Here is a 144,179-nt window from a genome sequence, read left to right as displayed (position 1 = left end):
TTCTGCAAGAGCTATTTGCCAATAGCCTGCAGTGAGGTCAAATGTGCTGAGGTATTTGGAGGCACCCAAAGTATCCACCAGCTCATCTGTTCCAGGCAAGGGCTGTGCATCTGTCTTGGTGACAGCATTCAGAGCCCTGTAATCCACACAGAACCTCAACTCAGAAGTACCTGCTTTTGGAACCAATAACACTGGGCCGGATCAAGGACTACTAGAGGGTTCGATCACCCCAAGATCCAACATTTTGTTGACCTCTGTCTTAATGTAAGGCCTTACTTTGTCTGACATTCTGTATCCCCTACTTTTGGTAGGTACACTGTCTCCTGTGACAATGTCATCTTTGCACCAACATGTAACGCTCACCTGATTCCCGTAGAGGCGCCGGTCTTGACTGGGCGTATACCGTATCTGCAAAGGTGTTGTGTAACACACGGCTGGCTCTTTGGGCTGGACCTCTGTGCACTGTATGTCTGACTTGAAGGGTAAGATGTCTGCAGATAGAAAATATGGGATTAAGGAACTGGGTTATTGAATGTCTCTCTCTTCTTCCCTTTCTCTTCTCCTGTAGATCCCCAAAGGTTAACGCTCTCACCTTAGGTAAGTGAATGCCGTGCTCTCCATCTGCCTCAGGGCAGGGTGCTGTAACCAGTTTCTTCACTGGATAAGGGGAGCAGGCCTCTTGACTTCAGAGGACTGCTGTCCGTCGTTTACTGCACGAACGGTAAGTTTAGAGTAATTCTAATGTCTTTAAAGTCTTTAGTAATGATGTTTCTTGTTTTGCAGGGTTCCGGCGATGGCGGATGACGGGCTGAAGTGAGTTGAAGATGGAGCCCGTGTGATGAATAGAAGCGCTTGGAAGCACGTAAGTAAGCGCTTGTTGCCTGCTTCACGATGCGCTCTAACTGTCTTTTTATTTTGCAGGTACAAGTTCGGAGCGGCTGCAGGGTGCCGGAATACCCACTGGGTTAGATGTGGAAAGGAGTAATGGCACGTGAGTATTAAAGTTCCCCAATGTCTTTAAACGCACCTTGTTTTGTCTTTCAGATGCGGGATGCAGCGCCGAAGGCCTCCGGAGCGTGCGAAGAGTTGGTAAGCTTTTGTCTTTCAGATGCTGGAATGCAGTGTGAAGACCTCCGTAGCGCACGAAGAGTAGGTAAGCCTTTGTCTTTCAGATGCCGGAATGCAGCGCGAGGCGTTGGTGACAGCCGATGGACCAGGTAAGTGAAGAGCTGTCACTGAAGACCGTAATGCTAACCTGTTCTTTCTTGTCTTTATAGGTGTTGCTGAAGACTGGATTCAGGATGGTAAGCCTTTTTCCTTAGGCCCAGGATCAGATGCAGAAGACACGATGAGCGTTCTGCTGCAGAGGATGCAGAATAACGCAAAGCAAGATTCATCCATCGGGTGTGGTTTAAATAGCCTCCTGTAGTGCTTAGGTGTCTCCTTCCACAGCCACGCCTAGGTAAGAAAAGAGTTCCTGCTTTCCAGAAGAGTTCCAGTGTTCTGAATCTAGGGAGTGGCTCCTGCCCCACCCAACAGGAAAAGTAGTTCCAAACAGAAGAGGATCAGAGGCTCAACTGGCAGGCAAGTAAGCAGCATGGTCTGCTGCAGGTAAGTCCACCCAAGCATTATGAGCCCGGCGCTTCCAGCGCTGGGACTGGGCATATTTATGAGCCTGGTGCCACTGGCGCCAGGACTGGGTCCAAAAGGTCCCAATTGGGACTGGTTGGAACTTGGAACCTGGGTTATGGATCTGCTTCCAAGGGAGTTGGGAAAACCCTGACCTTTTGGAAGCAGAGATCATGACAGTACCCCCCCTCAAGGCCCTTCCCAAACCGGGCTTCTCCGGGGGTTTTGGCTTGTCAGGAAATATTCGGTGAAATCTTTTGATTAGGCGAGGAGCGTGGACATATTCAGCAGGTTCCCAGGATCTCTCTTGGGGGCCGTAACCTTTCCAGTCAATTAGGTAAAATAGTTTAGATTTGGAGATCTTGGAGTCCAGAATGCTTTTGACTTCAAACTCGAGTTCTCCATCAACTAGGATAGGTTTTGGAGATTTAGTTAGTCGGGTTTGAGGTTGCACGGGTTTTAATAGAGAGACGTGGAAGACCGGATGTATCTTCATGTGCGGGGGCAAGTCCAACTTGACCGCTACTGGGTTTACTATGGTAGTGATGGAATAGGGACCAAGGTATCTTGGGTTGAATGTGCGTGGCCCTTTTAGAGGTAGATATTTGGTGGATAACCAGACTTGATCCCCTACTTGATATTGAGGGGTTTCCTTCCGATGTGGATCTGCTCCTTTTTTGTATTGTTCTTTAGCCCTTTGAAGGTGAGAAACAGCTTCCTTAAAGGCTTGGGTGATTGTAGAATGCAGGTAGTCTACTGCTGGTGTTTCAAGATCTTGGAGGGGATCCAACTCCGAGGTTCGAGGGTGACTGCCGTACAAAAGAAAAAACGGGGTTTTCCCAGTTCCCGAATGGACAGAGTTATTGTAGGCATATTCGGCTATCCAAAGGATGTCTTTCCAAGTTTTTTCAGTTTGTTGCAGCATGCAGCGTAAATACTGTTCCAGAGTTTGATTGGTCCTCTCGGTTTGTCCGTCGGTCTGAGGGTGGTGACTGGTCGATAGTCTCACATCAATTTGAGCCGACCGACAGCAACTTCGCCAAAAATGAGAAATAAATTGACTACCTCGATCCGAAATTAGAACCGAAGGAAAACCGTGCAGTCGGACGATGTTTTCGAGAAATTCTCGTGCCAGAGTTGCTGCTGTTGGCAAGCCTTTGAGCGGAATGAAATGCGCCATCTTGGAGAATAAGTCCACGATTACTAGAATCGTATTGTATCCGGAGCATGGAGGTAGATCGGTGATGAAGTCCATAGAAAGCGTATGCCAAGGGCGAGGTGGGATGTCAATAGGGCGTAAGAGGCCTGCTGGTCTTTCCTTTTGACTCTTGTTTTGGGCGCATACTCCACAGGACATTATAAAGTCTCTGATATCTTTTTTCCAAGACGGCCACCAGAAGTAGCGCTTGATCTTTTCTGAGGTCTTGGCCATACCGGGATGTCCTTCCATTAAAGAATCGTGATAACAAGAGATTACTTTTTTCTGTAAATCTGTGCTGGGTAGGTATAATCGTTCTTGGAAATACAATAAGTTGTCCTTTACTGCAAAGTCCTTTCCCTGCAGATGCCAATTCTGTATGTCTGCTGGAGTTACAAGTTGCCTGGCCTTATCCTTAACTTCCTCTATGGATTCTGTGGCGATTACACCCAGAATTCTTTGTTCGGGAATGATTGGTACAGGTTTAGGGTTGATCAAGTGTTCTTCCACTCCCATCCGAGAAAGGGCATCAGCTTTACCGTTCTTTGTACCAGGTCGATAGGTAATTATGAAGTCAAACTCGGCAAAGAATAATGCCCAACGGAGTTGTCTAGAGGATTGGGCTTTTGCGGTTTTCAAATATTGCAGGTTTCGGTTATCCGTAATCACAGTAACGGTGTGTCGGGCCCCCAGCAGATAATGCCGCCAAGCCTTAAAGGCAGACTTGATAGCCAGAAGTTCCTTGTCAGTAATCGTGTAATTGATTTCAGGAGGCGAGAATTTGCGGGACCAAAATGCCACGGGATGCAACTGATTGGTTACCGGGTCCTTTTGTGATAGAACTGCCCCCATGGCAAGGCTTGAAGCATCAGTTTCCACGATGTAGGGGAGTTCGGGGCGAGGGTGTTTTAAGATTGGTGCAGAGATAAATTTAGTCTTCAAATCCTGGAAAGCTTGTTCCGCCTCGGTAGACCATTCAAAACGTTTGTTTTTCTTTAACAAGGCAGTGATGGGCTGGACTATTCGAGAGAATTCGGGGATAAACCTGCGGTAAAAGTTAGCGAAGCCTAACATGCTTTGCACACCTTTTACGGAGGATGGTGATGGCCATTTGAGAACTGCATCGACCTTCTTTGAATCCATACGCACTCCGCCAGGTGATAATATGAATCCCAAGAATTCAACTTCAGTTACGTTGAAAACACATTTTTCCAACTTAGCGAAAAGTTTGTGTTGACGCAATCTTTCGAGGACCATTTTCACGTGTTTCCGATGTTCAGATTCCGATGAAGAATAAACGAGGATGTCGTCAATGTAAACAACAACACACACATCTATGAGCTCTCTGAGGACATCGTTCATAAAATATTGAAAGGCGGCCGGGGCATTGCAAAGTCCGAAGGGCATGACCTGATATTCAAATAGTCCATACTTGGTGCGGAAGGCCGTCTTCCATTCATCGCCCTCTTTTACTCGTACCAAGTGGTAAGCTCCTCTAAGATCCAGCTTTGTATATATGCATGCTTTTCTGACTTGGTCCAGGAGTTCAGGGATCAAAGGTAACGGATATCTATTCTTAACGGTGATCTGGTTCAGGGAGCGATAATCTATACAAGTTCTAAGGTCTCCTTCCTTTTTTGGAACGAAGAACAAAGCTGAAGAAGCAGGGGACTTGGAAGGACGAATAAACCCATTTGCCAGGTATTGATCCAGGTATTGTCGAAGGTGAAGGTTCTCAGGCTCGGTGAGGGCATAAATTCTACTACAAGGAGGAGTAGATCCAGGTATCAGGTCTATCTGGCAGTCATAAGACCTATGAGGAGGTAGAGAGTTAGCCTGATCCTTCCGGAAAATATCTTGGTATTCTAGGTATTCGGGAGGTAACTGGGGAGTCTCTGAAGAAATTGCTGCCAGTGCAACACCAGGTGGAGGGTGACAAGTAGAGACACATTCTGGAAACTGGACCGTTCTTGCTCGCCAATCGATCAGAGGATTGTGTTTCTCTAACCAAGGTATTCCTAGAATAATCTGAAACTGAGGGGCCTTGATCACATCGAACACGATCTTCTCATGGTGTCCATCTTGATTTACTAGCGTCACCTCTTGAGTGGTATGCGTTACTGGCCCGGAGGCTATCTCCGTACCATCCACCGTAGTAATGACGTCCTTTACAGCCTTGGGACAAAGAGTTAGATTCATCCTCAAAACCATTTCATGATCCACATAATTGCCGATGGCACCGCTGTCGACGTAAGCTTCAATTGCATGTAATCGGTCCGGATTATCAGGGCTAATGAGGACCATAGGTATCACGAAATGCGAGGTCACGGAACTGGTTTTCACGCTCGGCAAGAGGACCTCTATTCTTGTCGGGCGAGGTCGTTTCCCTGCTCAGAGTTTGTAACTTTGGTAACTGCAGCTCCTACTGCCTTCTTGGCAGGTTTCACCGGACAGTCTCGAAGAAAGTGCCCTGAGTTTCCGCAATAGAGGCATAATTGCAACTGTTTTCTCCTTTCCCGCTCCTTTTGTGTTAGAGGACCTTTCAGACCCCCTATTTGCATGGGTTCCCCGGGGTCTACTCCTTTGGAAGGAGTTGGCGGTTTGGAAAATACTCGAGCATCAAACTTGGAACGATCGGCCTTCCTGTTCTGCAGTCTGTGATCTATTTGAACGACTAAGTCTATATAGTCCGAACAATCTTGTGGGGGATTCACTACTTGGGCTAACACATCTTTGAGCTCTCCACGTAGACCTCTATAAAACAGCCTAATCCTTTTGTCCTCAGGCCATTGAGTTTCCACTATCAGTCTGTTGAAAGACGCAATATAAGCCAAAAGGTCTTGATTACCTTGTCGCAACGAAAGAAGCTCATTGTCCAAGGCCTGCCCCTGTGAATGTCTTGCGAACAGTTTTTCCATACTGAGCTGAAAAGCTTGAAAATCATGGAGGACCGGATCATCTTGATTTACTAGAGGGATCGACCAGTCTGCCGCATTGCCACTAAGGTACGAAAGCACGAAAGCTACTTTAGCTTGATCAGTTGGAAAGGCTGCTGGCCGGCATAAGAAATGCAACCGGCACTGATTGATAAAAATAACCTCTTTGGGTCACCAGAAAATCGTTCGGGCGGAGCCAGAGGTACATTCCCAGGTAGGTTGATCTGCACTGGATTCATAGAGGATGTAGAAGGAAGATTTCCCCCAGATGCGGGTAACGGGGTCTGTCCGGCTTGTGACTGTAGCAATTGTCTAGCGAGATCATCTGTTCGCTCCTTGGAAATAATCAGTTCCCTTCTTAGAGCGTTCGTTTCCTGACGGGCTGCATGCACTTCTGCCCTTAGTTCCCCAAGTAACTGGGCTAGCTGGTCGGTATCCGAGGTTTCCATAGCGCCTGGACGGGAGTTTTGTGGTAGGCTTTGCGTTCTGTAACGCTCACCTGATTCCGGTAGAGGCGCCGGTCTTGACTGGGCATATACCGTATCTGCAAAGGTGATGTGTAACACACGGCTGGCTCTTTGGGCTGGACCTCTGTGCACTGTATGTCTGACTTGAAGGGTAAGATGTCTGCAGATAGAAAATATGGGATTAAGGAACTGGGTTATTGAATGTCTCTCTCTTCTTCCCTTTCTCTTCTCCTGTAGATCCCCAAAGGTTAACGCTCTCACCTTAGGTAAGTGAACGCCGTGCTCTCCATCTGCCTCGGGGCAGGGTGCTGTAACCAGTTTCTTCACTGGATAAGGGGAGCAGGCCTCTTGACTTCAGAGGACTGCTGTCCGTCGTTTACTGCACGAACGGTAAGTTTAGAGTAATTCTAATGTCTTTAAAGTCTTTAGTAATGATGTTTCTTGTTTTGCAGGGTTCCGGCGATGGCGGATGACGGGCTGAAGTGAGTTGAAGATGGAGCCCGTGTGATGAATAGAAGCGCTTGGAAGCACGTAAGTAAGCGCTTGTTGCCTGCTTCACGATGCGCTCTAACTGTCTTTTTATTTTGCAGGTACAAGTTCGGAGCGGCTGCAGGGTGCCGGAATACCCACTGGGTTAGATGTGGAAAGGAGTAATGGCACGTGAGTATTAAAGTTCCCCAATGTCTTTAAACGCACCTTGTTTTGTCTTTCAGATGCGGGATGCAGCGCCGAAGGCCTCCGGAGCGTGCGAAGAGTTGGTAAGCTTTTGTCTTTCAGATGCCGGAATGCAGTGTGAAGACCTCCGTAGCGCACGAAGAGTAGGTAAGCCTTTGTCTTTCAGATGCCGGAATGCAGCGCGAGGCGTTGGTGACAGCCGATGGACCAGGTAAGTGAAGAGCTGTCACTGAAGACCGTAATGCTAACCTGTTCTTTCTTGTCTTTATAGGTGTTGCTGAAGACTGGATTCAGGATGGTAAGCCTTTTTCCTTAGGCCCAGGATCAGATGCAGAAGACACGATGAGCGTTCTGCTGCAGAGGATGCAGAATAACGCAAAGCAAGATTCATCCATCGGGTGTGGTTTAAATAGCCTCCTGTAGTGCTTAGGTGTCTCCTTCCACAGCCACGCCTAGGTAAGAAAAGAGTTCCTGCTTTCCAGAAGAGTTCCAGTGTTCTGAATCTAGGGAGTGGCTCCTGCCCCACCCAACAGGAAAAGTAGTTCCAAACAGAAGAGGATCAGAGGCTCAACTGGCAGGCAAGTAAGCAGCATGGTCTGCTGCAGGTAAGTCCACCCAAGCATTATGAGCCCGGCGCTTCCAGCGCTGGGACTGGGCATATTTATGAGCCTGGTGCCACTGGCGGCAGGACTGGGTCCAAAAGGTCCCAATTGGGACTGGTTGGAACTCGGAACCTGGGTTATGGATCTGCTTCCAAGGGAGTTGGGAAAACCCTGACCTTTTGGAAGCAGAGATCATGACACAACATGACATGACATTGTTTACCTCTGCTTGCTGATCAGAAGTCAGATGAGGGGCCACGTGGAAACCCTCAATTGAAGGAATGCCTTGGAACAGGTTAGGGAGAGGTTCTGACTCCTCTTCCTCAACATCTGAAGCCAGTAGCAGTGCATCGATTTCAACTCTTGGGATGAAAGCCTTCGGTCTATTCACATGCAGTGGCGTTGCTACACGGGTGTGGGGAGGCCGGGCCCCCCCCTGTTAAACCCTGTGCCAAGCCTTGCGCCCCCCTACCGAAGACGAGCAGTGACCATGTTCTCCCCCTACATTTGTCTGTGCCCCCCCTGCTTTTGTCTTTGGCCCCCTCTGTGCCCCCCCTGCTTTTGTCTTTGGCCCCCTCTGTGCCCCTCCTAAATTTGATTCCTGGTGACGCCACTGTTCACATGGAACACTTTTGGAGCCTGACCAGCCCTTCCAAGGTCCACTAAATAGTTGACCTCACCCAGTGACTCCACCACTGTGTAAGGGCCTGACCATTTGTCCTGTAAAGCTCTAGGCCTCATAGGATTCACGATCAGGACTTTCTGACCAGGTGTGAAAGTGATGAGGGAAGCCTTCTGGTCATACCAATGTTTCACTAGTGGTTGCCCAGCCTTCAGCTTCTCACTAGACTCATCAGGAGTACCATCCTTTTTCTGAGCCCTAGCACATAGTCCACTACGTTGGTAGTAATAGGGGGAGTGGGCATCTCCCAACCCTCGTTGACTATGGCCAAGGGTCCCCTTACAGGGTGACCAAACAGAAGTTCAAAGGGGCTGAAGCCAACACCCTCTCGTGGTACCTCTCTGTAGGCAAACAGTAAGCATGGTAACAGAAGATCCCATTTTCTTCTTTGGGGTTCATCCAGAGCCCCAACCATACTTTTCAAGGTCCTGTTAAACCTTTCCGCTAGATCATTAGTTTGTGGGTGGCATGCAGATGAAAACTTATAGGTGACACCACATTCCTTCCACATGGCCTGCATATACTTTGACATAAAGTTGCTTCTCCTATCAGAAACAACTTCTTTAGGGAAGCCAACCCTAGTACAGATGCCAAGTAAAGCTTTTTCAACTGACTTGGCAGTCACAATTTTTAATGGGATGGCTTCAGGATACCTGGTGGCATGGTCAACCAGCACCAGGATAAACCTATTGCCTAAGGATGTTTGGGGATCAAGAGGACCAACAATGTCAATCCCTACCCTCTAAATGGTCCACCCACAACCGGGAGTGGTACCAATGGAGCTTGGATTGTTGAGCCACTCTTACCAGACAACTGGCAAGTGGCACAACTCCTGGAGTGACTTTCTACTTGCACCCCCATCTTGGGCCAGTAGAAGTGCATGGATAACCTTTGCTTGGTTCTCTTGATTCCAAGGTGACCAGCAAGGGGCACTTCATGCGCCAGCTGCAGGACAAAGGGTCTTACAGCAAGGGGAACCATCAACCTCCTATGGTCTCCTTATGTAGACTCTGTAGGCTCACTGTACAGGAGCCCACCTTCCCACTAAATCCCATGTGTCCCAGGAGGGTCACCCTCAAGCTGGGCACAGGCCTGTCTCCTTAGGCCTTCCAGAGATGGGCACTCACGTTGGCCTTTACTGAATTCTTCTCTGTCAGGACCACCTTCTACTAACAAATCGTTTAGTTCAGCATGGTCATTTGGATCAAATACTTCAGGCAACACCTCTACCTCATCAGGTTCTGGTGTTTGGCCAACTACCTGCACCTCAGCGGTAGGTGAGTTAGGGGGAATATTCTCTTTCCCTCTTTTGGTTTTTCTGACTCCTTTAGCCTTGGGTTTCCCCTTTGGCTTGGGCACTGCAGTGGTCTTGGCCAGTGCTGCCCTTGTTTGAGACCTTGTGCAGGATCTTTCAGCTGTATCTCCCACAAGCCCTAAAGCACTGAGATCATTTCCTAGCATGACCTTTCCTGGGACACTCCTCTGTATGCTCACTGGAATGCTGACTACTGTACCATTTATAGTAAGATTTACAGGTATTACTGGGAACATGAGAGGTGGGCCATCAGCCAACTTAGTGGGTAACAGAGGAGCTCTGGCAAAGTCCTCTGGGTCTACCAAGGTAGAATCCACTACAGTTCGACTACACCCACTATCCCTAAGAGCTGGAGGATCTACTCCATTGATCAGCACACTGTATTTAAAGAAGTGCTTGGTATTGTCTGGAATCCTAGCATAAGCCTCTGAGACTTTAGGCTCCCAGGAAACCAGGAAACTAAAACTACCTCAGAATCTATCCCACCGGGGAAGGAATCTGAGGGGAAGGATGCTCATGTAATCTCTTCTTCCTCATAGGAGGAGAAGGCCAGATTAGCAGAGTGGACCCCCAAGGTTTTGACCTTACATCTGGAATCCTCCTTCACATGGTTTCTTGCTCCACAAGCCACACAAGATCCACTGGGCCTGGTGACATAGGGAGGCTTACTGTAACCTGAGTTCTGTTTTGGAGGATAAACTCCACTACCCTGTGAGTTCTCTTGTGACTTACCCTTATTTTTCTTTTTGTGGCCCTTCTGGGAGGAACTTTTATCAGATCCCTCACCCTCTTTATCTTTGGGCTTTCCCCCCTCCTTCTGTTTACCAGGATGAGTCTTGTCCTTATGGGACACTCTATGTGACACCCACAAATCTGCTGCTATGGCTAGCTTCTTAGGATCTATCTCCTTTGAATCTGCCAAATGCTGTTTAAGCTTAGGGGAACAAGATACTAAAATATGTTCAAGCATGACAAGACATATCATACCCTCAAAGGTGGAGACCTTATAACCTTCAACCCAGCCAGTCAAGTTTTTTAAGGATTCAGTTACATAAGACACCCAAGTACATCCTTCTTTCTTTTTGTACTCTCTGAATCTCTTTAAGTATTGGGCAGGAGTCTTTCCAAACTTTAAGATGAGAGCCTGCTTCAACATTGCAAAATCTGCTCTCTCAGCTTTTGACATTTCCACAATGGCACTGCAGCCATAATGGGGCAGTCTGCTAAGTAAGCATGCAATCATATCAGCATTGTCAACCTGTTGAACTTCACATGCATACTCAAAAGTATTCAGCCAGTCCATAATGTCATTCTTATCATCGTACACACTGAGAAGATCTTTAGGAAACCTTGAATGAGAGGAGGATCCAGACCCATGTCCAGGACCCTTAGATCCATTGGAAACTTGAAGCTTGGCCAGTTCCAAATGGTGATCCCTGTCCTTCTGTTTTTCATCCTGCTCTATCTTCAGCTTGGCCATGTTAAATTCAAGCTCCTTCTGCCTAAACAGCAGTTCTTGATTCTTGAATTCAAGCATGGCCTCAGCATCAGCACTGGCAGAGGAAACATTGGACATCACATCATCTAAATCCTCATTGATAAGTGCAGCAACAGACTTGTCATTTCTGCTAGTGAGAGCAGCCCGACCACCTTCTGCACTTTCCGCAGGAGCTATGTCACCAAGTTGTGACTCTTGCCATTCCATGATTCTTTGACTCATTTCCATTTTTGTGCCTTGAGCAGGTAAACCCCTCTCAGCACACATCTTTCTTAATGTTTCAGATTTAGAAGCATTTAAGGTTAACAAGGTACTTGTTTCCATTTTGTTAGATAGGTGTATGGCCTTTTTCAGTTATGATACAAAAATTCACTATGTGTCCTGGGTAGGAATAACTCGAAATGCCTTCACTAGTGTGCAACACTGGATACGTTCAGTCATATCCAACCGTTGTACACCAATTTGTTAAGACGGATTTCTGAACTCTGACCTGGTGGGCAGATGTTCAGAAGGCCAGCCTAGTTTCTTGGAACAGGGTACTCCCTCATGAGTGAGGGAATACCCCTTGGACAAGCCAGACCAATCAAGGTAGCTTATGGCAGGCTGTCATGACTAAGTCTCAGGTGGGGTGAGGGTGACTGAAAGACCTCAATGAGCACACAGAGCAAGGACTCTTACAAAATACTCCCAGACAGGTGTACATATCAAAAATATAAACACATTTATTACAAGGCCTTTGTAACTCAACACAACGTAAAAGAATCACAGAAATCATACTAAACCAACACAACACAATCAATACAAAATATATACAAGACCATTGGGGTCTAAAGGGTTAAAGGCATGAAATATATTCACAACCTAGAGGGGAAAGAAAATAGGCAGTGCAGATAGTCTTTATTCCCCTTCAACATCAAACACACACCTAACTAAGAGGCAGTCCAAACCCTAAGAAGAGAGGAGCCTTATGCTCAATAGTACATGTAGTGCAGGCGCACGCGGTTGTTCCAATGAGCAAAACGGGATCTCTTTAGGGGTCTGTAGCAGCTCAGGAAGGTGGGTGAGGCGATGAAGAATAGATTCCCACTATTCGAGGAGGGCCTCCACTAGAAGGCAGAGGTGATTCCAAGATTCGGGAATAGGTTGCTAGTTCGCACTAGCAGTGGAAAGGAGAGGGACCCCAGGGGCCACTCATGCTTAAAACCAGATGGAGGCAGTAGGGGCCACCGGTTAAGGTTAGGGTTACTCACTGGCCCCAGGCGCACTCTGGACCAAACTCCGACAGTTGGGTCCACTGCGGCTGCAGGTTCAAATGTGACAAAAAGGATGTCTCTGCGGCTTTCAGTTCCGGCGATACAGTGACAATTCCCAAACGGGACAGTGGCGATTTCCCCGCTACTGATGGATGGATCAGGCCAGTTTCACTGTAGCAGGCTTCAGGGGCAAGAGGGTCACAAATGCAGCACACCTGCAAAGATCGTTGCCATGGCTGGGTAACACGGTAACCGTGTTTACTCCGGTCCTGCGCACTCGTCTCACTTCAGACATGGGAATGCCAAGTGTTCGAAAATCGCTTTGAGGGTGCCAGGGACACGGAGCTAGCAGTATACCAGGTTTTGAGGGCCTCCTCGAAATGATGGCGGAGACAGAGGAAAGGTACTTCGTAATCTGGTCAGCCCACAGGTTGGCCCAGGGACACTTCCGAGAAGGCTTACTTGCAGGTTTTGTTGAAGGTGCTGAGAATAGTTGGTCCCACTATTCTAGTGGGTCGAAGCATCTTCGCAGACCTTCTAGGACAACCAGATGCAGAGGGATCCCACGGGACGACAGCGGGCTCAGGGTGCCAAACCTTCAAGCAGTTCACCAGCAGTTCCTTGACTCGGTTTCTTAGTTTCAGGATACTTGGATCCTATCCTTCGTTGAGTGAGAACTCCAGAGATCGACAAGATATGGTTGTTTTTGGCCTCCTCTTATCCAAAGTTCCTTTTGCGGCAAAACGGAGAGGACCCAATGGGAGATCTGCTCACAAACACACACTCCATACGTGGACCAATCACGGACCACGGTGGTCCCAGGCATTCACAGCACTCCAGACTCTCTGACACACAGGCTGTGTATTGGGGACAGACACCCCAGCCCACATCCTGGAAGCACCCACACGAGGCATGCAGAAGTCCGCGAAAGCTTGGCATTTCGTGGCAAACTGCATGACCAAATAAGGACTGACCCGTTTTGACTCGACCTGGAGAAGGCAAAGGGGCAAGATGGCCAAAGGACAGGACAAAGAACCTCGAGGCATTGCCATTTTGGAGCCAGGCCACCTATTCGTGCCAAATGCGGTTAACTCGGTTTACATGGCAGGAAAGGGTTAACATTATATGAAAAGATAAGCTGCCACCAGCCCTGTCCATGACACATCTGCACATCTCCAAAAAAGTTCTACAAGAGTATCTAGGGTCTTTGTAATTGACTATGAGACCAAAGTTCACTGTACTGTAAGGTACATTGTGCACTTGTTAAATGTTGCAGAAAAGTTGCAACATTGGAAAAGAACTAAGGGAAACAAAGTTTCCCAGCACTGACTGTCTTAAGGGCATGTCAGTTTCCCCATAAAAAGTAAGTGAAAGCCCAGAGGAGTGCAGCAGAAGGCTGTGCTCCCCAGGCAAAGTCAGACTAAGGTGTTTAAACAGCAGCAAAAAGTGTGGGGGGTGTAGCACTGGCGGGAAAATTACATATAAAATGAATAGGGGCAGAGCAGAAGGAGATTTTCAAAGGTGGGAACACAAAAGGAGGGAAGATCTGCCATATTGTAATGCTCACCTGGTCCCTGCGGAGGCGTTGGGGCACGGTTGCAGCCCTCCCCAGGGTGAGGTTGCTCGGGTCCCACTTCGCCCTCTGCGCTTATGTGGTGACTGGTGGTAATAGGTGATGCTGCTCTGGACTGCTCCTGTGTGGAGAATAGGGGGCGTGAATATACCAGCTTGTGCACCTCATCCCCTTCCAGTCCCCTTCTCCCAAACCATGGTACCCGTGGGATGTGCTGTCCCTGGAAAGCTCACCTGTTGATTAGTTTTGGCAAGCACCCCATCCTACTGCTTCTGGCAGGGGCGCTTGTATGATCTGGACCCAGTTCCTTCACTGGTCCCTTGCACGTGATAGTCCAGTCCTGCTGCGACTAAGCCACTATACTTCAGGTAAGTGTTCCTGTTTGCCTTTGTCTTTCCTCGTCTGTTTTTGTTGTATTGTAAAGGTCGTTGTCTTGTACAGCTTTTGATGTTTGCTCTTTTGCTTTCTTCCCTTGCAGGTGATGTTGCCATCCCGGCAGAAGCTGCAGAGCTTGAGGCAGCAGCTGGAGTAAATGAGGAATGAAGCTGCAGCGGTACAGTTGCTGGTAAATTGTTAACTAGGGGGTGCGCGGGGTTCAAATGCGGCGCAAACCTAGGATGGATGTTCTAACCTTGTCTTTCTTCTTTTTCACAGGGTCCGAGTTCGTGGATGTGGAGTGTGGTGCCGCAGCATCGGGATCAAGATTACTGGATGTCAGGAGATGAGTCTGCAGATGAAGCGATGAAGCACCGGTTTCCTGGAGTTGAGTATGCAGGAGAACGCCTGATTTCAAAGGTGAGTAAACTGGTCCAAGCGGCAGTGAGCGTCACGTTGCACGCAAGTGCACAGTAACACGAAGCACCGGCCTTAAGGATGGAGTAGCTTATATAGCTGAGCTTCTGAAGCCACGCTTACTAGGTTCAGCCTGCCTGCCCCACCCTGCCCCACCCGATGAGCCAGCACATGAAGACCAGGCCTAGGGAGCCACACCCGATGAGTCAGCACATGAGGATGTTCTCTGGAATAAAGGCTTTCAGCTCCTGGAAAGTTCTTGTAAAATAAAAGCACTCCTGCACTGAAATAAAGTAAAAGCACTCCTGCACTGAAATAAAGTGTTCCTGCTCACATCTCTATTTTTATTTTAAAATATTTTTATTGGCTTTTTTGAAGTCAAACATTACATAGCAAATGATCCCCCCCCTGATTTGCGTTGCCATTCTTCCAATTTCAGTACATACTTAGTTAACATTATAAACAAGTAACAAACATTAACTGTCTTCATGCTTTTGGACAATTGTGATTTCCTTCATTGCCTAGGGTTGGGTTGGTGGCTTGTCTATCTCCTTTTCTGGTGCGGTTGCGAGGGCGATGTGGTTTGATGTTCTTTTTCCTGTTGTGCTTCATCTGCATCTTTCCTTATACGCCTCTTCATGGAGGCATGTCGTTGGACGGGAGGAACATGTCTCTCACCACTGCCTTCCAGCGTTAGTGTCCCCCTCGCCCCTGGCAGACCCCATGCCCCAGGCTTCTGTGTCTGCAGCTGTCCATCGTTCCATTTCCCTTTTACAACGTGCGTATTGTGGGCCTCTTTTTGATTTCCATGACATTGCTATCTCTCTTTTTGCTAATACACATGCCATGTCCATCACCCTCACTATGTGTTTGATTTTGCTCAGCCTGGGGTATGTGCCTATCAGACATTCTTTCGGTGTCCAATCACATCTTTTGACTCCACCCTTCTTACATGCCTGTTTTATGTTTGCCCAGAGGATACTCACTTTCACACATCCCCAGAACATGTGCATTAGGTCGGCTTCATCACAGTTGCACCATGGGCATTGCGCCTCTGCCTGCCTCTTGAAGCTTGCTACCTTTTGTAGGGTCATGTACGTCCTGTATAGGACATTTGTTTGTATTAGTCTGAACCCAGCATTTCTGGATACTGCCTTCGGATGTTTCAGTGCTCTCTCCCATTCATTGTCCGTGATATCTTCTCCAGTGTCCATTTCCCAATTGGTTTTTAGTGTGGCGATGCAGGGCTTGGTCTTATCATTTAATTGTGCATAGATTCTTGACACTGGCCTCCACCCGTCGCTCAGATTGTACATTTCTGTCACTAGGGGACTTGTTGTTGGTTCTTCTGGCCAGTCGCTCTAGCTCACCTTGGCCTCGTGTTTGAGTTTCTGGTACCACAAGAATTGTCCCATTGGTACGCCCTCTTTCTCGTGCAGCGATTTTAGTTCCCTGAATTCTCCTTCCTCGTACATGTCCCCCCAGGTGTATATACCCATTCCTTTCCATTGTGTAACGGTGTAAAGGTCGGCTGGCATCATTCTCATCTCCGCCATAATCAGTATTTCAGGGGAGTACGGGTTCTCCAAATGCATTATGGTTTTAACTCTTTCCCCATATTTGTCTGCCTAGTCTGGCCAGCACAGGTGCACTGCATGTATGGTCTCCTGGTATCCATATTGTTTCTTTGAGGTGTATAGGTTTGATAAAGTCACTCAATAGGCCAGTTTCGTCAGTGACTTCATCCGCCAACCATTTGGTGACATGACTAAGTTGGGCTGCCAAGTAGTATCTTTCGAAGTCTGGAAGCTGTATGCCCCCTGCTCCGTGTGGTAGGGTTAGTATGTTCAGTGCCAGTTTGTGGCATGCTCTTCCCCATATGAAGTCTCTGATCTGGGTGTCTAACTTGCGGAAAAAGGTCGGTCTGATGTATTGGCAGATGGTCTGGAAGAAGTATAGGAATCGTGGTAGTATAATCATTTTTACAATCGATGCCCTCCCCATCATTAATAGCGGGAGCTTGGACCAGAATTTCGTTGAGTTGCGGAGCCCCTGTGTTAGCGCCATTGAGTTATGCTCATGCATGAGTTCGGGTGTGTGTCTGATCTTAACCCCCAAGTACTTAAATATATCTGGCTGCCACTGTATCCTCACTTGCAGTAAATTTTCTGTCCTTGTCTCCCTTAAGCCCGCTAGAGGGAACATGCAAGATTTTTGTCTGCTAAAGCGTATCCCTGAATAGTTTGCAAAGTTGTCTAGCACTTCTAGGATTGTTGGGGCATTGTTCCTTGGATCTCTCAGGTAGAGCAGGACATTGTCCGCATATAATAAAATGACATGATACCTCCCACCCACCCGTATCCCTGCATCCCGGAATTGCCTCCTTATGTAGATTGCAATTGGCTCTAACCCCAGAATTTAGAGCATGGGCGACAAGGGGCAGCCCTGTCTGGTGTCTCTCTGTATATTCCAGGCTCTCGAGACCGATTTGCCCGTCTGTACTCTTGCCATGGGGTCTTTATACAGTATCTTAATCCAGCGCACAAATCCCTCCCCAAATCCAAATTCCCACAGCACCTCTATCAGCCACTCCCAATAGATGGAGTCGAATGCCTTAATGGCATCTAATGACATCACTGCCATATGCTCCTGCTCCCCCTCTGTTTGTGCCATAATGTGTTGTAGCCTGCGCAAGTTGGCAGTTGTTTTGTGACCAGCACAAAGCCATTCTGGTCCTCATGTACCAGGCTCCCTATCACTTTGGACAATTTCTTGGCCAGTATAGTAGTCAGTATTTTACTGTCGTAGTTTAACATTGCTATTGGACAGTATGAGTCGCATTCGTCTGTTGGTTTGTGTGGCTTGGGTATCAGGACTATTAGTGTTTCTGTCATGCTTTTGGGTAGGGTTACTAGGCCTCTTGATACACCTCGTATAGCAGTGGGGTTAGCAGTGTTTCATATGCTTTATAGAACTCAGGGGGAAGCCCATCTGTTCCTGGGGTCTTGCATGTGGCCAAGGATCTAATGGCGTCTGTGATGTCTTCTAGTGTGATCGCCTCCTCTAGTGTCTCCTGCTGTTGCTTACTCAGCTTGGGGAGTCCTATTTCTTCTATAGTGTTGCGTATGTCTGTCAGCGGCAATTGGGTGTTATGTGCATATAGTGTGGAGTAGAAGTCAGCGAAAGTGTTGTTTATTGAGTTCTGAGTCATTGTCGTGTCCCCTTTCTCGTCTTTTAGTGTGGTCACTGGGTGCTTCGGATGTTCTCGTTTGCATAACCATGCCAGTAGTCGACCCGGTTTGTCGCCGTTTATGTGTATCCTGGCGGTGCGCGTTGTATAGTCAAATTTTGCCAGCCTCCCCCACGCCTGGTGACAGCTTGCCTGCGCCTCCAGCAAACTTTCCTCCTCTGCCCTGGATCCCGAGCTATTGATCTCTTTCTGCTTTATATCTTCCTCCCTCTCCTCTAGCTCCTTCCTCAGCATTCTTCTGATTCCCCCTGCCCCAGCTATAATCTCTCCCCTCGTTACCACCTTCAGGGCCTCCAACACCGTACCCCAGCGTTCTACACTGCCCCTGTTGGTTGTGACATATTCTATCAGTCTGGCTCCCAGCTCATCCCTGAAGGTTGGATCTGTCAATGCCTCTGTGGGTATTCGCCATAATGGGATGGGGGGTCTGGGGCCCTTCATTGCCCAGTGCATTAGCAGGGGCGAGTGGTCTGAGATCGTTCTGCCCACGTATTGTATTGACTCTACATGTGCTAGATGTGTTTTGTCAATGAACATGTAGTCGATTCCCGTGTAGAGGCTGTGTGGTGAAGAATAATATGAGTATCCCCTGTCTGCGGGGTGGTGTTCCCTCCAGGCATCCGCAAGGTCTAGTTGTTCCAATATGTTGTTCAGTGCCTTTGGGGCCCTGTCAGCCCGGTTCTGCAGGGGATCGGATCTGTCTAGGTTCAAGTCCCTCACACAGTTGAGATCACCGCCCCATATGTAAAGGCCCTCCCTGCGTCTAGCCAGTTTGGTTTGTAGCCTATCAAGGTAGGATGATATGCCGTGATTTGGGAAATACGTGTTGACTATGCAGATCTATACTTGCTCAATTACACCCCACATTATCAAGTACCTCCCTTCTGTGTCTGCCTCAGTCCCCATTAGCTGAAAGGGCACCCCGGGGCTGATCCAAGTGTACACTCCCCTCACAAATTTGGAGTATGAGGCCTCTTGTCCCTGTCCTCCCCAGTATTCTTGTAGTTTAGCCTGGTCATCCACTTTAAGTTGTGTTTCTTGGAGCAGTGTAATGTCTACTTTCTTCCTACGCAGATAGGACCTGATCCTGTTCCTGCGTAAGTATGACCCCAACCTGCGTACATTCCATGTTAGTATTTTAAGTTGCGTTGCTATGCTTGGTTATGCTTTGTTTCCGGGCCCCCTTCCCTCGCCGTTCCACGAGTTTGGGGCTTTTACCCCCAGGGCACCTTTTCCGTCCCGCCCTCTCACCTCTTTTCTTGTGTCCTCGACTTGTTAGCTACCTTTTCCCTTTTTCTGTACTGCATGAAGACTTTGGTGTAAAACTGGAACGACTGCAACAACAAACGCAGCCTGAACAGTTGCACCCAGCAACTACACAACCTGTGTTGTGCTCGGGTGCCTCCACACTGTCTAGCCCCTTCCAGGGCATCCTGCGTGGACGTGGGTGTGCCAGCAACAGGCTGGCATCGGTCATTCCAAGGGTTAGGGCGTTGCACGTAGAGTGGTCATCCGAGCTCTTCTCGTCCGTCTGTTAAGTGCGTTTGTGGATCTCTCCTGGTGGTAGATTGTGCTGCTTGTGGCAGCTCAAAGGATAATATCCCTTCCGTGCCTCTGTGTCCATCCCTCAGTTCGGTTCATTTCAAGAGTCTTTGTCTTGGCCGTCCGCTAAGTTATTATGCTCTAGCCACATGTTTGCTGCCGCTGCGGTTTGTAAGAATATGGCTCGCCCTTTATGGATTATCTTTAGCCTCGAGGGATAAAGCAGCATGTACTTCATGTTTAGTTGCCTCAGCCTCGCTTTGATCGGGACAAAGGAGTTCCTTGCTCATTGCACCGTTTGTGTATAGTCAGGGTGTATGGTTATCTTGGAGTCTCATCGCTCTATTATCCCAACCTTCTCTCGAATGCTTGAGTATAATCTCTCTGTCCTGTAAATTAAGGATCTTTGCAATCATCGGTCTGGGGTGCGAGCCTGAAGGTGGTTTCTTTTGAAGGGCTCGGTGAGCTCTCTCCACCGCGAATCCCTGTGAGAGCTTGTTCGTGCCTATTTCCTGCTCTAGTAGGGCCTCTACGTATCTTGTCGGGTTCATTGCCTCGGTTCCTTCGGGGATTCCCAGCAGTCTGACGTTACTTCTCCTGGCCCTTCCTTCCGCTTCCTCAGCTCTTGCTTCTAGCATTGCCACTTTCCTCCCCAATTCCCCCACCTTGATCTTCAGTTCGGTTGTGGCTTCTGCAGTTTCTGTCACACCAGCTTCAGTCACCGCCAGTCTTTCCGTGAGCGTCCTCGCATCTTGCCTCATGAGCTGCATATCTGTTTTCACTTGGTCGATCTTTGTGTCTATGAAGGTCCTGAGGGCAGCTATGGCCTCTAGCACTTGCCCATCTCTGTTATGTGTTTCTGGTTCTCTCTGTGCCTCAGTTTCCGTTGCGTTTCTGTGTGTCATGGATGTTGTTTTCAGCGCCATGAACGAGTCCATTGTTGTCATTTTCACCTTGCCTTTGTGTTTAGTAGATGGCATGCTTGTGCAGGGCAGTGCAGGGCATTGCAGGGTGCACCGACCTCCATCCGGACAAACGTGCTCCAGCAGGGGGGATTGGGGAGTCTCTGATTCTAAGGATGCGTGGTGTCCCCCGCTTTCCCGTTTGGTTGCTGTACCCCTACGTGTCTTTGTGTCCTGCCAGTAAAATGCTTGTGCCTTCTGTGCACTCTGGTCTTTACCTTCAGGCTTGGTCCGCTGCTGTCCCCCTTCTCTCCTTTCTTAGCTGCTCTTGTGCATTGGCCTGTTTCTGTGTGGCTATCTCTCTTCCACCAACACAACAGTGACTCAAGGTGCATCTAGCTCTCGTTTATTCCGGTCTTTACAATTTTATTCCCCAGTCCACTTCAGCTGCTGAAGGAGTTCTTGTGATTTATTTGTGCTGCCAATTCTTGTTCCCCCCAGATTGTGGGCTGATGTGTCTTTTTCCGGTTTTCCTTCAGCACTTCTGGTCACGAGGCTTGCTGGGCAGCTTTGCTACCCTTAGGTCTTAGTTGCTGCACAATTGCATTATATTGTGTTGTGCTTTAATGTTAGCTCATCTATTGTCACTACTTCGGGCCTTTGCTTGCTTGTCCTCGGGTTTCATTGCCCTGAGTGTGGATTGCTCCCTTCTTGCCCCTCTTGTGCTGTCCGGGTTCAAGGGTGCCCCTCTTCACCCCCATGGCTCACCTGCAGCAGTCCTGTCCATACCCGAATGGGCCTCTTGCCCTGCGTTGCCCCTCTGCGGGCCCCGCAGTGTTAGATTTCTTGTCAGCCCGGGGGTTGTGATAGTGGCGCTCAGGCTATTTTCCTTCCCCTTAGGCTCTTCTCAGCTATGCCCCCTCTGCGCTCCTGCTCGACATTTATTTGTGATGCACCTGACAGCTCCCGGTTTTTAGTGTGCGCCCGCCTGATCTCTGTTGGCGCTCCTGGTCTCTACTCTGCACCCTATGATTTCTTTTCCGGTTTTGTACTGCGGTGGAGGGGCGCTTCAGCGTGCCTCGTAGTGCCGTTTTCTTCTTCCTGACCTTCACCCCAAGTGTCCTCTCTTTACCAGGTTCGCCGGCCGCAGCAGGTCCCGCTCTCCTGGCTCCTCGCGTAGTGTCGGCTTCCGTTCTCTCCCTTCAACCAGCAGGGTCTTCTCTAGTCTTCTTACCCTGGCAGAATGATTCCCTTGTGCGTCCTTAACTGTCGGTGTATTTTCGGTGTCCTCGCCTCTCCAGCTCCCTTCCCTCCGCTGCCTCGGCGTGCCGTCCCCTCTCTGTGGTCTTCGCTCAGCTTAGGTTGCACGCACTCCCGGCTCCTCGTCGCTGCAGGTGCTCCTTCCAAACACCAATCCTCTTCCTCACCCGTCCTGATCGATCGGACGCATTTGCCTGCAGTCCAGGGCACCTGCGATCGTTGCCGCTGTTTGCTGTGGAGCCACGCCAGTCTTCACGCCCTTCCCCCTCTGTCTTCTCAGCGCGCTTCCTTCTCTGCCATTTTGTGCCGTCTAGGGGGGACCCGTATCCGAGGGCTTGCCATGTCTTCTAGCATCCGATTTCTCCCAGTTCTAGCACAGTCGCGCAGTGGGTCGCTTTATCTCACCGGCGATTCGTTTCTTGCCACTTGTAGCTCGTTTTCTCCTCTGCTACAGGATCAATACGCAGGATCACGGCCGGAGCTCGGTGCCTTGCTTCCTCCCTCCATGCGTGCCAGACCACGCCCCCCTGCTCAGATCTCTATATGAACCCAGGGCCAAAGGCGCCAGGACTGAGTCCAGTCAGGTCTCCTGTGTTTATGGGTCCAAAGGGACATAAGTGAGTCAAGTGACCCATTGTCCCCATCACTAGATGGTGTGATTTTTGTGTTCTCCGGCCGGTGGCCATGACACATACAGACTACTGAAAGCACCCATGTGAACCAGGGTGGCAAACAGGACATGAGATAGAATGGCACTAAAGAAGAAGCTCTGGCTGACAGGCGACGTTGTCAACACACCACCCGATGACTGTGCACCATGACTGAGCTGAACGGAGAGGAGGTAACTTGATGATAAGTAGGGGGGAGATGCTGCGGCGGAATGACAAAGAGCCAGCTTTACCGGGCACAACCTTAAGGGAAGAGAGGAAGTGCCGAGGACCCGGCCGCGAAGAGGAAGGAAAAAGTCAGAGCTGTAAAGGGAGAATAAAGAGAAGGTTATGGTTAGCCTGGCTCTGTTGTTTATTTGGTCCACATAAGGAGGGATCGGGACAACCTAGTCAGAGGGCCAGCTGCCCCTGCAAGGAATAACAACCACTTCCCCCTGACAGTTGTCTCCTCCCATGTCATCCTCCTTCATGCTATCGTCCCCAGGGCTAGGATCATGGTGCAGCTGCCTTCACCTGGCCACATGGGAGGAGACCTTAGGCTGGGGTTTAGTAATGGTTTTGCAGGATTCATTGCATAACCTTGAGCAAGATAGAAGCCTTGGTTAGGGTAGAGGAAGCCAACGGGAAGTTGAGGGACCAGTTAGCTAGACAAATCTATCTACAGTCTCATAAAGTAATTACTGAAGTCCAGTTAAAAATCAACACTTGAATCACCTATCAGACACTTGAGATTCTTAAGGTCATCTGTGATAGCATACCTAGCAATTTTGCAGCATTGCCTTTGGGAGAAGACACGTTCTGGTTGGTAGTGCCCGGGTGATAACTGTAACCAGACTGGGCAATACCTACATGGGAGTGTAATTTCCCTAACCTGATAGTACTTAAGTAAGTCATTAATGTTCCCATTCTTTAAACCACATATTTTCTTGGTTCACCTTATAACACAGTAGTATGCATTTCGACTTCTACATAGCATATGCCAGGGCACAACACATTCACCATCGGCTGTACCCGGTGCTGTGTACTACATACAATGCCAAAAAGTAATATCTGTGACTTGAAGGTTAGGAAGAAGAGGTAGGTGAGCTTGTAACTGCTCCTGAAGAACAGCGGGTAAGTTGTGCTTCTGACATTTGAGGAATTGTTTCTGTTGAAACGGTTGGCCTCTCTGAAACAGTGGCTTCAAAAGCAAGCAAGGTTGTGTTTGGGGCATATTAGTGGCATTCAGGTGCTGCCTACGGATGAGCCAAGTGGGGTCAGTCGGTTGGCTTCTATTCGTGTATGGCTTTCTGAACTAGGTGCTGGCATCTGAACTGAAGGCTGATTGGCAACAAATAGAGCCATGAAGTATGGGAGCTCAGAGCCGGCATTAATCTGAGGGTGCACGCTGGACGAATTAATAGCAACGTAAATAATTAACCCATTCAGTAATGACAGCCTGAGTGGGTTCGAAATGTTTAGGGGGTCTAGGAACTTCAATATGATCAGTAATATTAAGCTAACAAGGCATAGCATGGTCAGTAGTTATGTGCTACAAGATAACGCCTAGAAATGTCTTACATTAGCTCATTTGATGTATATGCTGCCTGGGGAGTCGTCTGAGAATACAAATATTGTTTTATGCAATCCTGGGCAAACTCACCAAAAAGTGACCCTTGACAGGAGGCCCAACGAAACCTACATTTCGGAGGGGGGTGGGTAACTGGTGATGGGAGGAGCCACTTTAGAAGATGGGTGTGGCAAACTTGGAGGCTCCGCCCCCTCTGTTCTACCCCAATGATTGTCTGGCATGGGGCCCAAGTATCAAATGGTAGCAGCCCATCATTATACATAGGCACGCCCCCAGAATTACACATTCACTCACACATTTAAACATCCCATTTACCATACACTCGCTCATTTACATGCACACCCAGCACCCATACATAATACACTAATTCACACACACTCACTCATTCACATAGGCATTAAATACACACTCCTTGCACACATACATACACAATGATATGATATGGCATTTATAACGCACCTATACACAAGTGTTTCAAGGAGCAACGAAGCAAGGGAGGGGGAAGAGAAGGAAGACAGAGACAACGATCTTACTAGGCCAGGTGACATTGAGATCGCACAAGTGCAGGAGAGGGGGGAAAGGGAAAGTGCAGGGTGAGGGGGCAGTGCAATACATTGGATCTACAGTACAAATTAAAAAATAGAATAAATAAAAACAATGGTAAAAGTGTGACCAGCTTGTGGCAAGTGCAGGGGTGAGTGCAGACATCAAGTGTCAGGAACTGGTGGGGACTTCTTTTGTCCTGATCCTGTGCGTTCCCTCTTGTTCTCTGGTCTCTGTGATACAGTCTCAGCCTGATGAGGAAATTTCCCTACTAGGTCTTAGTTGTTCTGACCTGTACGTGACTTAATTAAATTGTCACATGTAGCAAATATAAACTATGAATGATACAAGTTCAGTAATTATGTGCATTTCTATATGTAGGTGAATTTAAGGAGTGCAATTCTAACACTGAATATTTACTTTCAGAACACCATACCAGCAAGACCATCAATGTTATTTAAATCCCTGAAGAATTTCCATATATTTGATGACTTGGGTATAATGGAAAGAAACATGTTGGATTGTTATGAGTCTTATTGAGAATGACTTGGTTTTTGTACAGCAGCTAAACCCTGTTAGCTAGATACTTATTCCAGTCTTTAGTTTTTTTAAATTTATTTCTTCACTTTTCACTTATTTCATTTTTGTATTCGTGATTTACGCTGTAGTAGGATTTTGAACTGTTATTATCTTTTATGTCTTCAGCATTTTCATGTTAGTTATACACTTGTTGAGGTGTGTTTACTTTTTATTTAAGTAGCTAAGGGTGGTTTTTTCTGGTATGTTCACTGCTGATGAATTCATGTGGTGGAAACATATGTCAATTATGTAACCTTTGTCTTTTTCCTTTTTTTGATTTTTGTTATTCAATATTTTTAAGAGTATGATTGTATCAGTATACATTTAGCATTCCATTGATGGCTTTTTTAGCATAATAAAATAGCGAGAATAAGATGACTTAGATTTGAATTGAATTCTTTCATGTCCCAAAATAAGCTGTTCTGACTTTCTGATTGAATTGATAGTTGTAACAGCGTTATTAATTGCGCTCACTTACATTCCCTACGGAGATGCACTTTCATTAAGCGCCAGCGTCAGGAAAGGAGGGAGCAGGTGTGCCGATTAGGAGAGTCTCAGTCTCACGTGCATTGAGGCAGAGATCATTGGCGGCACACCACTCCTGGATAGCAGACAGACAGTCAGAAATGAGAGAAGGAGAGGAGGTGGCAGAAGGGCGCCTGAAAATGAGCTGAGTGTCATCCACATAGAACTGAAGGTTTGGGCAGCGAGCGGCAATGCGGTGGGCAAGAAGTGCCAGGTATTGTTTGAACAACCAGGAAGAGAGGTTAGACCCCTGGGCAACACCACAGGTGTAGATAGAGATATAAGAGAGGAAGAACCCAAGTTGGACCTGGGAGGGTCGATCAGAGAGGAAAGAAACCCAGGTTATCACAGAGACCGTTGAGCAGGATTGCATGGATGACCTTGTCAAAGGCAGAAGAGAGATCAAGTGAGATGAGGACACAGGGGGTATTGGAGTCAAGGTTTGAGAGCAGGTCTTCATGGATGTTCAGGAGAGCAGTTTCCGTGCTTCTGGCAGCTCTGAAGCCAGACTGATGGTCATGGACACAACCAACCGATTCAGTGTGAAGATTAAGCTGGGAGATGGCAATTTTCTCCAGGGTGTTTGCCCAGGAAAGGATTGATGGAGATTGGGTGGTAGTTAGCTGGGCAGGAGGGGTCGGCTGAGGGTTTTTTAAGAAGAGGGTGCACAAGGGAGTGCTTCAGGGGGGAAGTGAAGACCCCAGTGGCGAAGGAGTGTTTGCAAAAGTCAGCCAAAGCAGGAGCCAGGGTGCCAATGTGGTTCTTGATGGTTTTAGAGGAACAGGGGACTTTCATAGATCCGACTTGTCTAGAAACCTCGTCTGGGGAGAACAGGGTAAAGGCAGAGAAGGAGGATGGAGGGGTGGCCACAGAAGGGCAAGAGGAAGAGCGGGGAGTAGAGGGAGGAGGAGGAGAGGAAGAGAGAGAGGACAGGATGTCTTGAGTTTTAGCTATGAAATGAGAACCCGGGCCGTGCAGAGGGCCTCGGAGCGGACAGGAGAGGTAGAGACTGCAGCAGAATTGGCCAGCTCCTTGCAAATTTTCAATATTTCGGCTGAGTTGTTGGATGCCACAGAGACGTGGGCTTGGATGAGGGCTCTCTTCTTGGGCCCGACAGAGAGCCGGTATTGCCTTTGGAGCAGGCTGCAGGCCAGTATGTCAGAGGATGTAAAGGAAGCATGCCATTTCCTCTCAGCCACCCTGCACTTGCGTTTAAGGGTGACGTGGTCAGAGTCGTACCAGGAGTTGCACTTGGCTTTGGGCTTCAAGCGGATCCTCATGACAGGGGCAAGAACATCAAGAGTATCAGATATAGCAGTGCAGGGATGTCATTTAGGGGTCGCCAGGGGTCGCAACTGCAACCCACGAGGTCTCCCTTGCTACCCCTGTGGTCTACCTTGCCACCCCCAAAAGAAAATGTTAATAAAAGTATCTTTAAAAAAAAAATGTATTCATGCTCCTGGGCTGTGGCTAGCGCCATGTGGCTCTTTGCTTCTGGAGTGGCTGGGTTTCTTGCTCAGGCCTCTTAAAAAAATGAACAGGAGTTCCACAAGTCTAACACTTTCAGCAGTGACCCTAAATAAGAAACAATAGGAAATAATGTGTTTTTCTGGCATTCTATACAATAATTGCTAGACTCATTAAAGGTTTATTTCAGGCACACTTCAGGAGGTGAGTCACTGATTTAGTCTGTTCTTAAACACCTCAACTCAGCCTTTCATCCTTCTGAGGTCGATAAATGAGTACCAACACAGGTTGGGTGATATTGTATGTATATTTTTTCTATATAAAGCGCTTAAGCATAAGTGCTATATAATAACACATCATCATCATTTGGCCATGGAGGTCTGCTTGCATTTACAGTAATTTGTTAATATGGCCTATACACACTTAAAGATACATATGGCGATCCATTCTTGTATGAAATGTATATCACGTTATAGTTATATCGTAACCATATTTTTCGTAGTGTACTTAGGAACAATGCTATGTGATGCCACTTCCTGTTTTGTCAACTTCCTGTTTTGGCAAGGGGTGAAAGGTTGTGTTCCATCGCTATCCGCGATATCACTTCAAGGTGGGGTAAAATGACATCACTTCATGTGATGTCATCAGAGGTCAAGGGTTGTGTGATGTCACTTCCGCTACCCCTGGCATTTTGGTGAAATGACGTCCCTGTAGCAGTGTAGAGCATAGAAAGGGCTGTGTCAGGGTGTGGGTCAGCCGAAGGGGGAGAAGGGGGTGAGAAAGTGGCGGTGAAAGCCTCAACTGACACATGCTTAATGGGTCGGATAACCAAGAAGGTAGGTGGCAGTGCTGGAATTGGCTTGGCCTGAGGGATGTAGAGAGTGAGCTGGGAGGAAAGGAGAAAGTGATCGCTCCAGGAGAGAGGAGTGGTGAGAGGGATAGACAGGGGAAGGTCTGTAGGGATCAGAGCATCAAGGGTGTGCCCTGCAGAGTGAGTCGGGCCAGAGGGGAGGATAGAGAGTGAGAGAGAGTTGCAGAGGTCACGAAAGAGTCCGGAGGAAGGACAGGAAGCATCCAGGTGTTTGTTAAAGTCTCCAAGAAGGAGGAGTTGAGTAGTGGAGACCAGGAGGGAAGATGAGAGGTCCACCCACTCAGAGAGGAAGGAGGAGATCTGACCAGGTGGTCGATAGATGGTAGCCATAGTAAGGGAATGGCTAGGAGAGAGAGAGAGCCTGCAGAGGAGACATTCGAAAGAGGAGTAGGTCTGCGTTAATATGCACTGCTAGTTTCAGAAAAGGCTTTCCTCACGTCTCTGCCAAACAAAAAGCAAATGTGCACATCAGCCCCTTCCCCTCAGATGTGAAAGAAAATGTAATCTTCGCACACATCCGTGGAGAGGGGGCTGATGTGTCCAAATGATTTTTGTTAGGCATAGAGGTGAGGGAAGCCTTTCTTGAAACTAGCAGCTTTAACGTTTTGCTGCGTTTGTGCAAATACATTTTTCTGCACAAACACAGTAAAACTTTAAAGTCGCCTGTTTCTGGAAAGGTTATTTTTATCCTCTCTGACTAACAGAAAACAAATCGGGCCTCAGGCCCGCCCCTCAGCTCACATTTGGTGGGGGAGGGAGGGGTACAGTGGGGTGGAGGGACTGAAGCCCAATTAGCTCAATGGTGGTGCGTGCCTGATCCCTCCACAAACAAAGGTGGGATTTGCAGGGGTGGACTGGGAACCAAAAGAGGCACTGGAAATAATTTTCAGAGGGGCCACACATTACACATTTTCAGCAAGCCCAAGCCTTTTCCTATGGGAAAATGGGAAAATACCTGACAAGAGAGGCCCACCAGGAAATCTCCAGAGTTCCCTAGAGGTCAGTCCAGCCCTGGGGATTTCATAATCGGTCGTGAGTCTGCTGGTGGTTTTTCTATTATTTTAGATGTTAAGGAGACCTACCGGGGGTATACTTTGTGTCCAAGTTTAGGTGGGTTGATTTTTGTTCCCCTGCCCATTTCTTTCAGTGTTCAGAATGTACTAATGCCAGCAGGCTGGGGGTATTTTTAGGGACAGCCTTCAGTGAAATGTCTGTTGCTGTTACCAGGCTTCTGCTTTCTGGTCCTGATGTTTATTTAAAAGCTACGGCATTCTGGGAGATGTAGTTTTGGTTTTCTTCATCTGCTAAAGATGTTAGCATGAAGGCTGGGAAGTATGTTCATGTTTACCGACTAAAGTCCAATCTGCCTGTTGCGCCACCGAGGGACAGCACTGTCTAAAGAATGTGCATGGACTCCCAGCTGGAGGGAAACACTTCAGGAGTGTGAAGGCTTCCGGGCCTGTCAATGTCAGGGGTAGGTGAGTGGGGGAATCAATCCCTGGGCTGCCTTTGCTAAGTGATTACCAAAAACATTTTTGGGGTTATTGTCGTTTAGGTATGAAGTCGGAGTTTGGCTAGGAGCCACTTGCGCTGCGTTTTAATGAGAGGTGTGCGGTACACTCTAGGGCTGTCCTCCCTATACCTCTAAGGGACTTAATTTAGAAAGTCTAGGCACTATTCAAGTACGAGTCGCCATGCTTATGGAGAAATCCCCAAGTGTGATTTAAAGAGGATGCCTGTTATAGGACCACATTCAAATGGCAAGGAGACAGTTCCTTTGATTGAATGAAGATATACTTTCTTGCGCCTTAGCCCTAACGGTCTCTAGGCTGTAGATTGAAATGTAGGAGGAGATATGGGACCAAGAGCAGCAAGCAAGATGAGGATGTGAGTTAACATGTCTTTATGTTATGTACGAAGTCACGCATGGAGAGATAAAGGGAAGAAGGCTGGCAGTTGCACTTTCTGTCCCTAGTGTGACCATGGCATGGTTTCTCATGCCCCTCCCTGGAGTCTGGGTTGCTTTCTGCCCTCTGGGTTGCCAAAAGACACTCTACCCAGTTCTATGCGTGTTGCTCAGTCTTCATTTTCATACCTATCAGGGAGCAATCAATAGCAGCGTTTTCCTTCCAGCTGGAGGCCATCAACAGGACGCTCTGATCATGTTTCTCTTCTCAGACTGGAATTGTGTTCTAATTCCTATGATTTAGGAACAGGGAAGAAAGCTGTATCCGACCTTGGCCTAAACCCTGGCAATAAGCAAGCTTCAAGTCAGCACATAACCACTGCTTCAGAAGCTAGTTCTTCCTGAGCGGCCTTCCGCTAGGGTAATCTTTGTTACGATGTCAGATGATGGCAGGTATGTCTTCACATTTTAGGACACATTCTCTGAGGCTCCTCTCCCTTTAGGTTTCCACTGCTTCGATATTCAAGCGGCATGCCTTTGACATGATATCATATGATATGATATGGCATTTATAACGCGCCTATGCACAAGTGTTTCAAGGCGCGACAAGGCAATGGAGGGGGAACAAAGGGCGGACAAACAACGATCCTACTAGGCCAGATTGCGCAAGTGCATGGGATGGGGGAAGGGACAGTGCATTACATGGGAATAGATAATAACAATAAGTAAAAGTAACAGCCAGCAAGTGGCAAGTGCAGGGATAAGTGCAGACATCAGGTGTCAAGAGCTGGTGGGGGGACTGTAGGGATACGGAAACAGTCTCCAAGTGCGGGGGTTGCCAGGCAGGCAGTGCAGGTGTGTGACTGGCGGGGGAGGGACCTGGGCCCGAGATCAGAGTGTGTCCAGGTAACTAGTGCAGTTCCGGTTACAGCCAGGAGGTCAGCAGAGGAGAGGAGGAGAAAAAGCAGAAGCAAAGAGAAAGGTTTTGAGGTGTTTCCGGAACCGGAGATGATTCTCCTCAAGTTTAAGGGAGGCTGTTCCAGACGGAGACACTGCAGGTGCAAACCTGGACTAGAGGTAGATTGACTCATGTGCTCATTCATTATAAAGTGTCATCTTCCAAAGCAAAGGTATCGAGTCTTCTGGCTATGCTGAGCATAACCAGGGTTTCCTGTCAGAGTGCAGCTTCCGTTTTCTTCGGGGAGGATTGACTGCACTTTATTTCACTTCTATGATAAGTGAAGATCATTTCCTGTGCACCTAGAATCCAAGGTCTTTATATACTTTCTTCCGACTCAGGGTTCTTGATCTCTCAATGGTCTCCGACTCTGTGGGTGGGAAAGGTGTCTGTTCGAGTCTGGTTTCCAGATATTGGCCCTCATTACGACCCTGGCGGTAAGTAACGTACATTACCGCCATGGCGTGATTAACGTTTCCGTGCTGGGTCAAAGCCGTAAAAAGCGGGACATTACGACCCATCGTGCACGAGCATTGCGCCATGGCGGTAATGTAAACAGCGCCATGGCGTAAATGCCCCCAAAACGGCACCTACCGGCATCGCATGCCGCATAAGGTGCACTACCGCCATCCCGGCCACCGATTTTAGCACTGACCGTAATTAGCGGTCACCGTAATTAGAGGTGACCGCCAGTAAGCGGAACCGGAAGTAGCGTCATCGCGGCGGAACGGGAAAGAGCACGGCGGCCCTCTGTAAAAACACAATCCATTGTAATCCTCCACTACCACTGCACATCTGACCCCGAGACCTTGCAGAAAGCTACAGCCACATCCACGCATCCCCACAATGCCAAAAGTTGTTAAAAAAGCCTGCGATCGGCAGCGGCAGGACCGCTTCAGCAGGGAGGAACTAACAATGTTGGCTGAAACGCTACAGGAAAAGGCGGACATCGTCTTCTCTGCAGTAATGACAAGACCAGCCATAGCCCGCAAAAAGGCCATATGGGAACTCGTAGCACAACGGGTCAGCGCTGTAGAAACCACCCCACGCACCTCAAAACAGTGCCGCAAAAGGTGGGATGACCTCCGGCTCCGAGTAAGGAGCATACTGTCGGCCAACCGCAACATGGCCATGACAACTGGCGGAGGAGCAGACTCCCCAATTAAGATGCAGCCATGGGAGGAAATACGTGCCTCGACGATCGGTATGGAGAGCATCGAGGGGGTCGGTGGAATGGAGAGAGGAGCCCCGACATCAGGAGACACAGGTAGGTGCCTCTAATTTAGCCATGCGAAACCCCCTGAATTCCACTTACATGTGCATCACAATGTTGCCCTATAGGGTTAACGCAACACATCAGCAGAAGACCTACACCCTGCACACATGCAGCATGCACACTCCACAGCAGGCACCCACATTCCTACATGTTCAACCCACCCAAAAGGGAGACAACCTTTATGTCACAGCCTACAAAGTGCACCATCTATCCATCAAATTCATGGCAGTCATCACAATGCCCGCTCAATGTCCGCTGACCCATCAATAACACTTTCCCTCCTGTGCTCCACCACAGGCTCCCAATCAGACACCGGCAGGGACGAGAGTGGCACCACACCTGCCAAGAAGGCCAGGCCAGAGGCAAGAGCCCACCAACCCTCCACCTCTGCTGGACCCAAAGACCAACCACAGCAGCCAAAATTGCCTGTCGCAAAACAGCCCAGGGCAGCAATGATCCCCGATGCAAGCAGCATGGCACCACCCACACGAGACACACAACAACTGCTGCCCACTGAGGGGAATGTGTCTGCGGGGAGCAGTACAATTGGGGAGACTGCTGCCATCGCAGCCTGCTCTGACAGCGATGTGGGGAATGAGGAGGATTACACACAAGGTCCCCCCACTGCCCACCTTCATTCCCCCCACCTGTCCCTAAGTAGCCTGCACGGAGATGGCACACAGGGGCTATCCCCTGAAGAGTCATGGCCAGCCACTCCCAGCCCCGTGGGAGGAGGGGAGTAGCCCAATTACCCCGGCAATTGCGACATCCAATGCCCCAGATTTCCAACAGTCGCTGGACCAAATAATGACGAGGCAACAACAACTGTCCTCACTACTCACGCAGCATGTGGCTGATTGTGGAGGGGCCAGTGCAGACATGGAAAGATGTGCTGAGACTGTCAAGGCAGCCATCCAATCCGCAAGCAAAGACATATGTGCGGAACTAGCCGCGGTGCGGAATGTGCTCGGTGAGCTTGTACAGACAATAAGGGACACGCGACGTATCGAGCAGCCCAGTACCTCCTCCGCTGCCAGTTCTGCCGCAACCAGCCCCGTCCGCAGGTCAGCCAGGAACCTGCGGAATACAGGCAGGGGGGCCCCAGGGGCCAGGAGAGGGGGCTGCCAATAGTGGCCGCCCAGTGGACGAATGGAACATTACCCACTTCATCACGGGCACCGTGACACCTTTGCAGGGAGTTCAGGGGGAGGGGGGAAGGGGGATTGGGTGTGTTGGGGAGTTCAGGGGGGAGGGGGGATTGGGTGTGTTGGGGAGTTCAGGGGGGAGGGAGGATTGGGTGTGTCAAACCTATTCACATTCATAATACACTTTTTCCTTTTGCACAAATCAAATGTGTGGACATTGCTCATTTCGTATGTGTGCTTTATTGGTGCACAGTCCAACAGTCCACAGTGTGCATGTCCCAGACACACACAGTGCCCCAAGTGCCGTCTCCATGTTACACACACCAGCCGTGTGTGCTAGAAGCATTGGTCAATGATATTTTGACGCATTTCACGCCCCTCCTGTGCATCGCAGCCTCCATGAGGTGCTGCCCCATCCACACCCTCCTCATCCTCATCGTCAGGTGGTTGCAGTTCATCGTCAGGGGGCAGGGCCACATTTCGTCTGACGCACATACTGTGTGGCATGACACATGCCATGACGATCTTTGTCACCTTCTCATGGCGGAACAGGAGTGCCCCACCAGACCTGCTGAGGCAGCGAAACCGTGCCTTCAATAGGTCAAATGCCTGCTCAATCACCATACGGGTATGTGTATGTGCACGGTTGAAGTCCTCCTCGTGCTGGTTCTGTGGGTTCCGGACTGGTGTAAGTAGCCATCTCTTCAGGGGATAGCCTGCATCACCTGTATGTGGGCGAGAATGTATGTGTCAGCCATGACGTCAAACTCAAAACTTGACATGCCACCATGGCTTGCATCCAACTGTTACTTCGGACCACTTTGAAATGCACTAATTGATTCACACTATGCGACAGGAATTTGCTCATGGCTCTTATGGACTGTTGTGCATGCCATCAACCAATGTATGCAGGGGGGGTCATGTGCCTCCTTCATGCACAGTTATGGGGGACAGGCCTTTCAGTTGATGGTGTTTGGTGACGTGCATGTAGGTGCATTTTGTTGAAGTCATTGTGGTCTGAATTGGTTCAATGCACTTGCAGATGGTTGTGTTATGGTTGGGACACACCTTCATTCACATGGTAGGGCTGCATACATCAGGCCTTAGGTTTACTGGTGTCAGCTGAGGTTTGTGATGCATTAGGGTATGATCTGGCTACGTTGTCTTTGCTACTCACAGCCAGGTGGAGTATGCATTGGTACGTCGTTCGCCTACCCACTTCGCAATTCCATGGTCATGACATTAGACTCACCGAGTAGCCAGGATCTTGGGCCTGCATGTCGCTCCATGTGGCGTGCTATTGTGGAGTTCCTCAGGACCATTGAATCATGGGTTGCTCCGGGGAATCGGGTACAACAATGTGTGAAGATCCTGTTGGAGTCACAGACCATTTGCACGTTGATTGAGTGAAATAGTTTACGGTTGTGGTACGGTGCCTCCATGGCATGTGGGACCACCAATTCCACATGGGTGCAGTCGATGGCACCAATGCAACCATAGACCTTAGGGTGCCCCTACTGCTCTTCCACAGAAGCAAGTATTTCTAAAGTGCGTTCCATCATTGCACCTTTCCTTAGCCTTCCATCCACTCTTTTTCTTCATGCTTCATGGAGCTTGATATTTGTGTTTGGAAATGGGGCAGATGGGATTCCAAGATAAAGGTTTCCCTAAAGAATAACATAGCAATTTTACGATCCATTCCGCATCCCACTGTGAACTATTGAGGTGCGTGTTGGTGTATGTTCTGGGGTATGCCGAGTATTACAGCACATTTGCCCAATGCACTTCTGCCAGGAAAGTTCAGTATTTTAGTCTGGAATACAGAAAGTTGTGTGTTGCATTTGGTTTTTCAAGGTCATGGAATGTTGGGTGCTGATTATTCAGATTGATTCAGAAAACCATATCAGGTGCATTTCTTTGAGCATGCAGAGTCTTCTTTCTATGTGTTATGACAGTTTTGCTGAAGTCCAACTAAGCGCTTAGTAAAACCATCCAACTGAGACAGTGCAAGAATCCACTCTTAGTATACAAGCTGTACCACCTGAGTGAGTTCATGGCAGCGTAGACAGAGCAGCCAGGCTTACCGTAAGAGAGAGGGAGGGCTGCAGAATAAGTACAAAGAAATTGTAATACAAATATGGTCCAATAGAAACACTGACACACTATGTATTGTAAAAATAAATGGTTTATTTAAATACAAGCAGGCCCAGATAAATCTTTGGGGGAGGGGATAAGTACTATCCCAGATCATATAAACCCATAAAAAACATAACACTATGCTTGCAGGTACAGCGACCAAAACAAATAACCTTATTAAGAACACCAAACAGTAGTTCCCGGGAAGTCTAAACCAATAGTTACTTTTGGATTACTTACAGTAATACAGTGTAGTAGACCCTAGCAGTTGTACCATGACGCTCAGCTAAGAAATCACAGAGTAAACCAACTGGACAGTACACTTTTCTGAATAGTGGAGCACTTATTCTAGGACAAGTAAAAACCTATAACTCTGATTCAGGATAACACAGTTATTCTAGGGCAGTTGGACCTTGTGGTGTAATATACAATTACACTTACTTTCAGCTCAGTGGACCACAGTCTAAGATCAGTAAGAACATATGATATAATATGATATTTTATTTATATCGCGCTCATATACAAGTGTTTTAAAGCACGACCAAGCAAAGGGAGGGGACCAGGGAAGAGCAAATATATACGATCTTACTAGGCCCATTGACATTAAGAATGCGCAAGTGCATGGAAAAGGGAAAAAGGGGAAAAGTGCGTGGAGGAGGAGAAGTGGAAAGTGTGGACAGAGGAGGGAACAGGATAAATAATAAGTGGGATAAATAAATCAATGCAGACAAAAAGGTAGTGCAGCCAGACAAGTGGCAAGTGCATGATTAGTCATATAGGGTATATCTGATAAGTGCAGAGGAAGAGTGGGGGAATGTCTGAGTACAGATACAGATCCCTGTGCCAGCGGTGGCCCGGAGGCAGTGCAGGAGGGAGCCAGGGTGAGCAGGTACCTGGGCCTGAAGGACAGAGGGTGGCCAGGTGCACGGTGCCGAGAGAGAGAAACAGATCAGTGGGGGAGAAGAGGGGCAAAGGCAGAAGCGAAGAGTAAGGTCTTCAGGTGCTTCCAGAACCCGAGATGGTTCTCCTCAAGTTTCAGGGTGGCCAGTAGGCTGTTCCAAAGGGAGGCCCCAGCCGAAGACAGAGGTCTGCCCCCAGCTCGTTTCTTTAAAAAACGACCGACCCTGAGGGAATTAGATGTAGAGGAGCGACGGGCTCGAGAAGGGAGGTATTTACGGAGGGATAGTTGAAGGTATTTCGGTCCCAGGCCCCGGAAAGCCCTGTGGACAATGCAGAGGGTTTTAAATTTAATTTAATCCTTGCATCCTCGGGAGCCAATCAAGGGATTTCAGAGCTGGAGAGATACGATCCCAGAGCTTGAGGCCTAGGACAAGTCTCACAGTCCTGTTCAGGATTAGTTGTAAAGGGCAGAGAGTGGAGGTAGGTAGATTTAGAAAGAGGCTGTTACAATAGTCCGCCTAATTACACTATTTATGGATGGCTCAAGGCAGACCAAGGTTAACTACACCTAAGAACACTTTTCAAGAATGGCACACAGCTATTCTAGGAAGATAAAACCTAATGTTGTAATACTATTACAGTTTTATTTTTAGATCAGTTCAACACAGATTAAGGCAAGCAATAACTCTTTAACTTGTATTAGGATGGCACATAGCTAACACAAGGTAAGTAAAACCTATACACTTTTCAGAAGGAACTTAGAGGCAAGTATCACCTAAGGCAGACATATTCTGGACAGGGTAACAGCAAGTCAGGGGAAGCAAGGCCCAGTTGGGGACACTCATACATTTATATCCTAACAAGAATAGTACAGTGGAACCAACAACCAATTACTTTTGGGAAGGGGGGGACCCAATTCACAGGTGAGTAAATTAACGTACTATCTACTTTCTTTTACAATGGTGAGACAGTTTCTGGGGAAAGTAAGACTTTGAGTACACTTATTCAGAATGGCACCCATCTATTCCAGGTAGGTAAAACCTATATATACTTTTAAGAATGGCAAAACATATCTAAGATAAATAATAACTTTACATATACTTTTACAAGTGGCAGAACACTTTCAAGGTAAGAACTTTTGTAACTGTTCACTCTCAGAGTTACAGTTACCAACTAACTCTTTTACAAGTAAGTACACTTTTCAAGGCAGACCTCTTAAAGTATCCAGCCCTTGTCAATTCTATGACATGAGTTCTCTCAGAGGCAGTAGAGAGACTCTATTGGTCTAGGAGCCAGCTGTAGGCAGGGTCCCAGAGGAAGACTGCTCAAACAAGTAAGTATTCTACTTTCAAAGTTAGTTGCGGGTCCAGGGACTTCAGAGAAGACACCCTAGGAGTATTCCAGCAGGGTACTGGGTGAACTGGATGAGAGGACTCCCAATCACAGAAAACACCCTAAAGCTACACAGGAATCACAAGCGACTTAAGGTATGTAATACCCAAGTCAGCACAGTACCTCAGCTCAGAAGAAGAGTTTGCAGCAGGAGGACTTCGGGATCTGCAGCTCAAAAACCAGCACTGAATTCCTTATCATGTGTCATGATCCGTCGATCACGCCCTTTCTGGTCTTCCTTGTCCCTGGCACATCGGGGGTTACTCGCTGTAGTACACCCAACATGGCCGTATACACGGAACGCGGTCTATCGACCTTTAAGTCCTAAGCAGCACGTTCTATAAATTACCCACTCCCCTGCGGTTCCGTGCGTCTCAACGCTACCAATTCTCCTGAACTGTGTTGCTTCTTGGTTCCCGGACCTTCCTCCTTCTCCTTTCCCTTACCTTCCTTGATCCTGTTTCTTCCGCGTTCTGCGCAGACCGCCTCCGTGTGCTGCCTCCATTCCAAGCTTCCTGGAGTTTCCATAGATCCCGGACGAAGAAGCTGAACGAATCCTGGAATCCGAAGACGGCCGAGCGGGCTTGTACAAGACCCGAACTGCTTGGAAGAAAACCCTGACAAAGGACTCTGCAAAACAGACAAAACAGGTGAGAAAAGGGGAAACCTGTGACAGATTGAGACGCCACCTGACCGATCTCGATACAGACATGGAAGCGGCCGTTCAGGATCTTATGCGTGGCATGCAAGAGCTGATGACCGAAGTGCAAAACTTAAAGGCGGAAAACGCTGCGTTAAAACAATTGGTGTTATCCCGTGATTCCACCACGAAGGAGAGTGTAATTGTAGGCGGCATCGTTGACAAGTACGACGGTTCAACAAAGAGCCTTCGTGGATTCCTAGATTCTTGTCCGGCTTTACATTTAAGCCTTATTATTTTTCTACGCCCAGGGCTAAAGTGGGCTTTATTATTTTGCATCTTTCCAGGAATGCCTTGACCTGGGCCACCCCATTGGTTAACTCTGGTGATACTCTCCTGGATGACTGCAACGGCTTCATAGAGGCCCTCAAGACCATGTTCGAACGCCCGGAACAAGTTTACAGTGCCCAGGAACGTTTACTCGACTTTCATCAGGTTACCCAGGATTTTCTCTCGTATGTCACACGCTTCAAACAGCTGGCTATGGAAGCGGATTGGTCCTCTGAAGCTTGTTTTACTTTATTTCGAAGAGGGCTAAACGAAGAGATCAAGGACGAACTAGCCAGAGTGGCCCGCCCCGGGTTTCTTTCAAGCCCTAATGAATCTCGCTCTACAGATTGACTTTCGCATTCAGGAGAGAAAGGCAGAAAAAAAGAAAACCAAGTTACCACTCCAGCAAAAACCCCATTGGAACCCCTTAGAGCCCAGAAGGCATTTCTACTTCAAGCAATGAGCCTGAACCTATGCAATTAGGGGCCTTCTGTGGACCCATAACCCCCAAGAGAGGATGCGAAGGATTCATACTGGATTATGTATGTATTGTGCATCCGACAAACATTTAGTAAGACAATGTCCGATTGCCCCCCCATGGCGCTCGGGAAACGCCAGCTCCCGATCCTAAACGGAGCGCAGGTTCAGGAGAGAGATGTCTGCTCCACCTCTATTCCATCCTTGAACTCTCCTGTACAAAATTCCTTGGTAATCTTACAGGCCTTCTTGACAACATCCAAGAAAGAAATATAGCCCATCCTGGCACTGGTCGACTGTGGAGCTATGGGGGTATTCATAGATCATGAATGGGTCCTAAAACACCATATTCCTTACAAATCCCGGACTATCATGCAACCTGTAGAAGCAATTGATGGAGACCCCTTTCTTCTGGACCTATAACCCTGCAGACCAAGGAGAGCGAGCTTGCTATAAATCAACACAGAGAAAGGATAAGATTTGACATCATCAAGTCAGCCCATTACCCCATGGTTTTGGGAATGCCCTGGCTTAAAAGACACAACCCCTATATCAATTGGGCAGCGGGATCCTTGTTCCTGGGTTCTGAGTTTTGTATGTCCCACTGCTTACATCCAGACCTTGATCCTACACCATCGAAGGGATGTCCTTACTCCCGATGGTATCAGTATGGATCAATCCAAGGTTAAGGCTATTTTATCCTGGCCTAGCCCCGCCTCGGTGAAACAGATACAATCCTTCCTGGGCTTGGCTAATTTCTATAGGAAATTCATACCTTCCTTTTCCGAGATTGTCCAACCAATAATTGCCTTATTGAAAAAAGATGTTCCCTTCCATTGGACCATGGCCCAAGAAAAAGCCTTCCAAAAGTTAAAGTCTGAATTTACACAAGCTCCCATTCTTGCTCAGCCTGATGTTAATCGACCATTCATAGTGGAGACAGACACCTCCAATTACGCCATTGGAGCCGTCCTAAAACAGCAATTCGAGGATAGCTTGGAACATCCCATCGCCTACCTTTCTCGGACATTAACTCCTAGTGAAACCCATTACTCCGTCCTAGAGAAAGAGCTGCTAGCCATCCGCCAAGCCTTCACAGAATGGCGTCATTTACTTCTAGGAGCCAAATTTCCGGTCCATGTCCGCACGGATCATCGAAACCTACAAGTGTTGCAAGCCCTGGAATGTAGGAATAGTCGCCAAGCTCGGTGGGCCTTCTTTTTTGCTCAATATCAGTTTCAGATTCACCACGTCCCTGGAACCCAAAATGTAATAGCTGAGGCGAAGTGATGTGCAAGTGGAAGCAGTCATTGCAGTCTCCAATCTTTTCAAGTTGATTCCTGTGCAATAATCCGATTTGGAGTCCTACCTCACTGTCTACTACTACTGGAGGTGAAGCAGTTAAAAACACCCAGGACCGCGAAGCAGAGCGAAGTGGTGTGCAAGTGGAAGCAGTCATTGCAGTCTCCAATCTTTTCAAGTTGATTCCTGTGCAATAATCTGATTTGGAGTCCTACCTCACTGTCTACTACTACTGGAGGTGAAGGAGTTAAAAACCCCCAGGACCGCGAAGCGGAGCGAAGTGGTGTGCAAGTGGAAGCAGTCATTGCAGTCTCCAATCTTTTCAAGTTGATTCCTGTGCAATAATCCGATTTGGAGTCCTACCTCACTGTCTACTACTACTGGAGGTGAAGGAGTTAAAAACTCCCAGGACCGCGAAGCGGAGCGAAGTAGTGTGCAAGTGGAAGCAGTCATTGCAGTCTCCAATCTTTTCAAGTTGATTTCTGTGCAATAATCCGATTTGGAGTCCTACCTCACTGTCTACTACTACTGGAGGTGAAGGAGTTAAAAACTCCCAGGACCGCGAAGCGGAGCAAAGTGGTGTGCAAGTGGAAGCAGTCATTGCAGTCTCCAATCTTTTCAAGTTGATTCCTGTGCAATAATCCGATTTGGAGTCCTACCTCACTGTCTACTACTACTGGAGGTGAAGGAGTTGAAAACCCCCAGGACCGCGAAGCGGAGCGAAGTGGTGTGCAAGTGGAAGCAGTCATTGCAGTCTCTAATCTTTTCAAGTTGATTCCTGTGCAATAATCCGATTTGGAGTCCTACCTCACTGTCTACTACTACTGGAGGTGAAGGAGTTAAAAACTCCCAGGACCGCGAAGCGGAGCGAAGTAGTGTGCAAGTGGAAGCAGTCATTGCAGTCTCCAATCTTTTCAAGTTGATTTCTGTGCAATAATCCGATTTGGAGTCCTACCTCACTGTCTACTACTACTGGAGGTGAAGGAGTTAAAAACTCCCAGGACTGCGAAGCGGAGCAAAGTGGTGTGCAAGTGGAAGCAGTCATTGCAGTCTCCAATCTTTTCAAGTTGATTCCTGTGCAATAATCCGATTTGGAGTCCTACCTCACTGTCTACTACTACTGGAGGTGAAGGAGTTAAAAACTCCCAGGACCGCGAAGCGGAGCGAAGTGGTGTGCAAGTGGAAGCAGTCATTGCAGTCTCCAATCTTTTCAAGTTGATTCCTGTGCAATAATCGATTTGGAGTCCTACCTCACTGTCTACTACTACTGGAGGTGAAGGCGTTAAAAACTCCCAGGACCGCGAAGCGGAGCGAAGTGGTGTGCAAGTGGAAGCAGTCATTGCAGTCTCCAATCTTTTCAAGTTGATTCCTGTGCAATAATCCGATTTGGAGTCCTAACTCACTGTCTACTACTGCTACTGGAGGTGAAGGAGTTAAAAACTCCCAGGACCGCGAAGTGGTGTGCAAGTGGAAGCAGTCATTGCAGTCTGTGCAGTTGGCTGAGGCAAGGCGGGGAACCCTGATTTACCTTTCATACTATCAGGTAAACCGGCATTGAACTGAATTGTGGCCACTACATTGACATTTATTAGTGACTATTTGAACTGATCAAAACTGAGCTGATTGATATCGCTACTGTAATCGCGGCGAAAATACTAGAACGTTAGGAGCAGCTTTTGCAACAATCTAATATTACTCCTGTGATCTGTACGATCGTTACGGTTATTGGAAGCAGCGTGTGTGGGGAGCAAGAGGAGCTCCGTGCGGCGACTGTGGGCTATCAGCCTTTGAGCCGCTCGGTTCCCATGCACACTGCATCTACACATAAGAAGCAGGAGGAGCGCTGTGCGGCGACTGCGGGCTATCAGCCTTTGAGCCGCTCGGTTCCCACGCGCACTGTATCTACGCGTAAGAAGCAGGAGGAGCGCTGTGCGGCGACTGCGGGCTATCAGCCTTTGAGCCGCTCGGCTCCCACGTATTCTATATTCTCACATGGGAAACAAGAAGAGTTGAATCCATTACATCCGTCTGTATTAACACGTGTTGGGAAACACAGATAAGCATTTTCTCGTGAACGCGGTGCCTTGACAAGAGAGGGGGAAGAGGGAGAAACACGTGTGGTGCCTGTTGGCACATAACCCTTTGGGCTGCACGAATTCTGAGTCCTATCCCGTATTCCTATCTTTCATTTCCTTTAATTCCTTTCACCTTACCCTCCCATTTTCTTTCCCCCCTCCCCTCCCACACCAACCCCCCCCTCCGCCCATTTCTTTTGGTACATACCTAAGATTCAACTACATGATGATCCCAGAGCCCCGGAATGGGAGGATCCGAAAATGAAAAAATGCCAGTCAAATAATGGTGTTAGAGGCTCTACAGAAGATCTTAGCGGGGGTCAAACTATGGCGGTGGGGGTGCCGTGGATGCAAATTCAAGCACTAGTGCATGTAGACTCCTGTCTCTCATCTGTTTCTACGCCGGTGAGATGTGTTGGGGCCCTGGGCTCTGAATCCACCCTAGTTGACAACTGGAAAAAGGGACTTGAATACACAACAACAACAACAAAAATTCAGAAAAAAATAGAGGAACATTTTGGGGTAAATAAAGTGGTACATGAAAAAGTAATTCATAGAGACATTAACATATCCTCAAGCTCCTTAAGAGACAACAGACAACCTGATGAAACTATCAATCCCCCACTTGCTCTGGATACAAGTATCCCCATTTTGAGCCATCTGAATCTCTCAGGCATAGAAAATAATCCAGAATCTACGAGTCTGGTGCAGGATGATCCACCGATTGAAACATCATTTGTTATCAATCCAAGTGAAACCCAGGAGGCAATCTTGGCTGAGGGGACTGAGCCGAATGTTAATACATTAACTGCGCTCAGTTATGTGTTGAATTCTCTGGTCTCTGTTTTCGAGCTTTTGAAAACTGAAGTACAAATCCAATCTGGATCCATGATTGAATTGACAAAAGAGGTGGCTGTATTGGACGGCTCCATAGAGGGCTGCTGCAATGCCGTCAATTCAAGTGTATTGCCAAAATTACAGTCGATGCAGCTGGAGTTTATCAAACAAAGGCTGCACATTTCAGCAATTCAGAGGTCCATTGCAGACATACATAAATCAGAAGAGGCCGACAGATCCGTAAACAAAGCTCTACTAGCCCAATTGCAAATGTATAATCTAAATTTGCAAGAACAGGCGGTGCCAGAGCTTAAAGAGGCAGTCCCTCTACATGGGGATGATACATCACTCTCAGCGTCAACCCTAGAAGAATTTATGAGACTGGCGAATGTGAAAGACGATCTTTTTGACGTGGTCTCAGTGGAGAAACCTCTAGTGGCAAACATTGATATTCAGTTGGATTCCCAAGAGGGAGTAATTGAAGAAGCCAGTTTCATAAATCCAAACCAAGGTAGAAAAAAAATTCGAAAGAGGGAAGCAAGACGGGCAAAAAGAATCAAAGAAAAAACATCTCAAATGAAAAAAAATCTGGAGAAAAAGCCAAAGAACCAACAGTGATTAAAACAAAATAACTCTGCAACCAACTTATTCTTAAAGAAAATTGGAACCTCGCATCCATCAGTGGCAGAGGACGATCAGAAAATTATTGAACTGCCATCTCCGGATAGACCACAGGTAAAGGAGGGGGGTGCAAAGAAGAAAAATAATCAAGAAAGACCTCTACAAGTCATTCACAAAGCCAAAAAAAAATCTTGCACTAACAGAAATGAGGCCAATTATAGTATGTTCTCAAAAGGATCACAAACAGAAAAGTGCCTAGACAAACCAGATGTGGTCCAAGTACTGCCAAATCTAAAGAAGGGAATTACTTTGGCTCCCATTTTTCTGAAAGTTAGATCAAAGACGGGCACTAATTCAACATTGAATGAAGGTGGGTCTGCGGTCATAACGAAACCTAACATGAAGATCGCCCCAACTTTTTTGAAAAAACACTCTGCTCAAAAACAACTTTTAGTATCTAATGATTCTGAGTCAAATGAGACTCCAAATGTGCCCAAGAAAGTTAGAGCTCAACCATACTCACCATTAGAAGCCTTGGTAAAAGAAATCTCACAGAGTGAGCCGCGGAGGTTACAACAGCAAGATACAGTACCTGTAATTAGAACGAGTAACCTCAGTGAAAGTGTGGACACACCCCTGACAGTAGGGAGGATGCAAGGGCCCACAGATCTGAAATAAGGAAGGCAGTAGATGCCTATATGCAAGGACATTTTATCCCTCCACTTGTAGCACCAGTTTCAACCACTTTGAATTGTAGATCTATTGATAGTGACGATAAAACTGTGGGGATCGAGAAACAAGCCCAGAAGGACATTGAGACTGGGGGGTCTGTCTCTATGAATCCAGGAGTTGTAACATCTGTTATTGCTCCGGTAAGTGCGGAAATAGACTCTCCAAGGGTGATTACTCCTGTGGCTACTTCTAAATTGACTTCTTGTTCACAATTGAGTTTACCTAATGATTTCTCTAAAGAAGTATTATCACTCATTAAAGATGCTCTGGGGGAATTGGCTCCGAATATGAAAGAGAAAAAAAGTAATGTGGCCTCTGGCAAGCGAGTAAAAACACAGGACACCATGGGAACTGAAAAAGCTATCCCTCGATCGGCCTTGTGTTCCACGATTGTGAAATGTAGGCCAGCCCCATGTATTCAATATGACTTGAACCGAAGAACAATCTTAGCAATTTTTTCTGATATTCCATCATTAGAAGATATTACATCTGCAGATTTGACTGTGGTTGAATTCACATCCAATCAAAATTTAAACGCAGTACGGGTGTGGATGCAATCTAAAGTAATTTGCAATCTGGTATGGCAGGCCAAAAACTCTTTGTTCGATCTGGGCTTCTTGCTTAGTATAGAAATGGATAGTGTAATAGAACCAGATGTTCCAAGCAACATGGAATCTATGGCAAAGGCAAAAACTACAACGCTGAATGATCAAGAAACAAAGCAATGATGACAAGAGAGGAATTTCTGTGCTTGCAATTGTAATGTAAATTCGAACTAGCTATATAACTCGCCAAACTATATTCCTCTTGCTTTGGTCAGTTGGAACTCGCGGGGATTCAAACACCTGTTGAATAATTATGAGAGTGGTTTAGGTAAATTTGATGTGATTCTACCCCAAGAGACTTGGTTATTAAGTCCCATAGTCTGGTCAGGATACCAGATTCATCTGAACCCAGCCCGGAAGTCTGTAGTAGGTAGACCCTCAGCGGGTCTTCTGGTGGCCTTGAAAGATGAACCATGATCCTCGTCAAATCTGTGGGCTATCCCAAATGCGCATATGTTACTTGTAAGGGCGGTGATCAATGGTGATGTATATGCGATTTTGAACATATACTGGAACCCAGTAGCCATCTCATCTGAGTGTCTCTTTAGGGATCGTAACAAACTATTCGATATAGTGTCTGCTGATGAAAACATTGTGTATTTTATCCTAGCAGGAGACTTGAATATGAACTGCTTGGCAATAAATGGTGTGCGAAAGAGTGAAAGGCTATTGCAATGGAATTCTATGGTTGCCCTTAGAAACTTGCAAGTTTTGAATGGAGCGTTTAAGACAGATATTCCACCAGCACCGACTTGGAAGAGAGGAAATTCTGTTTCTACAATGGATTTCATTTATGTAAATCCTGCGTTATGGACAGTGTAGTGTTCCTTTTTTGTGTCCCCAACTGTGGCAAGTGACCATAACATGTTGTGCGCCAGTTGGCAAGTAATGGCAGAAGCTATTGATAACAAACCAAAGACAGTGAAAGGTGGATGTTTTGTGTGTAAATGGTGGGAAGAACCATCTATGATGGACGGAGAATGCCTTGATGTACTTTAATCAAATTCCATACGATTCAAACAACTTAAATAATTGGCAAACATCTGACATAGGTTTAACATATAGTAACGCCATGCAAATGTATAGTCAACAAAAGACTTCCAATTCACAAAGAGAAAGGCATATTCATACTTTTGATAGATCTATATTCATTAGGAAGAGAGCATATCGTGCCGAAGTGAGAAGTCTAACAAGGCATCCTCTCTGTCAGAATGGTTCTCATCAAAAAAGTGCGCTTGAACTATAACTGGCTAAAAGGACATCGAGCCTCACTCTACCAAAAAGATGGAGCTATTATGTTGTCAACTTTGGCTGGTAAAAATATTTCAAAAATGTGGGCCATATTAAATCAAGCGAACAATGTCCACCAATTAGACCTACAAACAACAGCAGTTGAGGTACATCAGTGGATAGAACATTTCCATTATCGCCAGCCATCTTTACACATAGATTAGTGAAGCAGGGTTGTGCTCTCGCATCGTTCCTGTTAACTTCTTTATCCTTGATTTAGGTCCTGTCTTAATGAACTGTGTAGTAGATGTGCCTCGCATAGGTTCCCAAAAGGTGGCCTATTTACTATACGCAGATGATTTGGTATTGCTGTCTCGGACACCCATTGGCCTACAAAATATGCTAAACCAATTGGGTTTATACGCAATGGCAAACAATCTTGTGATCAACACAGCCAAATACTAGTGTGCAATAGCAATATTTCTAAAAAATATCATCCAAAATGGTCCCTTCAAAACTGTGTATTGACCGAAGTTGTGGAATATAAGTATCTTGGAGTGTATATTGAGCACAAGAAAACCCTAAGTACTATGACCACCGAAATTAGGGTTAAACTGAGTACCTTGATATCTCAATCGAAAATTCTCCTAAGAAAATATGGGAAGTTCACATTGAAACATATTGTGTCTTTTTATAAGTCCAAGGTAATACCAATTGTGTTATACGGAGTTGAGGCCTTGGTGCCGCAAAATCGTAAGTTTTGGGACAGTTTAGAAGCTAGATATTGGAAAGCTGCACTATCACTTTCACCTGGAACACCACTGGCTATATTATGAGTCGAATTGGGATTGGTGTCTCTGTATGCTCACGCATTATGGAAGCAGTGTGCCCTTCTACGAAAAATGCTGGATGGGTTAGAGAAGCCTACCTTCTTGAATGTACTGGCCCAAAATCTATTAACAGCAAATAATGGTATATCAACGAAGTGGAGAAATCACACTCTAAATGCGGCATCTGATGCCTCGGTGTCGATTGAGCTTCTTTTGACCAATCCTGATTGTGCAAAAAATAAAACTTATCAAGCTGACTGGATCAGTAATATGGAACTTTGTACAAAACTCAAAGACTTCAACTCCGATGCATTTGGTATCAAAAGATATGGAGTTATATCTGAATATCTGTTGAAATTCCCATCACAATCATGCCGACAGAAATATTTAAGATTTAGATTAAATCAGTATGAAACAAATGAGATCTTGTTTAGAAGGAAAGTTATATCAAAGGAACAGAATTTCTGTCGACATTGTCAAATTAAGGATCAAAGAGAAACACTACAACATCTTATAATCGGGTGCACTGCATTATATGATATAAGAATGAAATGTTTTGGGGAAAAATTATTTGTTCAGAGTAGCAAAGATTACACACAAATATGGAATCTCCTATTCTCTAGTCCGAGAATAACTATACAGATTGCAATTGTGCAATTTTTAAATTTAATTTTTCCTGAAACTAAAACTGGATAAATTGGATAAATGTGAAAAGTGATCGCCATGTGAAATGTAAGTTGCGAGAAACTATGTATGTATATTTTGTTGTCTTAATTCTGCACAATTAGGTTTAAGCAATTTCCAAGTATAGATGTTTCTCATCATGTTTTATGAAAATGTATGTAATATTTGAAAAGTTGGTTTACCAGCTATAACAAATAAAAAAAAAATTAAAAAAATAATAGCTGATGCACTTTCTCATCGTCCAGACTATGAACCTCCAGAAGATCGGACGTATCCCAAGATGTTTCCTCATACCATATTCGTAGCTCAAGAAAACAACCTCCTGGAAGAGATTTGTATGCAAACTCAGACTTTGGAACTTTTGAAAGGAATTTCAGAAAGGAATCAATGGAACTTGAGAGTCAAGGATGGATACTTGTTCAAAGATACCAATCCGGTCATTCCTACACAGAAATTGCAACAAAGAATAATAAATCTCTGCCATGATACTCTTCATTCCGGTCATCGTGGTATTTCCAACACCCTCCGTCTAATACAAAGACAATTTTGGTGGCCCAAGATGAAGACCGATGTACAACTGTATATTCAATCTTGCTCCGTCTGTAATCAGAACAAACATGATAACCAGAAACCAGCAGGTCTCTTATTACAGCCTACACCACCAACCAGACCTTGGGAAATCATTGCTACAGACTTCATTGTGGAATTGCCGCCTTCTAGAGTTTATACCACTATCATGGTCACCATTGATCTATTCACTCTTATGGCTCACTTTACTCCTCTGTATAAATTACCATCCTCCTCAGAACTTGCTGGTATTTTCCTGGAACACGTCTTCCGACTGCATGGACTTCCTTCCAAGATCATATCGGACAGAGGACCCCAGTATATATCTCAATTCTGGAAACACCTCTGCAGGATACTAGGGATTCAACAAGCTCTCTCCTCGGGATATCATCCCCAAACCAACGGTGTCACAGAACGAGTAAATCAAACCCTTGAACAATATCTTTGTTGTTTCTCTGCCAAAGTCCAGGATGATTGGTCACTTTTAGTTCCAGTAGCCGAATTCGCTTACAATAATTCGGACCATTCGGCTGTTAAGACCAGCCCTTTTTTCTGCACCCAAGGATTTCACCCTTCGGTCTTACCTTCTGTTCTTCCACACCCTACACCTGTTCCTACTGTCGATTCCTGGATTGAAACACTCATAAATGTTCAGAGAGAAGCCAAGGAACATCTCGAAAGAGCGCGAATAGACAACCAAACACTATGCAGATTCAAGGAGAAGACCAGGGCCTTCATACTCCATTGGGGATAAAGTGTGGCTATCCTCGAAACTTCTACCCTGACATCTCAGACTGAATAAGTTGGCTCCCCGGTATTATGGACCCTTCTCTATAAAAGAAATCATCAATCCTGTGGCCTTTTGACTCCAACTCCCGGAATCCTGGAAGAAGATACATCCAGTTTTTCACAAATCCCTGTTGAAGCCTTTCATCCAAACTACCCGGACTACTCTTAGACCAAGTCCTGTGCTTGTCAATGACCAGCTGGAATATGAAGTTTCTCGTATTTGTGATTCCCGATATAGACGAGGCAAACTTCAATACCTGGTGGAATGGAAAGGTTATCCACCCATCGAACATACCTGGGAACCAGTCTCAAATTTGAACTCCCCCAGATTGCTCAGAAGGTTCCACCGAATTCATCCAGGTAAACCCGGTGGAACGGGTTTTAGAAGGGGGCATGCTGTCATGTTCCGTCGATCACGGCCTTTCTGGTCTTCCTGGTCCCTGGCACATCGGGGGTTACTCGCTGTAGTACACCCAACATAGCCGTATACACGGAACGCAGTCTATCGACCTTTACGTCCTATGCAGCATGTTCTATAAATTAGCCACTCCCCTGCGGTTCCACGCATCTCAACGCTACCGATAGCTGTGGCCTGATGTGCTCCGTAGTTCGTTCTCCTGAACTGTGTTGCTTCCTGGTTCCTGGACCTTCCTCCTTCTCCTTTCCCTCTACCTTCCTTGATCCTGTTTCTTCCGCGTTCCGCGCAGACCGCCTCTGTATGTTGCCTCCATTCCAAGCTTCCTGGAGTTTCCATAGATCCCGGACGAAGAAGCTGAACGAATACTGGAATCCGAAGACAGCCGAGCGGGCCTGTACAAGACCCAAACTGCTCGGAAGAAAACCCTGACAAAGGACTAAGCAAAACAGAGAAAACAGGTGAGAAAAGGGGAAACCTGTGACATCATGAAGACAGAAGACAGGACCCTGGATGGGATTTTTCAGCAAGGATAGATGCAGAAGGCTCCATGTAAGAGTTTCTTCGTGGCTGGATGCGGCTCTCTGGGTTTGGCACCCTTTTCAGGAGCTAGAAGAAGATTGAATATCGCTGGTCGGATTCTTGTTGTTTGCAAGGTCCAGCACTCTGGTGAGGGGACTTATCAGACTCCATTCACATCTCTGGAGGTCAAGCAGGAAGACCATGCACCGCACAATGGCTTGAGGTCCCACAGTATTATGGTATTGCAGCCCCGCGAGGTTGCAGCATGTCGTGGGATGGCTGAAAATGCAGGTATTTTTTAGTCTAGTGGGTCTCGCCAGGTCAGGGTTGTCGTTTTCGGAGTCCCTAGCTTTATTGGAAGGAAAGGCTACAGCAGGCTCTGGTTACACAGCAGGCTCTCTGGTCGCTGGAAAGCGTCTCTGCTGTGGTTTCTTCATCTTCCTCTTCAGATTTGGTTCCAGTGGTCAACCACCTCTTCAGCTTCCAGGCTTGGGCTTTTTTGTAGGAACCCAGCCAATCAAACAGCCATGCAACATTCAAACCTGGGAGGTTGGCAGTCCTTTCAGGGCAGACAGCTGCCCAGTTTGAAGTGGATTCTCGCAGTCAGGCTGGAAGACCAAAGGCTGCAGAGTTTTGGACTCCTCCCTCGCTTCCTGCCTTCACAGACACTCTGCAGTCTGGGCAGGGAATTCACAGAATTCCCGCTGAAGATAACGTTAACACAAGGATTTTCCCACCTGGGATGCCAGGGAAGGAACAAGAAAGGACAAGGAACACTAAAATGGCAAAAAAATAAGAGAGGGGAAATTTGGGTAAAATGAGCACCCCTGGGTGCCTTTACCGGGGCTGTGGAAAGTTGCACCAAATTAGTTAAAAGGTTCACTGCCACCAGCCATTAAAGGTAAGTTTGTCCTTGTAACATACATGTTACAGTAAAAAGGAGAAAGAGGATACATTGTGTCTCACCAGCACTCTACATAAGGTGAGGTGTGCTGGTTTCACCTAATAAAATGTAAAAGGGATCCAAAGATCCTTTCTACTCTTGCCAACTGTAGTTCTCAGGTTGGCCAAAGAAAGGTTGGCCAGAGAAAGGTTGGCCAGAGAAAGTTAAAAGGGGAGCCCCAAGGGCAACCCAGCAACAATAGGTAGTATGTGCCAAAGTTGTCAAAGAGGATGACAAAAAAAAGACACTTTGGAGAGTCTTAAAAATGACACCCATAAAAAGAGTAAAAGACTCAGTGAGTGTGGAAAAAGATTCCCACTCACTAAGGTATAAGGTAAAAGAATCCACAAGTAAAGCAAAATGTTCTGGGTTTGACACAGGTCAGGAAGAATTATCATTGCTATGAAAAGAACAATTTGAGGATGGGGAGTCTCTTGGCCTGTGGTTTGGTGTGCTTCTCTTTGTTACTTTTGTTGAGTAGATACTGTGGAAGGGCTTGCGCTTCTTTTTACATATCCTATTAACGTCTGCTCATTGAGGATTCTGGGCCGTGCCGTGTTTAAGATTAGAGTAATTCAGGAAGTTAAACATGTGTTTTGTTTCTGCAGTAATAAACTCATGGATGTAGCAGCCTCGCAGTCTTGTGTATTTTATCCGGCTTGGCTATTAGGTATAAGCACAACTATTGCAAAGGAGTACAGCTAGGAAGGGGATGATATGCGAGAAGGGACGCACAGCTTGGGAGTGTTCTTTGGTTATTTGCTGACCCACTGCATGCCCATGGCCTTGCAAATGCCTATGGCCATTCCCACTCACTTCCTACCACCTCCGCGCAAAACACATACTCCTGGGATCTCTTTGAGATAGCTCTCTCAAGCACTGACATCAAACTTTGGCCTGAAGTGTGATTTCTAAGCAGTATGTTGAGAGTTAAAGGCTTATGTCTAGTTGTAAATGTTCCACTGGCATAATAAAGTTGTCTTAAATGTGCCATTTCATAGCCAGGTAGTACCATTATGACAGTGCCTGGCCAATATGCATCCTATGCCTACATAAAAGCTACAATTGTTGGCTTTGTCAATGGTGAGTCCCTCTAGTGCCAATACCTACAGGTACAACATACATTGGCCAGCTGACGAGGACTATTGCTGTTTGGTGGCTCTAGTCTGCTTATCTAAGTAGAATATATAGATTCTATGCCACCTCATACGTGGCTCATACCCTCTTAACCCCCAAAAACCTATTTGGGAGGCCAAGTACAACATCACATGGTTTTTCAGAGGGATCCTGGTCATAGGAAGGTATGGGTAGGCTAGCAAAACAAAGGTGTTCACCGTGTTTTTCCTCTCCCTTGCACATGCGCCTGGAATTATGGATGGTACGAACCTCCTGTTTATTGGCAAAATCTTGAAAAAAGTAGTTGCTACATAACTACTCGCCAACACCATGGCTGTCCAGTTGAACTCATTGTGTTCTAACCGACTCCAGGTCTCCTGTTGAGTCCCCCAAGGCTCCATCCTCTCACCAGTCCTTTTTAACCTTTACATGGAGCCTCTGGGCACTCTCCTCAAAGATCCCAATATAGCCATCCACCAATATGCAGATGATACTCAGTTGTACATCAGAGTAAATAGGGCGCAGGACATTATTCGTTTCCGCGATTACCTAGTCATCATCCAATCCTTTATGTTGACTTCCTACCTCAAACTAAATCCATCCAAGACTGCATTCGTTCTCATCGGATCGGCAGCTAAAAAACAACTTGTGCAACAATAGAGCTTTGATATGCACCTACAAGGATTTGATTCATAGCTCTCAGACTCAGCAAAATCCTTAGGCTTCACCATTGACAGCAACCTGTCCTTCCAGAAACACATAGCAAAGAAGGCCCAAATAGACTGGCTCAGAATCTCTACCCTTTGAAAAATCAAACCCTTCACCCCGGAGCAGGACTTCTGGACCGCAGTGCAGACCCTTGTGGTTTTGCACATCGATGGGGGAAATGCTCACCTGACAGGGTTCCCAGTTGCTCACTTGGCTCCCTTAAAAGCAGACCACCAAGTTGCAGCATGTCTTATTACGGAAGCACAGAAACTTGACCGAATAACCCCCATCCTACACAAACTGCATTGGCTTCCACTCCAAGCCCGGATACTATTCTATATTACATGTATCATCTAAAAAGCAGTCACTAGTAGCACACCAGCATACCTGGCGGCTAAGCTACACTTATCTGGAGGCACACACTCCTCACCCAGCAAATCGACCAACAGGCTTGAATCACAACTCGTCCTCAAAGAGAAGACCCGCAAACAAACCTTCTCTTGTCATGCACCCACCCTCAGGAACTCGATCCCGGTGTTGGCTTGGACTGCACCCACAATTCTTCAATTTTGCAAATTTCTAAAAACATGGCTCTTTCAACAACACCTGACCCAGTTCTAATTCAAATGGATGCACATACCAACGCACTGATCTCCAGTACTACACTGCTGTTAAAAGATGCCAGGCCAAATGCTGGCTACCCACAATCTGTACAGCGCTTCACTGCTCTTGCGCTAGGGTGGCGCCTTAAACAATAAAATCAAAAATAAATAAAAATAAATGGTAGAGAGGAAATAAGGATCTGCTCACAATCAGTGAGGGAATGAGCCATGAATCGTTAAATGCCCTATACACATATGTGATTTTAAAGAAATACACCACAGACAGCCTGTGAAGCGGGTCGTTATTCTAATGGATCACCAGAAATGCACACGGTGGGCATGATTCACAAAGTGTTTTTTAATGGGATTTTCATACTGAAAAACACGTTGTGATACAGGCCCTATGCATGTCACAGCCTTTGCCAGTGCGTTGAAAACATTGGGATGTAAGAAACTTGTGTGAAGATTTTTGGTATTATAACTATTTACATTTTGTATGTGTCTTTTATACCAAGTGCTTAAACTGCTGGCAACACATTTAAAACACTCCATAAGGAATGCAGGGAGGGAAGAGAGACCAGAATTCAGTTACAGGCGTTCCCTTCTGAGGTTCACGCAGACATGTTTGAGGTATGGATGCATCTATGGACATCCCAGACGGAAGAGCTTTGATGATTTAGGCTTCTTCCACACAAAACAAGTATCCGTCAGTTAGCAGGCAGCCAACAAGTTTTAAGAAGCTGGCCACATGGTTCTAGTTGACTGGCAGAGCAGTAACACTATAGGGAGGAAGAGGGCTGGGTATCCATAAAGAGCTTTGTGTGGCAGGTCCCAGATCATTTTCTGAGCTGCCAATATGGCTCCTTCAGAGGTGGATGAAATGATCTATCCACTAAATAACAGTACCCTCCGCCCAACCTCAGTTTAGGCGTTCCCCTTGTGAGCCCCGGCTGCCACTCAAGCTACTGAACCAAATTTGCCAGGATCATGTTACTTGAGCGTACACAACAATATAATGACCTTTTTAGCATTGCCTTTGGCCTAGCTGTCTCGGCTGGAGACAAACAGCTCTCAATGGGCCCCCAGGCTTAGCTAGGCAAGGTGTTAATTAGGGGGAGGGGCGGAAAACAAATGAGAAACGCAGTTTTGTATTTCAGCAAATGTTTTAATAGAGCTTTACTCGGAAAATTTAATTCAGAATTATATATTAAGCAAACACGAAAATTTAGTTTTTCCAAAACGATGCATCCATGCACTGTTTTTAAGCATGTATTGCTCACCCTGCCTTGAGCTTGGAAAGGAAAAATCCTTTCAGAGAAGCAAGTCACAGGGAATGTCAGGACTAACTTGTAAGACCTGGTGTCCAGCAATTGATGCAGTACACTGCTGTTGCAAAACACAATCTATCAACACATTGTTTTATTTCATTATTATCAAGTTAATTCAAACCAGAAAAGGGTAAAATGCATACAATGCATTCAAATTAATGAAATACCCACACACATCGGATACCTGCTGAAATATGCTTATAATCTACTTAAAAAATATTTTCGAAACATTGCAAAAAGGACATGAGCCTGGGGGACTCCTCCATATCTTATGTTTAATAATACAGCTCCATCTTTGATAGGGAAAAATGGCACTTACCGACTGGTAAAGTAAGAAATGGCAAAGTTAATAGGTCTGGTTCAATTGGATGCAGGCTCAAACTACGCCCATGGAGAGCGTCACGTATCCAAATATTAACCTCATAAACCAGGTGCGCCCTCCAAAGCGTAGACACTGCCTTTAAGGGGCTTAGTGGTTTGTCTATGGAGAAAACAGCTTATCTATAACTACAGGGTCGCCGCTATCACCATATAAATATATACATGTGTGTGTGTGTAATCATAAATATATATGTGCGTGTGTGTTTGTATTACATGGCCTACGATAGTGGCTGTGCAGTCATGGTTAAGTTGCTCAACCCATAGAAAGAGCACTTTTTGGGCGGCTTATAATTTTGCCCCTGCCCCCCTGGATAAATCCTCTCCAAACTTTGCAGTTCTAGGAGAGTCCCAAAATATGTGGTTTTCCTCATAGACGCAATGAATTTGCTCACGCCTACAGCCCAAACCGCTGGATGGATTTTCCCCAATTTTACACTAGGGGCAATGGCTGGAATTTGGTGGCAATTCATCCAGTAGTTTTTTTCTTAAATTGGCAAAAAGTAGGTAAAAATAAATTGTAATATCTGTGTTCCATCTGCAGACTCACTTCCCTATTCGGACATCATACTTGCCCACTGATTGTATAGTGAAAAACACAAACTGCGTCAGATATTTTGAAAAGGTCACCATGTTGGATTCCCGAACAGCACCCGTTGTCCGGGGACATCGCAGTAAAAACAAATATAATAAAAAACATAACATTGCACTTGTCAAACTAATGAAACATTCTCTGGGGAGGTGAGGGGTGATGAGTATGGAATGTCTTAAGGGGCAATAGTTATCATGAACAGCCAACATATATACCCAGGCACCCATGTCGGGGACCTCAGAGAAACATGTCTCACTACACGTTGATGCTTCATGAAGGTATTTAAATAGCAGGACCTGAGAATAAGGGGTTGACCTAGAACAAGAATGGCTGCAGAGACATCTGAGACTCTCCACCTCCAAGACACTGAATAATATATGGAAACAGTCTGTCACAAGCGGAAGACTTATGCAAATGCATCACCAACTGCATCCCCGCTAAAGTACAAGAAGTTGGCTGAACCATCCGCTGCAGGCATGAGCACCAGCAACAGGTATGCTGCACTAGAGCAGGAAGAACTGAGCACAGAATTGGGCGACGCAGCGGACAAGCAGATACCCCTCCCACCCAAGAAGATCCAGATCCCAGGAGTCTTTGTGTAGATTCTGAAGACTCACAAGGACCTGGTTGACTTGCTCTGAGATCTGTGCACCATATCAACCTTCACAACCAAGTCTCATGGTGAGCACATGAAGATATCACTGACCACAGTGGAGGACTACAGCAGCGTGACGGACGCCTTCACCAAGCAGGGCCTGTGGTATTACACCTTTCCACTGGAGCAACTGAGATCCCAGATGTTTGTGATCCAAGGCCTCCCAGCAAACACAAGCGTTAGAGACATCTCAACGTTGCTTGCGGAAAACTGCCTCCTAGTGAAGAGCGCCCTGCAGCTGATCTCACCGGCGGAGAGCAGGAAGGTCCTCCTGTTTGTTGTCACCCTGGCATCAACCAGCGATGGAATACCCGCTGGCCTTACAAAGGTCACGCGGCTATGCAGCTGAGCAGTCACTACAGAAGCACCGATGGGCAGGTGAGGACCAATGAACTGCCAGCGCATCGGCCACACATCTGCCTTCTGCCATCAGGAGCCATGCTGTGTACGATGTGGGGAGAACCACAAATCGCAACACTGCCCCCGAGACCAAAAACAAGTTGGCAACCTGACCAGAGCCAAACAGGATGAGCAGCAGAGGAGGTCACCACGACCACTGCAAACACCACGGAACTCGGCACCCAGTGCACATGACTTGCAGAAGGAGACTGTCATGAAGAGGAGCAGCAAAACCCACCAACCACACCAAGGCACCGACCATCACCAGAACTCAGAACAAACAACAGCCACGCAGAGGAGCAACCCACCTCACCCGCCACCAGGCCAAGGCCCAGTAAAGACCCAGAGGACACCCAACACATCCGGGCTGAGCTACGCTGGAGTCCTAAAGCCGTCACCCAACTTGTGGCGAGCTGCCGCCTCAACACAGGAAGAGGGAACAGTGAGCTCCATCAACTGGAAGAACATTATTTTGAAGATTGCAGCTTTTGTTGCAGAATTAAATTTCGATCTCACCATGACGACGGTGGCAAGACTCATCCTGAGCCTATTCGCGGGCAAAGAAATAAACCAACATGGCATCTAATCCCAGCTACGCCATCGTGATGTGGAATGCCAACGGTATCCGGAAGAAGACAAACTTCATCACCTGATGGAAATAAGAAACATGAGTGCCACCTTGCTGTCCGAGACCCACCTACAAGGAAATCAGAAGCTGAGCCTGGCGAACCACAGAGTGTACCGGACCGACCTACCAGCAGGAGCCAAACGAAGGGGGACAGCAGTGATAGTGAAGACGGCGATCAACCACCATGAGATGGCACTCCCACCCTTCAGAAGCATCAAAGCCACTGGAGTGCAAGTCAAGACTGTGACAGGACCACTCCGGCTGATTGCAAGTTACTGCCCACAGAAAGCAAAGCTGGACCTTGGAGACCTGGATGCTTTGCTGGATTCCACTGTTCCGACAATCATCGGAGAAGACCTCAACGCCAAACATTGATGCTGGAATTCCAGGACTGCCAGCCTGAGGGGACGGACACTGCTGGCATACTCCAGGAAGAACGATGGTGTGGTAGCTGGCCCAACTGAACCCACGCACTACCCAGGTGCAGCAAGTCACAACCGAGATGTGCTGGACATCGTGCTACTAAAGAACCTAATACACTCTGTGGTGCTGAAAACACTAGCAGAGCTGACCTTGGACCACAACCCAGTAACAATCACAGTGGGAGATGAGATGGAACCCTACCAGCAGGCCTACCAGTACAACTTCAGAAGAGCTGACTGGGGCCGCTACAAGGAAGCACTGAACAGCAAGGTCACACGTAACCCCATGAGCACCAAGGAAGATAGCAACAATGCTGTGGCAGACTTTACGATAACAGTCCAGCAGGCAGTCGAGAGCAGCATTCCAGAGCAGAAGACAAACCGATGTTCCATCTACGACCTACCGAGAGGCATTCAGCAGTCAACTACTGACAAGAAAACGGGCCCAATGCCAGTGGTAGAAGTTCTGCGTGCCTGATCTCCTGCAGAAGTACAACACGCTCACAAGTCTCCTGCGGGAGTACATCATACAGCTATGTGGAGAGAAGTGGGAGGCCGCAACAGCCAAGCTGAAGGAGGTGGACAACTCAGTGTGGGGAATGACTTGTCGCCTGACTGGAAGGAAGGAGCCAAGCCCACCAATCCAGGGCAGTACCCACCTCGCATGCAGCAACAAGAACAAGGCAGAGGTCCGCACTGAGACACTGGAGGCTTAGTTCACCCCAAACAAGGCAAGCAGGCTCTCAGACGGAGTGGATGAAAAAGTTGAGAAGCATCTCGCAGAAGACCGAACCGGGATGGGAGCAGAGGATATCAAGGAGTGCACAAGCTCTGACGTAGCAGGACTTGCAGAGAAGCAGGCGAATGGCAAGGCACCAGGGACCGATGAAATAAGCAACCTGGCAATCAAGAACTTCCCGTCAACATCAAGAGAACACCTCACAGAGATCTTCAATGCATGCATGAGACTTCAGCACTTTCCGAGGTCCTGGAAGGAAGCAAGGGTCATCATATTCCCAAAGGTCAGCAAACTACTGAGGGATCCTGTGAACTACCACCCCATCAGCCTGCTCTCTGGATTATCGAACCTCCTGGAGAAGGTTATTCCTCGCCCGTCTCAGTGACTTTGCATCCGAAAGAAATCTACTAGCAAAGGAACAGTTTGGATTTCAAAAGGAGCATGCAACGACCCATCAGCTGCTGAGAGTGGTGAACACCATCAGCCACAGATTCAACATCAACAAGTACACAGGAATCGTCTTCTTGAATGTCGCCAAAGCATTCAACTGAGTCTGGCACAAGGGACTGCTGCACAAGAAGATCGGCCTGGTATTTCCAAACTACCTGCTGAAGACGATTGCCGGCTACCTGGGATACCACACATTCCATATCGCCATGCAGCCTGAGATGTCCTCATCATATCCCATCTGAACAGGCGTGCCACAGGGATGGAACCTTGGGCCTTTCCTTTTCAACATCTTCACCAGCGACATCCCGACAGATCTCCACAAGACCGACCTAGCACTGTATGCGGATGATGTTGCAGTCATCTCCCAGTCATTCCACAAAAAGAAAGTGGCGAAGAACCTGCAAGCTTCATTGGATACCATCTCGACATGGTACAGCAAATGGCAGATAGAACTCAACACCAGCAAGACAACTGCCACGCTGTTCACCAGAAATAAGTTCAAGGAGCACCCACACATCAGCCTCAACAGGGAGACCATCAAGTGGGAGAACATCAGCCGCTATCTCGTTGTGACCCTGGACAGCAAACTCCACTGGAGAAGCCATATCAAGAATACTCAGCAGAAGGCAACAGGAAAGATGGCAGCACTGTACCCACTGCTGAAGACCAAGTCCATGCCCCTTCGGACAAAGATCAATGTCTACAAGGCAATCATCATACCTACACTGATGTATGCCTCCCCAGCATGGATGACCTGCCATGAGCGACACCGGATGAGTCTTCAGATAGTCCAGCACAAGGCCCTGCTGATAGCGTCTGGGGCTCCACTCTTCACAATGATAGCTGACCTTCACAGAGAACTGGACATTGAGATGTTGGACGAAAATCTAGCGAAGCTGAGTAAGAGTGTCTGCCAAGGACTGGATCAGAAGCCGAACCCTCTGATCAGAAGACTCACTGCACCACTGCAAACCCTTTCCACTGCTACCCGCGGCCCATAACAGCAAAGACCCTGTGAAAGCAGCCCTACTGTGACAAGTCTACGCAGACCAAGAAGAATCCTAACCCACAACTATATATCCAACCCGAGTAGATCCAGTAATGAGGCTCAAGCCTCGGTATCCAATAATCACTGCGGATGGATACAATCTATCAGCAAGAAGAAGGCAGACGTCAATGGGTTCAAGCAGCCCAGTGAGATGCAATCACTCTGCAGGAGCGTTAAACTAGCTCCCAGCACAGGCAGGGTAGTGTTGTTCCATAAAATTGGCCCGCACACCAATAAAAATGAGTGTCCAATCACAAATGGCAATTTCATGCTTTTCATGACACATTGTTTGAGTATTACCTAAGGGGTCGTTTTTAGCAAAATATGTTACTAAAGGGGCTTTTTAAAACATACCTGATAGGTAACACTGGTCCAAGCTACAAGCTGCATAGGTAGTAACTCAAAATGGCTCGTTTTGATCAAACAAAACGGCCCAAACTCAATTGTTGGATCCGCCCTTCGGGCTTTGCTCTGTGAGCCAGTCTGAGGACAGGCACATACTCATATACCCAGGTACAGTAACCATAGGGGAGATACAGCCTAATTTCCGGAGTACAATCCCACACTATCATTTCTATCACGCTCTTGAAGAACAAAGTATTTCTTCAAAGCATAAAAAAGACAGGAACAATGTGGTCTGAAAGAATGCACGAGGGAGGTCAGAGGGGGTAAGGTATAAAGGGGAAGAGACAGATTTGCTTATTGGAAGTGGAAAACAGAAGTCCGTCCGCAGGCAATGAACAACACAAGCGTTTATAGATTCGGACATGGGGGGGCTTCGCATTACAAGCAACTACTACTAAATGCCAGGACACGAGCCCTTCAACTCACTGCTAAGGCCCCCCAGGAATACATTTCCCAGAACACCCTCTGCCTCACTCAGTACAGACGGCATCAAGGGAATACATGCTCATGGTTCATTCTGCATTAACCAGTGCAGCGACCTCAAGGGACTACAAGTTCCAAATAGCCCTGTGATTTACTTTTGCAGCGGGGCGAATGCAACTCAATTTCCTTACATTTATTCTGCTTTACTAATTGTTGGATCCAAGACAGCACTAAATGTACCACAATTCAATCTACCTAGTATGCCACAGTTATCTCAAAAGGGTACTCTGAGCCACTGCCTAAATTGTCATCTCTTTAGTTCAGCCATGGTCAATGGGTGGGCTTAGGACCATGCTGGAAACAGTGAAAAGGAGCTGAATAACACCAGTGTGCGAGGAGGAAGCATCCATCCACCGAAGTGGCCGAAAACTGAATGCCCCTTCCTTATTGCCCACCCTGTCCCATGTATGTCAACATGCCCAGTGTCATTCAGAAGACCCAGTCAGGTTTCCTTTGCATTCTGTGCTCTGTAGTCCTGGATTTATAATGGGAAAAATGAAACGACAAGTTTCAGAAAGAAAAAGAAAACAGGACTGGACGACCATCTCATGAATTACATGGGGTGTGTTGGCATGTAAGTGCCACATGGATGACCTCACGGACGGAAGCATACCAAACCACCAATACCACTGTGCACTGAGCTACTTGGCCTCAAGGGATTGTCCTCTGACCCTCTAGAGCCCCTTTTGGCGAGTTCAGGTTTGGCGGATTCCTTTGCTGTGAATGAGAGGTAAGAGCCCAAACGTTGACATGAGTAGATCCCCAGCCTTGTTTTTCTCTTTGCATTTTAGAACTTTCACTTTTGCTTATTCACGTTTAAATGCTATACTCCAGTCCTGGAATGCATAGAAAACAAATCTAGTCTGACATGTGACGAATTGGGTGACTTGCAGGACATGTGATGTAAATGGAAAAGTACATCTACAAATACTATGCCCAGAAGTCTATGCATGTTAAACATTTGACACCAAGTTGACAACTTGGGGTATATCTTCCTATTTTGTCAGTTCCCAGTTTTAAAGCAAATTAATTTGTGTGACTACACTACAAACAAATAGATAAAGGATTGCACCTCTAAACTCAGTTCTGCGAACTAGAAAAAACATCTAAGGTCAACTTTCTACAACTTCACACCAACAACACAATGGGTTCAAGCAGCCCAGTGAGATGCAATCACTCTGTAGAAATAGATTGGCTACTCTCCTCATTTGCAAAGATTTACTTGAAGGCGTAGATTAAAGTTGTGCAAAGAAGTCAAATACATTGAGTAAACAGGGAATTAACATTACACTTCTTGCCAACATGATCAGGTGACATTACATGCACACTTGTAGTATTTAAATAATATAAAACAAATATATTTAGCTGGCGAACATTGTTTAATTTGCAGTTTCATGTCAATGTGGATCCAAGAACGCAAATTCTGTCCCATCAAAACAATCAGCAAAGGGCCAGCCAGTCAAAACATCAACATGTAAAAAACCAAATGCGTGTCTTGGGGTGCAAATTTCGCAATATTAAAATGTAGCCAGACACAGTAAGGTTAAGAAGAGCTCTGCCAATATCTGGATCGAGATTTACATTTTCAAAGTTATACTTACTTTTTAAAACATCTGCAGATGCATTCATTTTCTGTTTTATGATACAGTATATTTATTTTGTTCCCCGGTGAAATCTGACACTGATCCAGCAGAGTACCAAATATGTGGGTAAAAACACTTTCATTTATAGCTCTACCTTATTTCTTGACAGGTTTGTGTAGTTCACCCAGTCCCGCTTTTGAATTTGCATTCTGGTAGTAGTAGTTTTAAAAAGTAGTAGTTTTACCTTGACTATTGTACAAGGACACATAATTAGGCAGAGATCAAGGGAACCCATCAGGTATTGTTGAGACTTAACCATGGCATCAAACTATTTCGTTTCTGGACAGCAGAAAAGGCAATTTACTGCATAGGGACTAAGATATTGTGTGGTTATAACAACCAAAGAGCAACCCCAGCCTCCAGTTCTAGGTTTTCCAGGAGACCAGCACAGTGGAGGTGGGCAATGTAGGTGGGTGGATGATGTAGTACATGTAAGTGCATGTTCTAGTTTCAGGGCTTCCAGTAGCCATTAGGCTAGTACAGTCTATTATGGGTGATGTTGTGCTGAAAAGTACAGATTATGTTCCCAGGTCTTGTAGTGGACCAGAATAGTGCACTGTGGGAGTTTTTTGTTTTGTTTTGCTCAGTCATACCACATGACACAGGTTGTTGATAAAGGCTCCTCGGAAGAAATTACCATGACTTTCCAATTCTAATTCCCCCTTTGCTGGCCACGGATACATATCCTGTGACACATCTCTATGTCTCCAAGAATGTAAAGTGCCTCACTAAATAAACAAATTCAACATGACTTCATGTGTAAAAATACATCTGACTCTGAAGGGAGAACAGTGAATCAGTGACATTTTCAGCCTTCCAGTTCCTACCCATACGCCCACTCACCCAGCCTTCTAACGGTTAAGGAATCAGGGGCTGCTTAGAGGCATACATGGGATGGTTGTATAGGGGCTGACACCTTCAGAAAAAACAGGAAGCGATTGCCTGCTGTCGGGGTGATTATCCCGGGGTCTGCAGAGCCGTCCGCGGACCTCTGGGCTGGGAGGCCCCAACTCCTCCCGTGTTTCCCAAAAGGAGTATGAGACACACACAAGGAGCAAGGTGGTTCTGCTGTTTATTATAACAACGGCAGGGATGGGTCTTGGATCGTATGCATCCGTCCAGACTCTCACCCTTAGTGGGGCTCGCAGGCCCTTTTCACAGCAGTATGACGCGCTACCTCTGTCACCTGGGAAAGTTAGCAAAAAACCTATTGCCACTCCGGATTGGTTCCCCGAGTGGTAGGGTTAGTATAGGATACATATGGAGAAGGATATTAGTGGTTAAGGATGAGTCAGGTGGTATTCTTGGGCTGTCCCTACTATTAGATACTTGAACATCGCTACAAGGGGACCCCTGGTGATTGGCTAATGTTAGTGGCGTCAGTGATGAGACCCCCTGCGTTCTGAATGGTCCTCTCGTGAGCCCCCAAGCCTGGGGCCATCGTCGTTCCCAGCTTGCGGTGTACCTGTCATTAGCAACAATGTGCAACTATGTGTTTATGCAGACAACGTACAGGTCTGCTCATAGACTTGTGAGCGGGCCGTTCCCATCGCCGTAGGTGTCCATCTTGCCGCTTCGCTGTTGCAACCTGTGTCCCAGACGTGGGACCCAGGCGACTTTCTGTCTCGTGGGTCTGGCACCTTGTCAGATCAGTTTGGTCACGTGTGGAGAGAGCGTAGGTGGAGCAGAATTCTGCACATTAGATTTGTATTCCGTTTCTGTGGGCTTGGCTTTCTTTACAGGTGTAACCTTGGCACCGGGCTGGTAGCATGCGAGTTGCAACATCGTGGCCTTGGCTATGAGCTCTCGCCACATGTTGTTTGAGACGTGTGATGAATCTGTTATGTAATTATCGATACCTTTATTGTCAGTATATGTGCTGCGTTTAACTCTACCTCCCTTACCTTTAAGGTTGCTAGTACCACCTGATATCATACCTGTTGCAGCCGTGGGAGGGGGTATGTTAGCTCTGGGTGCAGCCACAAAATTGGTAGCATAGCTTTTCTGCCATACAGAGGCAGCCAACATACCAGTGATGACCAACACTCCTATCAATTTTATTACAAGAGCTATTCTTACTGGCATTTTGCTCTTAGCTCGCTCCTGTCCGGCAGCTTATTCTTGCAACGTTAAAGGTGCCTGCCTGAAAATCCTTAATGTGCTTGTTATTATTGTTAGTATTTGTTAGTTAAGCTCTCCCTATCAAGTAATCGTTCAGTGCCCAGGCGAAGAGCTGTTCCCACGGTAATCTTAGTGACTTATCTCTTAGAGCCGGCAAGTGCTTGTGAAGATGGGGAAATGATTGTTCTATGGCCAAAACAAATGCGGTGTAATATACGCGTACCCTTCTTCTTTTTAGGTACTTCGGCCTTCTTATATGATATACAAATTGGTGTGATAGGGACTCAGGGGTGTTATCATCTGTGGGCAGCATCTACTCCTGGGCAGAGCACACTGTTAGTTACTTCACTTTCTAAACAATACAATGATATGCGGTACCTGCATGTGCGAGAGAAAATAGAGAAAAACATACAAGTGTTTTATGTGTGTCTGTAACATCCAAGTTTGTTGTACAATGTCCTTCAATCGTTGGTGGCCTTGGAGGGGGAACTGGGGCTGGATTGGGCAGAGATTTGTTTACTTTGTGATCTCATGACCATGGGGTGGGCTATGGGCAAGTGTCCAACGTCTATGGCAGTGTTTGTGACTGGGGAGTGGTCAGGTGCAGTGACACAATTGTCCACAGCGGTGGTTGCTGTATCCTTCTCTGTAGCCGACGTTGTTGATGTTGTTGGTCTTGCAATGCCCTGTCGTCAACGCTAGGGCGGGTCTGATGTTTGTAGGGCTTCACGTCGTGTAGGTGATTCCAAGCGCGCTTATCGTGCAGCGTCACTGCTCTGGGAGCCACTTCTTCCACCAAGTGGGTAAAGCGTGGGCTGTTCCACTGTCTATTGAAGTTGCGGAGGAGCACATGCTCGCCCTGCGCAATAGTGCATAGTCCTTCGTTCTCTTGTTCCTTGTTGGTGTCTTCTTGTTGAGAACTCTTCGATCCGCCCCGCGTGCGCTCGAGCTGTTGAGATACAAAGGTGACACTAGTAATCAAGGAAGACACATATTGATACATTTCGTCACCAAAAACAGTTGCAGTGTTATCATGGTCAGTAAAGGCTCTTGATGTTGGCGTTAAAGGAAGGCGCATTTGACGTCCTGTCACCACCTCGTGGGCAGTGAGGTGGTGATCAGATCCTGGCCTATTCCTCAGCTCAAATAGAGCCAGCGGAAGGCAGTACAACCAGCTCTTTTTAGTTGTCTGCTGAATTTTTGCAATTTCCTCTTTCAATAAGCCATTCAGGCGTTTACAGATACCGTTGGCCTGCGGATGGTATGCACATGCAAATGTATGTTTAATACCCAGCAGAGATGTGATGTGCTCAAACACTTCATTAGCAAAGTGTGTGCCGTTGTCCGACTGCAGCACTTCGCAAACACCCCACCTGGGGAAGACCTCTCTCACTAGAAATTTAGCTGCTCTAAACGCATCCACGTGTGAGCAGGGTCCGGCCTCGATCCACCTGGAGAATGGACATACCACTACAATCATGTACCTATGTCCTTGACATACATTGATCATATCAACGTAGTCAATATGAAGGTGTAGGAAGTGTCCTTCGGGCCGGGGTATAGTTCCTTTTATCATTTGCAGCGTGTGACCAGCTGTAAACTGTTGGCATGTGAGGCAGTTGCTGATGAAATTAGTAACATGAGAATTTAACTCAGGGCAGAACCAATCTTCCCTAATTTCGTGCTGCAATCACTTCCTTTCCTGTATGTGCTGGATGATTGAGCTGCGCCAGGGTGGTGTTCAACAGTGCCAACGGCATGACCACTTTTCCAGTATTATTTTGACGCCACAGTGCGTCTGTTGGGGACATTGTACATCCTCTCTTTACCCACAGTTCCTTTTCTGCCATTGTTGCGGCTGCTTGCAATTCCATTATCTGTGTTGCAGGGAGATGAGTGTACCCTTCCTTCATCATCATCTGTCTTACCATTGACCTCCCCCTCCCTCTCTCTGATTCTGGGGGGGGTCCATAATTCACCAAAATATGCAGCATGTTTGGCATGTGCGTCTGCTGTTTCATTACCTTTCGAGATATAGTCATCTCCATTAGTGTGTGCTGGACATTTAACCAAAGCTATCTCTCGGGGGTCGTTAATTACTTCAATCAATTCTGCTAGCAAGAGGGCATGTTGCACTGGGGTGCCATTGGCTCTTCTAAACCCCCTTCTCTGCCATTTTATCAACCCGGAGTGCACTGTTGATGTGACATATGCACTGTCAGAGTATATAGTAACTCTTTTGTCAACACTTTCCTTCAGCGCCAAAATCAGCGCAACCAATTCCGCTGCCTGAGCCGAATAATGCTGCAGTAATTGCACGCATTTTACTGGGACGTACATCAAATCTTCCGTCATTTTAACTACTGCTGCCCCAGTTCTTCTTATCCCATCGCTTTGGTCAATGGTTGACGAACCATCAATGTACAATATCTCACCCCCTTTAAGGGCATCCTCCTCCACTTTCCTTGAGCTGGAGTACATTTCAATAGTCTGTGTGCAATCGTGAGCATAATCACCTTCCTCAACAACTTCCGCTATGAATCTGGCTGGGTTTACGTTACTGCATCTGACAATTGTCAATTCGGGTCTGGATAAGATAATCTCATAACCTGACGCCCTCTGTGTGGTCAGTGTGGACTTAGGTTTGTTCAAAATTGCAAACAGTGCATGCTCCACAAATAATGTGGTGGGGCACCCCATTGTTATCGATGATGATTTCTCCACCGCAAATGCCGCTGCGGCAAGACCCTGTTCGCAAGGGAAATTTCCTAACATGACAGGGTCCAAGTGACCGCTGTAGAAGGCTATTGGCTTGTGTCCCATGCTAGTTTTCTAAGTCAATACTGCTTTCATTACTGCTGAGTCGCAATGTGAAAAAATGTAAAAATTGATGTTCGTAATTTGGAGTGGCTAGTACGGGAGCTGTGGATATGGCGTGTTTCAACTCATCAACCGCCTCTTTCATTTCTCTTGTCCACCCCAATCTCTTGTCCCCTTTTTGTGCCTCTCTCAGTGCTTCGAGCAGGGGTCCTATCTATGAGCTGTAGGCGAAAACCCATGCCCTACAGTAGTTGCATAGGCCCAGGAACTGCTGCGGTTCCCTCACAGTTTGTGGTTGTGGCGTGTTGGTTATGGCTTGTGCTCTTTGTGGTGCAATGTTTCTTCCGTGCTGGGATATTAGTTGGCCAATGTATAGTACCTGTTCCTGACAGTACTGTAACTTTTCCTTGTCTATCTTGTACCCCTTTTCAGCCAACACTGTCAGCATTTTTACTGAGTCTTCCCTGCACCTCTCCTCAGTTTTGCTGCAAATTATTATATCATCAACATATTGCAGCACTGTGCTTTCCATTTCAATTTTTCCCAAATCCATCTGTATTACTCTGTTGAAAATTGAGGGTGACTCGCAGTACCCCTGTGGTAACCTTGTGTGTTTCCATTTTGTATTCCTGTATGTGAAGCTTGTCAAATCTTGTGAATCTGGGTGGAGAGGTATTGAGAAAAAGGCATTTTTTAGGTCAATCACGGTGAAACGTGATGCCTCTGCTGGTATTCCACATAGTATTGTGGCTGGGTTTGCTGCTATGGGGTATTCTGCCTCTACAATGTAATTCAAGGGCCTGAGGTCCTAGATGAAATGCCAAGACCCTCCTTTAGCCTTGCGCACTGGGTACACAGCCGTGTTACATGCTGACTCTGATGGTACCAATATGCCATTATTTATCAGGGCTGTTATGGTTTCGTATGTGCCCTCATCTGCCTCTTTTGATAGTGGGTATTGCTTCACTCTAGGTAGTATTGTGCCCTTTTTCAACTTTATTTTTACTCCTCCAATGCTCTTTATGCAGCCCACGTCGTAGGGACTGGTGGTCCACAGTGATGCTGGAACCTTGGCCATGTCTTCCTCGTAAAATGGTACTGCGGTAGATGCAGGTGCCTCGAGTTCCATAGCCATTTTCAGTGCTACTTGCTTGTATGTTACTCTTAACCAGATGTCGACACTCATCATAAATACCATCTCTCCTTCTCCCTTGTTTTCTGAAAAGAGCTCTTCGTCAGACACCTGCGTGAGCCTGAATCCCTCAGCCAGTGCTATCACTGCTCTCCACGCTCTCCCTTCCCTGTCTTGGGCATGTACTGCGATGTAATCTGCAGTTGCTATAATGCTCTCGATGCTCACCGAAATCACCTTCCCTTCTGGTTCACTAGCTGGTGTCTCAGGCCTGAACAAATATGCTGCTGGCCTCCTCCAAATCTTGCCTTCTATTCCTGGCATCCATGCAAATGCCATGTCTGTTCCATATTGGAACATCTCGCCATCCACAGGCTCAGCTCGAGCTACTGTCTGGCCACAGTACGCTTGCAGTATTTGTCGTGCAGTAAGCATGTTTATTCCTGGTGGGGAGCAAATTATGCCGTTCTCCGTGAAGGAGATTGCCATATTTAATATGCTCATTATGTCCCTTCCGAGTATGTTCACTGGCGACTCCTTTGAATACAGGAGTGGGACAGACATGTCATAATCTCCTATGGAAAAGGAGATGTTATCAGTAAAGGGAACCAACCCTCTAGCCCCAGAGAATCCTTGAGTGTGCATGGCCTTGCCTGATATTTTAAATTTACCCTCCCTTATGCAAGGCCTAGTTGCCCCAGTGTCAACAAGGAAGGAACATTTTTTATCACCTATTGCTACCTGAATGCGTGGTTCCTCCGCACTATTAGGTGTTATCGACAGGATGGGACACACCAAGGATGTCTGTGGGCTGTCCTATTGTGGTTACAGTGACTGACCGCTTCCTGTGTAAGGGTTGTGTCCCAAGATAGTCACCCTCCCCAACTGTGTTTTTTGTAGCGGTGTATCAATGGGTGTCAATTTATGGTCCGTATTTGAGTGATCTGTTGTACTGGTTGCACTTGGTATTGTTGTTTTATTGCCACCTGCTGCTGCGGTGGTGTGTATGTCTTCAACTGTTTTTGTGGTGATACTTGCTGCTGTGTGTTGCTCTGTTGTGTTCCCTGCAGTTGCTGGTAAACCTGCTGCTCCCTCATAGGCCCTTGTGGTCCCTGTTCCCCCCAGGCTGGTGGGGTGGGTCTCCTTCTACATGTGCGTGACATGTGTCCCAACATTCCACAAACCCAACATACAGGTGGTTCCCTGGCCTGCCATGGGAATCTCCCCGCATTGTCTTGGTACCCTTGTTGCCCATTGGGGTAGTAACTTCGAAATCCTCCCCCTTGCTGTTGTGCATGTTGGCCATATCCTCTCCCTCTCATCATTCCGCCCCTTCCCCTGGGGTTGTTATAATATCCATTTCCCGGTGGCATGTACCCTCCTCCTGTGGGAGCCGTGTATGGTGGGGGTGGTGGCATCTGTTGTGTTATAAGTTGTGGTGGTTGTGGTAATGTTAATATTTGTTGTTGTGTGGAATCTTGTGCAGCCACTACTTGGGTGGGGTTTGGTGCCATTATTGTCAGTGTAGTTATTAGTGCTCCTTCCATGGTATACTTAGTTAGTTTTTTTTCTGCACTAATTTTGCCTCTTCTGCTTTCCTATCTTCTTCCTTTTGTTTCATCTTTTCTTGCCACATCCTACAGTGGTGTATTATTGTTAGTTGTATTTCCAGCCAGGCCTTAGCTTCCTTTCCTACTATCTTCTTCAGTTGTCTTTGTACTGCCTCCGGAAGCCCTTGTACTAGTATGTGGTAAAACATTTCTGGTGTCTTGTCCCATTGCTCTCTAGTTTCCAAGCGCCACTTCTCCTGAATCTCCTGGATATAATCAACAGGATCTTCATTCTCATGCATCTTGCGTGACGTAATTGCTCCTATATCTGATGTGTCTGGGTACTGCACCCTCAGGGCCTGCCATGATGCATGCCTGCAGTTGGCAAATGGCGCCCCGTCATGTGATGTGTTTGTTATTGTAACTCCGGAGAATCCTGCCCTCTTACAAATGTCATCAGCCGCGTCTCCTAATATTGATATTAATAGACCCTTCAAGTCTCCCACTGCTAGTTTCTGTCCCGCGGTGTGTTTTTCCATCTCGTATATCCATTTCCCTGCTCCGCCGCTTAATGATGGGAGCCTGCACTTTATATTCTCCTTATCAGCATGCTTCCAAGGGACATATTGTGGTCTAGCCCCTCACGTCTCCAATAGTGGCATTAAATTGTACCCCATCTGTCCCCCTAGTTGTCGCGGGGTGGAATCTGTGTACTCCTCCTCTTCCTCTGTGTCAAGTAAATCTGTTGCCATATCTTTATTACTGCTGCTTGTCGTATCTTCTCCTTCGTTTCTCCCCCCTCTCCTATTACTCTCTTGGTTCACTACAGGTGTACGTGGCCGTTCGTCCTGCCTGTGTCCTGGGAGGTCTCTGAGCCTGCCGATGTATGGTGTGTGTTCAGGCGTGGGTGTGGGTGGGTGTGTTGGGCGTGAAGATGTGGATGTAACTGCGCGTGTTGGTCCTCCTGCCACTTCTCTTACCTGCTCCTCACTTCTCTTCACTTCTTCCTTCTTCTTACATGCCCATGGTGATTCCCCGTTAGCGCGTGTGATGTACAATTTATCTAAGCTCTCCCTACCGCCGCTTCTTCCTTCTCTCCCCACGCCCTCTTCTTCGCTGCAAAATTCATCCAGGAGCGACAACCCCCAATCTGTCCTTTTCCCCCTTATTGTCACCGTTTTTAAGTCTATTAAATCCGTTCCTTCCTGTTCTCCTCTACCAGTTACTCCCCTTTGGCTGATGTTGTAGCCACTTCCGCATCCCGACGTGCATATGTTCTTACCCCATTCTCCACTTTCCTCTCTCTTCTCTCCTCTTCCTTCTTTTCCACTATTTCACCACCTATTTCCTCTCTCTTCTTTTTCAATTCCTACATCACCTCACTACTTTCCTTCGCTAATATCCTTTCTTCCTCTCTCCTCCTTTCCCATTTCTCTTTCTCCCTTTCTAATATGCTTTCTATTACTTTACCTTCTTCATATTTCCTGGTGCTTTCAGAGAGTATTTTCTTCTTCCATAGTTCCATTTCCTTTTCCTTCTCTTCCTCCCTTCTCTTCATGTCATGCTGTGCTGCTCGGGATACCCTTTCCGCTATTGCCTTCATCCTCTCCGCTTCCCTCTTCCTTTCTTCTGAACGCTCATTCTTTCTAACTCATCCCTACTTTCCTTCCTCTCCTTCCTCCTTCTTCGTGCCTCTTGCTCGAGCTGCTTAATCAGTTCACTCCGCTCATCCCTCAATTCAGCCAATTGTTCCTCCAACATCTCCACCTCTTCTTGTGACAGCTCTCCTTCCCTTGTGTTGCTCTCCTCACCCTCTATTCCAGTGCTACCTGCATCGTCCTTATTCATTCTCCTCACCACGTCTTTTTCTTCTCCTGTTAATGTCCCTCGTAGCTTTAAGAGCACCTGCGCTGCTATCCATTCATCTTGTCCTATGTTTGAAAAGTGCTCCTCACTGTTCTTCCCTCCCTTTGTGCGCACCTGCGTGCAACTCGGACCTACCGTGCTCGTCACCTCCTCCCCCTCTAATAGCTACCTGTAGCAGTATATGGTGGAGGGCTGTACGTGGGGTTTGAGTACCCCTCAGCTGCCGTCAGTTGTTGCCTTGCTGCTTCTCATAGCTCCGTTACAGGATATAACCCACCTTCCTCCTTCTTCACTACCTTCGCTAGGGGCATGTCTTCTGTCCCTTCCTTCTTTACTTCTACTTCATTTTCATTACCAGACCTTTCATCCCCCTTCCTGTCTCTTCCCGCGCACTGTGCGCTACTCGTCGCCTTTTCCCCGTTTCCTTCTTCCTCCTTAATCTCCTTCCCCTCCTTTGTTTCTTCGCTCCCCTCCCCTTCTGTATTCCCTTCCACGGTGAATATTCCGGTTGGTCCTGGCCGGGATCCCTGGAACATCCTCCACAACTTAAACACCTCCATGTGATGTGCCAACTTTTTCCCTTTGTACGTATTGTGTATGTGTGTCAGCAGTGAGTGTTGGACGTACGGTTCAAAACTGCTGTTAGGTGGCCATGGTGTTGTCATTTTGTTGTCTGTTCCTTGTGTCCATTCTATGCTATATTTGATGGGTTTTTCTCTGTGGGGTGACAGCGTTTTGCAAATATGTTGGAGGGGATAGTCAGAGTGTTCCCCCACCCTCCAGATCCCAACCCATATGACATGGTTATACTGTGCTTTTAACTCCCCTCAGCACAGCCGTCGTTACCTGGCCCCGTAGATTGGGGACTTTCGACCGTCCGCTAAAAGTAAAACAACCAAGTATAACAATTACAAGTATACAGTCCTTTTCCTCTGTTTGTTTCTTCCTTTGATACCGTTGGTACGGCCCCTTGCGGCCACGGCACACGAAGCCCCCTGCGGCTGCGTGCCCTCTGTGACGTGCTTGTACAGCCGCCCCACCTTTTACACTCCCCTCCTTCTTCCACCTTACTCAGCGTGGCCGGCGTTCTCTGTGCATGGTCACTTCCCCCTTTCCACCCTTCCCGTATTTGGGGGTGGCCGGCGGGCTCTGTGTGCAGCCTCTCCACCTCGGTTTTACCGCCCTTGTCCTCTGCTTACTCCCCTACCACCCTTCAACAATGCAATGTGGTCAAGGAGTCCTATGAAGGCCCTACGGTGACCTCACCAACCTCTTCCAACTACTACCGGTAAGATCTCTACACTTCAAGAGAGCGCGCAATTAGTTTTAACTTCTTGTCCCCGTTAATCCCACAGCTGTCCTCTTGTTACGCCCAGAACAAGGTAACCAACAATACACTCTTATAATCGGACTATGCACGCTGCGTCGCATCGCGTGTGACACGCCCCTCGCCGGAGGGGGCTTAACCAACCAATTATCTTCCGTACTTGGCAACAATCTAGCTACCTCCTACAGGAAACGTCATCTATCTATTGAGTTTCAACTGCTCGATCAATAGTGATCCTCGTCTACTCATTGATCTACAACGTCAATTCGTAGGAAAGCCACACACACCCCCTCTACAGATGCCCACGATCTGGACCAATCAGTGTGTACGAGCAACCACACGTGGTGCTGTCTGGCTCCACCCACCCTGCTTCCGTGACGTGGTAGAGGACGGCCCTCGTGCCTGTCCCGTTACCGCTCACTTGTCTATCAACACTTAATCAAATCTTCGCCACACACTGTAATAACACCTCCCGCCGCCCTTATTACAACTCTTCCCCCATCCCTCACAATCTCACATTGCTCGTTGGGTGTGCCATACTCACCAAGTTCTCTTGATGCTTGGCCGCTCGACTGCGTGCACCCCTCCAAGCGGCTCCCCACTTCCCCTCGTCTGGACCACGTCTGGACACTCACCAACCGCGGGCAGGATACTTCTCAACCGGATCCCGAGGGCCAATATCCAGATTGCGCTGTCCGGTCTTCTCGTAGTTCTGCGATGGTCCTGTAGTTCTCAAAAGGGGGCAGCAGCAGAGGGGGCCGCGCCGCCGGGCTTCCTCGCAACGAGAGGCCTTGGAAAAGAAAAAGCTCAAAAAAGAGTAGACCTTAAAGAGATCTCAGCAGTGCCTCCAACTTGTCGGTGTGATTATCCCGGGGTGAGCAGAGCCGTCCGCAGACCTCCGGGCTGGGAGGCCCCAACTCCTCCTGTGTTTCCCAAAAGGAGTATGCTTCCCCCTTTGCTGGCCACGGATACATATCCTATGACACATCTCTATGTCTCCAAGAATGTAAAGTGCCTCACTCAATAAACATATTCAACATGACTGCATGTGTAAAAATACATCTGACTCTGAAGGGAGAACAGTGAATCAGAGACATAACAGGGACATTTTCAGCCTTCCAGTTCCTACCCATACGCCCATGCACCCAGCCTTCTAACGGTTAAGGAATCAGGGGCTGCTTAGAGGCATACATGGGATGGTTGTATAGGGGCTGACACCTTCAGAAAAAACAGGAAGCGATTGCCAGCTGCCGGGGTGATTATCCCAGGGTCGGCAGAGCCGTCCGCGGACCTCTGGGCTGGGAGGCCCCAACTCCTCCCGTGTTTCCCAAAAGGAGTATGACACACACACAAGGAGCAAGGTGGTTCTGCTATTTATTATAACAACGGCATGGATGGGTCTTGGATCGTACGCGTCCGTCCAGACTCTTACCCTTAGTGGGGCTCGCAGGCCCTTTTTACAGCAGTATGACGCGCTACATGCGTCACCTGGGAAAGTCAGCAAAAAACCTATTGCCACTCCGGATTGGTTCCCCGAGTGGTAGGGTTAGTATAGGATACATGGAGAAGGATATTAGTGGTTAAGGATGAGTCAGGTGGTATACTTGGGCTGTCCCTACTATTAGATACTTGAAAATCGCTACAAGGGGACCCCTGGTGATTGGCTAATGTTAGTGGCATCAGTGATGAGCCCCCCTGCGTTTCTGATTGGTCCTCCTGCGAGCCCCCAAGCCTGGTACCATCCTCGTTCCCAGCTCGCGGTGTACCTGTCATTAGCAACAATGTGCAACTATGTGTCTATGCAGACAACGTACAGGTCTGCTCATAGACTTGTGAGCAGACCGTTCCCATCGCCGTAGGTGTCCATCTTGCCGCTTTGCTGTTGCAACCTGTGTCTCAGACGTGGGACCCAGGCGACTTTCTGTCTCGTGGGTCTGGCACCTTGTCAGATCGGCTTGGTCACGTGTGGAGAGACCGTAGCTGGAGCAGAATTCTGCACATTAGATTTGTATTCCGTTTCTGTGGGCTTGGCTTTTTTTACAGGTGTAACCTTGGCGTCGGGCTGGTAGCATGCGAGTTGCAACATTGTGGCCTTGGCTATGAGCTCTCGCTGGGGCTCGTTCTGCATGATCAGCACTTGTACTCTTGCTCTGAGAGGATTTTCATGGTGGGGCTCTTGCTTGCGGCCTACTCGGGCCTAGTTCATGGGTGGCGATACATAATCCATTGTACGGAGATCGCAGGGTGACATGGCGTGTCAAGCAATCTTAGGTATACATGATGGTGTCGTCACAGGGCGAGTGGTGGGAGAAGCGTCAGCAAGCATATGCACGAGTTCTTCAAGCATCTTGCGTTTCTGCATTACTATAAAAAGGCCTATGTGAAAAATAACAACGATGCACGTCAGTGGGTGTGTCAGTCACCTACGTCATAGCACTGGATATGTTCTTCGTGTAAGTTGGTATGTGAGTGACCAGTGTGCATGGTGGCACGTGTGTTCTTGACAGTTGGCTAGGTCGTTATGGCATCTCTAACGAAGTGGATACTTGTGGCTGTTGTCTCAGTCGAGTTCATCCATGCCGCAGGTGTCGGCCTGATCCGGACAGGCTGGTGGGCATACCCTTATATTCCTGAACCAGGGTATTTTGTCATCTGGTAGATAGACAAACTCGTCCCGTGGGGGGTGCCTAGGCCGTGATCCTCTAGGCCATGGTCATGATGAGATTGGGGGGAGCTTGTTTTCCCATTCTCCCACTTCACAGCCAGTGGGACAGTGAATGGTTGGCTTCCACTTTCTTCTCATTCAGCTCAACACGTGCACTCTTAAGGAAGGAGAAATGCTGAACAACTAACGGAAGCTGGTGATCATTCTGTTTTCATAATGGGACTGCATGTTGGCATGCAGTCTATTTCAGGATGGGTCTTTTTACATTTTTTTTCACACTCTCCCGTCACCCACCCACTTCACTTCCCCACTCACCCTATCCCTTTTGTTGTTGCTTGCAAGATGTGTACTTATGTTTGCGTTTACGTCACAGGGTCCCACCAACCCCCTGCACTCTCCTAGGAGCTGAGCCCCGCTTCAAAGAGCAGACAGGAATTCAGTGAAAACGGCTCCTGTACACCACTGAGGGTTGCGCACTTGGGACTGATCACTGTAGGGGTATGTGAGATGCAGCCAGGAAGCCTCTGTCTTTGCGAGCATCGCTGGAATCACATCGGGGTCACCAAAAATGTAGAGAAGCCCCTCAACGCTCACACCAGAAAAAATACAACCCACTAGGGAAAAAAGCCCAGCACACCTCTTGCAAGGGCAACAAAAATGTATTTCCACAAAAATAGAAATGTATCAGCAAATAACTGCTGCCATGGAACATTCTGACAAAATCAGTACGAACAACACTTTATGAAGGCATACAAAATCATCTGTGACATAAATTACATAATGTGAAAACCTGCGTGGCTGGTTGGTCAAGACCCTATACATAGGATATCTGCTCCATAATGGATGCCAGGCCATTGGTCCCAGCCCCTTCTATCCATCTTCTTCCACGTGGGTTCCTCCTCTCGCGTCATTGGGCGTGAAGCTACCACTGATTGGCAATTATGTGAAGAAAAACAATACAAGCTCTATCTCTAACCTGATGTGCACCTAGTACTGCAGACATGAGCTAACAGAATACTTAAAGGCCATCGCTTCTAAGAAACTACAGCTCGATTCCAGACGCGTTGGAGCCCGACCAAAGTTCTCCACCCTGGTTTTAGATATGCTGTTTTTTTTCCCCACAACATTTTATTGGGTTTTACATTTCAGTACAACATACACAGCAATGCATTAAATTATTCATTTCAACACTGTAAGGGGTCTGTCACGCTATCGAGGTGCTTGATGGGCGAGGGGACTGACTGTGCTCTTGCGTTCCTTGTCTGTAGTCTATTCCATTGGTGAATGGAGACACATTCTGTTCCTGAGGTGCTGTGCCTGGGGTTGAATGTCTAATAAAGTGGGGAGCATTGAAGCCATCTGGTGAGTGGAGGTCTCTTGGTGAGGGCTGGGAATTTAGCTGCGTAGTCCATGAATGGGTCCCATGTGTTCATGGTTCCACACAGGGAGCCCGATCTTATTGCGGTGATTTTTTCGGCCACTGCTATGTCCCAGCATTTAGACCACCATAAAGCTACGGAGGGGCCATTTTCGTGTTTCCATAATCGAGCCATTGCGATTTTTGCTGCCAGGAGAAGATGTGTGCATAGACGGGGGATTTGACCAGAGACTGGAAATGCACCGTCTCCTGTTTCGCCCAACAAGATGATTCCTGGGTCCCAAGTTATTGAGAGACCGGAGATTTCTTTAATATGTTTTAATATTTCTCTCCAGTATGTCTCCGCTTTCGGGCACGTCCAGACCATTTGGGACAATGTGCCAGGGACTGGGCATCCTCGCCAGCAGGATCCAGGGATCCTCGGGTTGGCTGTATGGAGTTGAGCTGGGGGCATAATACCTATAACAGAGTTTATATCCCCCTTCCCTATTCGAAATGCGCTGAGAACTTTTGTGTAGTCTTGCCCATATTTTCCCCCACTCTTCCACCTCGATCTCTCGCCCCAGATCTTTTTCCTACTCTAGCATATATCTTTCTTTTTTTCCCCGGGTCTGCCCTGTCCAGCAGACAATAGATGGTTGAGATCCTACCTCTATTGGTTGGAGTCGTTAATGAGAGCTCTAGCACTGTTAGCTCTCTGGAGCATTTTTCTCGGGTTCCCATGTGGGACATCCAGTGCCTGATTTGAGTATAGCGGAATCTCTCATGCTCACCCACCCTGAATTTTGTTTTACATCTCTCAAACGAGATGGTGGCCCACTCTTCTAGAAATTAGCTAGTTGTACTCAGCCCACCCTCTATCCAGGCCTGAAAACAGGATGGGGGATTCCCCAGCGAGAAGTTGGGATTATTCCAGATGGGAGTTAGGGGACCAATAGATCCACAGAGGCCCCATTTACGGGCTGCCGTTTTCCAGCATTGAACTGTTGCTAATGTAGATAGGAGGGGACCGCTGTGTGCACGTGGCTTAATGTTTGGTAAGTGTGGTAAGTTAGAGGGTGCAATCGGGGACCAAGCTTCTTCGATTTGTGTCCATTTCGGGGGTATTCCTCTTGCACCCAGGAGAATGCTTGTGATAATTGGGCGGCTAATGTGTATCTGGCCAGATCGGGTACTCCCAACCCTCCCTGTGCTTTCCCCCTCAGCATAATGCGTTTGCCGATTCGGGGTCCCCCCCAGACGAATTCTTGTATTTTCTTCTGTAGGGCTTTTAGAGCCAGGCCTGGGATATGGATTGGTAACGCTGTGCAGTGTTACAGCCATCTGGGGATTAAATTCATTTTAATGGTAGTTATTCTCCCGAACCATGAGATTTCATGCTGTTTCCACCTTTTAAGATCGTTTTGGAGGTCACTGATTAGTTGAGGAACGTTACTTGAGTACAGGCGTAGTGGGTCTTTTGTGATGTGTACCCTGAGGTATTCGATTGCTCCTGGCACCCATGGGATTAGTGTTAGGGGGGCTAAAGATTATTTTTCTTGTGAGGAGATGTTAATGGCTAAGGCCGCGGACTTGGCTAGGTTTACCTTGAACCCTGACAGGACGCCAAAAGCTTTGATTTCTGCCCATAATGTTTCTGGAAATGTTGCTAAGTTTGATGCTGTAATTAAGACATCGTCTGCATATAATGCAATTTTATATTCTTGACCTCCCACTGTTAGCCCTGTTATGCTATTGTTTTGCCTAATCTTAGCTGCAAAAGGTTCCATAGATAGGGCAAAAATAAGAGGTGAGAGTGGGCATCCTTGTCTAGTGCCCCTGCATATACATATACTTTCTGACCTAATGCCATTAACCCGCAGTTGTGTTTTGGGAGCTTGATAATCGGCCATTACCCATGTAATAAAATTAGGGCCAAGCCGAAATGCTCGAGAACTGCTTGAATGTATCCCCAGTCCACCCGATCAAAGGCTTTGTGGGCATCTAACGAGATAACAGCCATTCCAACCGTCAGTTTGTGGGCGCTTTCAATTATGTTTATTGTCTTCCTGATGTTGTCGTGAGTCCCTCTTCCCGGGATGAAGCCAGTTTGATCTTGGTTGATTAGAGATGGGAGAACCGGCCCCAGTCTCCTGGATAGAACTTTGGAGAAGATTTTGCCGTCATTGTTCATGAGTGAGATCGGGCGATAAGAGTCAGATGACTCAGGGTCCTTCCCGGGTTTATGAAGCAAGATTGTGACTCAGCCATAGATTCAGTGACTGATTTTGCAGATAAGAAGGAATTGAACAAGGCTGCCATCTGAGGTGCTAGGATTCTGGCGTATTTTTTATAGAAGTTTGCGGAGAAGCCATCTGGCCCAGGTGCCGTCGATTTGAGAGATTTGATGGCTTAGATGACTTCTTCGGCATCGATGGGGGCTTCCAGGGCTTCTAGCTATGTTGGGGGGGCATAGCCTTCAAGTATTCTGGCAAGTTATTTAGAACCATGGGGTCGCTGGACATTACAGACTTATGGTGTCTAACCAATTCCTTATTTTTCTCTCTTGGAGTAGTGTAGTTTCCCATCTTCTCCCCGTAGCTTAAGAATATTGTTTCGGCTATGAATCTTGTTTAGTTTCTGTGCTAAGACTCTTTTCGCTTTATTTCCTTTACTGTAGTAGAATTGTCTTGTAAATGCTAATGATTTGGCTGTTCGGTCGGCGCAGTGCATTTCTAGAGCTATTTTAGCTTTCCTCACGGATCTTTCTGTCTTCCTGGCATGTCGCACCTTTAGTTCATTTTCTAGTTGATTTACTTCCGATTCCAATTTGGCTGTTGCAATGGTCGATATTCTTTTCTGTTCCGCCCCTGCGCCAATCAGGGAGCCTCTGACTACAGTTTTCATTGCGTCCCAGATGATACTAATAGGGGAATTCTCTGTGGTGTTTTCTTTGAAGTAGTTGGATATTGTGATTTCCACTTCGGATCTGATACATTCATCTAGAAGTAGGGAGTCATTCAGTTTCCAATACCTCTGTATCGGGTTTTTTTGGCCCTATATGGATAAGTTAACTGAAACTGAGGCGTGGTCTGAAATCATGCAGGTATGAATATCAGCAGTATTTAGGCATGGGTACAGCACTCCGGATATTAGGACCAAGTCTATTCGTGAGTATCCGTTATGCACATTGGAATAATGAGTATAGTCTCGCGAGGTGCCATTGAATAGTCTCCATGCGTCGACAGTCTCAGTTTCTCTGAACAGTTTGACTAAAGATAGGGCTTGTGTATAGTCTTCATTTGTGGGGGGAAGAGTTTTGTCCAATTGGGGGTTTGGCATAGAGTTAAAATCGCCACTGATGATAAGGTGCCCAACTCGAAAAGCCAAAATTGTCGGGATTAAGTCCGCGATGAAACTGGATTAGGATGTGTTGGGCCCATAGACAGTGATGATTGTAATAGGGAGTTCCTCGAACAGGCCTTTGAGTAGGAGAAAGCGACCCTCGGGATCCCTTTTTATTGTGATCTTTGATAAAGGGACTCTGTCGCTTAGTAATATAGCAACCCCTCTTTTCTTCTTACCTGCAGTGGCAAAAAAAGGCTTTTTTATATCTGTTAAATTTTATTCGGTGTTCATCTTCTTGTAATAGGTGGGTTTCTTGGAGTAGTACAATGTCCCCGGATAGTTGCCCCAGTCTGTATTCCACAGACCGACGCTTTCTTGGTGAGTTAATGCCCTGGACGTTCCAGGAGAGGATACGTATCTCGCTTGTGTCAGCCATCGCCTGATGCGTTTGTGTTTGATATGCATTGCATTTTGACCCGTAACAGAAGTCGTGAGCTTGTTAGGCGTGTTGTGTAGCAATGTTGGTATTGAATATGTCTCATTGTTGCTGTTGCATGTTGTAGCGTTTTCGGAACCCTCCTCAACTCTTTTGTCCAGCGAGTTGATTTTTTTTGTTACTTCCTCTGTGCTTTTTTGAATCTCTCTGGTTAATGCTGATAAAAGATCTTGCAGATTAGCCTTCGTGGCAACCTGTGGTGGATTCTGGTCAAGCGCAGCTGAGGAGGGCATATTGGATTTTGCGGACTCCTCTGGCGGGTCCAACTTTCTAGCTTTATCGGTGGATTAGTTAGCCATAAGAGTAGCAATATCTGTTTGCTTGGCCGTTTTCCCGCTTCTTGACATTGTGCTACTGGAGTGCCTGTGTAGCCGTGGTACTCGCGTGGTGGATCTGCTTCCCTTCCGAGTACTGAGGTCTCGTGATGGTTCCCAAAGCCCTCGGTCCCCACCGGGGTGACACCAATGGGGGGGGTAGCGAGGAAGGGTGCCCGCTCCCGAAGTTCTTTTATTGCTAGATGTTCTGGAGGATAGGTTGCTGTTGGGCAGGCCCCGGTCGGTCGTGGGGAGGTTTGTTAGGAAGAGGCGATGCTGGTGTGGTTCTGGGCCAGACGGGATTGAGCGTCGGATGTAGATGTCTCTAGTTGCTGGGGGGAGGGGTTGCTTGCAGATGGCGATATTGTGGCCCACTCGGGGTAACGGAGAACCCCTCTCCCTCCCGACTCCTCACCTTATACTGCGGGGACAGGCGGGAGCAGAGCCCACTCACCACTCCAATAGGCTTCCTCCTTCCATGTTCGGGCTTCACGGGCTGGGCCCAGCCGGCGCCCACCCCGCGGGCAGTCAGTTGCAAGGGAGGGTCCCGCAGCGCCCCGCAGCCGCAGTGATATTGTGGCCTGTACCAATCTTTGCACTGCGAGGTGAACCCTTCCACGGGCTCAGTCCTTTGGGGCTGGTCTCGGCAGCCACGGGGCGAAGATCCTGCGTCAGGCCTCCAGGAGGACCCCAGGTGGATGGATAGGGCTCTCCGCCATCTGAGGCGAGGGGCCGCTGCCAGGCGCGAGAGGAGAGGCACCAGGCGAGACATTCACGAGCTGCTCCTATGGCGGGCGTCTCGCCAAGCTCGGGCTGGAGCACAGGACAGCAGCGAAGGAAGGCAAGGAGCTCCAGGGTGATGGGTTAGAGGGACTCCGTAGGTCTGCGCTGCATAGTCTATACCCCGCTGCAACTCAGGCGGGCAAACCGCTGATCCGATGATACTGGACACTATAGCGTTATCTTGTTGCTGGGCATTCGCGGCTGTAGCATACGCAGCTGTACAGAGGAGTGTGCTGAGGGCTTTCGGCGGCCAGGGATGTGTATAGTTCATGTGCCTTTCACCCTTGATGCGGATGCCTCACATTGCGGCGTGTGGCGGCCATTTTGTCTCAATCGGGTCCCGGCCAGAAAAAAGGTCAAAACCATGCTAAATCAGGCACGGCCGGCGGACTCATTCAAACGACACCACCAAGGAGGCTTCTGACACGATCTGTTCAGTTTGTGAGTCTGAACGGTATCCCGGAGCAGAGATATTCAGTGTGGCGCATTGGGCCAGGCAGGATCTCCTAGGAAGCCATGCCGTACGCGGCAGCTCCAAGCCATGCCCCTAGACATGCTTTTTCATCCCTCCCAACACCTCACAACACAAATCACACGATCTATGGTGAAGGCAACTGATCCCTGTTTTCAGATCTTTTCTGATCGATTGCGGGCTTAACAGTTTTATTATGGTTGGTGGTCTGGGACTGCCTGGTACCTTGGAATGCTGGGTGTCTTGGAGCTGTGGCTTCGGGTGCTATTGCTTAGAGCTGGGACAGGAAGGGTCAGAGGCTTGTACCATCCTTCTCGTGGGATTGCTTTTCACAGTGAGCTCTCAACCCCCTGGTGGCCTTGCAGGGCGCATTCCTTCTGGGATACGAAATGTTGGCAACATGAGACAATGAAGGGTCTATGAATCTCTGCAGCTCTGGCCTTCCTCACCGGTGCCCAAGCTACAACGAATTACCGCCTACATATACTTTATTTCTATGTGTTTATCTCGGGCCTACGGCCCTGGCTTTCAGTGCAAGACTAGGCCTCGATTCCAATATGGCTGCTACTCTACAAAATGGCGTTTGATTCCCCATGCATACTAGAGCAAGACATGCACCCCCCTCCCTGCATTATGTCTCCTAACGACACCCCTCCCTCTGTAACCTCCCCTAGCCCCTATTGCACCTTCCCGTGCCTCTGTTTCATCTAAAAGCGCAGGGAGGTCCGGGATGGGGTCCGGGACGATCGGTCCTCCTTCCCAACAGTTACTTTTGACATGTCAAGGGGCCAAATTGCGTTGTTATAAATGGTTTTCATGTTTTTTCTTTTGAATACAATGCCTATGGCTGGCATCAGCCCGAACTATTGTAAATAGAGTCGCACATTGGGGTTTTGAAAAATTGTTGAAACTGTATGGTGGTTTCTGCACACTAACCGTATAATATTATCTTTATTTATTGAATCACATTATGAGATTGGTTATAGTGAAAGAAAAAAAATGACTATCAGCACAGATAGGCAAATGTTATTTCATTATGTTTTTAAATGCTCTGAAGTAAAAAATATAAGCATATAAGAAATATACAGTGTTTGAAGTTTTCAACATGTCAATCAACTTTATGCCACAAACTGAGCTGTCTCTGGCTCTTTAATAAAAGTTATTATTACACACTTATGTACCTTTATCGTATCGACATTGGGAGGATGAAAGGTCGAGTAAGACCTACTGTGTTTAGAACCTGTTACCTGCATTTTACACAGAGACCTCTGTGGAAGGTATATAATCCACCCCGCTTTCTAACTTTGATGCACCAAATTATTGTTTGGAGCATCTATTTATTTTATTTATTTATTGGTCACTTATATAGCGCCCATACACTAGCATTTCAAATCGCTCCAACGCAGGCAGGGAGAAAGAAGCCATCAGAACTTTCTTAATAGGCATTGGACATTCAGAATGGACAAGTGCTATAAGTTTGGAGGTACAACAAAGAACAAAGAATTAAACAAACTTAATAGAACATATGACATAAGAATTGTACGTGCCTGACGGTGGTTGCAATAATGCAAGAGCTATACATATAGTAGGGGTGATGGGATGGGCAGGGTGAAACAAGACAAAGGAAGTGAGGGCACAAATAAGTGCTGTGAACATAAAGGAAGGAGAGGGGGGAGGAGGGAGGAGGGCTAGAAGAGGAAAAGAGAGAGACTGGGGGAGCAAACAAATGAAGTGCTAGGTGATGGGTGCAGCAGAGGAAACAAACATAAATTGGAAGTGCAACGTCACTCCGCCGCGTGCGTATAAATAAACAGGGCATTCCCGGCCACGGTGGTGTGACCGAGGAACCCGAACTGGACAGATGTGTCCATGTGTGCGTCTGTAGCGGGAGGGGGCTCATGGATGATCGCAGGGCCTGGAGATTTGACCCAAAACAGTGGGTGCAGCAAAGGAAAACAGCATTGTCTGAAGTCTGTGCGTGCACAGATGCAAAGATGGTGGGTGCAGCAAAGGAAAAACAACATGATCTGGAAGACCATGTGTAAAGACTGTAGGGGGTTGTCTGTACTCCTGCTCTCTATATGGTAGAGGAGAGGCACAGAGGACCCCAGCCAAGATTCTCTATTGTTGGTAGCAATGGACGAGCAATCAAGGCCTAGCTTCTCAGGAGGTGATGCGGGCTGATTCTTAAGTACAGTGTAGTCCCCAAGCACCCACAAAGGAATGTCCGCACACTGTATTAGTTAAAACACAGTCTTTATATAATTAAGGTTCAAGGTCATATACACAATCACAATAACTCACTTTGTGCTCAGTTAATCTACAATGGCAAATATATACAGTTCTAAGTGGTACCACAATTATCATTAGATCTCATTAAAGTACATCAACTATACTCTGGTCAAATGTCACACAAATTACTTAATAAAGGTGACCAACAATAGACATAGGAGGAAAGCATTTGGTTAGAACAATTGGCAGAATACTGGCTGCTACCACTAGACACAGTTCTATGTGGAGATCCCATCACCTGGGCAACCTGTAAAATAAAGATATATCACAAGCCCAGTCCATATATTGTTCAATGAGTCTTATTTCCTTTTACAATGTTTCTACCACCCCAATGTACCTGGAATAGCAGAGTTTGATGACGGGTCGTCGCCGGATCCTTCTTGAGCGGCTCCCTTTAAAGCAGGAGCCACGAATCGTCGAGTTCCCACGAAGAAAAGGGTGAACAACAGCGGTGAGGTAGTAGCTCTGGTCCTGGCGGTGCTCAGCGACGACGAGTCAAAGACATCCTGCGAGGGAGAGGCGTGCAGGGCACCTCGATGTCGTTAGTTCAGGACCACAAAGAGTTTGTGAAGAACTGTGACCCAGCAAGGGCGGCGAGTCGTCCGGCGTCTCTGCGACCTTTGAGTGGTGGGAAACCCGCTGGCGGGTGCTCTTCGGCACGTCGAGGGCCTGGCCTTCTTTGGCGAGATAAGGCGGTCGGCGGTGTGGACTAGCGCGTCCGTGAATCAAAATGTCTTAGGCAAAAGGAGCATTGCGGCTCAAGTCGTCAACAGCACAGCATCAAGCAGTCCCTGCTTCTGCGCAACTAACTTCGACGGGCCTCCAGCGGTTACAGCAAACCTGCGAACCCTGGTCGACGACGGTGGACGGCTGTCCGGTGCTCCTCTTCATTCCTCATCAGCGGTCCCCGTATCCGGCTGACAGTCTTTCGTAAGCTGACTTCCAGGGCGCTTCGGCAAAGGCTAGCGGTGCACGATGGTCCCTCGTAGCCCGGGAAGAGGGCGCCTAACCAGGCCCTCTCTGGGTCAGTCCTTGGAGACACAGCAGCTTGCAGATCGATGAAGTAGAGCAACCGCACTACTTCTCTTCCAGCAGGGTTTCAAGGTTAAGCTTCGGTTTCAATGTCAGTTTCAACTCCAGCTTCTGAACGATTTCTAGCAGTGAGAGGCCCCCAGATATACTAGTTGTTCTCCCATTCATTCTGCTAGGTCACACTCAGGCAACCAATCACTGAGAAGGGCATTCAGCAGTCAGTCAGCCAATCAGGTGCACGCTGCATTCAGTCCATTCTTCTCCATCCAGACACTCACAACACAGAATGTGGATTCGGACAAGTACCACACCATTCAACACTACACACTGCATTCATACCGGTTTCGGGCAGGGCTGTCTCAGTCATTGTGTCAAACACCAGATAGCAGACATCCACAACAAGAAGTGTATATTCGTCACACACTCCATTCACCCAGGTCCCACCCACAGGTGTACCCACAACATACGGTCGTTGGGAAGGCTCCAGCCAGTCTGGTCGGCACTTCCCCACACTACCATAGCGCTTTGAAACACATTGTGTATAGGCGCTATATAAATAAACTATCATATCATATATGGAACTTCCACCCAACAGTCAGTCAGGGGGAAGGGACAGAGACAGGGCTTCCCGGGATTTCAGGAAAACCAAGGTAACAGGCGATGGAAGGTAAGAGGCCATGGGGGCCATCTTGTCTCCATCAGGAATCTACCAATTCCAAAGACAGGGCCTTGGCATCCCAAAATGGAGGATGCTCAGGGCACCTGTCAATTCAGCACGGAGCTGCCAGCAGCCCGTACCCTGCTCTGTGGGCCACACACAGGTGCCCAAAAACATACACTAGGGGCACAGGGTTGTACCCCCACCCGTGGGTGCCATAAGGGTACCCCATGGGTCTGTACACCACACCAAAAGAGAGAGCTGCACCGCCAGGAGTCCCACATGAACTCCTGTGCGGAAAACATGACAGAAGCCACAAAAAAGCAGTAAAGGACAAGGATACGGAGGACCTGTCCCTCCGATGCATCTCCAGCATCACACCATGCATGAACAGATGTAAAGCTGTTGGGTGCAGCAAAGGAAAACAACAGGAGTTGGAATTCTGTGCGTGCATAGTTGCTTAAAGATGGGATAGGTCAAGATGTGAGGCTCTGTTTCAGGAAACTGCAAAACACAGGGCCTGCCACAAACCATGGGGACTAGAGATGCAGTAAGGCAAAGTTAGGAAGCAAGGGGGCATGAAGGAAAAGGAAACAGGGAGCGGGATAGGGGGTGGGTATGCATCGGCACAAGTACCTGAATGGGTTAGGGCAAGGGAAGGCAAGTGAGAAGGGCTTGCATAGAGGATGATGATGATTGGCAGTAGCGCAAAAGAACACTGCAAGATGCCACAACTGTCTTACCTTAAGAAGGAAATGGATGGGATGATGGAGGCACACAAGCGACCAGTAGCGGTTTAGTAGGTAGGAAGGAATGTTGAGCGAGTGGATTTCACGTCCCATGGCCCTTCAAGGACCGGACAAGAACAGACAGATTTTTGCCCTTAGATGGAGGCCCTATGAGTGTGGCCGGCAACTGCCTTTTCGGCTCCAGCAGAGGCGTGTTGTACATGCAGGCCCCCGACCAATCAGTTCTCCTCCATGGGTCACGGGCCCTGCAGATCAGCTGGTGCAACGGGCCGTGCAAGGCGCCCATCATGGAGTGCCTTGTGGTCTGGACAAAGAGGTGATCCTTCACAGGGGAAGTGCGGGCAGGGGGAAGATGATTGCATTCTCCGCAAGGAAGAAAGGGAAAAAGAATGATGCAGTGAGTGCATGTCACGGTTCCTACGGTACCTTCACTGGCAGAGGCGCTGTTCAGACGATGTCTGAGAGGGCTGATTCCTGAGATTGGTGAGAAAGAGCCGGCCATCATTGATAGCCAACAGGTGAAACATGAATGAAGACCAAGGACTGAACAGGAGAACCAGAGGAGAGGCCTCAGGTCTCAGAAGCTGATTCCCGGGGACGAGGTGCTCATCAAGAACAGGCACCCCAATGGGAAAAGGTCATTGACTTATGAATCTGAGCCGTTAGACGTGGTGGCTGCCAAGGGGTCCATGGTGACGGTCACGGACGGCAAGGCGTCTGTAACCCGGAATGTGAGTTTCTTTAAAAGACTGTGAGAACCTCGGGCGGATGTATCCCGGACAGGGACATGATGGAGCTTCATGATGAGGTCGGGTGTGTGGCCCCTTCTCCCTGCTCTCTAGCGAGAGAGATGGTCGACGATGGATCCCCCATCTGTTAGGCGGGCAGGAAGTACACCCTGAGGACAGGGTGAGGGAACCCTGTCCGCCTCAGTGACTATGTGCTGGAGTCGTGAGTCCTGATTACACGGCCGGGAGGTGGAATTGTCACGGGGATCTGGGTGGCTGTGATTGAAGGGGTTTTGGTTGCTGTGAAGTGTGTGGGTTATTATAGAGGTTGTTAAGATGTTTTGTTGTTGTCCTCATGAAAAAGGAGGAGTGTGGTGCCTGCCCTTTAAGGGTTGAGCATGCGGCGGACTGACGTTGCACTCCGCCGCGTGCGTATAAATAAAGGGGGCGTTCCCGGCCGCGGTAGTGCGACCGAGGATCCCGAACTGGACAGACGTGTCCATGTGTGCATCTGTAGTGGGACGGGCTCATGGATGATCGCGGGACCTGGAGATTTGCCCCACAACAGTGGGTGCAGCAAAGGAAAACAACATGATCAGATGTCTGTGCGTGCACAGATGCAAAGATGGTGGAAGCAGCAAAGGAAAACCAACATGAATTGGAAGTCTGTGCGTGCACATGTGCATAAGATGGGTGGTAGCAAAGGAAAACAACATGATCTGGAAGTTTGTGTGTTTACAGATGCATAGGATGGTGGCTGCAGCAAAGGAAAACAACATGATCTGGAAGTCTGTGCGTGCACAGATGCAAAGATGGCGGGTGTAGCAAAGGAAAACAACATCAACTGGAAGACCATGTGTAAAGACTGTAGGGGGTGTCTGTACTCATGCTCTCTATATGGAAGAAGAGAGGCATAGAGGACCCCAGCCAACATTCTCTATTGTTGGTAGCAATGGACGAGCAATCAAGGCCTAGCTTCTCAGGAGGAGATGCAGGCTGATTCCTAAGTACAGTGTAGTCCCCAAGCACCCACAAAGGAATGTCCGCACACTGTATTAGTTAAAACACAGTCTTTATATAATTAAGGTTCAAGGTTATATACACAATCACAATAACTCACTTTGTGCTCATTTAATCTACAATGGCAAATATATACAGTTCTAAGTGGTACCACAATTATCATTAGATCTCATTGAAGTGCATTGACTATCACAAAAATCACTTAATAACGGTAACCAACAATAGACATAGGAGGAAAGCAGTTGGTTAGAACAATTGGCAGAATACTAGCCCCTACCACTATACACAGTTCTGAGTGGAGATCGCCCCACATGGGCAACCTGTAAAATAAAGATATATCACAAGCCCAATCCATATATTGTTCAATGAGTCTTATTTTCTTCTACAATGTACAATCAGGATTCCGCCCTAAACATGGCACTGAATCATCCCTGATTGATCTAAAAACTCAGATGGAGACACTAAAGGACAACGGGAAGTTAGTACTACTCCTTCTCCTCGACCTCCAAATACTATGCCAACTTCTTAAATCTGCGGCCCACTTCTCTGATTCTGCCAATGCCTGGATCCACTCATTCCTGAGTTATGGATCCATGAGGGTCTTCTCACCTACAGCATCGGCCGACCCCTCCCCCATTCTCTGTCGCGTTCCTCAAGGCTCCTGTGTGTCCCCTACGTTGTACAACGTATTCACCAAGCCCCTCTTCGATGTGCTTGACTATCTGGGTGTCTCCTACACCAACTACACGGACGACACCCAGATACTCATCCCTATCACTGGTGACTACACTGCCGACACGAAAGCTTTGAATGATGTCTACCTGGTCATCCAGGCCTTAACGAGCTTTGCCTTAACGACGAAAAGACGGAGCTCCTACTACTAGGATCAAGCCATCGTCTTAACAAATTAGATCAAGCTTACAAGTCCTTCATCATCGACGGCAACGATATCAAGGTCTCTAAAGACACTAAAACCTTAGGCGTCTACCTGGATTCCACGCTTTCCTTGAACAGACGAATAAATGCAGTAAGCTCGGCTTCAGCCTGTACTTGCAAACTTATCACCGCCTGCAGACCCTTTCTAAACTCTCCTAACTGTATCACCCTAGCCAGAACGCTTGTCATGGCCAAAATTGACTACTGCAGTGCTCTCTACCTAGGGACCAGTCAGTCCAACCTCAATAAACTGCAAACTGTACAAAACAATGCCATAAGGGCAGCCTTAAACATCCCAAGACGCTCTCATATCTCCACCGTCAGATCGGACCTACGATGGCTTTCGGTAAAACAAAGAATTGCCTTGAAAACTTTAGCCTTGACGCACAAATGCCTGAACAACAACGCCCCACCCTACCTGTCCTCTCGCCTTACCCTCCACACCTCCTCCCGACCCACTAGATCAGCCCAAACTCACAGCCTCACCCTACCCAGATTTAAACTACAGAAAGCGGGTGGTGTGAGTTTCCCTGTACTAGCTTCCAAACTCTGGAACACTCTCCCTACTCCCATCAGAACCGAATCATCGTTCCTAACCTTCAAGAACAACGCCAAGTCCTGGCTGTTCTCTCACAATTTATGAGGATATTTACTCAGCCTCAGCCCGCCCGCCTTCGACACATAATACAGGTTATGTGCATATACACGCTCACTGTACTTGTATTATAATCTGCCAATGGTATTTGCCCTGTATACTGTGTATATTTGTGTAACTTATTATGTACCAATTGTTTATGTAACCTGTCCCCAAGAGTACGCGCCCAGTTGCCCCTGGGCCTGGTTTGCGCTTTACAAATAAATTAAACTTCAAACTTCAAACTACCGCCCCAATGTACCTGGAATAGCATAGTTCGACGACGGGTCGTCGACTGCTCCTTCTTGAGCGGCTCACTTTAAAGCAGGAGCCAAAGATTGTCGAGATCCCTCGAAGAAAAGGGTGAAAAACGGCGGTGAGGCAACAGCTCTGGTCCTGGCGGTGCTCGGCGACGACGAGTCGAAGACGTCCTGTGAGGCAGAGACGTGTGGGACACCTCGATGTCGTTAGGTTGGGACCGCAAAGAGTTTGTGAAGAACTGTGGTGTCAGGAATAAAGGTTGGGGTAGGCGTGGGGTGCTGCAGTTCGTGAGATAACACGATATGGCAGCTACAGGGGTAGAGACTTCAATTCCCAGCAGCCCATGGGCGCTTTGTAGTCTTGTCCTTCCGCGCACGTTGACAGCTGAACTCAATCAGGAGGGGCTTAGCCGGCAACGGCGCAAGACAGGTGCGGCTTATTTTGGTGTTTCAGGAAGATTCCAGCATGACGGCTTGATGATTTACAGACCGTTGGGGCACGCAGGTCAGAGAGAGGACACGCTGCCAGACTGTTTCTTTGATGCTGCGCCTTCTTCGTCCGGGTAGTTCCAAGGGGCTCGCCGGCTAAAGCTAAGTACTACGGGGAGCGGGCATGACGCTGTGATTTATGGCATACTAGTTTTCCCATTTAAAGTGTGTTTGGGAAGCAATTACCACTGCATTTGTGAACGCAAGGTTTTCTTTTATTGAATCACACGTGCTAAGAGGAAAACGTTTTTGAACCTTGGTGCAAAACACTGATCTTTCTATGATAATGGGCATGAACTTGGCATGGGAAAGGTTGCACAAAATCCTGGGCTCAGCAAATATGCATCCTAGAGGACACGTATCAAGTTTTGGGCAATGGTTCTAGTGCTGTTAACTAGGACTGTCTACAGTGTGCTAACTTTTGTGTATGTTCATGTGCTTCTACTGCTTTGCCCAAAAGGGCCATGTGTTTGTCTTTTCATGCAGGGATATTATTCCCTTGTTTGTTTTCATTCCACTTGAAAGCTTATTGCTCTCTATGGGCCTCATTAGGACCCAGGCGGTAAGGGGTTTACGGCGGCGCAAAACAGCGCTGACCCTTACCGCCTGATTCCGAGGTCCCTTAGCGCCATGGAGGTTTTAACACCTGCTTTTAGCAGGTGTTAAAATCCATGGCGCTAAGGGACCTTGTTGTTAATTACGCCACCGTAATTTACGGTGGCGTAATTAACGCCTTGCCTACTCCCATTATGCCCTATGGGGCATAAATGGGAATGGGGAAGGGCAAATGGGTTAATGGGGACTTACCGCCCCACTAACCTCGGAATGGGGCGGTAAGTCCGCCAACCACCATGGCGTAAACATAGTTTACGCCATGGTGGTAAAGGTACGACCCAGGCGGTAACTTACCGCCTGGGTCGTAATGAGGCCCTATGTGTTCATGTAAGGTGGTGCATGTATTAAGGTGTACCTAACTACGTCAAAAGTAGGGGGTAGGTTTTATGTGACTTGCAAGTGTGCGAGGAAGCAAGTATGGATTAGTGTGTCAGGAGGGTAAATTCCCTGGTGTAGGCAGGTTAGGTTTTACCCTGTGCTTCCCCATTTCTATCTAAACTAGGTGTTCCCTAACTCCTTTTTCCGGTGTTCCTAATTCCCCACCCTATCCACAACCTCTCCATAATCCCTCTTCCCCCCATTGGCTGCCACGTGGTGTCCTATGTATATACTATCAGGTACCTGTGCCAACCACGGTGGGAGGGGTCGATTCATTCGGCTTCTGTGGTTCGGAAGAGAGTGTCAAACTCTCTTCCCTTATAAGGTGTGATTGTGACATGTGGCCCAGCAAGGGCGTCGAGTCGTCCGGCGTCTCTGCGATATTTGCGTGGCGGGGATCCCACCAGCGGATGCTCTTCGGCGCATCGACGGCCTGGCATTCTCCGGCGGGATAAGGTGGTCGGCGGTGCGGACGAGCGTGTCCGTGAATCAAAATGTCTTAGGCAAAAGGAGCGTTGCGGCTCCAGTTGTCAACAGCACAGTGTCAAGCAGTCTCTGCTTCTGGGCAAATAACTTCGACGGGCCTCCAGTGGTTATAGCAAACCTGCAAACCCTGGTCGACGACAGTGGACGGCTGTCCGCTGCTTCTCTTCGTTTCTCGTCAGCGGTCCCCGTTGCCGGCTGACAGTCTTTCATAGGCTAACTTTCAAGGCGCTTCAAGGTTAGCAGTGCACGATGGTCCCTCGTAGCTCGGGAAGAGGGCGCCAAACCAGGTCCTCTCTGGGTCAGTCCCTGGAGACACAGAAGCTTTCAGATCGATGTTGTGGGTACACCTGTGGGTGGGACCTGGGTGAACGGAGTGTGTGACGAATATACACTTCTTGTTGTTGTTTGGGATTTTACATAAGAATGAGAATAACATCCGCATATGGAGCTATCTTGGTTACATGGATGCCAGGCACAATCCCAGGAATATTTTTTATCAGAAAGGATGAGTTCTAAAAGGGGTTTCAGGGATAGGACATATAAAATGGGGGAAAGAGGGCAGCCTTGCCTAAATCCTCTTTGTAAACAGAAAAAGAATGAGAACTGACCATTGATACATATCGAGGATTTGGGGTCAGAGTACAGAAGTTTGACAAGGGATATGAAGCCCTCACCACATCCATGCCATCGTAGAGCTTGAAACATATAGTCCCAGTTGACCTGATCGAAGGCCTTTTTGGCATTTAGGGCAATGGCGTCATAACCTGATTTGTCTTTTTTGTCCTGTGAAATAATATGCAGGGAATTAATTAGGAGTCTGGCATTGGCCAAAATGTTTCTGCCTTTGATGTATCCTACCTGGCCAGATTTGATGAGACTGGGAAGGTAGGATTCAATACTATTAGCAATCAGTTTGGCAAAAATGTTACTTTCTACATTTATAAGGGATATGGGTCTATAATTTTGAGGTCTTTATCGGTTTTAGGAAAAAGGATAAAGAGGGCTTCAGAAAAGGATCCAGATGAGGAGTGTTTATAAATAAAGGAAGAGTAAAGGGTTTTGAATCTGGGGATAAGGAGCTGGAGAATCAATTAAAAAACTAAGTGGAAAAACCGTTGGGTCCAGGAGCCTTGCCCTTTCCCAACCCCTTGATGGCCTGTGTGATTTCCTGCATCGTGAGGTTGCCCTCTAGGCCACCCAGATCAGTTGATGGATAAGATTGTCTATTAATGTTATCAAAGAAGGATTTGAGAGTGTCTTCTGGGACCAAAGATTCTGGAGTGTATAGATCAGTGTAGAATTCTTTGAAGACCTTAATAATCTTGGAAAGATTGGTAGGGATGGCACCAGAGGGATTTCTAATGTGGGACATTAGAGTTTTCTCTTTCCTAGCTTTGAGATAGGAGGCAAGAGCTTTGCCAGCTTTATTGGAGATTTGGCAGATTTTGGATTTTTATTTTAAGATTGCGCCAGCAGCTTGTTCAGCGAGTATTTTGTTCATTTGAAAGCAAAGGGATAGGACGGTGCGAAGGTCTGTGTTTTAAGGCAAGCAATAATATTGCGTCTCAGCCGTAGTAAACTGAAGCTATAGAGAATCAAGGTCTTTTTTTATTGCTTCTTTCTCAAGATGGAGAAGGCGATTATATGACCTCTTAGGGCAGCCTTAAAGGTGTCCCAATTAGTGGAGATGGAGGTGTCTTCATCTAGATTTTCTGCAAAAAAGTTCTGTTGAAAGGCCATGAAAGACTGAATAGAATGTTGGTCTTGGAGAAGACAGTTATTAAATTTCCATCTGGAGGATGGTTTCCTGATGTCAGAGAGATAAAAGGGGGTCATGATTGTGGCATGATCAGATATAATAATATTAGAGATAAGGGAATCAGGGATAGTGTTCGTAAGGGATTTAGAAGTGAAAATGTAATCAAGGCGTGAAAGGGTATTGTGGGGATGCGAATGAAATGTGTACTCTAGGTCAGCCGGATGGGCCAGTCTCCAAGTGTCAATAAGGACATGTTCAGTGAAGAAAAGTTTAAAGGCTTTGTGGGACAAGGAAATCTTGAAGGAGCATTTGGATATTCTATCTAAGAAAGGGTCAAGAACTTGGTTTACATCACAACATAACATTATATTGGAGACATTTGAGCTAAGTATGGTTTGTTTGATAGAATTCCAAAAGTCAGGATCAGGCAAGGTGGGACCATAAATACAGTAATGACATCAGACCCACTTCCCATTGGCATCCACATCTTGACCAATAATCCTATATGATAGCTTCTTATTAATAAGCATGGCCACACCATATGTCTTCCCCACTGCTGGACTAGCAATAACATCATTGACCCAAAGGGTTTTGAGTTTCATGGCTTCTGTAAGGGAGAGGTGTGTTTCCTGTATACACGCAACCTTTGGATTTTGTTTTTTGAGATGGGAGATCATTTTGTACCTCTTGATTTGATTATTACATCCCTTAATATTCCAGGAAACACATCTAAAAACCATCGCACAGGAGCAGCATGGGTAGAACAGGAACACAAAAATAAGGATAGAGGTTTCATTGAATGCAATACACAATAGAGTAGTAAGAATAGCAATTCTATGACAAGACAGGAGGCTCACATTATGCTTTACTCTCTTTAATTACTGCCATTCAGCATTTTCAACAAAACATTTAAAAACGTAACATTTGCTCTTTTTTTCCTTCCTTATGTAAAAAATACCAAATATGAGAGGTTTTAAAAGTTCTAAAGTCACTGTTCTTTTCTGCACTACTTCCCCCATGATCCTCCGGGGCTTAGTAGTCCTGACCTCTCCTGATCCACCTATCCGGGAGCAGGTCGCAGTATAAGAACCCGCCATGATAGTCCTCTGCCTCTTTCTTTTGGTTTCCATTTTGAGATAAGTACCTGTCTCTTATTTCATGATAAGTTTCGGGAATTGCTTCAATATTAACAAAATGATTATTTGTATTACACCTTTTCTCTTCTTCACTTATTTGATTTAATTTAATGAGGAATTAGTGCTTACCTCACGGGAGTTCAGCGTGCGTACGCGTCGGTAAAGTATATGTATTTATTGACATGCAAGCGTTATCAGGTGAGTAAACTTCAGATTTTAATATAACAGGAGCGGGTGTCGGAGCCGCGAGCGAACGCGCTCGCCTTAAGCTGCCGGCCCCGCTCCGTCAGGAGATGCCGAGAGCGCAGCAGTCTCTAGGACCCGGGGGAGCGGGAGGAGTTATGCTTCCCGGCATTCCCTGGGGACACCTCAACGCTCGCGCGTAACGATTTCATTACGTCGCGAAGCAGAGAGTGACAGTAAGACTCCACAGCACGGGAATTAAAAAAAAAAAAAAGGACAACAGATTTTCACCATGCAGAGGGGAGAAAGGGATTATCCTGCTAAAGCAAGGCTGACTCTGAACCCGTAAGGCTTTTACTTCCACTACTTGTACAGCCTTCCCACTCCTCAGTGCTGACAAGCTGATTGTTGGCAGTGCCAACAGCAGTGATGGCTGCATACAGAAGCCCTGGCCGAAGGCCATCAACTTCTCCGGAATGGAGTGCAGAAGAATGGGAGGAGGATCCCTCCCACCAGGAAGCTGATTTATCTCAGAGCTTTAAGAAAGTGCTAGGGGACTCGCTTACTCAAGCAGTCTCGCTAGGAGTACAGCCTATAACACAAAGGCTCGAAATTTTGCAGGCGTTGATGGCAGAAAGGCAGAAGCAGGTAACTGCCAAGAAAAGGCGGGCAGAGAGCCCAGAGGCAGGGCCGTCAGCCAGACACCCTGCAGACGGGGTTGAACCAAAGGGGCGTAAGGTAGCTCGGAAGAGCATACACTCTTTGACCCCCCCAGCACTAATGAAAGGGAGGATGCTGCTCCCCAAGATGTAAGCGACCCCCGTCGCTAGGCTAAACATAGCCTTCCTGGAGAAACAGAAAGAGCGCCAGGACAGACCCCCTACCCCGGGGGTGAATAATTTAGGGGATGATGACGAGGGCTACTCGCCCGATGATGAGGGGGAAGGAGATGAAGACACCTCACGACACTTCAAAGAAAATGTCGACCCTCAAGATATGGAGAACACAGCTGACATGTTCGATACAGAGACTATCAGACACCCAAAATCTTCAGAATGGGCGCCTTCACCCAGGGTGTCAGCGTACATGTCCCAGCACATAAGAAAGCCGCTGGACAGAGAGGTGCGTTCACGCATGAGGTCAGAGTGCCCTGGGCCAGTGTTACCAGGGAAGCTGGCGGAAACTCCAGACCTAGATCCCAAGATGGTCACGTTCGTGACTAAGTCGGCGCGTGATATTAGGAAAGAAATTGACCGCGCCTAGAGAGGATGCCAGGACAAGCTGTTGGACATAGCAGGCCTACTAGCAAAAATAATGGACCTGGCTGAAAAGGCGAAGGACACCGAGATTCTGGTAGACCCCCTCGCTTTAGGGAACTGGGCCCAGAGGGCAGTGTGTCTTCTGGGAAATGCTAATTGCGCACTTTTGTCAGAAAGGAGGAGAGGAGTCTTATTGAAGATTGACGAAATATTAAGCGATCTAGCCTCTTATGAGGCAGGGGAAAATGCCAAAGGCGTATTGTTTGGCAAAGCTTTCGCTAAAGAGATGGCCCAGTTTGTAGGCACATACTCGGCATTAGAGAGAGCTCAGAGCTCAATAAAGAAAATGTTCCCGGGATGTGTTTTTTCCGGGACCGGGCGACACAGGGGCTGAACGTCCGGTCGCTACAACTACCAGCGCTGGCCCCAGGGACAACGAGACCAATACTGGGAAGGGAAACCTCAAGATACCTTCATCCCATCCAGATCCAGATTTCCGAGAGGTCGGAGAGGGAGAGGATCTTATCGATAACCCAGTGCCGCTGCCGGTGAGTACAACAAGCATAAGAGTAGGAGGGAGAACTCTCCAATTTTTGAGCGAATGGCGAGCGTTGTCATGCGATGCATGGGTGATACAAGCAGTGGCAGGGCTGCGGCTGGAGTTTGTGGGAAATCCCATACAGAGAGTAGATGTTACACTTCAGGCTTCCCCGCGGGCCTCCTTGCAGAATACGACTTCTTTGCAGGCTCCTCTATGGTCCAGGTACAGGCTACCATGGCGTCTGTACAAACGTCGACGCACTCCGGGTCACCTGACATGTCTTGTACGTGGAAGACGTACAGCAAGCCACGCCCTTCTTACGACTATAAAACCACTGTCTTCCAAGGGGCTCATTGCTGCTAATTAGCGTTACAAGCTACACGCGGTTTCGTCCGTTTTCCTCTTCGTGTCTCCCTACACGATTCCTCATCTGAACTCCTGGTTTTGACCTTTGCCTGACATTTGGATTGCCTCGTCTCCTCCTTTGTTCCTGTCGTGCTCGTCTGGTTGTTGGACTGGGAATGCTACTGGATCCGGCTCTCTTCGGTGTCTTGCGGTACTTATTCCTGGTTGGCGCTCTGTACTCCAAATTGCTGTCTACTATCCGGATCATCTCTACCGCTACTCAGCTATACTCGTGTGCTATTTGTTACCACCACCACTACTTTGGATATTTGTCTTCTGTTGGATTCTGGGACATTGAGTGACTTTCCGGTGAGATTGCTCTTAAGTGCATATAAACGCTTTCCTGAACTGCACCAACCCGGCACTAGTGCGTCCCTCGTGCCGTTCGGGGCTACTTCCCTATACTAACATCCCTGTTTGTTATTTTCTCCTGTTGTTGCCTTCAGAATCCTGGACTCCTTTTCCTCCATATATCCTTACTCAGGTTAGTTGTTATCAACTCTATATCTATAGTTGGAACCGATATTGATTTAGACCATTTCCACTCATTTGTGTTATTCCTTGTAGATCATCCCGGGGAAGCTCCACTCCAATATCTATCTAGGTAGTTGCCCAATTACTTCAACTGTTCTAATCACTTGCATAATGTCAACACTGTCTAGTATCTTTGTATTCCTTTGCAGCATTGGTATTGGCGGTGTGTGTTCTCCCCGCTCTTTTATTCAATTGACACCTCTGTCTGTCCCAACTGAAACAGCAGAGAGTTACGTTGTGGAAAAGAGCCCCTCTTTGAGGAAGCCTGAGTCTTGTACTCAGGGGAGCTGGGATGGAAGGCTGAATTTCGATTCTTATACCACCAACATCTCCAAGGTAATTTCTCTGCATCTTCGGCCTATTTTGGAGTGGTGAGTAACAGTAGAACCTTCCCCCATATATATGGCGAGCAAGGAGTTAGAGTTGTTGCACAACGAGCTCTTCAGTCTACTAAACAAGGGAGCTATAGAGCGAGATATGCAAGAGGAGCCAGGTTTCCTCAACAACATGTTTCTGGTCCACAGGGGAGACAAGACTCGGCCAGTCATAAACTTGAAGAGTTTAAACACATGGCTCGAGTACAATCATTTCAAGATGGAAGGTATTCACCTTCTGCGCTATCTCCTCTGCCAAGGAGACTACTTAGCGCGCCTGGATCTCAAGGACGCTTATCTTATAATTCCGATAGCTCAGGAATTTCGAAAGTATCTGTGCTTTTGGTGGAAAGACCAAATTTGGCATTTCACTTGTCTCCCATTTGGGTTGGCGTCCGCCCTGTGGGTCTTCACCACAGTGATGAAACCGGTGGCAGCCGCCATAAGAGAGAGAGGGATACGTATTATCATATACCTAGACGATATTCCCGAACTAGCCGCAGACAGAAGTACTCTCATCAAGAATGTACAATGGATCTGCGCGCTGTTGGCCTCTCTAGGGTTCTTAGTAAATTGGGACAAGTCACAACTAAGGCCAGTTCAGAGACTGGAATTTCTGGGCTTCACCATAGACACAGTGAAAGCGACCCTCGAGCTCCCTCATCACAAAGTGAGAGCGATAAAGAAAGAGCTCAAAGTAGTGATAGCGAAGAAAGTTATTTCGCTTCAATGTCTAGCCAGAGCAGTGGGATTGTTAGCCGCTTTCATTCAAGCGATATTTCCAGGCCCACTCCACTACCGGGCTCTTCAACGTCTCAAGATCAGGCATCTACAAGGGGGCGTAGGGTATCACCAACTGGTGACCTTGGACAGCGAAGTGCTCACCGAGCTTCACTGGTGGCTTCAGAATATGGAGGCGTGGAATGGCCGAGCCATTTTCAGAGACGCGCCAGAGTTAGTTATAGAATCGGACGCAAGCAGGTCAGGCTGGGGAGCCAGATGCGAGTACATAGAAACAGGAGGAAAATGGTCAGATCAAGAGTTGCAGCTGCACATAAATTGCCTCGAGTTGTTAGCAGGTTCATTTGCAGTGCAAGCCTTCACGAAGGGCAAAGCAAGGTGTTGTGTCCTGCTCAAGATGGACAATATCTCCGCAGTTCGCTACATAAACAAGCTACTAGCGGAATTAGCGAAAGATTTCTGGCATTATTGCCTGGAACATCATATTGCAGTCACAGCGGAATATTTGGCAGGAGCTCTCAACGAGGTAGCAGATTGGAACTCGAGGTATCTGATAGATTCAAGCGATTGGAAACTTCACCCACGAGTTTTCAAAAAGCTGCAGAAGCGCTGGGGCCCAATACACATAGATCTATTTTCGTCCAGACTGAACGCTCAAACGCAGACATACTTCAGTTGGAGGATGGACCCGGGAGCAGCGGGTACGGACGCATTCCTACAGACTTGGCACAGAGCGCTTCATTACGCATTCCCGCCATTTGTCATGATCACGAGAGCGTTAGCGAAGGTTCGCAGAGATCGCGCCGAACTCGTGATGGTACTGCCGCTCTGGAAATCCCAGCCCTGGTTTCCAGTAGCGATGGAACTTTCTTCGGATTTTATCCGAAGATAGTTCCGCATCAGCCGAAATTGGCAGGAATTTCGTGAATCGCTGCAGACTGCATCAAAGATTCCTGGGCGCCTTCCACCATTAGGAGCTATAGCACTGCATGGAAAGTCTGGGCGCGATGGTGCACAGACCAGTGTCTGGATCCCGTTTCAGCCCCTTTAGTGCAAAATCTTAATTTTGTGGCGACTAAATTTCAAGAAGGGGGAGCTTTTAGAACGATAGGTGTTTATAGATCAGCGATTTCAGCGGGACACGATAAAATAGAAGGGATCGCAGTAGGCGAGCACCCAGCGGCCCTGAGGCTTCTCAAAGGAATACAAATAAGAAAGCCCCCAGAACCGAAGTACGCAGTCTTATGGGATGTTAGAGTAGTGTTCGTACTTTTCCTTAGATGGCCAGCGAACAAAGATCTTTCCCGCTCGCAGTTATCAGGTAAACTGGCAATGTTATTGTGCCTTACATCATGCCACAGAGTATCGGACGTAAAGGCGTTGGAAATAGATAGGAAGATCTTCTATCCAGAAGGGGTAGCTTTTCACATAGCGAAAAGAACGAAGACTGGATCGCGAGTGATTTCATACCCCTACTTCACAGAAAATTAAAAGCTATGCGTTGCTCAGTGCATCAAGGATTACGAAGTCTCCACAGAGTACCTTAGGCCGCGAGGGGTTTCCCAATTGCTTATAGCGCGCAGAAAACCTTATCACGCAGTTGCAGCGGCTACTATCGCTAGATGGGTGCGCAAGGTCATGCAATGGGCTGGAATTGATCTGTCAATATTTGGGGCACATTCTGCGAGGGGTGCAATGGCTTCTAAAGCATTTACAGCTGGGGTATCTCTTCAGGACATTATGAAATCGGCATATTGGTCCCCAGAATCGACATTTAAAACCTTTTACTTCAAGCCTGTCTCTAATATTACTAATGCAGTGGTGGCAAGCTTTGAACAAGCATAATGCGAGCCTCCTGTCTTGTCATAGAATAAAGATTGCCCACGCTAACAGCTCAGGAAGTCTTCATTCTATTAAAGACAAGGAGGCGAGCATTATATCCCACCCAAATGAAGTATTTAAAAATCTGAACCTGTATATGTATTTTTGATGCTCAGATGTTGTTGGCCCGCCCTCATGAAGTATTTTCCATTTCTCGTAGGAGAAGATCAGAAAGAGACTTGACTCCATACACAGATCAAAGATGTTGGGAAGTTTGTTCAAGTTGGTCCGGAGGACCTAGCAAGTTACTGTTGAGCAGTCAGTTCCAGTTTTTCTCCAGGGTCACAGTTGATCAAATAGAGGACAGTTTCGAGTTCAGTACACAATGGAGTGGAAAAAGAAAGAGGCAGAGGACTACCATGGCGGGGTCTTATACTGCGACCTGCTCCCAGATAGGTGGATCAGGAGAGGTCAGGACTACTAAGCCCCGGAGGATCATGGGCGAGGTAGTGCAGAAAAGAACAGTGACTTTAGAACTTTTAAAACCTCTCATATTTGGTATTTTTTACATAAGGAAGGAAAAAAAGAGCAAATGTTACGGTTTTAAATGTTTGTTGAAAGTGCTGAATGGCAGTAATTAAAGAGAGTAAAGCATAATGCTCGCCTCCTTGTCTTTAATAGAATGAAGACTTCCGGAGCTGTTAGCGTGGGCAATCTTTATTGTAAATAAACCTGAGTGAGCGATGTATCCAAAATAGTGAGGGTGAATATAGGATGACACAAAAGGATGGAGGTGAAGGAAGGGTGTACTTGGTCACGAGAAGTGAGATAAAACAGAAAAGCATAACTTTGAATGAGATGACAAATTGAGACATAAGGTGTGTAGAGATAGAAGACAGGATCAAGTACATCAAGGAGAATAAAAAGGGAGAAAAGAAAAACGAGTAGGTGATGCTAACTGGTCCAAATTAGAGGCTGCAACGCTTCAGAAACGTACAAAAAAAGTCAAGTCCCAGAAGAAAATGGGTTGATAGGAAGCAACGTATCCATGTTGTCGGTCTTGGGGGAATGGATGAATATCTTGAGGTCAGAAGGTTCGTCAAATATTGAAGTGCGACCATCATATGTAACTTTAAAGGAGCAGGGATGGTAAAGGCGATATCGGACATTGGCCCTCATTACGACCCTGGCGGAAATCGAAAAACGATGGCGGAAATGCAATACCGCCATCGAATAGCGCTCGGTGCGACTATGACCCGTCACCGCAAAGTACGAAGCCATTAGCGACACCGTAGTGAACGCCAACGCTAACTGCACCAAGCACGCGCGCGCGCGCCATGCCAAACCGCAAACACCACCATGGTGCAACGGTACGCCAATTCCGACCCTAGCGGACATGTACCTAACGCCATCAGGCATGGCGTAATGTACCATTCCGCCATGGCGAGAAGTACGGCATCGCGAATCAACCGTAAACGGCCCCACTGAGTGCCTGTACACCGCTCCCTGCCCACAAAGTACAACTCCCCGTAGGTGCAATGAAGCCACAATGCAACCATTGAAATGTACAAGTCACCCATGCATGCCAACGAACAAAAGAAACACAAGAGGGGCCAATGGGAGCTGCAGGGCACAGATGGCACGAATACAGAAGCCATCCCAATGGACATGACCACAGTCCCCCACCAAGAAACGCACGCAAACACAGGCACCTGTGACCAGCAATATTCCGAAAATCACATCATTCCACCAGTCCACCTGGCTGACCGGCATCTGTTACACAAAACCCAATCCCCCGCCCCTGAGCATGACAACATTCAAACTGTCATATTGGCAGCCCCCATCCCTGACCTCACTGGGCTTCGTAGGCAAACGCGCACAGCACAGTACCACGCAACTAAACCCCGAAGCTGGAACCCAATGCAGATCTCCTCACAATACATCGCCCCCCAAATAGGCATATGCCACATCACTTGCAAAGAAAAACGCTACACGGGCCAAATCAGAATAGAAATTTTATGCACATCAAAATCACCAAGCCCATACAGCCATCAGGCCATGAACTCCAAAACACTAATCACCATTGTGGGCTGCTTCCGCAAGAAATGACCAGCCACTACCTGTGTGTCGCCCTGTTCCCCCATGGTACACAGAGCCACATTCACGTACGAAAAGGCAACATGGAAGCGCACAGAACCGCAGGGCCGTCCCAATGGGGAGGCACTAGTCCAGCTGAAAGGCCGAAATGTTGCTCCGAGCCACCAGTACTGCGTAAGGGCATGTGGGCCATTGGCGATCGTCCCATAAGATCGTAATGCTGCTCCACTGATTAACACGAAGCAGCAGGTGTCGGGAGTAAAATCCATCTGCAGGAGTGGCATACAGATGGCAGTGGCAAAAGGGGAGGAGATACCTGTCAACCAAAAGAAAAGAAAAAGAACAGAATGGCCATCAGAACTACATTCCAACAACTCACTTCAATGATCACACGAAATCCACAGCCATATGCATGCTAGCCCACTCAAAAGGATCATCACCACCCCAAAACCACTTGCGACTCATAACCATCTATATCGAGGTGCAAACACCATCACAAACGAGTGTACCTGTGCATGCGTCTGTCAAAACAGATTCCATCAGATGGGAATGTTAACGTGCATGGACACAAGTGTCTGAGGGCGCCTCGAGACAGGGAGGGCTCAACAAGGCCAGATGGACGATGGTCCCACTATGGCAGCCCTGCATCACATAGCGTAGGGGAGGCGGATAGATCCCAAGAAGCCCTGTACATGGCAAACTCTGTATCAAATCACCTGCCCATGCATCCATCCATCATTCCCTCATCCCGGGATCAAAATGCCTGAATAATTACTCACATAACATTAGAAACATCCATTGAGTCTGTGCGTTATGCAGCCTGCTAAATCCACAGTGCCCCAGCCCGTAATTCCAGTGTTGTGAAGTAACATGTATTTGGGAACGGACGGCCTCATCGCCCACGTAGCTATTGCGCATCCCAAACTATTCATATCAATCATTGCTCCCTCGCCATGGGCCCTGTCTCAAGGACATAGAACAATAGAACGTTATATTTGCAGTCAGACCTGTGGGCAACTCCTCGCCGCTAGCTGGAAACCGAAAGCGCCGCCCTTCGAATTCCTCATTTGCAACATCACGTCGAAAAGGCATCTGTGGCCGTTTGAAATCACTAATTATTCCATCGAGTGCGGCTGTGTGTGAAAATGGCAACTGCCTTCACCCACGAATGGGACGCCCCGCCCGTCGTTGCAACTCGGTACAGTGATGCATGAGGGCCCACCGTTACTCGCGTACTACGTTCCACTGACCCCTCACAAGTCTGTTCGCGACTGCACAGATAGTATGTGAAACAATGGGACCACAGCAGAATGAACATATCAACCAATCTTACACGGCCATCGGGTACAAATACATGATTGGAATAGCAAGATACAATTCCCCGAATTGCAGCGTTGTGCGCGGGACGTGCTCGGCCAAAGGGGAGAGCAGTTTGCACAGGTGGAATCAATCACCACAGGTGGAGGCCATACAGCCTGAAAACACATAAATTGCACAGCCAGTCTCCTCCCACAACCACACCGAAATGCTACCGGCAGGACTCGCGATGTTGGCCCTGGGGGACCTGATAGCACTGCAAGTGCTCCGACTCCAAGAAGAAGACGAACACCAACTACAACCAGCCGCACGGAGGAGACGCAGGAGGAGGAGGAGGCCAAGGCAGGGCCAGCAAGGCCCACCAGCACAGCCACTACCACCACGCAGGCAGCCCGCAATACCACGCCTCCGAGCACATCCGTTCAACCTCACTGATGAGCAGATCCACACCCTCTACCGTCTGGACCGGGACACCATAGCCGCCATTGTGGACATGACACAGGCTGACCTTGTCAGCATGATAGATAGCCCAACCGCCATCCCACCCCTACTGAAGGTGGTGTCTGTACTACACTTCCTGGCCACAGGCACCTACCAGCACACAGTCGGACAGTTGCATGGCATTTCTCAGCCACTGTTCTCACGGACACTATTGCAAGTGCTCGATGCCCTCCTGCAGCACGCAGACGACTACATCTCTCTACCACGCTCGGAGCAGGAAATAACCAACACAAAAGTGGGATTCCATGCACTTGCCGGCATACCGGGTTGCATTGGTGCCATCGACTGCACCCATGTTGAATTGGTCGTCCCACATGCCATGGAGGCCCAGTACCGCAACCGAAAACAATTTCATTCCCTGAATGTACAGATGGTGTGTGACTCCAACAGGATCATTACACATTGTTGTGCCCGATTCCCTGGATCAACCCATGATTCTATGGTCTTGAGGAACTCTACAATACCACGCTACATGGAGCGACACGCAGGGAACAGATCCTGGCTACTCGGTGAGTCTCATTACATGCATGATGATGTGGGGTATGTGAATTGGCAATGACCTGCCAGGAAGGGGGGGGGGGGTGTGCGTACGTATCAATGGCATTCCACATCATACGTTTCTCGTCCACATACAGGTGATGCTGGATATCCACTGAAGAGATGGCTCCTCACACCAGTCCGGAACCCACGGGACCAGCATGAGGAGGACTACAACCATGCCCACTCACGTACCCGTGTAGTCATTGAACAGGCATTCGGCCTACTGAAGACTCGTTTCCGCTGCCTCAGCAGGTCTGGCGGGGCACTCCTGTACCGCCATGAGAAGGTTGCAAAGATGGTGATGGCATGTGTCATGCTCCACAACATGTGCGTACGTAGAAATGTGCCCATGCCCCCTGACGCAGAACTGCAAGCACCTGATGATGGTCATGATGAGGGTGGGGATGTGGCAGCACCTCATGGAGTCTGCGAGGCACCGGAGGTCCGTGACATTCGTCAGCATCTCATTGATGTATGCTTCTAGCACTCACGCCTGGTGGCTGATACATGGACACGGGACTCGTGGCACTGCGTGTGTCTGGGACATGCACAATATGGACTGTACGCCTATGATGGCCTAGTACACAAAGATCAATGTCCACACTTCTCATTGGTTGATCGTGCACTTTTTATGGCATATGTGATATCATGTTGAACACCCTATCGACCCGCCACCCAAGTGAGCCCAACACACCCGCTCCACCCTCCTACCTCCCCCCCGAACACCAGTGTCCAAAGATGCTCATTGTCAGTGGGCTGTCGCTATTGCATGCCCCCTCTGCGGGTATCAGGGGCACCCCTGCCTGTGGAGCGCAGGTTCCTTCCAGATCTACGTTGGGGGCTGCCCTGGACGGAACTTGCAACGGATGATGTGTCTGCCTGCTCACGTCCATGCATGTCCCTAAGGGTTTGCGAGAGCTCAGTGAGCACACGGCGCACTGCGGCAAGTTCGGCACATACGTCTTTGGACGTCGCATGCAGTTCCCCCCTCAGGCTCTCGGTGCTTCTCTCAATTTGTGCCCTTAGCGTCTCTGTACCTCTCTCCATTTCTGCCCTAAGTGTCTCAGTTGATGTTTCTATGTCTGCCTTAGTGCCCCCACATTCATCGGCATGGTCCTTGAGGAGTGTGGCCAGTTGCTGCTGTTGTTCGATCAACTGGTCGAGGGACTGTTGCCTCTGCTGGGCCATGGCCATTTGCGGGGGTGTCACAGAGGGGCTGTTGTCCTCATGTTGCCTTGCCACAGGGCTTGTGGGGGATGGCCAGTCGTCGTCTTGTGGGTGCCCCTGCGTGGTATCCTCATGTTGTACGGGATGGGACAGACAGGGGGATTGGGACAGGTCATGGATGGATCTGACTTCGGCATCCCCGTTTTCTGTGTCCGAGCATGCTGCCATCAATGGGGTGTCACCTATGGTGCTGCTGCCACCAGAGGCAGTGCCTTCTGTGGCATCCATTGGGGGGACCTGTGGTGGTGGTGTTGTGGGCATGCTGGCTGCTGGGGTGCCTGTTGATGTTCCCTCCTCTGTGCTGCCACCTGATTTGTGCTGCTGCCGTGTCTTGATGCGTGCAGCTGAGGTGGAGGGTCTCTGGCCGTTGGTCTTGGCCCTCTTTGCAGGTGTGCTGGTAGGGGTGTCCTGTAGCTCGTCGTTTGGATCGGACCCTGTGGTGGAGTAAAGGAGGGCGAGGGTTATTGATGGGTCTGTGGGAATTGGAATGGCATTGTATCACATGCTTTGGGGTGGTACCTGAGGGTGATTTGGGTCGGGGCCTTGGAGGTGCTTTGATTTGTGTGTGGAGTGAGGGTGCAGTTGTTTGGCAGCCTGCAGTTAGGGTGTGCCTGCTGCACGTGTAGTGCGTGTATTAGGGGTTTTTAATTATTTATGTATTTATTGTGGGTTTTAACGTGCGCTATCAGGCCGATGTGTGTGGACGTTCTCCTGGACATGTGTTTCTGTTGCACTATGTGGACGCATGGTACTTCACATGGATGGACTGTGTGGATTTGGCATTGTTTTATCTGGCCCACCTACCTGAATCTTCGGATGTCTGCACTCCTTTCTCCATCCCTCCGACTCCCTCTATGCTCTCCATTCCGATGGTGGAGGCACAGATTTCTTCCCAGGGGGTCAACTTGATGGGTGATTCAGGACCTCCCCCGGTGGCTGTGGCAATGTTGCGGTTGGCAGAGAGTATGCTGCGGACGCGTATCCGCAGGTCGTCCCATCGCTTGCGGCATTGCTGTGGGGTGCGGGGTGCGGTCCCCACCGCACTTACCCGCTGTGCCACCAGAGCCCATATGGCCTTCTTGTTTGCAAGTGCCGTCCTGGTCATTTGCGTGGAGAAGACGACGGCAGCATTCTCCTGGAGGGTCTCTGTTAGCACGGTGAGTTCCTCACGGGAGAAGTGGACCTGCCGCTTGCGGTCGCACGCTTTCTTCGCTACTTTTCCCATTTTTCTTGGTTTCGCTAGGGTGGTTGACGGGTTGGGGTGTGTTTCAGGGTAGTGATTTTAGTGGTTGTGTGGTTTTAGTGTTTTTATAGGTGTACGCCGGGATGTTTCCCGTTCCGGGCCCATGTTTTAACTTCCGTTTCCGTATATTTCCGGTCACCGTACTTTCCGGTAGGCGCACACTGCGGTGACCGCTAAGAGGGGTGGCGGTATTGCACCTAGGGCGCCGTACGGCGGCGGTGTGGGCCGTTTTGGGGTCATTTCCGCCATCGCGGACTTTGCACTTCCGCCGTGGCGTGGTGCTCGTGCCCGATGGGTCGGAATGGGCCGCACTTTGCTCCTTCGTGCAATGGCGGAAACACTATTTACGCTGTGGCGCTCCGGTCAGTCGCTTTCCGCCAGGGTCGTAATGAGGGCCATTGAATTGTTTAAGCGCCGGACGATAGGAGAGGAATTCCTTCATTCCTTCCTGCGCTGGCAAGTTGTTTTAGCCACATCTTGAGAAATATAGATCCTGTTCCCATGCCAGATGAGGGTGTTTAACTCTTTGGCCTTTGAAAGAATGAGCTGCAATTGGGTATATTCAAGTAGATAAAAGATCAAAGTGCGCGGTGGGAGTTGTGCAGATTGTGGGTTTCTTGATGGGCCGATACAATGAGCGCGTTGGATGTTGAGAGATATTTCTTTTGGGATGTTAAGTAGGGCTAGTAATAGATTCTGGAGAAACAGCATAGCATCATTCCACTCACAGCCCTCGGGAAGGCCTGTAATGCGCAGGTTTTTGCGGCTGCTTCTATTTTCCAATTCTTCATTGTGCTTTTGAAGGTCTTTCAACGCTGTTACAAGTTGAGACATCCTGGGTGGAATGTCTTCCATCAGACCTATTCTACTTTCCATCTTACTCATTCTATTTTCAAATATGTTCTACCTTTCATCAAGCTGCTGCAATTTTTGGTTGGTGGTTTCAATAAATTGTTTGCGCGATCTTATTTTGTGTAGAATGGCCTCAATGGCAGGGTCCTGTGAAATTAATGGTGGCAGCGAATCACTTTTAGGCCTTTTAAGAGTTACAGAGGAGATTTGTGCATCCTTAAAAGCATTTGCCACTTTCTGCTTGTTTTTGCTGGAGGCCATATTAACGAATTAAGCCCCAAAATGTAGAAATATCAAGCCCAGAGGAATCCCACCAGCACAAAAAAAAAGACAACTCCAATTAAAGAGAGTTAGGGGAGATTTTTTTTTTTACAACAGAGCTGTGGAAGTTATGGGGTGAAGAAGAATTAATTTCACCTTATAATCTTCTTGTTTGCAATTTTTTAGTGAAATTAGACGTTCCAGAGTGCACTAATGCATACTGCCATGAGGTTGCGCTGAGTGGAACAAGATAGGCCCAATCCGGAAAGTTGCGTCACCACCGCGGGCCGGGATCTCCTCAAGGATGACGGCACAAGACTGTGTTCACAGCCGCAAGGTTTTGCAGGACGAAGAGAACATTTCCCAAAGCGCTGGAGCACTCCGGAATGGATCAGCAGATAGCCTACAACCCTCGCTGCTTAAAGGTGAGGAGAAGGGGTAGGGTTGGAAGGCAGAAAAGAGTGTAGCAGGGTGGTTGTGAGACAGTGGGCCGGAGCTACGCGCTAAGCCGCCATCTCCATCGCTCGTCGAGCGATAGATGGAGGTCTGCAGTGTTTGTGGACATAGTTCGTAAATAAAAGCGCAATTGAAAGCACCTTTAATATATGTAGTGGACTCCACACACACGTGCCAACCTTAATTTAGCAGGATGAGAGGCTGGAGCAGGAGAGGAGAGCCTAAGGCGAAAGAGCATCCTGCTGTGCCATGTCGGTCACCATGAGGAGGCTGCCCGACTCCCCAAATGGTGAGGTGGTGGGGCCGAACAAATTCCCAATCCAGAGCAATAGGTACTAACTGTGAACAGGTGTCCCCTATGTCGTACTTATCTATCCACTTACCAGACGAACACTGTTATTAAAAGGTACTAATTCTGGCCAATGATGTGGGAGTTTGGAGATGAATAGGAGGAGTAGAAGGAGCTAGAATGGCAGTGGGAATGCTGGCTGTAGTAGTAGTAGCATAGAAGAAGCACAAGGCTGGCAAATCACAAGGAAATGGGAGCACAGAATGGACGCCGTAACGTGGAGACAGCCAATTTCATCTGCAAGTTCTGAGAGATTTCTGTTTTCCCAAAACCTAGATGGCATTGGCTACGCCACAGAAAACGTGCTGGAGGCTGAGTTTTCCCCATATGAGCCTTGTTGCTGTGTATGAAGAGCTGTCAACGTGCAGGAGACTAAAGCCAGAAGCAGAAGGCAAGCCGAGGGTCTTGGGAGAAAAAAGAACACCCAATTTAAGTGGCTGGACCGAAGACACCCGTGCTGGAGAAGGGTTTGGGTCCCCAGTGAGCCAGAAGATGTAGAAGTGGTTGAGGAAGTCGGGGAAGCAGTGCAACCCACAAAGGCAGTGTCCCTAAAGCCAGTGAGTGAAGCATGGCGTTCAGATACACTGTGCAAGCTGTGAGAAACTCATGGTGACACAAATAAGACGCACACAAGCGATCACAGTTCAAGGATGTTTATTATTCAATGAAAGTGCCTGAAACGATGCGCTTAAACAACAAAAACAAAAATTCTTTTAACAAATGAAAGTTTGCTAGGGTGATAATGATTCACCCCTGGGTCCCCCTCTTTTGGGCTGACCCTTCACGGAACGTTTTCCACATAAAGTTTTGATGAGAGCTTTGTCCCTGGATCTCCCTCTCTCGGTCTCAGACCCATCATGACTGTCAATACTCGGGTGATGGCTTCAACCCTTGATCTCTATCTACCGGGCTCTGACCTCTCTTAACTGCTAGTACTTGGATGATAGCTTCATCTCTTTCTCAATAGTATTTCTTTGTGTCTCTTATTCTTTTCTTATTAACTTTAGGTGATAGCTTAACTGGATCTCCCTCGTTCAGGCTCGGACCTTTCTCGAATGTCAGTGTTGAGTTTAGCTTCACCCCGGATCTCCCTCGTCCGGCTCGGACACTTCTTTTTGCTTTCCACTGATTTGAAATGTTTGTGGGAACCACATCCCTTTTCCTATTTACCATACAGGATTCACTTCCCTTGCTTTCATGCCAATTCAGGAATCAAAGTCTTTCGAATGTACAGGGCCTTTGCTCGACCTTAATGTATGACTGCTTTGAGGTCCTTCGCAGCCTTCCTATGGCCTTCTGGTTTCTGTGGTTTCTCAGTATGGGTCTCGACCAGAGTCTTTTCAGTAAGCACCCACGTGGTGCCACTTTATCTCTGCACAGGGACGTCATTTCACCAAAATGCCAGGGGTAGCGGAAGTGACATCACATGACCCTTGACCCCCGATGACAGCACAGGAAGTGATGTCATTTGACCCCACCCCGAAGTGATATCGCGGGAAGCAATGGAACACAACCTTTCACCCATTGACAAAACAGAAAGTGGCATCACATAGCATTGTACACTACGAAAGACATGGTTACGATATCACTATAATGTGATGTACATTTCGTACAAGAATGGATCCTGTGTGGGTACTCATTTATCGACCGCAGAAGGATGAAAGTCTGAGTTGAGGCGTTTAAGAACAGACTAAATCAGTGACTCACCCCCTGAAGTGTGCCTGAAATAAACCTTTAATGAGTTTAGCAATTATTGTATAGAATTCCAGAAAGACTCATTATTTGGTATTCCTATTCTTTCTTATTTAGGGTCAGTGCTGAAAGTGTTTAGACTTGTGGCACTCCTGTTGTTATTTTACTTCTTTTTTAAGGGGCCTGAACAAGAAAGCCAGCCACTCCAGAAGTAAAGAGCCACATAGTGCTGGCCACAGCCCAGCAGCTTGCATTACAAGAAAAAAAAAGCGACCTCTGGCAACCCCTAAATGACGTCCCTGTCTCTGCAGCTGGTCTTCCCTTCATGCTTTCTACAGCTCATTCAAAGTTCACAACTTGCCACTTTGCGATTCTCACTCAACACAGCCCAATTCTTATTGGTTCTCCCCTTGATGATCTGCTTGGCTTTTGGCTTCTATGGAGTAAAGGCTGGTACCACGGGCGCAGAAGCTTCCCCCGCTCCTGCTTATTGGCATAGGATTGCCCCGTGTACCGTTGACATCTGCTGCAGGACACTTGTGCTATTGTTCATGGTCTTAGACTCTCTTCCACAAAGGTTGCAAAGGCCTGGGACGAAAAAGGCAAGGTCACTACTCTCCTCGCCACCCTCTTCATTCCCGCCGCTTTTCTCCTTCGTTTGAACTGCTGCATGGTAGCCATCTCATTGTGTTGTCTGCTGTACTCGCCTTGCCCATCCTTTGCTTTCTTGCTGCACCATTTATCCCTGCGGGGAAAAGGAAGGGCCGTCACGTGTGTGTGATTAGAATTAATTGGCTGACTTTGCCTGACCTTCATGTCAGGACATGTCAGGTAAACAGCTTTATTATTAGTCTGTAAAACAGTATGCATTTTGGAATGTCCTAGAAGATAGGATTGGGAAACAGTGCTCTTGTAAAAATGGGGTTGATTGGTAGACTGAGCAGAACGGAATGGGTAGGGTTTGTGAAATGGGCGAGAATGACCGGGATAGAGGACAGAACATAGTGGATTGTGGGAATTGCATTATTTTATCTGAGCAGATTGGGTGTTCGGAAGCTGACAATCAAATGCATGGAAATGATAGGGTTCACAAAATAAACAAGGGGGGGTTGTGGGACCGGTAGTGTTTCTTCTGCGCAAATGGGAAGCGCAGGAAATACTGACTAAAGAGGTGTGGAAAAGAATGGCCGGGAGTATGCAGGTAGGGAACCAGGGAATCTAGGAGATGCCACAGGGTCTGGACTTCTAGTTGGTTTACCAGCGGTGTAGGATTGATAGGACTTTACTAAGGGAGCTTATGTGGGAGGAAGAGTGGCAGAAATGGAATAACCAAAGAAAACCACAGGTAGTTCATCCTCTCTTCTTCCTCCTCGGTATAATACTGCATCTCACCTTGGGTATTTCCCCTAGCATAACCCCGGTTTCCCCAACCCAGGTGATACTCGCCCACTGGTCCACCCCCAGGAACTGGATCCAACAGCGATGGCCGTATCCTGGTCACATGAATAAGGGCTTCCCGAAGTTCGACTCAGAGAATACCCTCAGGTTTCTCACGTGCCCTTCTCCTATGCTGGTTGGACTGCAATGTTTCACTGGGATATCTTACTGTGGAACATCCAGATGGCTGATCCAAGCACTACAGCATACAATCTATATTGGTATCACTGTTTTGCGTAGGAGATGTTTCAAAAAGTTCTCTCACCTCTCTTTCTCTCTGTACCTTCCTTTCCCTTTCTTGGTCCTCCATCAACTCTTCTTCTAAATTGTCAGTGCAGATCTCCATATTGAGGCTCCACTCTCCACAGAATAAGCATTGCCCAAAATAAGAGGCTTCTGACTTGTCTAGAGATACCGTAGATGTTGACCCTTGCTTGTTTTTATTCAGGGGGTTAAAAATAAAAATTCTAGGGTGTTAAGGTTCTCTAGTTTTTTTTTAAACAGTTTTTTATTGTTTTCAACATGTCACCCTTACAGTTTTAGCAAGCTATTATGCATGTTAATTGTCATATACAGTTTTGTGTTGTATTTTCACCCCCCGCATACCCTTCCCCCATCCCCGAGCCTACCATACACTTCGTCTTTCCTCAACCTACTTCTAAGGCCGTTCCCTCCCTACTTCCCTCCTGTAGGACTGGCTTCCTCCAGGCTTATCCGGTCAGACCCGGACAGTGTCGCTACCATTTGTCCCCAGGCGATCAACGTGTCCGCTTCCTCCTCCCCACCTCTAGTTGCTGCATCGTTCCATACCGTTGTTTCAGAATTCGACCCATTTCTTAAGATCGTGCCACCAGGCTTCTGCTCTCGGCCTCCTACTTGTTTTCCAATTTATTGCTATCCTACATTTATACGCAAGTATATACGCAAGGTCTTTGAGTTTCTTGGTTTATCTCTTTTTCTGCCATGAAGTGGGCCAACTCCCTCCAAAATTCTCCTATTTCTGGGCATGACCAGAACATATGTACCATTCCTGCATTCACTTCTCCACATTTTGCACATGTCTGTGTTCCTGCGTTTTTAAACTTAGCTATTTTCTTAGGGGTCATGTATGCTCTGTGGGGAACATATAACTGAATCTGTTGCAAACTCACGTTCCTCAATACTTTTTTGTGGTATCCCTGCACCCTGACCCACAGCCCATCTCCCATTGATTTCCCCACATCCTCCTCCCAGTTTAGTCTCGTCTGGATCACCTCTTTCCCAATCTTAGACATCAGCAGCTCATATATCCGGAGACCTCATGGCCCCCTTCTGATACGTCATAAAATGTTTCTATGACAGCCTCGGGCTGTTGGGCTAACACTGCTTCAGGCCATGTGCCTTTTATCATCTTCACCAGCCTAGAGTATGTGATATATTATCCCTGATGTAATCCTGTGTCTTCCACCAGTGTATCGAATTCATTCACCTTCCCACCTTCCCGTCTTGCCACACATCACCCGTTGTCGCTATGCCTGTCAGTTCCCACTGCCTTCTGATGTTCCACCTAATATGCTCATCCACTCCTTCTAGTGCCAATAGCGGTATCTGTGGGGAGCACAGGAATGAGTTCTCCATTAACTGGCAAACTCTCCGCCACATCTTCCCTCCCAGGTCTAGCAATCTACTCCCTCCCGCTTTAGTTTTGGCAACCACATCCACTCATTCAAAAAATAAGGGGTGCATTTGGCCCCCAACAGTTTAGACTTGAGTGTGGGAGCCTCCGATAGCTACCTTGCTACATATTGGAGTTGACCAGCCAGGTAATATACTTTAAAGTTGGGCATGCCTCCTTGTTCATAACTTGTTCATATGGGTTCTGTAGCTTCCATAATGCTATTCTATTCCTTGAGTTGTGCCATATAAACCCCTACATATGCTCTGTACTTTGGAGAAGAATCGTTTGGGTATCATATATAGGATGTTCGCGAAATAGTGTAATAACCTGGGCAGTACCACCATCTTTAACAATGCTACTCTACCCATCATGGTCAAAGGTAGCTTGGCCCAAAATGCCATACTATTTTCAATTTTAGACACTGTCTTCACAGTATTCTGCCTATGTTCAACCTCAGTATTATGATATACAAATATTCCCAGGTATCTGAACATCTCAGTTTCCTACTTTATTTGCAGTACCGACCGTTTAAGTTGTGGCATTCCTACGTATCTACCCAGGGCGAATATTCTTAACTTTTTTGGGTTAACTGTTATGCCAGACAGCATTGCGTATCGCTCCATAACCTCCAAAATATACTGTAGGTTCTCTTCAGGGTACCTCAGGTACAGCAACATGTCATCCGCGTACATCGATATCAAATGTTGCCCTCCCTTAGTGCTGATTCCTACTTCTCCATATTGCTGTCTTAAGTACGCCGCTATGGGTTCTAGTGCTAGAATAGACATCCCTGTCTGGTGCCTTTGCTCAGTTGCCACTGGTCTGAAATGGTCGCGCCTCTTCTGATTTGAGCCAATGGTTCGTTGAATAGTAATTGGACCCACTTCAGATATACAGGCCCAATGCCATATTCCTTTAAAACAGCCAAGTCAAAGGCTTTCACCGCATTCAGTGAGATTATTTCCGCCTCTTGGGAGCTCTCCTGTATTTGCTCTATAACATGTTGGAATCTTCTGAGGTTGTCCGATATGCTCCTACGTGCGACATACCCCGTTTGGTCAGAATGTATAAGTTTGTTTATAACTGGTCTTAACCTATTCGCCATTACTGCTGTGAGTGTCTTACTGTCCTGATTGAGCAGCAAGAGCGGTCTATAGGACCTGCATTCCATGCCTGGTTTCATGGGTTTAAGGAGCGGAATAATGATCACTTCCCGTAGAGACTCGGGCAATGTGCCCGTGCTAAACGCTTGATTTCACATTGCCAGCAGCGGGGAGAGTAATTCTGTCTTGTAAGCTTTGTAGAACTCACTCGGGAGTCCATCTGCCCCTGAGGCTTTGCTAGTAGGCAGTAGCTTAATCACTTGTTCTAGCTCTTTTAATGTTATTGGGACCTCTAGGTTTTCTCTTTCTGCCGCCTCAAGTTTGGGGAGTGTAATCTCTGTTAATGCTCCCAGCACGCCTATTTCTTCTCCTTCGGTGGTGTCTGCATATAGTTTCTTATAGTATTCAAAAAAACATTTGTTTACTCCTTCCTGGGTGTCACGTGTCTGACTATCGACCCCTTGCATTTCTCTGATTGTTTGTCTGGGGGTCTCACTTTTGCATAACCAGGCTAGTAATCTGCCTGGCTTGTCTCCTTCTGCATGCTGTATCTCCACATATTTATTATAGTTTAGGTTGCATAGCCTCTCCCAGTGGTCCCTGCATTCTTGTTGTAATTGGTATATGGCGTTTCTCCATTTACAGAAGAATATTCCTACGGGCCAAGCAAACGAAGCTAGGTGGGCCAGTCCAGTCAGTCATCTCGGCCCTACGCGTCACACTGGTGGAGACCGCAGATATCCAGTTCAGATCGACACCTCTGTGGGAGCCAGGTGAGCGTAACAGTTACTTCACTGACGCCGGCCCGTTTGATATTGTTCAGGTAGGTCCTATTGCTGTTCTTTAGTTTTGTTGCTATCCTGCATGCCTTTCTTGGTTTAAAATGTCTCCTTTTTCTCCCTTAGGTATGCGGTGAATTGGCTTATTTGAGCCCCGCTGGTAATTGATGGCGCATTAAGAGCGCTATGATGCGGTAAGTAAGCGCTATGCGCAGCGCTGCGAAGTCTTGCCCTTGCTAACCTGTGTTTTCCTTCCTTGTAAGTCGCGGTGTTCTTCAGTGCAAGTGGAATGTCCGGAGTGGTGCCAGCCAAGAGGCAACCAGCCAGGTAAGCCTTTTGAGCAGTTTGTAATTTGTAAATGTCTCTACTGCTTTCTTTACTGTTGCCTCTATCTTCCTCTTTCAGGTCTTTCTGTCAGGGAGGCGTGCAGATTCGAGGAAGCTGTTCTCAGGAGCTGCGAGTGTTTAAAGATGAAGACTGCAGGTAAGATGCTGCTGCTAATAATGTTCCTTTTGTCTACTTGCAGGTTCTGCTTCTCCGAGGTTCGAGGGAATAGCTGGACACGGTGAGCGTCACGTTGCAAGCTGCAAAGTAACGCGAAGCGTGTTGTCTTGCTCGGGTGTGGTTTAAATAGCCCCAACAAAATAGTCCAGGTAAAGTAGTCCCTAGGCTACCACACCCGAAACACTAGACCGCATAGCTTGGTTCTTAAGAACCAAGCTATGTGGATGCCTCCATGTTGGCTGACAATACAATAAAGTAGTTCCCAAGCACATTGTTTTTCATGGTGTATGAGCCTGGCGCCATAGGCGCCAGGACTGGCCCCATGAGGGCTTTTGAAGAGGAGGCCAGGCTCTAGAGGCCCGTGTCCGGACTACACCTGGCCAATGGGTTTGCCAGAGGGGGTTTTGGGTGAGGGTCGTGACAACTATCTGTTCTGTTGTTGAGGCTTTGTTGCAGCACCTCGTCCTCTTGGTGTAGCCTGTGCTGGTCTGTTGCCGTGCAATCTCCTTCTTGTCCTCCGCTGCTCCTGCGCGCCCACCTCTGTGTTGTGTTTCTTTAGCCACTGCTTCTGGGTCGCTTATTTGCTTGCACTGCCTTTCTTGGGCATCTGTTTCGTGGTGTTATCCCAACCATTTAGTACTGTCATGCATGCTGGACGTGGTCCTACCTCCTACGCTCGTAGAACAGCTAGACCGTTCTATTCCAAATGGCGGTTGTTCGACACGTTGCCGGGAAAACGACGTTTGCACTTTTCACGTCGCTAACTTCACGTGTATTCTGCTTCGTCACGTGAACTACGGGATTACGTATTTAAGCAGCGTGGAAACTTCACTCGCTGCTTCTGATCGAATCATTTGGCGTTGTGTAGCTGAACCTCCGGTCTGCATCCTTGCAGGTTACTACAGCTACTTTTTGGGCCTTCTATAGCGTGTTTTCCGCCACACGCTGATTCCTGGAGCTGTTTGGTCGCGTGTAAACCCACACGCGCACGTTGTCTTCAAGCGTTGCTGGTCTGGGCTGCGTGAATCCTGCTCGCGTGTAAATCCACACGCGCACAATATCTTCAAGCGCTGCTGGCCTGGACTGCGTGAATCCTGCTCGCGTGTAAAGCCACACGCGCACGCTATCTTCAAGCGCTGCTGGCCTGGGCTGCGTGAATCCTGTTCGCGTGTAAATCCACACGCGCATGCTATCTTCAAGCGCTGCTGGCCTGGACTGCGTGAATCCTGCTCGCGTGTAAATCCACACGCACACAATATCTTCAAGCGCTGCTGGCCTGGACTGTGTGAATCCTGTTCGCGTGTAAATCCACACGCGCACGCTATCTTCAAGCGCTGCTGGCCTGGACTGCGTGAATCCTGCTCGCGTGTAAATCCACACGCGCACAATATCTTCAAGCGCTGCTGGCCTGGACTGCGTGAATCCTGCTCGCGTGTAAATCCACACGCGCACAATATCTTCAAACGCTGCTGGCCTGGACTGCGTGAATCCTGCTCGCGTGTAAATCCACACGCGCACGCTATCTTCAAGCGCGGCTGGTCTGGGCTGCGTGAATCCTGTTCGCGTGTAAATCCACACGCGCACGCTATCTTCAAGCGCTGCTGGCCTGGACTGCGTGAATCCTGTTCGCGTGTAAATCCACACGCACACGCTCTTTTCTTCGCGGCTGTACAGAACCGCGTGTACTTGTTTATACCTTAAAAGGAGCGCTATTTCCAACTCCTGCACCTGTGATATTAACAGGGGGATTGATTCATTTCTATACTTTACTCTACGTGGGAAGGAAGCTTTTCAAGGATAACGGGAAGGTGACAGTGAACAGTACTTTGGATGCTATCCTGTGGTGCATCAACCCGGTATCTAGCGTGAGCCTCGTTCCGTTCGGGATAAGTCTCCCTTACTAATCTTCCCTTCCTTGTCGTTTGTTCTACCTTGGATTCCTCAAGAGACTCTGCTGGATTCATCTGCCCTAGACTCAAGGTCAGTGTGTGCATTCATGACATTCTCTATTCCATCATACCCAGGTTGGGGCAGTTATTCATGATACTTTATTTTGTTCTAGGTTGACTTCCTATACCTTACCCACGCCCTTTCCAATGATCCATCACTCTGCCTGTTTTACCAGTCAGAGAGTTGTATCATTTGGAAGGTCTTAACTTGACTTCACAACTATCAAAACGCGTGAACAGGGATCCGGAAGACCCTACCACCTGTATCCTTTTAAGTACCGTATCCTTTTCAGTTAATACTTTGGTGCTTTCTGACAGAATCAGAAGCCATGGAGGGTACGGATCCTTTAGCTGTTTTGACTCAGTTGATCAGCGATTTGAGAAATGAAATGGTTACGGCACAGGACATGTTACGGCATCGTATGGACGTTATGCAAGACGCCATGCACGGTAGTCCTCAGGGAGCACAGGTTCCAATGGCCACTGCATCTGGATCTGGGACTATGACACCCCCACAGGAAACTATTAATGTGGTTATGCTCACTCAGTTTCCCTTGGCCCCTCCGGAACGGTTCACTGGTGATCCCAAAACCTATAGAACCTTCGTTAATCAGTGCCGACTCCATTTTCTTTGCCGTCCTACATCTTTTCCTGACCTAACCACAAAAGCAGCATTCGTGCTTTCCCATTTAGGGGGTACAGCTGCTGCTTGGGCTAACCCTTTGTTGGAAACAAATAGCCCTTTGTTGTACGACTGTGACGATCTCTTGGCTGCTATGAGTAAAGTCTTTGACATGCGTTATGCTACTCAAGCCATGGATCTGGAGTTACTTAATCTACAACAAGGCAATCAGCCTCTTTTGCCTTACATTGCCCGGTTCAATCAACTAACAGCCGAAACTCAATGGCCTGACGGCAAGAAAACGGCTGTTTTCTACAAGGGTCTTTCAGAAGAACTGAAAGATGCCTTATCTACAGTTCCGGTGGTTCCTACGGGATTCACAGAGTTGCTCGATTTGGTTTTACAAATCGATGCCCGAAGGAATGCTCGGAAAGGAGAGAAAAAGCCTTTCATGCAAGCCTCGGGGCGTTCAGAGACACCGGCAGTCCTCTCGAACGACCCCGAACCCATGCAGATTGGCGTCGTGAGAGGCCGGTTGTCCAGTGCAGAACGAGAGAACCGAAGAAAGAACCATTTATGTATGTATTGCGGTTCATCCGAGCATTTATTGGCGACATGTCCTAAAAGACCTATCAAGCGTTCGGGAAACGCCAAAACTCGACAATAGCAGGAGTCCCTATGTCGAGTGTTTCATCGGACTCCAGTACCATTCCCAAACATGCACCCGTAATTGTTGAGGTGACGTTACGTTGTGGTGAACGAGAATTGGTTTCCAAGGTCATGGTTGATTCCGGAGCCACCAACAATTACATAGACATCACATATGCCAAGAATTGTTCCATACCCCTTGTAAACAAAAACAAACCTGAAACGGTTAATACCGTGGACGGATCTGTTTTGACTTCTGGTATGGTAACCCAGGAGACGGTATCTGTTCAGATGACATTATCGAATAATCATTCGGAAGAAATCATCTTCGATGTCATAGCTGCTCCGCAGTACGAGATCATACTTGGTCTTGCATGGTTAACCCTTCATAATCCCGCCGTTGACTGGGTTTCGGGATTGCTCCAGTATCCTTCGATTCATTGCAATGAACATTGCTTTACCAGTCAGGAGGTGTCAAACAAGCAACACATATTGGCCTCTATGGTGGGAGCTTCAACTATCAGCGTGGTACATCAAAGCAAAACTACCATACCATGCGAATACAATGAGTATGCTGATGTCTTTGACAAGGGCCAGGCAGAACAATTGCCTCCCCATCGACAGTACGACTGTCCTATTGAATTGATTCCTGGTGCCAAAATCCCTACAGGGCGTTTATATTCACTAACCCCAAAAGAAGACGTTGTGTTGAAAGAATACATTGACAAAGCTTTAGCGATGGGTTTCATACGGCCATCACAATCACCTGCTGCGTCTCCTCTATTCTTTGTTCCGAAGAAAGAGGGAGATCTAAGGCCTTGTATTGATTACAGGGCACTTAACGACATCACCATAAAAAACCAATACCCTTTACTACTGATAAACGTTCTATTGGATCAATTAGGTACTTCCAGTTACTTCACCAAATTGGACTTGCGAGGAGCATACAATTTAGTTCGCATTCGTGAAGGCGACGAATGGAAGACCGCTTTCAAGACACGGTATGGTCTTTACGAGTATTTGGTGATGCCTTTTGGTCTGTGCAACGCTCCCGCCACTTTTCAATTCTTCATGAATGATATATTCAGGGACATAATGGACCAGTTTGTGGTGATTTATCTGGATGACATTCTGATCTATTCATCCTCTTTTTCGGAACACGTCAAACACGTTTCTACAGTCCTACAAAGACTCAGGGAGAACCTTCTTTATGTGAAAGCCGAGAAATGCGTCTTTCATTCACAGGAAGTGGAATTCCTGGGCTATGACATTACCAATCTAGGTGCTCGAATGAGCCGTTCCAAGGTGAAGGCCATATTGAATTGGTCGATTCCGCACAATGTCAAGTCATTACAGTCTTTCTTAGGCTTTGTGAATTTTTATCGCAGATTTATTCATTCCTTCTCCAAAACAGTAGCTCCTTTGACGGCCTTAACTAGCTCTAAAGTTCCTTTCTATTGGAACCCAAATGCCCAAGCATCATTCGAAAAGTTGAAAGAAGCATTTACCACTGCACCCGTGCTTCAACATCCAGATCCAGATCGCCAGTTTATCGTTGAAGCGGATGCATCCAGTGTCGCTACTGGAGCGGTACTCTCACAAGTTTGCACAGAAACCAAGGAGGAGTACCCAGTGGCTTTCTTCTCTCGCAAACTTACCCCATATGAACGGAACTACACCGTCACTGAGCGGGAACTGCTGGCTATCAAGGATGCCTTCCAAGAATGGCGTCACCATCTTCTTGGGGCCAAACATCAGGTGTTAGTGTACTCTGACCATAGAAATCTTCAAGCATTCAAATCCATGAAATGCCTTACGGCCCGACAGGCCAGATGGCATGTCTTTTTTGCCCCATACGATTTCCAGGTCACATATCGTCCTGCCCGAGAACACGTTAAGTCGGACGCATTGTCCCGTATGAGTGAAGAGGCGAAGGAAGAAGCACAAGTACAGAATCAGTTGTTGGCAGATCATGTAATATGTAGTTGTTCTGTTCAACCATCCTTAAAAACCGAAGTACAAGAGTGGGTGAAAAATCATCCACAAGTTATCCAGGATATGAATCTGGACGTACATAACGGTTTACCATTCACACAAGGAGTGCTCTACCTACCGACGTCTTCAACGCGGAATAAAGCCCTCAAGTGGAATCATGATTCCTTGATCGCAGCCCATCCTGGACGGAAGAAAACACTAGAACTACTCAAAAGATGGTGCTGGTGGCTGTCCATGTCAAAAGATGTCATAGATCATGTATCAACTTGTTCTGTATGCATCCAATGTAAAAACACTCCTGGTAAACCAGTGGGCTTACTCCAGTCCCTACCTGTCCCTAACAAACCATGGGACATGATATCTATGGACTTTGTGGTAGAACTCCCACCAAACCAGGAGTTCGATACCATATGGGTTGTAGTGGATTATTTCACTAAATTGGCTCTTTTTGTTCCCTGTATTGGTTTACCAACCGCTGCTGTTCTGGCTGACCTATTCATCCAACATATATTTCGTTTCTTTGGTCTACCGTCAGTAATCATTACAGACAGGGGCTCACAGTTTGCGTCACGCTTTTGGAGAGCACTAACCTCTGCATTACTGATTGATGATAGAATGTCCAGTGCTTATCCCCCTCAAACTGATGGACAGACTGAAAGAGTCAACTGCACTATGGAACAATATCTGCGGTGTCTGTGTCTGCAGTACCAATCGGATTGGCTCACGGTCCTGCCGGCAGCTGAATTCGCCTATAACAACTCCTATCATAGTGCCATAGGCACTTCACCGTTCTATGCGCTTTATGGACAGCACCCTCGATCAATACCTTTGGATTCCAGCTTGTCTTTGGATACTCCTGCCGCAGGCCGTACCTTTCGTGATCTGAAGAAATTACAGAGAAAATTGAAGCAGCAATTGGAGCAGGCTAAAAGACGCGACAAGTTCTATGCCGATGCTCATAGAATACCCGCACCCGTCTACAAGGCTGGTATGAAAGTATGGCTGTCCTCTAAGCACTTGAGAATTCCAGGCAAAAAGAAATTATTGCCTAAATACATTGGTCCGTATATAGTGCTCCAAGTAATTAATCCGGCTGCTGTCCGTCTGGCTTTGCCACAACGATGGCGAGTGCATCCCGTATTCCACGTGTCACTCATTAAGCCATGTTCTGAAGCTACTAGATTGCCTGTACGGCCTGTTGCTATTTCTGTGCGGGGTTCGGATGAATACGAGGTACAGGACATACTGGATATGAGACTACGTTCTGGTAGGCCGTTTTATCTGGTGGACTGGAAGGGCTATGGTCCCGAAGATAGATCCTGGGAACCTCTTTCTAATATTCATGCTCCTGCTTTATTGAAGCGTTTTCACACGAGAAGGGGAGAGGTTGCCCCTTTGGGGGATGGCACTGTCATGCATGCTGGACGTGGTCCTACCTCCTACGCTCGTAGAACAGCTAGACCGTTCTATTCCAAATGGCGGTTGTTCGACACGTTGCCGGGAAAACGACGTTTGCACTTTTCACGTCGCTAACTTCACGTGTATTCTGCTTCGTCACGTGAACTACGGCATTACGTATTTAAGCAGCGTGGAAACTTCACTCGCTGCTTCTGATCGAATCATTTGGCGTTGTGTAGCTGAATCTCCGGTCTGCATCCTTGCAGGTTACTACAGCTACTTTTTGGGCCTTCTATAGCGTGTTTTCCGCCACACGCTGATTCCTGGAGCTGTTTGGTCGCGTGTAAACCCACACGCGCACGTTGTCTTCAAGCGTTGCTGGTCTGGGCTGCGTGAATCCTGCTCGCGTGTAAATCCACACGCGCACAATATCTTCAAGCGCTGCTGGCCTGGACTGCGTGAATCCTGCTCGCGTGTAAAGCCACACGCGCACGCTATCTTCAAGCGCTGCTGGCCTGGGCTGCGTGAATCCTGTTCGCGTGTAAATCCACACGCGCACGCTATCTTCAAGCGCTGCTGGCCTGGACTGCGTGAATCCTGCTCGTGTGTAAATCCACACGCGCACAATATCTTCAAGCGCTGCTGGCCTGGACTGCGTGAATCCTGCTCGCGTGTAAAGCCACACGCGCACGCTATCTTCAAGCGCTGCTGGCCTGGACTGCGTGAATCCTGCTCGCGTGTAAATCCACACGCGCACAATATCTTCAAACGCTGCTGGCCTGGACTGCGTGAATCCTGCTCGCGTGTAAATCCACACGCGCACGCTATCTTCAAGCGCGGCTGGTCTGGGCTGCGTGAATCCTGTTCGCGTGTAAATCCACACGCGCACGCTATCTTCAAGTGCTGCTGGCCTGGACTGCGTGAATCCTGCTCGCGTGTAAATCCACACGCACACGCTCTTTTCTTCGCGGCTGTACAGAACCGCGTGTACTTGTTTATACCTTAAAAGGAGCGCTATTTCCAACTCCTGCACCTGTGATATTAACAGGGGGATTGATTCATTTCTATACTTTACTCTACGTGGGAAGGAAGCTTTTCAAGGATAACGGGAAGGTGACAGTGAACAGTACTTTGGACGCTATCCTGTGGTGCATCAACCCGGTATCTAGCGTGAGCCTCGTTCCGTTCGGGATAAGTCTCCCTTACTAATCTTCCCTTCCTTGTCGTTTGTTCTACCTTGGATTCCTCAAGAGACTCTGCTGGATTCATCTGCCCTAGACTCAAGGTCAGTGTGTGCATTCATGACATTCTCTATTCCATCATACCCAGGTTGGGGCAGTTATTCATGATACTTTATTTTGTTCTAGGTTGACTTCCTATACCTTACCCACGCCCTTTGCAATGATCCATCACTCTGCCTGTTTTACCAGTCAGAGAGTTGTATCATTTGGAAGGTCTTAACTTGACTTCACAACTATCAAAACGCGTGAACAGGGATCCGGAAGACCCTACCACCTGTATCCTTTTAAGTACCGTATCCTTTTCAGTTAATACTTTGGTGCTTTCTGACAAGTACCTCTACATGTGGTTTCCACACTGAGGTTGTGTCCAGTTGCCTTTGGTGTATCTCTGCTACCCATACTGTACTGCTAGTTGTGTCTTTATTTATGTCCAACAGAGAATTGTACCATTTAATTCAAACACCCGTGCAGTCCTTCCTTGTCATGGCAGGGACAGGCCATTTATGCAGGTTCCCCCACTAAGCGGCTGTGGGTCCCTTTTTCTCTCTTTGGGCAAGAAGGAGGCGATTCCATACCCGTGGTGTGTGTATTTCACCAGAGGCTCTCACTTCGTTGCATCCCTTTCTGCTGTGCGCCCATACAGGCACTGGAGTAGTGAACTCTGCCCAAGTCGGCATGCGTAGAAGTTGGCTTACCGGTGGGTCTGGGTTGAATATTATGTCTTCCGCAGGTTGCATACCGCGTATGCCTGCTACTCAGCCAATCCGTCTCTATTACGTTCCATATTAGTCCTGCTGCTTGGCTCTTGTAAATGTTTGGACAGCACCCTGGTTCCTCCCCTTCATTTTCTATCCGCTATTACCAAGGGCTTGCTGTGCTTACTGTTTCGCACTATCTGCGGGCATCTGTACATTCCTGCCCTGGATCCTCCTTTTGTTCTGGATATCCCGGCCAGCTGTTGCCCATTCTTATGCAGCCGTGTCTTACGTCGTAATACTATTTGTTACACTGTTGGCGTCTGTTGCAAGGGTATACGTCTCGCTGCAGCTTCAAGTGTATTTGCTTTAGGCTGTGCTTCCTTCTAACAACCTTCTTGTTTCTACTTCCAGCTCACAATAAAGGGAACGCGCTGCTCTTGTGACTGTGCATCGTTCTAATTCACACGCCCAGCGCCAGGGTCCGACCTCTTCCACTCTCTCAATCATTTATGTGTACTTTCCGGATACCCTATGGTCCGACAGTTTGTTTGTTTCTTGATTATTGCTACTATACTATACATTCCTGGAGAGTCTCTGCTTTGTCATTCAGCATCTAAACTCGCTTATTAATGTCGTACCATTCTCCGCGCCTCAGACCACAGCGGTCTGGGCAGAGACGCTTATCTTCGTGCTCCGTCTCTTTGTCTTCAGTAGATCGCCATTTTGGATCCTCTTTCCGCGATCCGCAGCAATCTTCTTCGGGCTCGGCATTCATGAGCCTCGTCGCCAATCAGTACTGAATTGCTCTCCAGCCATGCCACGCAGTTTCACGAGCCTTCGCATTCAATTTTAGTCCGTTTTTGCCATCTGAATCCATAGTTTTGTTCGGATCATTGCATGATCAGCGGGATCTCCTCTGGATACCTGTCCTCCTACATGGCCTTGTAGCCACGCCCCTCAAGGTTCTTCAGTTTTTGTTCTTCTGGTATCCTCCCATTTAAATTTCTCACCTCGTCTCTTATTTGTTTGCCTTCTAATTCCCCCTCTGAATGGTAAGGATGGGATTCCGGGAATTTATTCTCTGTAAAACTGACTTTCAGATCCTTTCCTGATGGCTCAGGAGAGGGTGTTTTTTCTAGCTCTGGTTCCTTGGATGTCTCATCCTTTTGCGGGGGTTCTTAAGCCCTCCTTCTGATGTTCTACTAGGTAACTTCTTCCCCAAGGTGTTATACCGTAAGGTATCTCTAGGCATTTCATCTTCTAATGCTTCCCTTTTCTCATCCTCCGTTGTTTTTAGGACATTAGAGCTTGGGGTACCCTTTTCACTTTTTCTTTTCCTCCAGAAGGAGTTTGTGATGAATTTCTCTAGCGAAGGGGTTTTATGCTTCCCATACCAAAGATACTGAGAGTTTAGTAGGGATTCCAAGTCCAATATTTTGGGATTTGGGTTTTCTGGGGCAAGGGATGGATGGTTCATTTGAGACTCAATTAATCTGCTGGGGTTTGGAGTAGTTCCCTTAGGGGGACCAGGGAATCCCATATGTTCTCATATATGAGGGTTCTCAATATTTCAACTCGGAAAATAGTTTTGGGAAGTAGAAAAAAGTTGAGGACCGCACATTTTGGGTCATTTCTACACAATATAAAGGGAAAGTTCTCCATACCCTGCTTCTTGACGGGTACCATATAAATGGCAGAGGTGGTCGAATATCCCATTTGTAAGCCCAGAGAGAGCACCATTATCTCTTTCTTTGGGATATGATAGTTGTAGGGGCATCAGAGGCAATAGCTATTCCCCTCTACTGTTTTCCGCTGGGCAAAAATAGCTAGAGATATTAAGAGGGAAAATTGAACACCCATTTTCTGTTCCAAGGGCGGGAAGGGAGGTGTCATGCTCTCCATTGGTTTCTCATCATTGAGGGCAAAATAATTTTGTTAGGGTTTGTCTGTGGATTGCAAAAGGGTATGAAGGTCTCTATTTAGGGTTCCTTCATGAAAGTGGACTCTCCAACTATTATCAATTGGATCATATCCCATTCTGACACCATATGTGATAAACTCATGGTGACACAAGTAAGACAGACACAAGTGATCACAGTACAGATTGGGTGTTCAGAAGATGGGAATTGATAAGGTTCACAAAATAAACAAGGGGGGTTGTGGGACCGATGGTGTTTCTTCTGAGCAAATGGGAAGCGCAGTAAATACTGACTAGAGGGGCGTGGAAAAGTTCCCTACCTGGGAGTATGCAGGTAGGGAACAGGGAAACAGGGGTTCTGGGAGAGGCGGTTATGAGATGCTATGGGGTCTGGACTTCTAGTTGGTTTACCAGCAGTGTAGGGTTGCTAGGGCCTTACTAAGGGAGCTTCTGTAGGCGGAAGAGAGGCAGAAATTGAATAACCAAAGAAAACTGCAGGTAGTTCGTCCTCCTCTTCTTCCTCCTTGGTTGAATACTGCGTCTCTCCTTGGGTATTCCCCCTAACATTATCCTGGGTTCCCCTACCCAGGTGATCCTCCCCCACTGGTCCATCCCCAGGAACTGGATCCAACAGCGATGGCTGTGTCCTGGCCACCTGAATAAGGGCTTCTTGAGGTTCTATTGGGAGAATACCCTTAGGTTTCTCACATAGCCTTGCAGGTGACTGTATCTAGCTGTCTTGTGTATGACCTCATTCTAGTGGAAGCTGTTAGTTATACCTGAAGTCTGATTCACAGTGGAATTGTAGAATTCAAGTATCTTGTAAAAGACCTGACACTCACGTGAGAGCTAAAGTGATTAAAACTCCATTGTTGAACTCTTTAAAACGGATGCTAACTTACGGAGTGGTCGTGTGTCCTCAATTAAGAAGAAGGAATGCTTTATGCACCATTACCGAATAACTAACTTTAATAATACACGAGATACAAGTAACGAAGAGGGAAAACTACTTTAAAGCGAAGGTTGCCTGTGCTCAATTTTGTTTCCCAAAGGAAGTCTGAGTTTCATCCTTTATCGTTACAGGGAAATACAAATTGTTATGAAGTGACTTCCAGGCTTTCTTAGTTACTTCTTAGGTTTATTACAGGACTTAAAGACATGGTTACAGGAAGGATAAATACAGATAAACATTCCACAGGTGAGCCTGTGATGTCAGATGGAATGTCACTGTGTGGATGGTGGAATGTTTATCTGAAGGTTCCATACTGAGGCAGTTAGAGCTCCCCTGCCTGGGTGATGGGGCCAGTGCTGATATAAGCCACACTCACCAGAGGCGCTACCTCTCTCACTCGTGACCCAACATACCAGAGGCGCTACCTCTAGTTAATACCAATCTTGACACATTACACAACAGAGGCGCTACCTCATGTTATAACTACAGCGTCACTCACACCATAGGCGCTACCTTTGAGTGACAACCTGCCTCATATTACCTTCATGCCCTTCTTTGTGCATCCATTACTACAGTCAACCTTAACTCCGGCACAAAACATTTTGCATTACACAGCATAAAATGCATTGTTGTGACTGTGGTATTATGTAAATGCAAATTAAACTGTAGAACAACTACAAAGTTTCAACATTTCGTCCTACAAGTCCATGGCCATTTCATGACCCTAAGTAGGGTCACAACATACCTAAAAGTCCATGATGGTCTCTAACCACACCTAGAATGCCTCAAGAACGTTAGTGCTAAAGCCCCCCCCCTTTTTTTTTATAATAACCTTAGTACACATCCTGTCAAACACCCAAAGCATATGTAATAAGATCTATAACCATGTTGTCATTTGCAACGCACCCTAAAATGCCTCAATATGGTTAAATCTAGCACACACATCCAGCACTTCAATCCTCAAAATTGGACATCTCCCTTTTACTCTATAATGCCAACAGTTTCAAAACTATATCGTCCATGAAGTGTTTAAAATGTCCATCCTGAAAATCGTCAAAAGAATTACTTTATACATCACATCAAACAAGGCACCATTCGCATAATCAGCACGTTGTACTAATTAACTGAAAGAAAAAAAACTTTCAATCATAAACATTGCTGCTGTACAAACGTGCTCTTCCTGGCGTTGCTGCATCTTCACTTTAACAGACGGCTGCCTTTGATTTCCACGCAACTACGGTGCAGAACAATCCTGCTTCCAAGAATATCTTGGACGTTTTAATTTATTCACCCCAACGTTCCAAGGGGTAGAGGCGCAGTTCCGCATATGTCAACACGTTTAGGCTGACATCTTTTGTCTTCTTTGCTGCTCGCTGCCTCACTTCCAACTATATTCAGCTTCTTTATTTCTGCATCTCACCATCAATGAAAACGCTTCCTGAACACTTCCTAGCCTGCACGTCATCACGTTAGGCCACGTACTAAGGGCCATTCCTTAAATGTTTCTCTACTTCTTCCGACAACTACAGCCACAATACGAATGGCTTTATTACAACGTTCGGGACTCTATATCTTCGGGGATTGCTGAGAACACCTGTTCATCAGCATTCTATGCTCGCCAGCACCCCCGGCACATTCCATTGCGTCATCATTTCACAGGTGAATCTCACGCAGCACTCATCTGTGGAGCTGTGACAATTCTAACGGTCGCAACACGCTCCCAAACCTCCATTCAGAACCAAATATCACTGTAAACTGCAGGCTGCTCCTAGAAACTTGCCGACTTCACGGTCAGTAATCACTTCCATTATGCCACAATGTCAATAACTGCCAATTGCTGGTTAATGTGGCAATATTCAAATCTAACGTCAATTAATGCGCATGCTTTCATCTCCATCACCACGTTGGGCTGGCACATTTCCCTTACATTACAGTACTTTATACAAAGCCAGCTGGCTGCCTGCTTGCACGGAGTCTTGTACTCTGGTGCGCTCCTCATACATTCAAGAGCTAGAACAGTCTTTAATACTTCATAGTAGCTGCTTGCATGCCCAGCATATGACTCAGCCCCAGACAGCCCATTTACAGTACCTTTTCTTTTGTCTGTGAACAAGGGCATTTCCACTCATAACTTCTCTGGCTGCCTGCAAGGGAGAATATGTCTTCCCATCCCCAACAGGACTTATGCCACGTCGAGTTCAGGGCATCATTTTCACCATCAGCCCTCACCAGCTTCGCTTCTGTGGGCACTTTTCATAATTTCTGCTTCACCACAGGGCGCCATCACATCACTGGACAGCTTCACTTTTGTTGATGTCTGAAAATGTGGGTCTTCCTTGCTCCTCCCCCGCCTTGGCCCTGGGTGATGGGTCTTACTTGTATGTGGGGGCAGTGCTGACCACCACTTTGTCCTCCTCTCTCCTGCACCCCCCGCAGCAGGCTCCTTCAGACTTCAACTTGTTATTATGTGCGCAGGTTCTTCTTGAAATACATCCTGCCGACTACGCCATTGTTATGAAGTGACTTCCAGGCTTTCTTAGTTACTTCTTAGGTTTATTACAGGACTTAAAGACATGGTTACAGGAAGGATAAATACATGAGAGTATGGACTATATCAGCACTGGCCCCATCACCCAGGCAGGGGAGCTCTAACTGCCTCAGTATGGAACCTTCAGATAAACATTCCACCATCCACACAGTGACATTCCATCTGACATCACAGGCTCACAGCAAGACAGCATTACACAGACAGCCACTACACAACACATCTCCTTTCCTTACCAGACACCCACACAGAAGGTCGCTACACAACACAAACCTTTCTTGAACTTTAAACTTAAAATTCTACTTTAAGGAATGGTCACGTGTAATGGGGAGAGTGCATTGTTAAAAACTGTGGCACTTCCACGGCTCATGCACTACTTCGGGAATATCCCATATGACATACCGGGGCGCTTCTTGAGGGAGCTGGAAAGGTTATGTAGGGGGTTCTTGTGGCAGGGCGGGAGGCACAGAGTAGTCTTGAATACGCTGCAGAGACTGTATGACCAGGGAGGACTGTGGGTACCTAATTTCGAGTTATATTTCCTGACGTGTCAGCTGCAGCATGTGGTGAAGTGGATGTCTGATGAACACACGATAGAGATGGCGCTATTGCAACCAGCGCTAAGGGGTTGTCACCTAAGAGACCTTCTTTGGGCCCCTGGCAGAGGTCAAGAAAAGGAAGGGCTACCTAGTGAAACTGGGCATTCAAATCTGGCGCAGAGCCTGTAAGGCAGTTGGAATAAAAGACCCGCTTTCCCCCGCAGATACAGATAGTGGCAGTTCTTGGGAGTAGGTTGAGTGAACAGGCTGTGATAAAATCGAGATGGGAGATGCACGGAGTGGCTACGGTGGGGGACCTCAGAGGCGAGGGTAGATGGAAAACTTTTGGGGAGTTGCAGGTGGAGTATGGCATACATGCGGGACAGTTCTTTTTACATAGGACGATCCTGAGGCTGCTACGCAAGAGATGGCCAAATGTTGCAGAGGCAGAGATAGAAAATGAGGGTGTTGAGATGCTCCTTCTGGTGGCGGAAGGGGGACCCGCTGTGTCCAGAATATACCTTATCAGACTGCTCCGCACATACTGAACTGAATTGTAAGAACAAATGGGAGATGGAATTGGGGAAAGCACTGGAGGAGAAGGAATGGGTTGAAATAAAACGATACCACAAGCGTGTGTAGGAATGCTAGGCTACAGTTGATACAACTATACATAGTACAAAGAGCATACCTCACACCTGCCGTCAACTCCACTTTCACGGAAGTGTGTCCTAAATGTAGGGAGGAAGAGGCTGAGCTCATACACATGTTCTGGGGATGTCCAGTTGTGCAGGAGCTCTGGAAGACAGTGAAAGAAAATGCTGCACAAGGGGAGGATGCACTAGATATTGAAACAAGTGAGCCTGCATGCTGGGGCGTTACAAGAGGAAAGACAAGCCGCTAAATAAATTAAAAGACATGATGTATATTATGACCAAGCGAAGCATAGCCATGGGATGGGAAGATACGAGAAAACCGAGTATATATAAATTGTGGAAGGACCTGGAGAAATGTGTGCAGCGTAGATAGGGACATGGGAGATGGCGTTTAAGGTACAAAATGTAGAGCCCGGGATAGATATATAGATATGGATAGCACTGACGGTAGCGCTGTTTGCAGAGACAGGGGAGAAGGAAAATGCAAGACAATTGGAGGTTACTGATGCAATAGTTGTGATTAAGGCTCATGAGTAGGCAATAGGCACAAGGGGGATAGTGTGGGAGGAGGGAACGTTTATTGTTTGTAATACACATATGATAATTGAGCCTGTTGCTCTGAATGTTTGTATGGTTCTTATTTGTAAAATCATTAAAAACTTTTTTTTTAAAAAAGAATGGTCCCTTGTGCCCAATTGTATTTTCGCTTGGAAGACTGAATCCTATACTATATCCAGAAGTGACATTATTACCCTTTCAAAGAAGTAAAGAGTCTAAACTAGTAAGAACAAGCATTGCCCAAGCCAAGAATCACCCTCTTTGTATAGTGCAATTCGCCTGGCCAAGACATGAAAAGCCAGCTAACTCCACTGTAAAGTTGTCAGCAGTCAAGTGGCCTAAGATACAAGTGTGGCATTATTAGCTGAAGCTGAACGAGTGACACTACGGCTTCTGTGTAATTACTTGGGATAATGACTGGCAAAAAGGTGTTTGCAATGTTGGGGAAGGGACACTAATTGCTTGTGAAGAATATTCGGAAGTAAAGTGGCAGAAGAAAATAGAGGCAAAGAGCTGCCCCTTTTTTTAGAAAGTCATTAAAAAGGAAGAGTGTCTTGCCTACCTGAAGAGCTTGAAATGTATTCTGTTGAAGCATGTCTAACAATTTAAAGTACTGAGCTGCAGTAGTGACATTTAAACTGTGGTGGTATAAGAAGTTGTCAGTAGATGCCAAATCAAAGTGGTACGAAGCAGTAACGTACTGTGGGACAAGGGTGACCGTTCTCATAGTACCAACAGTAGAGGGTGGTTATTGAAATGGAAGCAGCAGCACATCCTGACAAATATATCAATGTACAGTTGTAACTAAAGCTGAAGTGAAGAAGTCTTAACAAAAGGTGTACTTTTGTCATTGGGGAAATATTTCACTTTCTTTTGAACTGTTGCAAGTGCTCTGGAAGTTGGAACAATTTATCATAACCAGTATTACCATTGGTGATATTTCTTTTCTGGAAGCCTGAAGAGGATCTTGCATCCAGGAACACAAATTGGCTTCCAGTGGATTTATGTTTGATCTATTTTTACTTTAACTTGTTACTATCAAGGCTCAAGACTTTTCTTTTCCGTTGAAGAACATTTTGAGTTACTTTGAGTCCTGGGGAAGGTATCTTCCCCAGGATAGGAAAAGGTCTTCATCTATTGGGTCAATGATGTTTATTTTATGGTGTTGCTATATAATTTCTTTGTATATGTGTTGTTTAGTGTGAGAGGCAGTTTACACATGCTAGAGATTGTCCCCCTAGCTTCTATAGTAGGCAGGAACTTCCTCGGTAGAGTAGGTCAAGCAAGGCTTTATTTTCAAATGATTTACTTTAATGACATGGCATATTTGGACAAATGTACAAGCAGTTGTCCACCTCACATTACAGGCCCCTCATAGTATTGTGAGAAACCTAAAGGTGTCTCACTAGCCCCCAGATATCTAGCATCCAGGTGGCCAGGACACGGCCATTGCTATGGGATCCAGTTCCTGGGGGTGGACCACTGCAGGAGGATCACCTTGATGGGGGGTCCTTGGGGAGTGGAAGTGGGACACCGATGGGTGATACGCGGTACCCCCTTCCTTATAATACCTTTCCCCATCCTTCCCCGAAGGATATGTAAAAGCGCTACCCCCTCCTTTTCCTACACGAATACGTTCTCACGCTGTGAAAGACAACGGACTAACACCAGAGCCGTTTACCTGACATTTACCAATGCATGTGTCAGGCAGAGTCAGGCAATTGCAGAGAACTACGTACACAAGCACAAGAGCACACTATGAGCAAGGCCGAACGCACGAGGAAGAAGCGATTCTGAGATGGCAGTTCAAATGGAGGACAAAAAGCCGGTGGAAACCAAAAGGACGACAAGGAGGGAATTGCCCTTGCCCTTTTCAACCCAGACCTGCGAAGCCTTTGAAGAAAGAACTATAAGACCGGGAAACGCAGCTGGCAATTGGTGTGACAGATGTCAACGGTACACAGGGCTCTCCCACACTGATAGCCAAGGTGGGGCAAAGAGCTTGTCACTGTGGTACCATCCTTGGTACCCCGGGAATCCCGGGATAGGACCAATTGTTTGAGAGCGGCGTTCTCCACTTTCAGATTCTGTGCCTCGGTTGATAGTTCCTGCATACGACGCATCAGGTCCAGCACGGCAGCCTCCATGTCGATATCGCTTTCGATCGGGTGGCATCTCAAACTGTCAAGGAGTTCCCTCCTTCTCACCTGAGTCCGTTCTTTACCGGTGTCCTTGGTTGATGCCTTCTTACGGATGGAGCGGGTTTTGAAGAAGGCGGCCCGTGTCTCTGCCGAATCCAGAATGCGTTCAGTTTTCCAGGAGGCCGAACCCAGGAATCCAGGAGGCAATGCAAGTTTGCTAGAACTTGAATCCAGGAGGTAGATGAAGGAGGAGAACAAGGAAGGGAAAGCGGGAGTGGAAAAGGAGAAGAACCACAAGCTACGGAGCACACGTCTGGTCGCTACTTCGCAATAGCATTGAGATGCGCGGAGCCGCGGAAGGCGTGGTCTAGAAATAGAGAAGGGCTGCGTCCAGCGCATGGAGTGGGAAGGGAATTCGCTGGACGGCCATATTGGAAGTATTAATGTGAACAAGCCTGTTGTGACAGGGACCATGAAGCCCAAAAGGGGCGCACCCTGTGATTCATGACAGCATGCCTCCTCCAAAGACCCTTCCCTCCTGGTTGGAACCTTCTGAGCAACCGTGGGGCCTTGATGTTTGAGACAGGCTCCCAGGTTCTTTCGCTAGGAGGATATCCTTTCCATTCAACCAGGTATTGGCCCCTTCTATACCTGGAATCAAAAATCCGAGATACCTCATATTCCAATTGGTCATCGACCAGTATAGGAGGAGGTCTGGAGGATTTTCGAGAGGATGGATAGTAGGGTTTCAGTAAAGATGTGTGAAAAACTGGGTGTATCTTCTTCCAGGATTCTGGCAATTTGATCCGATAAGAAACAGGATTTATAATTTCTTTAATGGAAAATGGACCTTAGTACTGAGGGGCCAGTTTACTAGGCCGTATATGTCGGGGTAGTAATTTTGAGAATAACCAGATCTGATCACCGACTGCATAAGAAGGGCCAGGTCTTCTTCTGGAATCTGCATATTTCTTGGTCTGTTTCCTGGCCTTCTCCAAGAATTCCTTGGCTTCCTTATGTATGTTGACAAGGGTTTCGATCCAGGAGTCAACTGTAGGTACTGGTGTAGATTGAGAAAGAACAGAAGGCAGGACCGATGGATGAAATACTTGACTGCAATAAAAGGGGCTGATCATAAGTGCCGAATAGTCAGAATTGTTATAGGCGAATTCAGCCACGGGTATCAGGAGTGACCAGTCATCCTGGACCTTGGTGGCGAAGCATCGAAGATACTGTTCCAGGGTTTGTTTGACACATTCTGTGATTCCGTTGGTTTGAGGGTGATAACCTGACGAAAGGGCACGTTGGATCCCTAAGCATTGACAGAGATGTTTCCAGAATTGTGAGATGTATTGAGGTCCGCGATCCGATATATTCTTGGAAGGGAGTCCATGCAAACAGAATATGTGTTCCAGGAAGATTCCTGCTAGTTCAGAAGAGGATGGTAATTTAGGCAGGGGTGTAAAACGAACCATATGAGTGAATAAGTCTATGGTAACCATGATGGTGGTGTACCCACGGGAAGGTGGCAGTTTCACAATGAAGTTCATAGCGATAATCTCCCAAGGCCTTGTTGGCAGTGTAGGTTGTAGTAGAAGGCCCGCTGGTTTCTTGTTATCGTGTTTATTTTGGCTACAGACAACACAGGATTGAATGTACTGCCGTACGTCGGGTCTCATCCTAGGCCACCAGAATTGCCTTTGTATCAGACGGAGGGTATTGCTGACACCACGATGTCCGGAGTGTAGGGTATCATGACAGAGATTCATTATTCTCTGTTGTAGTTTTTTTGTAGGGATGACCAATACATTGGCCCTCGTTACGACCCTGGGGGAAAGTAACTGACCTGACCGCCATAGCGTAAATAGCGTTTCCGCCATTGCACGACGGAGTAAAGTGCGGCTAATTCTGACCCATCGGGCACGAGCACTACGCCATGGCGGAAGTGCAAAGTCCGCGATGGCGGAAATGTCCCCAAAACGCCCCTCACCGCCGTCGTACGGCGCCCTAGGTGCAATTCCGCCACCCATCATAGCGGTCACCGAAATGAGCGGCAATCGGAAAATACGGTGACCGTAAATATACGGAAACGGAAGTAAAAACATGGTCCCGGAACGGGAAACAGCACGCCGTACACCTATAAAATCAGAATTCCCACACAACCATTAAAAATACTACCCTGAGACACATCCCAACCCGTCATCCACCCTAGTGAAAACAATAAAAATGGGAAAAGTAGCGAAAAAAGCGTGCGACCGCAAGCGGCAGGTCCACTTCTCCCGTGAGGAACTCACCGTGCTCACAGAGACCCTCCAGGAGAATGCTGCCGTCGTCTTCTCGACGCAAATGACCAGGACGGCACTTGCGAACAAGAAGGCCATATGGGCCCTGGTGGCACAGCGGGTAAGTGCGGTGGGGACCGCACCCCGCAACCCACAGCAATGCAGAAAGCGATGGGACGACTTGCGGATACGCGTACGGAGCATACTATCCGCCAACCGTAACATTGCCACAGCTACCGGGGGAGGATCGGAATCACCCATCAAGTTGACCCCCTGGGAAGAAATCTGTGCCTCCACCATTGGAATGGAGAGTATACAGGGAGTCGGAGGGATGGAGAAAGGAGTGCAGACATCCGAAGAATCAGGTAGGTGGGCCAAATAAAACAATGCTAAATCCACAATGTCCAATCATGTGAAGTACCATGTGTCCACATAGTGCAACAGAAACACATGTCCAGGAGAACGTCCACATACATTGGCCTGATAGCGCACTTTAAAAGTCACATTAAATACATAAATAATTAAAAATCCTAAAAACACCCTCTACACGTGCAGCAGGCACACCCTAACTGCAGGCTGCAAAACAACTGCATCCTCAATCCACACAAAAATGAAACCACCTCCAAGGCCCTGACCCAAATGACCCTCAGGTACCACCCCAATGCATGTGATACATTGCCATTCCAATTTCCACAGACCCATTAATAACGCTCGCCCTCCTTTACTCCACCACAGGGTCCGATTCAAACGACGAGCTCCAGGACACCCCTACCAGCACACCTGCAAAGAGGGCCAAGACCAACGGCCAAAGACCCTCCACCTCAGCTGCACGGATCAAGACACGGCAGCAGCACAAATCAAGTGGCAGCACACAGGAGGGGACTTCAACAGGCACCCCAGCAGCCAGCATGCCCACAACAGCACCACCACAGGTCCCCCCAATGGATGCCACAGAAGGCACTGCTTCTGGTGGCAGCAGCACCATAGGTGACACTGCATTAATGGCAGCATGCTCCGACACAGAAAACGGTGATGTCGATGTAGGATCCATCCATGACCTGTCTCAATCCCCCTGTTTGTTTCATCCCGTACACCATGAGGATACCACGCAGGGGCACCCACAAGACGCCGACTGGCCATCCCCCACAAGCCCTGTGTCAAGGCAACATGAGGTGATCAGCCCCTCTGTGACACCACCGCAAATGGCCATGGCCCAGCAGAGGCAACAGTCCCTCGACCAGGTGATCGTGCAACAGCAGCAACTGGCCACGCTCCTCAAGGACCATGCTGATGAATGTGGGGGTACTAAGGCAGCCATAGAAACATCTACTGAGACACTTAGGGCAGAAATGGAGAGAAGTACAGAGACACTAAGGGCACAAATGGAGAGAAGCACCGAGAGCCTGAGGGTACAAATGGAGAGAAGCACCGAGAGCCTGAGAGTACAAATGGAGAGAAGCACCGAGAGCCTGAGGGGGGAACTGCATGCGACGTCCAAAGACGTATGTGCTGAACTTGCCGCTGTGCGCCGTGTGCTCACTGAGCTCTCACAAACCCTTAGGGACATGCATGGACGTGAGCAGGCAGAGACATCATCCGTTGCAAGTTCCGTCCAGGGCAGCCCCCAACGTAGATCTGGGAGGAACCTGCGCTCCACAGGCAGGGGTGCCCCTGATACCCGGAGAGGAGGCTTGCAATAGCGTCTGCCCACTGACAATGAGCATCTTTGGACACTGGTGTTTGGGGGGGAGGTAGGAGGGTGGAGGGGGTGTGTTGGGCTTACTTGGGTGGCGGGTCGATGGGGTGTGTAACATAATTTCACATATGCTATAAACATTTCACAATCATCCAATGAGATGTGTGGACATTGATCTTTGTGTACGAGGCCTTTATAGGCGTACAGTCCATATTGTGCATGTTCCAGACACACACAGTGCCACAAGTCCCGTGTCCATGTATCAGCCACCAGGCGTGAGTGCTAGAAGCATGAATCTATGATAATCTGACGAATTTCACGGCCCTCCTGTGCCTCGCGGACTCCTTGAGGTGCTGCCACATCCCCACCCTCATCATGACCATCTTCAGGTGCTTGCAGTTCTGCGTCAGGGGGCATGGGCACATTTCTACGTACGCACATGTTGTGTAGCATGACACATGCCATGACCATCTTTGCAACCTTCTCATGGCGGTACAGGAGTGCCCCGCCAGACCTGCTGAGGCAGCGGAAACGACCCTTCAGTAGGCCGAATGCCTGTTCTATGACTACACGGGTACGTGAGTGGGCATGGTTGTAGTCCTCCTCATGCTGGTTCTGTGGGTTCCGGAGTGGTGTAAGGAGCCATCTCTTCAGTGGATACACGGCATCACCTGTATGTGGACAATAAAGGATGTTTGTGGAATGACATTGCTACGTACGCATCCCCCCCCCCTTCCTGCCAGGACATTGCCGCATCACATACCCCACATTATCATGCATGAAATGAGACTCACCGAGTAGCCAGGATCTGTTCCCTGCGTGTCGCTCCATGTAGCGTGGTATTGTAGAGTTCCTCAAGACCATAGAATCATGGGTTGATCCAGGAAATCGGGCACAACAATGTGTAATGATCCTGTTGGAGTCACACACCATTTGTACATTAAGAGAATGATATTGTTTTCGGTTGCGGTACTGGGCCTCCATGGCATGTGGGACAACCAATTCCACATGGGTGCAGTCGATGGCACCAATGCAACCCGGTATGCCGGCAAGTGCATGGAATCCCACTTTTGTGTTCGTAATTTCCTGCTCCGAGCGTGGTAGAGAGATGTAGTCGTCTGCGTGCTTCAGGAGGGCATCGAGCACTTGCAATAGTGTCCGTGACAACAGTGGCTGTGAAATGCCATGCAACTGTCCGACTGTGTGCTGGTAGGTGCCTGTGGCCAGGAAGTGGAGTACAGACACCACCTTCAGTAGGGGTGGGATGGCGGTTGGGCTATCTATCATGCTGACAAGGTCAGCGTGTGTCATGTCCACAATGGCGGTTATGGTGTCCCGGTCCAAACGGTAGAGGGTGTGGATCTGCTCATCAGTGAGGTTGAACGGATGTGCTCGGAGGCGTGGGATTGCGGGCTGCCTGCGTGGTGGTAGTGGCTGTGCTTGTGGGCCTTGCTGGCCCTGCCTTGCCCTCCTCCTCCTCCTGCGTCTCCTCTGTGCGGCCGGTTGTTGTAGTAGTTGGTGTTCGTCTTCTTCTTGAAGTTGGAGTACTTGCAGTGCTATCAGGTCCCCCAGGGCCAACATCGCTAGTCCTGCCGGTAGCATTTTGGAGTGGGTGTGGTTGTGGGAGGGGGTTGGGTGTGCAATTTATGTGTTTTCAGGCTGTATAGCCTCCACCTGTGGTGATTCATTCCACCTGTGCAAGCTGCAATCCCCTTTGGGCGAGCACGTCCCGCACACAACGCTGCAATTCGACGCATGGCATCTTGTTATTACAATCATGTATTTAATCCCGATGGCAGTGAAATATTGGTTCATATGTTCATTCTGCTATGGTCCCATTGTTTCACATACTATCTTTGCAGTCGCGAACAAACTTGTGAAGGGTCAGTGGAATGTAGTACTCGATTAACAGTGGACCCTCATGCAGCACTGTACCGCGGTTCACCGACGGGCGGGGCGTCCCATTTCTGAGTGAAGCCAGTTGCCATTTTCACACACTGCCGCACTACATGGATGGATTTGTGATTTCAAGCGGTCACAGATGCCTTTTCGACGTGATGTTGCAAATGAGGAATTCGAAGGACAGCGCTTTCGGTTTTCAGCTAGCGGCGAGGAGACGCCCACAGGTCTGACTGCAGATATAAAGTTCTATTGTTTAATGTCCTTCGGACAGGGGCCATGGCGAGAATGCAGTGATTGATATGAATAGTATGGGATGCGCAATAGCGTAGTGGACGATAAGGCCGGACGTTCCCAAATACATGTTACTTCACAACACTGGAATTCCGGGCTGGAGCACAGTGGATTTTGCAGACTGCATTACGCACAGACTCAATGGAAATTTCACATGTTATGTGAGTAAATAATCAGGCGTTTTCATACCGGGATGAGGGAATGATGTATGGATGCATGAACAGATGATTTAATAGAGAGTTTGCCATGTACATGGCTTTTTGGAATCTATCCACTTCCCCTGCGCTATGTGATGCAGGGCTGCCATAGTGGGACCATCGTCTATCTGCCCTTGTTGAACCCTCCCTGTCTCGACGCGCCTTCAAACACTTGTGTCTATGCACGTTACTAATCCCATCTAATGGATTCTGTTTTAACAGACGCATGCACACAAACACTCGTTTGTAATAGTGTTTTCACCTCGATTTATATAGTTATGATTCGCAAGTGATTTTTGGGTGGGAATAATCCTTTTGAGTGGGCTAGCATGCATATGGCTGTGGATTTAGTGTGATCATTGAAGTGAGTAATTCAAATGAAGTTCTGATGCCCATACTATTCTTTTTCATTTCATTTGGGTGACAGGTATCTCCTCCCCTTTTGCCGCTGCCATCTGTATGCCACTCCTGCAGATGGCTTTTACTCCCGACACCTGCTGCTTCGTGTTAATCAGTGGAGCACCATTACGATCTTATGGGACGATCGCCAATGGGCCACATGCCCTTACGCAGTACTAGTGGCTAGGAGCAACATATCGACCTTTCAGCTGGACTAGTGCCTACCTAATGGGACGGCCCTGCGGTTCTAGGCGCTTCCATGTTGCCTTTTTGAACGTGAATGTAGCCCCTGTGTACCATGAAGGAACAGGGCGTCACACAAGAAGAAGCTGGTCATTTATTGCGGATGCAGCCCACAATAATGAAATATATTTTGGAGTTCATGACCTAATAGCTGTATGGGCTTGGTGATTTTGTTGTGCATTAAATTTTGATTATGATATTGACCGTGTAGCGTTATTCTTTGCAAGTAATGTAGCATATTCCTATTTGTGGAGCGATGTATTGTGAGAAGATCTGCATTGGGTTCCGGCTTCTGAGTATAGTTGCGTGGTACTGTACTGGGCGCGTTTGCCTACGAAGCCCAGTGAGGTCAGGGATAGGGGCTGCCATTATGACTGTTTTAATGATGTCATGCTCAGGGGCGGGGGATTAGCTTTTGTGTAACAGATGCCGGTCAGCCAGGTGGATTGGTGGAATGATGTGATTATCAGAATATGGCTGGTCACAGGTGCCTGTGTTTGCGTGCGTTTCTTGGAGGGAGACTGAGGTCATGTACATTGGAATAGCTTCTGTATTCGTGCCATCTGTGCCCTGCAGCTCCCATTGGCCCCTCTTGAGATGAGCCTGGCTGCTCAGTCACTCTGCCAACTTGTGTGGTACATGCTTATGCTGATGGTTGGTTTGTTTACTGGCAGGAGTACAGGGCTGGTGCAGTCTCACTCAGGATACTGCTTTGAATGTTGCCTTACACTGGTGTCAAGCGATGGGGGGCCTGTTTTTGTTTGTCTCATATTTCAGTTCATGTTGCTGTACTTGAACCTTCACATGCCTGTGCTGCATCAGTACGGCAATGGTGCCATGGCAAATATGGATGGCCACTCACAAGGCACTTGGAGCCCCTACATTCATTTGTTCGTTGGCATGCATGGGTGACTTGTACATTTCACTGGTTGCATTGTGTGACTTCATTGCACCTACGAGGAGTTGTGCAATGTGGCCAGGGAGTGTTGTACAGGCACTCAGTAGGGCCTTTTACGGTTGGTTCGCGATGCCGTACTTCTCACCATGGCGGAATGGTACTTTCCGCCATGCTTGATGGCGTTAGGTAAATGTCCGCTAGAGTCAGAATTCGCGTACCGTTGCGCCATGGTGGTAATTACGGTTTCGCATGTCGCGCGTGCGCGTACTTGGTGCAGTTAGCGTTGGCGTTCACTACGGTGTCGCTAATGGCATCGTACTTTACGGTGACGGGTCATAATCGCACCGAGCGCTATTCGATGGCGGTATTGCATTTCCGCCATCGTTTTTCGATTTCCGCCAGGGTCGTAA

The sequence above is a fragment of the Ambystoma mexicanum genome, chromosome 3q (assembly GCF_040938575.1).
Source record: "Ambystoma mexicanum isolate Mex_15411 chromosome 3q, UKY_AmexF1_1, whole genome shotgun sequence".
Lineage (NCBI taxonomy): Eukaryota > Metazoa > Chordata > Amphibia > Caudata > Ambystomatidae > Ambystoma > Ambystoma mexicanum.
Note: the sequence above shows the minus strand (reverse complement) of the source record.